Source organism: Catharus ustulatus, chromosome 20 (assembly GCF_009819885.2).
Source record: "Catharus ustulatus isolate bCatUst1 chromosome 20, bCatUst1.pri.v2, whole genome shotgun sequence".
NCBI classification, from domain to species: domain Eukaryota; kingdom Metazoa; phylum Chordata; class Aves; order Passeriformes; family Turdidae; genus Catharus; species Catharus ustulatus.
The window spans coordinates 4,496,410-4,634,291 of NC_046240.1; the positions used below are offsets into that span (position 1 = coordinate 4,496,410).

Sequence of the window (137,882 nt, forward strand, 5' to 3'; positions counted from 1 at the left end):
GGTGCTGTGCTTTGTGATCCTCATTAGGGCTGGTCCCCTTCTAGAGATCAGCTCCTCTTCCCACCCTTTTCACCTGCTGCACTCACTGCTGGTGCTTTTGGGGACAGGCAGCTCCAGCTGTGCCCTGTCCCTGCTGTCCCCATCCCAGGGCACAAAGCAGCCACGGGTTCTGCTCCTCATCTCAAATTATCTCCATTGCCAAGGATCCAGGTCCTTTGGTTAAAAATGTAAAGTTTGAATAGTCTTAAGCATCAAATATTAAAGCAATTACACTGCCCTAAATCTTTATTTGCTTTAAAGATTAACTTCTCATCTCCAACAAGGCAACTCCACTTGTTTCTGCTCTGCAGGATCACAATTTGGAGACAAAGGAATATTGATCATGCCCTTATATTGCTAAATGGAATTTTTTGTACCTCTTTCCTTCATTTTTCTTTCTTTTCTGTAGTTCTCTTGCAGACAAGCCAGTGAAGGTGAACTGCTGCAGGAGCTGAGGCTGGAGCTGCCAAGTGCTCTGTCACAGAGGCAGGGAGGAATGCAAAACTCAATTTCCAGCAAGTCCTGTTCCCTTTGAAATCAATTAGGCAGCTCCCAGGGCCCTGGGTTGAAAAGAGATGGACAGAGGCAATCAAAGGGAGTAACACTTGAATAAAGGAGCAGTAAAAGCATCCATCCATGCATCCCTGCATCCATCCATCCATCCATCCATCCATCCTGGATCTGCTCCATCATCCATCCATCCATCCATCCATCCATCCATGCTGGATCTGCTCTGGTTGACCCCTCAGGAAGAAGAGAACCCCTCCTCCTTGGAGAACCCCCTCTTCCAATGGGGTTTTCCTGACACAAGGTGGTCTGGATGGGACAACACTAATTACAGGCAGGGACACAAGGGACACCTTTATCCTGAGGGAGCAATTCCCTGAAATGCTGCTGATCCAGAGGGTCTGTGAAGGAAGGCAGGATTTGAGCAGCTGGTTTTGTACCAACCCTCCTTCCCAGGGCTGGGACAAACTGCCAAAGCCACCCCAGTGCCCTGGCACAGCTGTGACACAGCTCATGGTGGCATTTGTGTGACCCAGAGGGACCTTGGTAGGGGGGAAAGCCAGCAGAGGACAGGCAGTTCCTCAGGGAAGGATGGTTTGGGGTTTTCCCTCTCCGTTTCCTTGCTCAGGAGGGAAGAGCACACTGCTGGCAGAGCTTGTTCCCACATTTACCCACATCAACGCTCTCTCAGAGCCTCTGTCTTCTGCATTTCCAAAAGGAAAAGGAGAAAATCAGAATCAGCAAACTGAGGAGCAGTTGGAGCTGCTGTTGTCTTAAAGAGGATTGATAAGTCTCCTCCACACCAGTAAATAACCAGACTGCTCCTAGCCCAGAGGTGGGAGCATCCCCTCTCCAAACACCTGCAATAAGACACTTGCAATTACTGCTTTGTCTCCTGGAAACTAGTAAATAATTCAAACAACTCTGGGTTTTTTTCCCTTCCTTTTGTTTTTCATTTTAATTAATCCACATAGAATTTTGTCCTCCAAATACAATCACAGCTGCCCAGGAACAGCCAGCAGAGGATCTCATTACACAGCTTCCCAGCCAGATCCTGCAGCCATTATTAACAGAGACCTCACCAAGCAAGGAATTAATAAACCCTGAAGGCAAGGGGGAAGGGAAGCTCTCCTGGAGCACATCAGCCTCTCCACCTTGTGGCTGGGATGGCTGGTTAGAGGTGCCAGAGCTGCCATGCTTTGGGGACAGCCAAATCCTGCCTCCTGCAGCTGAGTGCCACCATCCCCTGTCAGTGCTGGTGGCCCAGGAGATGTCGGGTTCAAACCAAGTGAGGGAGCCAGGAAAGCTGGCACAGAACACACAGGTCACTGCACAGCCTGGCAGAGCCCAGGGGGTGTTTTCACAGAGCTTTGCTAATGCTTCCTCTCTCTGCTCACACCAGGAGCAGCCTGGGGAACTGCTCTTACCTGGGAGTGGCTTTATGGAGTGCAGACACAGAGCCCCCTCCAAGTGCCTGCCCTGGGAGGAGAGAGCAGGATTGTGCCTCCCAGCACCGCAGAATGGGGTAAAACCCAGCTGGTTTTGGGGGTTTGGGTCCTGCCTCAGTGCTCAAGCTCACATGGTCCATGTGCACATGAGTGTGCTGTGGTGAGCATCCATCCATCCATCCATCCATCCATCCATCCATCCATCCATCCATCCATCATCTGCTCTGGTTGACCCCTCAAAAAGAAGAAAACCTCTCCTCCTTGGAGAACCAATAGGGTTTTCCTGACACAAGGTGTTCTGGATGGGACAACACTAATTACAGGCGAGGACACAAGGGACACCCTTCTCCTGAGGGATGCTCCTGTGGGAAAATGCCAGCATTACCTGGAGTAACTTGCACAGGGACCAGGCCCAGCCACACCCTTGTTCTGCCCTGCTTTTCCCTATCTGGATTTTTGTCCCCTTGTCCCCAGCCCCAGGAGTGCCGTGCTGGCTGTGCTGGCTGCAGGAGGGTGTGATTCTCTGCCTTGATCAGCTGCACTTAGATAAACAGCAGTACATCAATAAGCGGCTCTAATTAGAGGTGTTAATAGCACTGGGAGCTGGGGGAAAGCACATCGAGGCAGGAGGGAGAGCGGTTGGCAATTTGAGGAGAGCGAGGGGAGGAGCTGGGAGACCTGGGATGCTCAGGACTTTCCTTTTCTGCCTTAGGGGGGCTTGCCATGCACCCTGCAGGTAAGACAATCAAGCTCCAGGAGCCCCCATGAAATTGCCAGGGAAATATCCCCCATCCTGATTATCTTGAATAATTTATGCAGATGCTGTCATGCATTCATATTTTATGGAAGTCTTGGATATTCACAACCATCACTCCCTTCTAGAAATCTCTGTCAGCGAGGGGTGCTGGGAGCTGGAGTGGAAATTACACTCCCTGTGGCACTGGGGACAGGGCACAGAGCTGATCAGGACAGCCACATTCCCAAGGCTGGGTTGTGCCCCTCCATCCCAGCATCCATCCCCCAGTGCCTCCTGGGCAGGAGCTGCTGCCAGGGGTCTGTCCCCTGATGGATGGGACACAGGCTGGGGCAGAGGGACCCTCTGGGCTGTCACTACCTGATGGTGGGCTGGGCATTCCTGCCAGCTCCAGCACTTCCAGTGCTTTCCCAGCTGCTGTCTCCCTGGAAACTGGAAGCAGGAAAGGGCATCACTTTCCTGTAGGAAAAGTGGGTGGACAAGCTGTGCAGCAATTCCTTCCAGGAAGGGGGGTGGATAAAAGGCTGTGGCTCCTCTGCTGCCCAGCTCCAGGATCTTACCTGCCCAGGGATCCTCCAGGCTGTGGAGGGGAATGAGCCATTCCCACACCTCTCCAGTGCTCCACACCTCTGCTTTGGGGTCAGGAAGGATCAGTGCCACGTGGGGGCTGACAGACACTGCAGGAAAAGCAAAGGACTTTGTGGAGAGCCAACAGAGCAGGAGGAAGAAGGAGCAGGTGGTGGATAGGGAGGAGGAGAACAGATGGGAGTAAGGGGAAAATTTGAGGAAACTAAGAAGAGGTGTTCAGAGAGTGCTGGAGGAGGATGTGGCCTCAGGGGAGCCTGCCAGGACCCAGCAGAGCAGAAAGTCAATGATATTAAAGCAAAGACACTGGATATTTTCATTCCCTGCAGCTCCTGCTCCTCAGAGGAGGATGTCTGAAACACAGGCAGAAATTCAACAGAGGCACTTCAGCCTGCTTGTTCAGCCTGTAAAACACTGGGGAGCAGAGCAGGGACATGGCTCAGAGGGGACAGAAAGGACTGGCCCCTGTCCCCAGGCAGCCCCTGTGTCACACCCCCACACTCTGGTTCTGCTGTTTGCTTTCCCTTCAGGGACACCCAGGAAATCTTTGCTCAAGCCCAGCTGCCCCTGCCTGCAGCAACTCCCATCTATCTCAATTAGTGAACCTTGCCCAAAAATGGAGCAGAGAGGGGGACACAGACAAACAGCCCCTGGCAGCTGCTCTGAGCCTCATCCATCACACACTGACCACGGGCATGTCCAGCCTCCCCAGCACCTTCATCAGCCTCTGCCAGCAGCATCTCCCAGCCCAGGGAGGAGCAGGCAGCACATCCAAAGGCAAGCAGGAGCCTGGGGGCTCACCCAGAGCCCAGATTCCTCTAGGAGCTCACATCAAGCTCAGTTTGAGCACTGGTGATTTATTAGAGCTACCCCTGGGAGCAGCTGTGAGGCTGCAGGACAGGCATCTGCTGCACCAGGGAGATTTTGGGGGCACAGGCTGCTGGTTTAGCTCTGGGTGCCCAGCACAGGGTCACCCTCAGGACTGCAAAGGAGGCTCCAAGCCCTGCTGGCAGCAAGTTGAGAAACAGGAGGTGGGGAGAACACAGCTCAGTTCCAAACCCACAAATGAGCCTCTCTTTTTATTCTTTTCCAGGGAAATGGCTTCTCCAGTTTTTGTCTGGAACAGCCAATCAAACCCAAGGAGTTGCATCCAACTGTGAGGGGAAAAAAGAAATCCAGGTCTATTAAAAATTATGAAAGACACCTTGACAGTGTCCCTTTAATGTAATTAAAAACCTATTTAAAGGCATGCCAAATGTTTACTAATTAAACAAGCACTTCATTCTGTAGCCATAATGAAAAAAGTAATTGGGATACTTTGAGCAAATTCCAGGTTTTTAAAGAAATAATTACTTTATAGAAAATTAGTCACTAAATTAAACCATTCTTTACCTGCTGTTACTTTGGCTCTTTTTCTCATTTTTGTGCGGTTGAATCCTGAAATTACCTGGGACAGATTTTTATCCTGAATAATGAATATTTCAAAGGACACAGGAAAAAAGAGGAAAAGTAGGGAATGCCAGCAGGTGCCCAAATGTCAATATGGGGCTGGTGAACAAAGCATGGCCTGGTTGGCACAGCCTGGAACGTGCCCTGGTGGCTGCACACCCATGGCAGATTTCCATCCCAGCACTGCCACCAAGGCCAGCCAGGGCCACCAGCTCGGGTACAGCCCCTGATGGAGTGAACCCATCCCCTGAGGGGGCAGAGGGGGTGTTTGCCATCCTTGGAGATGTGTAAAATCCAGCTGGAATTGCCCTGGGACTCCTGCTGGTGGTGGCCTGGCTGGAGCAGGGGTTGGAGCAGAAAACCCCAGAGCTCCTTTCCAGCCTCAGTCTGAGGAGTCCAGTCTGAGGAGAAGAAGGGATGGAGGGAATGAAAACCCACAGTGTCTGCTTTAATACCACTGAGGGATGGAGGGATGGTGTTGTAGGGCCCCAGCACAGCCCTGCCTGCACACGTGGGCCCCACACTCAGGTGCCATCAGCACTCGGGTCACATCTTGCACAGAAGGGTCCCCAGGCTGGATCACAGACTCCTCCAAGGCAAGATGTCCCCTTGGTGACCTCCTGCACAGCAGGCACACATCCTGAGGGTGTGCATTTCCCAGATTCTGCCAGGGCTGCGCTGTGGGCAGGCCTGAGGTCAGTGTCCCAGGGCAGATTGTCCCTGCACAGCCAGGTCTGGTGGAGCATGGCAGGAATGAGGTGATCCTTCAGGCCCCTTCCAACCCAAATCATTTGTGATTCAGAGGCAGGGGGAGGAAAACCAAACACTCCTACCTGTGTCCTTAAACTTCCACCACAAGAGGCTCCTTCTGTCTCCTCCTCCTCCTGCAGACTCTCTCCAACACAATCCTGGCCAAGACAAGGCCCTCACTTCCACTCTGGGGCACACAGCACATTTAATGTGGCTCCATGTGGATGATACAACTCCTCCAAAGCCATCTTCCCCTGGAACTTGCTATAACAGATAAGGGATCCTAAATACCAAGGTTGAGCCAAATTCCTTAAGAATTTGGTCACTCTCTAACACTTTTGAAGATAATTGGTTAGAAATTAGTTTGTGTAATTGGTCAGTTCACCTTTAGAACTTTTGACTTAGATTGGATGCTGTCCTTTGTATAAACTTTTATTGGTTGCAGTTTGAATCCTCCCTGAACCTATAAATATGACTGCCAGCCCTTTGTTCTGAGAGATCCCTGCTTGACCACCTCTTGTGGAACTCGTCAGGTAAGGTCTCCAGTCCTTCTCTGCTGGCTAAATGTGAGCTTTCTGAGAGATATCTAAATGTTAGCACTCTCTGGTCCTGGCAAATACCACCAGGGATCAAAAAGAAAAGCCACAGCTCCATGAACCAGCTCCTGTTTTCCAGCCAAGGTGTGCTTGGCTCAGCCTGGCAGCTCTACCTGGCTGTTCCTGAGGGCAGGCACAGGCTCTGAGCAGGAGCCCACTGATCTGAGGTGACAGCAGGCTGGATGCAGAGAGAGGCACACGGTGACCAAACATCTGTGCAGGAGGCAGCAGGGGCTGCTCCCAGCTGTGGGGCTGCAGGGGCCTGGGATGGCAGATGGAAAGTCTGATTGCACTTGCTGATAACGGATTAGGAGGCTTTTCTGGGATCTCCACTTTCTCCTGGTTAGCCAGTTCCTTGAGGGGCTCTGCAGGGAGGTGTTACAAGAGGTTTATTAACAAGATGAAGTGCAATGCCAGGAAAAGCTATTCCTGCAAAATGCACTCTCCCTCTCACATTTGCACAGGCTGAAAGGCACCCCATGTGAAAGCACTCAGCATCCTCCCTCCTCCAGCAGATCTGCTCCTTCCCTCCCAGCTGCTGTTTCACCAGAACAATGGGAAAACACTGCTGTCCTTCCTCAGCCTCCAAAATGTCCTTAGATGCCAACAACAACAAATATGAGTGCCTTAAAAGCAAGGAAAAAGAACCTGTGGGAGGTGCAGCTTGTCCCCAGTGTGCCCAGCACTGTCACAGCCTTTCCCCAGGGCCAGACTCCTGTTGGCTGCTCTGGCAGCAGGGCACGGGCTCCCAGCTCTTCCCAGGGCTCCAGTCTGTGAGGGGAAAGACTGGGTTTGACACCCCCAGGGAGGTGCTGGGGACTGGATCTGACTGGCAGACCAGCCTTTGGCACAGCTTCTGGAGAGGAAATGGATGCTCCCCACTAACCTGAAAACCTCCAAAAATAACTGAGAGCTTCCAGCAGCATGGGCTGCTCCCAGCTGGCCCTCAGGGCACAGACACACAGTCCCCTCCTGGCTGCAAGACAGATTATTTGGGCTGCCTGGAGCCAGGGGCACATCTGGAAGCTCTGCCTGGCCCCAGTGAATTCATCTGCAGCCTAAAGCTGGGCTGTTCCTGCAGGGATCACTCAAGCCCAGGGAAGGTAAAGGCACTGAAGGTACATGCTGCTGGCCAGCAAGTCTGAGTCATTTATTTTTACCTGATTTCCCTTGAACCTAATCCACCTCACACTGCTCCAAGCATGGGCTGTTTTAGCAACAATCCCACCCTGCAGCTGAGAAAGCCAAAACCTGTCCTAAGGCACCTAAGGCCAGCAAAGGAGCCAGGATTAGAAATCCAAAGCTCAGCTCACCAGACTGACTCGCCTGGATCACACATGGACACTGCTGAACCTTTGAGCAGAGCTCACCACAGCTCCCTGCCAAGCAGGAGCTACAGGGGAAGGAAGGGTGAAGAAAAAAAGAGATGAACTGACAGAGGAGGCAGACAAGAAGCAAGGGAAATAAAGGAGAGAGAGAGAGCAAAGCAGGTGAGCACAGGGGTACAGGAGCCTCCTGGTGCATGGTTGTGCTTCACTACAAGGGAGATAAATGAGCTTTTTCTGAGAGGAAGGATACAGAGCACACCATGATCATGTGTGGGAGCTTGACAGCACCTCAGAACCCATGTTCAGTGAGAGCTGAGACATTCACCAAGTGCTGGGCCAGATCAGAGCAGTTCTGCTGCCTTTGAGCAGCTCCCTGAGAATGAACCCCTTGTCTGGTAACCTCATCTCCCTGAGCAGGGGTGTTGGACTGTCTGGTCCCTGAATGCCATTGCAAAACCCCAGCACAGCTAATCCCCAGGGACAGAGCCCAACAAGCCCTGGATCTCCATCAGCTCATGGCATATCTGCAACAAATGAGGCTGCAGATGGAGGAGTTACACCAGGCTGCACAGGAGCTCTTCCTGTGTCTGCTGTCAGACTCAAGGATAAAAAATGAATTCAGCAACTAAGCCACAATTCATCTCAGCTGGCTGAGGGCTGCCTTTGCAGCCTGGATCAGGCACAGGCACCACTTAGCCTGGCCAATTTCCTGTGCTGATACTTCACCCAGACTCTGCAGGGCAGAGCCATTAATTACAGAGGCTGGAATTGTCTTTACTGTAGATAAGGGGGAACCAAATGCAGGTCAGGAGCTGTTTGTGCCCAACAGGGGAAAGAACTCTGCCAGCAAGTGCTGCTAAAGCCAGCCTTGCTGGGGTGACACCAGTGCTGTGTGCTCAGCCAGCCCCTCTGGGGTGACACCAGTGCTGTGTGCTCAGCCAGCCCCTCTGGGGTGACACCAGTGCTGTGTACTCAGCCAGCACAGCCTCTCTGGGGTGACACCAGTGCTGTGTGCTCAGCCAGCCTTGCTGGGGTGACACCAGTGCTGTGTGCTCAGCCAGCACAGCCCCTCTGGGGTGACACCAGTGCTGTGTGCTCAGCAGTCCTCTCTGGGGTGACACCAGTGCTGTGTGCTCAGCCAGCACAGCCATGGGTCTGGCTTGGCTGGAATACAATTCCTCAGGGAGCAGAGATGCTGTCACGTTCAGGATTTAATTGCCAGGAGTAGCCAGTGAGAAGAGGTTTCCCTGCTGTCCCCAGGCTCTTTGGAGCTGCTGATCCCCACCCACTCAGCTGCAGGTGCTGTGCAAAGGAGGTCAGGAGCTGCAGAGGCTCCGTGCCCACGGTCAGCCAGCAGTCACAGGGACAGGATCAACTCCCACTCTCCAGCTGTGACACTCCAAGCAGGGATGTCACAGCTCCCAGGGAGCTGGGACCTCATCTCCTGCATCCAAGGCCCAGCAGGGCCATTGTGACTCCCTTGCTCCTGGGATGCTCCTGCATCGCACTGGGAGGGTCAAAGAGGTACAGGGGTCACACACAATAACCCCAGCCAGGCTTCTGATGATTCACTTAAATACAAAAATAGCACAAAGTGCCTCCTGTTCCACCCAATATCCTCAGAGGATAATGCTTAAGAGACTCACCTTCCTGAGCCAGCAGCATGAGGCTGGCACACCACAAAGAGAGGAATTTTCCAGGATGAGCCTGATCCTCAAATGCCCAATCACACCAGTACTGTGCTCACCAATCCCCCTCCAGCTGGCCATGAACTTCTCACCAAAGCCACAACATCTCCCCATCCTTTCCTGTGTTCTTCTTACCCTTTCCCTCTCCAAACTTGTCCTCCACAGCTGGATTTACTCCAGAATCCAGTCCTTCCCAGCAGAGAGCAGGTCAGCCCCAGAGTCCTTTCAGCTCCTCCCTTGGTTCCCACCCAGCTGACCCCAAACCAGGGCCTGCAGTCCCCACAGCCAGACAGGGACAGCAGCTCCTGCTGGCTCTTAGCTGGAGCAAGAGTTTCCTTCACACCCCTGGCTGCTGCTGCTGCTGCAGCTGCATTTGCTGCTTGGCTCCTCACAGGGGCTGCTGCTCCTCTCCCAGCCCAGCAGCAATTCCTGGTCTGTGTCCTGTCCCAGCAGAACAGAGCTGGTCACACTCAGTGCCTCAGAGCAAACAACATCACCTCATTCCTTTCCTTTTGCTCTGTACAAAACACTGCAGAGGACTCAATTATAAACTCAACCCACCTTCCATGTCTGCTGTGCCAAACCAAAATTAATGAAAACAATTATAATTATTGACACAGAGGTAACTTCAGAAATGCCACCAGAGCAGCTTGTATTTGGGAGCAGCTGTATCCCACAGATCATCCCATTCTGGGCACTTCAGGAGGATGCAGGACCCCTTTGCACACACACAGGACAACCTGCCTGTTCCTGGTTTCCAGTACTGAGGAATTGGCTCACATCCCTCAGCACAAGGTCTAAGAGCCCTTCTGCTATTTCTGTGGTCATTAATTATGACAACTGGGTCTCTATCAGGGTTTTACAAGCTGGAAGGTACAACAGCTAATTAACACTGTGCTCTTGGTCCCTACAACCTCCCAGCTGAGCCAAAAGACTTGCTGGAGAGAAGGAAAGGAGAGAGAGGAAAAAATACAGAGAAAGAAAATCATCTTGGCTCCCAGCCCAAACCTTTCTCTTTTTAAGATGCATTTCAAGAATCTGCTGGCTGGTAACCTACCCGAGTTACAAGGGAGGCTGCTTGTCAAGAGCTGACCTGAGCTGGATTTAATTGGGAGCCAGTTGGAACGAGATCCAAAGGGCACCTTGGGGAGCAGCCACCACACGAGCAGAGAGCACCCTCTGCAGCCACAGCCAGAGCCTGGACCTGGAGTGGGCTCTGCGTTTGGGCTGCAGAGCCCCAGGCTGTTCACAGCTCCAGGCAGCTCCCAGGACAGCAGCTCTGACTGGGGATTTACAAACTGGATGAGCTGGGAGCAAGCAGCTGCTAATCCCAGCTCCTCCTGTGAGGCTGCCTTAGGCACAACCACTGCCTTTTTGCTTCTAAATTCTCCTGTTCTGCAATATTTATTTCCTGCATTAAGTTGTTTTTTTGGGGGGAAGGAATATATTAATAGAGGAAAAACAAATCAAATATTCTACAGCAGTACTTTCCAGTAGAAAATATTGACTAGTTTCCACATCTAAGTATTATCAATACCCTAAGCCTTTAATTCCACCAGAAACAAAACAAGTCCATTTGAGAGTTTCAGTCAACGACTTGGGAACATTATCATTCTTGCTAAATGTAACCCCTCAGGAAAATATTGACAATCAAACTGCACTTTCAGCTGTTTAAAACTCCCAGGGCATTCCCACTGCTTTATTCCACAGCCTGAGCACCTGCCACCTTACAGCTTCGTCACCAGCTGAAAAGGAGTTTAATTTTTAATGGAGCAACATGACCTTTCTTTCCCCTCCAAATGAAGTGACACACGTTCACACAGAGGAAAACCAAACGACACCAGGACACGCTGTGAGCTCACAGGGCAGTGAAGACACAGAGAGCTCCTTCTGTGCTCTGCACAGGGCTGGCTCACAGCTTCATCCCCACAGACAGGCACAACCCGAGCTTTGCTGATCCCTCAGTGTTGCTACCTATCAACACATCGTCATTTCACAACTGCTGGTTGCCTGAATAAGGAAAATAATCCTCTTGTTTTCCTCCTACATATTTTAGCACTCCCTTCTGCTTCCCACCTGGCTCGTTACCAGCCTCTCCCAAACCACATGTTGCTGCAGCCTTTGGCTCCCTCACAAACTGAAATCTTTGGCTTTGATCCTGCAGTGAATCCAGACCCACATGGGGGTGAGCTGGTGTGGGAAAGCCAAGAAAGACCATGTATATATTTTTTTCCCCTCCACAGTTCAGACTGTGTAAAATTGCCCAGTTTGTGCCCTTGGAACCCTTTCACCAACCCAGACACCAATGCCAAGCAAAACTTCTTCTGCCTGGTGAAAGAAAAAACTCCCAGTGGGTAAAAAAAGGGTCTGGCTGTCCATGGCCTGGTGTGAGCCCCAGGAATGCATCCATCAGCCTGGAGCTCCATCCACAGCAGACCCTGTGAGCTCCCCAAGCACCCCTGGTCCCCGAGGCAGGCTGAGCACCTGAGGCAGTGCCACCCCCAGCAAGGCCAGGGTACCCAAAGCACCTTCACTAAACCATTACAAACACCAGGATGTCCCTCAGCACAAAGGTGTTTTATCCAGGAAAGAAATCTTCAACAGGAACTTTTCAGCCTTGAAGCATTTCAAGACATCCGCCCCTTGCAATCCCTGCCATGGGTGGTTTATTTGTTTGCTGCACATCATAAATATTTCCACCAGCTAGCAAACTGAAAATCCACTTGCTTTCTGCATGAAGTGAAGCCCAGTGTGCAGAATGCCCTCTCCTTCCCCTGGAGTCATTTTCCTTGCCATGTCTATGGGACTGGGAGTGTGGGCAGGCACAATCCCACGGGTGCTCAGCCCTGTCCCTGCCTCTCCCTGCCAAGGGCAGCGCTTCATGTCTCACTGACGCCTCTGAGAATCAGCAGAATTAAGCTCTTGTGAAGTATAATTATTATAATTATTCGTAAATGTCATCAAGATGTGCCTGTGATCACTGCTCTCTTTCACTTTGCAGCGGGGTAGGGGTGGCAGATGAATGCAAGGACTGGAATACTCATTTTTCAGGCTCACTCTTGTCCTATTTTCTCCAGAAGTTCCAATTCCAGCACGGGTGCTGTTGAATCCCAGCCCAGCTGGGTCACCTAGACACAGAGAAAACACTGAAATGAAGCAGCAGCTGAACATGCTGGGTTTGCCCTGTGTGGAGCTGGGCACAGGAATACACCACAGTGGTCACATATCCTGTACAGATATTTTATAGCAAGAGGTATAATGGGGAGAAAAGCAGATTTTCGATGAGCATTTGGAGAAATTCCAGTGAGGGAAAAGGCTGAGCACTCCCTGCTGTCCTCCACCTGTGCTTTCCTCCATCAGTCACACGTTGGGAACAGAGCAGGGACACTCCAGCAGCTTCTGATTCTCTCCACTGCCTCTGCTTTCAGCCCCCAGAGCTCAGCTCAGAGTATTTCCAAGTGAGGAAATTCCTCCTCAGCACCATCACTCAGCTCTGGAGCTGTGAAACACATGCTCTGTCAGCCACGATTTTGTGAGTACAAAACAAATAATGATGTATGGTGGCAAAGCTCCTTTCAACAGCTGATTACACAGATAATAACCTGTTTGGTTTTAGGTGTTAGAGGGTTTTTTGTACAGAGATTATGAATCATAAACTCAGCAGGTCAGGCATTAGCACAAGATGAGTGGCTCTGACAACAAGCACTGCATTTAGAAAGGATGCTTAATTGAAGTTAATTTCACTAAGTGACCTTAAATAGCAATTTCCTTTTCATATGACAGAATGAATAATTTTATTTTTTTTTTTAAGACACAAACCTTCTATTTTTTTCTCCCTTCACGATTAACTTTGAAGTGCAAACTCCTGAATGTCCTTTTATCCAGGACTCAAAGGGCTGTGCACAGCAAAAGTTAACCTGCAAGGTCCTTTGCTATTTGTTCACATAAAGGATTGTACAGTCAGGTATTGAATACAGATTCTTCCCCTCACAAATCAGAATGTCAAGGCCATCCAAAGATCACACTGCTGAAACCACAGTGGATTTTGGCCCATCTGCAAGTTACTGAATCTCGAGGGAAAACTGCAGCAAGCAGAATTCATCTGTACTGGTGCCCTCCTTGTTACCCTGAGCATCTTCACCTGTGCAATTCACTTATTTCATGTATTATCCAGCCAAATGAGCTGATCCCTGCTGCTCCCTCCATTCCCCTCAGCTGCACTGAATCCAGACTTTTAGCCTGGACAAAGCCCTCCACAGCCACATTTAAATTCAGATAAACAGGACACAAAACACTCCACGATTCTGATTGATTTTCTGGATTCTTTCAGACAAGATAACTTGAGTTGAAAGGAAAGCAACTGAAATCGTGGGAAAGGATAGTGACAAAGGAAACAAAACCAAAAAAAGGCCCAAACCAACATTTAGACCCCCCTCAGTTTCCTTAAGATGGGCTCTCAGACAGGACAAGGGAACAGCCAAGGCTGATTTCCCTGTGACACTTCACTGGTGTGAAGCATCTCCAAAGCATTACTTACCCTAAACCAAACACTAAAAACCTAAAACCTAAACCAAACACCTCCATTTCCCTAAGCCAGCTCTTACAAAGCACTTCCATCAGTTCAGACTGTGTCTCCCTCTCCTAAAACAGCGACAAGAGCAATCCCAACAACTTAACGAGCCTATTAACAAAAACAATGGCTGTAATTCGCTTTTATTTGCATGGCTGGGAGCATGAAAGGAAGAGTCAGAACACTCACTTGAAATCAGCGTTTCCATTAGGGATAATCATTATGGGAGCCTGCTCTCAATTACCACTAATTCCAACCCAAGGACACCTTTGAAAGGTAAAAAAGTCTCCATCAGTTAGACTTCTGCACAGTGTCAAAATGTAAAAAAACAAAGAGAAGGAAGACTCTCAACAGCTGAGATAATCAATTTAACAGAGGCAGTATGAACTAAACAGAAATCTCAATTTCCAATGTACAAACTCAATTGAACAAAGCACCCCTTTCATGTGCACACTGAGACCAATTCTCACTTCCAGATTTGCTCTTTATTGCATTTTAAGGATGTTATCCTCACTCTTATTGGTGCTTCTCCGTGGTACTAACATAACCTCTGAAAATACATTTATTCTGAATTTATCCACAAAAATGACAACAGTCTCAATCTTGCTTTTGAAGCAGCATGGTCATATCATCAGGGCAAAACCCTCATAAAGCATCAAACTGCCCAGTTCAGCTCCATCTCTAAATTATCCCATCTTTTATTATTTCTGCCTGCATGTTAGACAGGGATCAAAGAAAACATGGTATTAACTGCTGCTGCCATTCAATTAACAGTTGTGGGTCTACAAAGGAAACAGAGGTGTGGATAAAACCTTCAAACACACATTTCCCCAGGAAAATGAATGGTTGTGATGGTAAGGTCGTGCCTTGACTAACACACTTGCACAGTTTGGGTTCAAGGTGGGGACTGTGGCTCCTGGCAGGATGCTGAACATTGAATTTCCTGTTTATACTGACAGCAAACAATTCATGTTTGCCCTAAAATACAGAATTTAGTGCTCTGTTCACACAGCTCTCTGTGCATTAATTACTGGCAGGGAACCACATCCACCAGCTGAAGTAAACTTGAGCAATTCCAAGAAGGAAAAATTCCAGAGGAATTTTGTCTGCTTAACTGACAGTTGGTCCTGAATTTATACACTTAAATGATTTTTTTCCATTAAGTCACAGCAAACCCCACCAGGAAGTTCTCTCTCCAGTATATTTTAAAATGGTCACAAATATTCAAAGAACTTACCAGCACAAGATTTCTTGTTTTTCATAACTGTACCACAGAAAGGTTTCTGCTAAGATAGGGACCTTGGTTAAGGTTTTTATGGGGATTTTTTTAAATATCCCTTAAGAGTTTAGCAGTACCTGCAGAAATTTGTAGATTTGAATTATTTTTTAAAAATGTTTGATAATTTTAGGTTCTCTTCCTTATCTCAACTTGCTAACATAGATTGTACCTAATTAAATTAAACACAACATTAGTAAAATCACATCATTAATTAGGAAGGAAGGCCACAGTTGTAGAAATTCTCAGTCCATGCATCCATGCATCAAAATGAAAACCAACTGGCAGGACAAAATGCAGATATGTTTATATGAGATTCATTAAAGACTAATTTGTAGCAGCTTATTTGGCATTCAGTTGACAAGAAAAGCAGTTTTCATTTCCTGTTTAGTGGGTTTTTTTTGTTTGAAGACCTTGAGGATGTGGTATGTCAAGATATTAAACCTTAGTAACACCCTCAGAGAATGAGGGAGGAAAAAATGAAAGAGGACTTTTTAATAAACCAAAGCAACTTCATGTATAACTTTGCTTATAAAGATGAAATCTCTAATATAAAACAAACCCACAGATAAAGCAAAAGTCTTTTTTAAAATCCCTCTTAATTTAACAATCCAGATTACCATTAAATTGTTCAAAGGCCACTGAGGTGAAATGAAGGGGGCACAGCCTCACTGTTGGTAAATGCTGATTAACAGATTAAGAGATGGAATCATAAATGGATGCCAGTGTTTCTGTTCTTTATATTCACCAAATATACATATATATTTTTCAATCAAATGAAAAACTGTGTACATTGGAGAGGATTTCTCCCCTCTTGGCATATTAAAGAAATATGAATAAGTGAAAAGCAATCATCTGTCACAGCAGCCTGAATAACTGAGGTCTCCCTTCAGATCAAATGTCAAAAGCAATACTTACATAGTTAATAGTAAAAAACAAAAGCTATCCATGATGCAGCCTTGAGAATGTCATGATTTCTTGTAAAACTTGTCACAGAGCAATAACACTTCCCTTTAATGACCCTATAAATAGTTCTGAGCAGCCTTCTAAGATTATCTGATACTGAGTCAGACCAGAAAAGAGGAAAAAGAAAAAAAAGTAAAGCATCAGATTCACAGAGGTACTGAAAACCCACAAGTCCTTGTTCATTAGTATCCCTCTGAGTTAGTTTCAAAATGCTTTTTGAAACTACATAAACTTAGCATTTTAATTTCTAATAAAATAGTTCATATAATTCTTATATGGCAAATGAACATCACAGAAGTTCATCATTAAAAGGGCCCAATTTAAAAAGCAATCTCATGAGAGCCATAACCTACTTACAATTAAATGACATTGTTTAAAAAGCACTTACAAGTTACTCATCACAAGAGCCAAGAACCATTTTTTCCCCTAAATACACTGTAAAAAAAACCTGCTCCTTGTGAACTTTCAAGCTGTTCTGCTCTCATTAATGTGATGGGGAAAACAGGGATCCTAAAGGGTTTGGAGGAAAAAAATTCAGTAATTCCCTATCTGGAATAAAAAGCTCTTTATCCCTTTTGGTACTCTGGAGAAAATAAAAATGTGTAGCATCAAGAGAATTTTAATCACTGGCAGCACTCTTTAATCCACACCTTTGTAGTGCTCAGTATATAAAAGTCTTATGCTTCAAATTGCAGGGTAACAGGAGTGGGTGAGAGAGAGGCTTTGCAGTGCTGCTGCTCCCATTAATCACTTATTGATTGAACACTGAATGCTTTTTCAGGCTGCCTGACAGATTGGAATGGCTCTGGTAACCCCTCACTCAAATACATGTCCAGCCTCATTCTCTTTTACATCATTCATTACATCTCCTGGGGATACACACAAGCCTCTCTCTCCAGGTTGTCCTCACAGATTTCTCAGCCTGCTGGATATTCAGGTGCCCTCTCACCCTGCCATTAACACCTTGCTGATGTCACAGCACAAACCTGCTGTGAATTTAAAAATCCCTTTCTCTATCCCTGTAAAAAGATGGCCCTGGGCTGTTTGGCTGTGCACAGCCAGGGCTGTGCTCCACAGGAGCTGTGACACTGAGTTGAGTTTTGCTCCTGGAGAGAAAAAGTGACAGCAAGTGTCACAGGAGATGCCACCCTCCCTCGCCAGGGTCAACCTTGGGAGCTCCTACACGGTTAAAACACTTGGGAGCTACTGACAGGTAACCAGTGAGTCTTTTTTAACTTGTCTTTAAAGACATTAACATTCTGACTGGGCATAAAAGAAGGTTGGTGAACGGCTCTTTTCTAAAAATAGCTCATGGAGTGTCTAAAAATACCTTCTCAATATTCCATGCCTGCTCTCTGCCCACCAAACACAACTGCAAGTACTTCAGAGTTTTATGTAGGCAGATAAAGTCACTGCCTGTTACATCATCTATAACAGTTCTGGATTAAAATTTAATTACTGTGCCAGTAACCTTGCTTTTCTATTTGTAAAGAGTATGATGACAGTTCAATTTTCCCAAAACAGACTGAATAAAACAACTTAGGACAAGTGTTTCAGGTTATGCAGTAGAAGAAACACTGCAGTATTATTCTGACAGTTCACATTCTGAAGCTATTTCTTTTAAAAGTTGTCTTAGTGCTCCCATCACAGATTTTCATCATTTTATGATGCAAATGCCATTGAACTCAAAAGAACTATTTGGGATTCTGGGAGGGAAGCCATGGATTATGGTCCTTCATAAAGCACTACCCTGAGGAAGGTTCAGCACCTTTTCCACTCAGTTCAATTCTGAGATGCTGAGCCAGAAGCTGTTTTCCACCATCAATATTTCATAGGCCTTGGGATCCCATCCTTTAGATGGCCAAAGGTGATTTCTTCAAATTGTTGTAAAATCTATCATGTCACACTATAACCTAATCAACTTCCTTACAAAAAAATAAAAAATAAAAACGCCAAAACCAAAAAAGTCCAAAACAGAAAAAAAAACCCAACCAAACAAAAAACCCCCATGGATCTGACAACTTAAGCACATGAAATAGATTCATAAACAAATGGTTGGGAAACAAGGAGCTGAGGTTTACAGAATAAGGCAACATTTCCCACAGAAATACTTCCTCACATCTAATTGTTGAAAAATTCAATGCCTAATTGATTTCTCAGCTGTGCAGACATGATCTGCAATATAATGTACCTTATAAAAATATTACTCATTCAATACAGGAATTCAAATGTCTGCAGAACCAGAATATAGGAAAAATAATTTAAGGGACAAAACCCCAAACTAATTCTGTAGTGCATGGCAGAGTGAAATTAGGCAATTACATTCTGAAAGGGCCATCTCAGAAGAGATTTTTCAATACATGGGTCCCTACATTTCCTTCCATTTCCAATAGTAGATTTTTAACAACACAATACCACGCTCAGATGATCAAAGCAAGGAAAGAAAGCCTTTCAAATGTGGCTTTTTCCCCCACTCCTGTTTCACATTCAGTTGGATTGAAGTAGCAGCTTCCTCCATCTCAACCTCTGCAGGAACTCGACCTCTTTCACCTTTTCACACCTCCCAAAAGCATTCCTGTGCTGTTCCTCCTGGCAGAGCAGGGCTGGCACAGGGATCAGATGCTGCTGTAGTCTGAGCCACGGGTAGCAAGGGCTGCTGCTGCTCCCCACTCCACGGTGAAGAAGGTGATTGTTCCAAAAAAACCCACGAGCACCATGATCAGGAGCTGCCACTGCAGCAGGAAGTAGTTGCTGTAGAAATAGGCAACTGCAGCACAGATGGACTGAGAGGAAAATCAAAGTGAAAAGATTATCAGTGGAGATTTCCAGGCTGGTGCTGCTACAGAAGGATTATCAATCTGACAGAGACACAGTTTAATATGAAGCTCTCAGAATGCTTTTGTAGTACACACAGAATCTTAAGGCTTCATTATACCTCAACATATGTCTCGGCATGTCCCACAACAGATTTCATTTTTACTTGTTATTTAAACAGAGTTCAGCTGTAGGAAATGAAAACACCAAACTCCAAAGTGTTTGTAGCATTGCAAGCTGGTATTTCAAACTGGTAGAAACACTAGCAAAATCTCTGGCATTTCAAACCACTTTGTCTAGAAACAACACAGACAAAGCTTTAAGATCATAGCCCAGGAAACTGTTCCCAGCTTCACAAAACTATTTTCCACCAAAATTCAGGATGAAATCATTTGCAGAAACATTTTTCTCAGATCATTAAAAAGCCCAACCCAGTATTTCAGTAATATCCCAACAACCCTACTTCCAAAAGGCTGTGTTAGGGCAATACCTGCACAAACTTAAAGATGGCAAAGGCAGGAGCACTGTCCTCTGAATACAGGAATCCCAAAATGCTGAGGAGCTGGGTGTTGAAGCAGCTGTCCCCCAGCCCCAGCAGGAAGCTGCAGAGCATGGCCACCTCCTTGCTGAAAGACAAAGCAATTCCAATTTAAAAGCCATTCATTCAAATTGCTCACACATCTATAAACTGTTTCTGGCAGACTTATTTGGAAACTGCAAATGGAAGAAAGTTATCACACTTTTAATTTCCCTAGAAAAGAGCTGGGAATGCCTGACTTGGCAAAAGGAGTCATTTCATCAGCTTTAATTTTTTGAATGCCAAGACTTCTGTTACTGTTACCTGCAGTCAACCCTATCCTGAATTAGAATCACTAAAATAACTCATTTTAGTGCTTGGAGTCACAAAACCCACACAGCAGTGATTAAAAGCTGAGGCACATGGTGAGTTCACAAAACCTGCAGGAATGTTAGAGAAATACCAATTCACTTGGCAGAAAAACACTCCAGCTAAAACCAGTCACCTGCACAGGCACAAATGCTTAGAATTGCAAGTTAGCAGCTGGATCTGCAAAACTGACAGTACAGGATTTTCACACAGACTGGTAAAAATTCAGCCCAAAAGAAAGTTGTGATGATGAGATAAAGCTTTCCATATTCTTCCCCCAACCACTGAGTGCTGTAAGGGACAGGCTGCAGTCAGACCAAGTGGAATTTGACAGAAGTGCAACAGGGCAAGGTTGGTGCTCCCTGATGTAAAACTGAGCCCAAGACTGTTTTAAAATAAACTGAATTCTTAACACCTACTACAATAGATGCTGGTCTTGCTATTGTGCTACATGTCAGAAACATCAGTTGTCAAGTGACACAACTGCTATTATTCATCCCCAGGCTTTTTATTCCTATGCCATTCAAGTTCCTAAATTGGGTGCACACTGGTGGAATATCTACTTTTAATAAAAACAGAATTCCTGAAAGCTTTTCCTAGGGAGTTAGTCACTACACAGGAAAAAAAAACTTCAAGAAATTTTCTGTAGAGAAACAAGCTATTTATGCACACCCTGAGCTACAGCAGGCAAAGGCAAAAAATCCCACATACCTTGGAATCATATAAGCAACTTGATCTGTTCCTTCCATGGGAGCAATGGGGGCATCATTTGGCATGTTGAAAAAGATTAAATAAAAGGCTATGAAGTGTACAAGGATGCCCAGCATCACCACTGGGTTCCTGCCAGAGCGATTCCTCTTGCTCAGTAAGCCAAAGATTCCTCCCCCTGCAGGAGCAGAAAAGAGGAGAGACTCAGAAGTGGAGATTTAAATACTGACAATTTAAATTACAAATGTTCCCACATGGGATAACAAAGATTGACTGACATGCACACAGCCCCAAGGAGTTTGTCAGGGAAATGGGGCAGGAGATTGATCAGATGGCTGCTGATGAACATATTTCACCTCTTGGCAAGTATTTAACCAGCAGCCAGTTTCCTTCAGGATTGCAACAGCACTAAGTGAAAATGGACAGCCTTGTGCTCAGCTCTTAATTGTAAAAACATGCAGCTCAATGGATCTGAGCTGCTAATGAACAGTGGTTTTTTGTTAAATACCTCAGTACTTGAGTCTACAGAAAAAAGAAATATTTACTTAATGAATATTACCTGTATCCAAATTTATTCAAATATCACATCTCATTTAACACAAGCAAACTTTTTAAAGAAAGAAATCCTTAGTGTAAGCATTTATTCAAAAATTTTAAAATTACATCACTCAAGAAGTAATAAAAATGCAAACATAATACTATCTCAAAATAGTATTTAAAATAGCAGAATGGTGTCAATTCCCTAATAACACTGCAGCCCACTGCTTCTCTCATTTGAAGTCTGTGTATTCCTCCACTTTAATCCAAAGAGAATGCAGAATATTACAATTGGTCTACATCCACTTTACAGTGCAGTAAGGAACCACAGTGCCAATTACATTGCTGCTATTTCATTTTTTCTTCACATAATTATTGCTGGAAGCTCAAAACACACAACACACTACTGAGTTAAACACAAAAAAAAATTAAAAACTGAATAATTACATCACCCTAATCTTTTTTGTTGTCAAAAGGTAGCAAATTTAGACTCACCCAAGATTTCTCCAACACCAATAAAAATACCAGAGAGACCAATCAGGCTTTTCTCTTCACTGCCAAACTTGTTCACAGCACCAATGCATGTTCCATACACTCCAGAAAAGAATGTTAGCACCAAACCTTGGAAAGAAACCAAACAGAATTGATAGATGCACTCTCATAAAAGCAATGAAAAAAAAAATCTTTATGTCTAAAGGCTGTTTTCCCCTCAAGTATCTTTGCAATCATATATTTAAATGAGATCTAGGTAATAAAAGTAAAGAGGGAATTTTAAACTATGTAATTATTATGTTCTACTATACCAGTTCCCAAAAGCCACATTAGAAAATTGTCACTAACTGGTGTCACTCAGGTTCAGTGCTGCTACTCTTGACCCAACATCTAAAAATACAGTTTATATTTCTTCTTCTCAAGAACTTTGGAATTTAATCAAATGAAAAATGCCACGAGAAATAACTGAAAGTAACTGAAGAACTAAAGCAGAATTTCATTTAAGCATTCCCCACTTCAAGTTATGGCATTCCTAAAAGTCCCTGCAGCCCCAAATACCAATAAGGAGCCAAGAATCCTAAAATGAACTTTTTTATACATACATAATGAATTTAAGTTGAGAAAGAACTACTGCTATTTGTTTTAAATCCTCTTTATTTCTTTCTATTGCCATTAGTTTGAGGAAAGGTGACACCATGACCATGAGCAACCATTAGTATAAAAATACCAACTCAATAAAAAAGTGTATTGAAAACAACACAAAATGTTATTCTTAAACAGAGAAAAACAGCTTAAAATAAAACTTTCCAATTTCTAGCCTTTGCTCTTTGGCTACAGACAAACCCTGGTACAGCACACCCTGCCCTGCCTGGATGAACTGCATTGCTTCAAAAACAGGGGTGCACTTGGAGCATCTTAACCTCAGCAGGAATTTTGGAATAAAAGCCTTTGTTGGCCTTAGGGAATTTTCTGTTTTCCTACAGAAAGTAGCAACACCAACCCAGATCCAGAAGATGGCAGCAGATATTTCTTCCTGAGTCTGGACTGATTTATTTTTATGCCACCTGTAACCCCAAATTTCAGGATATTCAGGCAAAACCTGACTGACTCCCCTCCCTTGTTACCTTACCCCACATTCCCATCCCCAGAGGAATTCAAGAGAGTTAATCTGGGGTATGGAGATGCTCTGGAGTAATTTGTAACTCAGATTAGTGGCTGGAGCAACCCAATTCCAGAGCTACTCAGGCTATTTCTCTACCAGGAGCTGCTGTAAACTGCAATGTTTATATTTTGTTCACATCTATGTTCTTCTTTTCACATAACAGTAATTTTTCCTAACAGTGACTCAGAATTTAGTGCATCTATTTTTTAAAAAACCTAATTTGATCATGAACAAAACTACATCTGAAGCCAAATGAGGAGCAAGAAACCCTCCAAAAAACACCTCAAGGATTTTATAGGGTTTTTTTGGTGGAAGAATCACTAATATGGCAAAAATATATTTTTATTTTACAACTCATACATTGGCCCCTAAAAGTTGCTAAAAAGAGTGAGAACTCTTGCCACAGCAAATCCTATTGATAAAAACAGTTGAAAATTACTAAGCTGGTTCCCAATAGAACCAAGACTAAAATGAAGAGCACTAGGAATCTCCCATGCCTTAATGAAGGCGTGATGTACAAACATTCCTTTAATTCAAATGCAATGCAACTGCATTAAACAATCTCCAAACTATTGATAGTGCAATATCAAATCCCATAAAAGCCAGCTCTGTAAATTTTGCCTCTCACTTTGAGCCCCAGAACTTTTCTGAAGCAGCACCTGCCAATTTGGATGCACCTCTCCTCCTGTACAGAAACACTCCTCAGGACACAGAAAATCAAATAACCCAAAATCAATTAAAATATCCAAACAATGTTTGCAGAGATACCAGTTAAAATTCCAGTCTGGAGTTAATACTCCAAACAATGCCCTGCCACTGCTCCATGGTGAAACTCTGCTGGCTTCATACCTGTGTAGGCTGTGGTAACACTGAGGAGCAGCATCTCTTTGGTGAAGCTCAGTGTAATAGATTTCTCTGCAAAGAAATAATAAAGAAAAGCAATCAAACTTCTGAGAGTACTATTAAGATAATCTGCACTTACTTTGGCTTTTTGCTTAAAGCAAAAATTGGTTATTATACAAACTGTGTATTAAAATTTTATTTAATGTTTATTACAGCAGAGTGCTAAATAAACCAACCCTGACCTGCCATCTAGAAGAAACATGCCATCCAAAAATTGTATTTTGTAAGAAATGCAGTGGGGGAAACATTAAAGAAGAGATACAGAGTTTTCAATTATCAGACAATTTTCTGCTGTCTGTATTTTTGTACTCTCAGTTCATGGCAATTGTCTCTTGAAAGCATAAACAGATTTTCAGTGAAGATCCCCAAATCCTCAGAACAAACAACAGTCTCAGGCAGAACACTTCAAAGGGGACTGCAGATGCTTCAGTTCTAAATTGCTAACTGGTATCAACTGGTGACAAAACAACCTATGAGTTCTTTTTATCTACGTATGTTTGTTGATTTTTATTTTTCAATCCCACTGCTTTTCCCAGGTAGTAACCTACTCCTTTTGTGCTCATCTGTACAAGGACACTGTTGTAAAACAGTTTGGATCTGAAATCACATCAAAGGAGGGAACACTCCAGTCTCTCCTGGACTACTCAGGTATGTGATTGAAGTGGTTTGTACATGATCATATCATCAGCACAAACACAGGGAGCTGGCAAGGAGATGCCAGGTTTTGCTGAAGCAATTCTGATGTGAAATTGTACTTACTGAAGGCAGCCACTGCTCTCATCATTGTGTTTCGTGCAGACCTGGGTAAACAAATTACTTGGTCAAATTGGAAGAGAATAACCACATTTTATTGCTGTGCTGGAAGGCAGCTTCATTTTTCAAACCTTCTGTACATTTTCTAGCCCTGCACTACATATTGGAATATGCCAATATATTTTTTAAAGTTTCTGAGATCTAAAGTAACCACAAAATCTATTTGCTGCCTGCACTAGTGAATGCTTGCTTAACAGAATCTTTCTTTTGAACATTTTAAGCTTTCAACATTTTTTCCACAGGCATGCTCACTGATGTTTTCCTAACATTTTCATTGTTCTTTAAATAAAGCAAAAATATTTAAGCTGATGCCTCAGGCAAAACTGCACTGAATGTGTGTAACTGTGCATTTCTAATGTATTTATCAGGGTGGCATACATATTTAGAGAAGACAGGAAAAAAAGGAGTATTTTCTGTTTATTCCAGCCTTTCAAATGGGCTGATGAGGGCAAGATAAAACATAAAAGTATTTAATAATAATCAGTGGAGAAAAGGTGAAGGGTATCTTTGCTTATCAAAGGAAAAACTTCATGTGCAGTACTGAACTTCACCCTTGAGAATATGCCATATCAAGAACATTATTTCTCCTATATTCTCATTGTTAAAATGCAGACACTTTTCTGTTAAATCTGTGTATCCTCCAGGTTGTTGATAACATTCACGTTTCCAGCACAGAGGGAAGTGAATGCACAACGCTCCTCTGCGGAGCGGGAGCACAAACCGGGAGATGTGACAACATGTTATTGCCATCAACACTTACGAGCTCTCCCCCAGGATTTCATTAGTGGAATCATCATCCCCTGGAGCTTTTGTGTCCTCTTGTTTCCTAATCAGAAAGAACAGAACTGTGCCCACAAGACTGATAACAGTCAGAGCAATGAAGACAGTTCTGCGATCGCTCTCTGTGGAAAAACAAACAAGAGGCATGACCAGATGTGCAGAAGAGATTCAAACCAATCCAGCTACCTCCAAACAACTAACACAGACATGCTACAGTGTTTAACACAAACTAATTTTCTAGCTTACCTTCCACATGGAGCTGCTGGCAAACTCCTGTCTCAGTTTTATGGTGCTAATAAAATATCGGCAAATTAAAGAGGTCCCTCGCATTCTCTGCCATGCAAAGGCTTTGACCAAGGAGCAGCCAATTAAAGGAAGTGCATAAATTATTAGCAGAAGAAAGTACATCTTTGAAGACTTATATAATTCAGAGTGGATATAAACTACCCCAAGCCCTTCAGATTTCTAAGAGAATCTCTTGACCAGCATCAGAACCAAGAGCACCATGACATCATAAACTGTAGGCTGGGAAACTACAAAGGCATTAAAACCACCAAAACCTCAGCAACTGCCACAGCAGCTGGAGGGGGCAACTCACAGACACACACAGCACAAAAGCCACTCCCATTTGTAGTACTAAACAGGGAAAAAAAGTGAGTAACAGCAAACAGCTGTGACTGAACTAATGCATGACCCTGCATTATTACCCATGCTTGTGTTTACTTCCCCCTCAACTCAACAGCAAATGCAAACTTGTCCTAAAAATAACTTGTGCATGATCACAGATCTAAAAAGAGGTGTGCTTCACAAGCTTGAAATGCTTGTGCTATTTCTATATAGGTAGTAAAATAAGATGTGATTTTTAAATGCTGTTATGGTTTGATATAAAATTTTCTAATAAAGAGAATCTCAAGACATTTAAGATGGAGGGAAATGTGACAGCAGAAGTGCCTCACAGTTAATTGATCTATTCTGTGGTTAGCAGAGCAGTGACATTTGGAATGCACAGAATTTGAGACCCCCACAGGTTCAAAGTGTCTCAAATATTTCCAGTAACACTTAAACCTTTGTGTTACAGGTGAGGGAATGCAGAAAATGACCTTTAAATTTAGCCAGTGTTTCATTACCAAACCTGATCTGTGGAGAACCTACAAAGCTGGAGCTAACAGAAACAAGAAGTGAACTGTTCCTTCTGTTATTTCTGAAGCCTGATAATTATTGTTTAAAAGTCAACATCTCATTCCTGATTGACTAGAGCAGAATGAAATCATCATTTTAAAGGTTAAAAGAATTGACAATTCTAGTAGATATTCAACAATAGGACTAAATAAGGAAAATTACCAGTAATTACAGAACAGGAAAATCAAACTTATCTGTTTACAGAGCACTGACTTCCCAGCAGCACTCATTTTTGGTTATTAAAATCTGTTTTCACCACTTTTCTTAGTGTATCCCCCCTGCTTTGTCTGGCTTTAACAGTTGACAGAAATCTTTGCTTTAAAAACAGAATCTCGACACTGTCTAGCTCAAGAACACGAATAAAGTCCACTGTTCTCCGGTTCCTGCTCTTTGCCAGTCTAGCACAACATCAAATGCAAAAAAGTACAGCATTAATTACAATCCCATCAGGAAGTTCATCTCATAAAATATGCCAAGAAAGGAAGAAAGCTCTCCACTCTCCCAGCAGTGCTGCCCCATCTCAGCCTCTGTCTCCTACACTGCTTGTGCCAGCACAATTAATGCAGAATTGAAGTAAACTGGGATGGTTTTCCTTTATTTTCCTTTATTTCACAGCTTTATCAATCTCAATATGATTTAGAAGAATACTCCACACCAGGAGCTTACTTTGGAATAGGACAGTGTGTACAATATTACACATAAAGCCAGAAAAACTTTCCCCCAGATAGGTGTATTTTGGCATAAATTTGTCTGCACAGGGAAAATCCCAGAGTAGCTATTGTGGAAAATCTCCAAGAAAAGACTATCTACAATAAATTGGAAGGGGGGAGGAAAAAAAAGTTTGCTTTTGTATAATCTTCCTGCCACTTTGGAGTTCATTTTTTCATCTGTTATTTCCTGCTACTATATTTATAGGTTGGCCATATAAACAAGCAGTACTCACCTGATATGTGAGTTTTTCCTTGCCAAGCAAAGTAGATATACATATTTCCAAAAATCAAGCTGCAAACAAAAAGAAAAAAAAGGTCAACAATACATTAAATGAAAAAAATAGGGTTGCAGCACCACAGTAAATATTCTATACAATATATTAAAAAAAAAAATCCCAATGGTGTGGAATCATGAAAGAAATAAAGATATGAGTCTCTCTCCATGTCAGCTGCTCCTATATAAAACTCAAACAAATTTGAGGATTCTGCCCTAAAATGTTGGCTATTCATTTTCATAAATCAAGACATAAGGTGGTGGCAAACATGAGGAAATCTGCATCTAAGTTGCTTCTGATTTTGGAAGGGTATAGGTTAGAAAGCTGACATATTTCTGGAGGTGATTGTGTAATACTTCCTTTGCAGGGTCATGTGTCTTGTCTGAAGTATTGCTTCAGCTCAAGGAAATTCTGTGTCCCTAACTACCATTTCCCAAAATACAGTCATTCTGAATGAATGATTTCAAACAGTTTTAGAGCCAATTTTCCTCTTATTAACACATGCATTTTACTCACTGTAGAACACACAATCAGCTAGGTTTGTGGAAATTGCTGCTCTGATACCACACTGAGGGGTTAATTCTGGAACTGAAAACTTAGAAACAAAAGCAGGCTCCTGGCTCAGGCTGATGTTCTCCCAGCCCAGGATCCCATCCCACAGCAGCATTATCAAAGCAGACTCAGCACCCTGAGCATTTCTGTAATTCATTCCCCTGGTTATCTCGTAGATTTGTATTCTGGCAGAATATTCAGAACTGCTGCATTAGAGCTGGTAAAAGGATATTTCTTCAGGAGCCATTTTTGCACCTGTCTCCCATGAATTTGTTTGATTCCCTTTCAATCCTGCTCACACTAACTCTACACACTCCCATGGCTGCAAACTCCAAAAGTTTAATCACTCATGTACAGAGCACTTTATCTGTTTCCCACCAGTGCTCCTTACTCTCACCCAGTGACCCCAGCTCCAGCACAGCAGCATTTGATGAGCAACAGCTCTACAATCAGCTCCCTGCTGCCCTCATTTTGGGTAACACATTGGTGTAATCCTCCTCAGCTGCTGCTCCTCCACAGGAAACAGTCCCAACCTTTTCAGCCTCTCTTCAAGCCATCAGCTCTATCTTCTTCCATAATTTCATTATTTTTCTCTCTATCCTAATTGCATTACACTCTCATGAGAGGCATTAACTATCTCTGCACAAAACACTTAATGGCCACAACACAGCATTCACTGCCTTGTTCTCACTGATGCTCAGCATTTTGTTGATTTTTTTTCAGTTGTGCAGCACTCAAAGTTTAATATCAGAGAGCAATCAAAAACAAGATTTCTTTTCTGGCTTTTGCCTGCCAGTATCTTCACCTTGGCAGTCAGAACCAGGTTCTCCCTCAATAAAGAACACAAAATGGCACAGCTCTCCACAACCAACAGGATTGCAGTTACATCCCTCAAATGCTCCCCTGACAGCAATGTATCTTTAGCAGCTAGAGAGCTGAGATTGCAATATTCAACTTTCTTTCATTCCCTGTTCTGTAATGCACAGCACCAATAAAAATATCACTTCCCTCTCTCCTTCCCACTGACTGGGGAGTATTTTTTGATGCAGTCTCCCACATAAAAAGATGTAAAAAGCAGAATGTGTACACAACCAAGAAAAAAAATAATTAACAAATAAAGCTTACCTGAACTGCAAGAGTGCCCAAAATATTCCACTGTTCCTTCCAATGGTGTTTTCATCAGAATTTTCAGTCAAGCAATTTCCCTGAGCTGTCCAGAGGACTGAAAAAGACAGAATATATTGCTCAGGAAATAAAAATATTTTGAAGGCATATTCAAATCTCATAAAAAACAGTCAGCAGAATAAGAACAATGCTTACCAGCAGCTGCAATGCCAATGAGCACAGAGGCAGTGTAGAAAGCCCAGGTAGCTGGCTGGATAAAGACTGCAATGTACAGGCTAGAACAGAACAGAGCAGTTCATTGAACACTGACCAAAGTGAACAGTGCTCTTTAACAATCAAATTCCTCACTCAGGTGCATCTAAATCAGCCACTCTCTCCTAAGGGATGTTGAAAAATGGGATGTATGTGAAAAATCTTTTTACCTATCTAAGCACATAGAATTTTTTATATATATAGTTATTAATCATAACTTCAATTCCACAGTCAGCAAAGTCTGGAAATGCTTGGGAAAAAAATGTGCTGTTTCCAGCAGGCTGAAGTACTCTGCAGTTACACACCTGCAGTATCTCTGCTTTTCTTAGGCAATACAACTTTATGTATGGCACAGGAGACTTAGATGTGAAAAAATTGAAGAAATATTTCCAAGGAAGCAGGCAAAACCTCAAAATTAATACTTACCTATAAAACACACCACTAATAACCATGGAGAATTGAGGACCCACTATTGCAACCAGTGAAGGTGATATAAGATTTGATGCAGACAATACTCCATAAATAATGGACATGCTGCAAAAATTAAGAACAAAGACAAGTAAATACTTAAAATAAGATATAGGCTATTACTGCAACTGATTTAAAAGCGATCACTGGATTTCAAAATATCCATTAAAGTATATACATAACTTAAAAGCAAAACTTTGCTGGTCAAACATTTTCCTACTTTCTTCTGTTCCCTTCACCAATGGCACTGCATATGGGAATACAGGAGTGAAGAGCATTCCCTGGATTGCTGAGTCCCAAACTACTGCAGGCAATGACATCTTGTAATTTACAGCATGCATTTGTCAAACTGCTTGAACAGCAGTTATTGTATTTTGTACCCTGTACATCTAGAGGAGAGTGTTCTAGAACCTCAGTTATCTGTCAGTGAGGTTTTCATCTTCTGCCCAAGACACCACAGAAATTTTACAGACATGTTTTGTGCCAGTGGTGTTTTTAGTTTAAATTAAGACAGTAAACCCTTCAAAGGAGCAATCAGGTTTTTCTACATGGCAGATTGATTTGGCATGCAAAAGATCCCTGAACATGCATGACAAGTTTGACTCTGCCAGTGCAACCAAGAGAATGGCTTTGTGTGGCTTTGCTTGTCTTTCTGACTGCTCCTTTCACATTTATGTTTTATTTCCTGAACGCTGATCCACACCACCTGTCCTACACAGACAGTGTACAAAGGCAAACAACCAAGGCCTGAGTCAGCAGTTTTATTTAAACTTCACCTCTTTGCCTCCTCAGGTAAAATGCTGAGAATGTGATGATAGTGGTTTTTCTCTCTACAAAGAAAACATGCAAACCAGATATGTAGTTCAACTGGAAATAATTCAGAGCAGAACTGTGAGAAGCCTGTTTCAAACTGCTTTAAGTGTGTCAATAAATCTTGAAGTCAGCAGAACACTGCAATCTCTTGAGAGTGTCTCTCTACTGGATGAAACTGTAACTAAGTTCACCCTGCAGGGAGCAAAGTAAGAAGAAAATCTGTGTAATTACCTCGTGTAGCCACTGCCATGAAAGTCTGTGCTGTTTAAATTCGTGATAACAGTTTGCTGTGAGAAGATCATACATTGTAATATGTTAGAATCTATCTTGTACCTTAACAACACCTGCATCGGTTTGAAGTCAGTATTAAACATTAGAATTATTCATTAATAGACACTACAGTACTTAAAAGAATTTTAAAAGTTAATTACAACTCACACCATCTCCACAACAAAGATGCAGGAGATATTTGGAAGGAAAACATCTATGTTTGAAGAGGAAATTTGCACTTTATTATTAAATCATGGTTTCATAAGAGACCTAAAATACTTCATAAAACTTTAGTTTCACTTAAGACCTCTCTTACATAGATAGATATGACTATCTTAATTTTAAAAGTGGGGGAAAAAAGGAGAAGTTTCAGAATAATCTTAACTTGACCTAACTATGAATGTCTGGTAAGAGTTTCCATTCTTTTCAGTGTCCCATTATATCCCTGTTCCTTTTTTCCCCTTGAATCAGCTTTAGTGATCATGAGACCATGCAGTTAGTTGGACTGGCAGACAGATCTGATTGAAAGTCACTTATAAAGACTTTTATGACAATTAATTATTGATTCATGATTGCATGATCACAAAATCCAATTCAGTGAGGTGCTGAATTCATTGCAGAATTTCTGAGACTGTTAGGCTGCACTTCAGAGCTCACAGAAAGTATCACACTGCACTAGGACTCACAAAAACTACCCCAAGTAGTGATTTCTATAGTGCAGTGAAGGACATTTATCTGTCTGAACCCAGCAAGGATCCTTCTTGCACACAAGAAAAGAGCTGTAAGACCTGTGGGCTCAGCAGGGATGTTGAAATCTAACTGCCCTGCAGGAACAGAACTAATAACACTGCAAGCAGCTCAGGAAGTTAAAGGGCTAAACCTGGCAGTAGCAGGAGTCTAAAAATTTAAATAGTAACAGTAAATTTGGATTATGCTGCGCTCAATTTTTGCTCTGCAAAGAGATACTAAATAGCAGCAAATAACTTCAGCTAGAGGGTGACCTGGCACTTTAGCAATTGTAGAAATCTGTTTGTCAGGTGTTATCCTCATACTCCCCCTCAATGTCTACTTTGTTAGATTATGAAAATCTAGTTAATAATACCATGGTTAATAATAACTTAGGCAAATATTTTGAAAGGGACTAAGCAGAATATAGAATATGCAAGGTTCAGTGTAATTCAATTGTCCAACATGGTAAGTATCAAAGTAGACACTACTTTAAAGTTCAGACATTTTATAAGATTAATTTTCTACTTTCTAAGCAATCAGGCTCACTTTTATACGTAGCTATGCTATCTAAAAGAAATAACCTGCTGAATTATTTGGTTAAACACTACTTAAAACTAAACCAAAAGAAGTTAAATGTCAAAGTATCTTGCCCATTAGAAAATCCCAAATAGAGCAACATTAGAGCACACAAAAGACAAACCAGGATAAATAACTGAGATAGAAACGTGGCACGTTTAGAAAGTCACACCTACCGCAATATTTCCACAGGATTGGAAAGCAGTGAATATAAACATAAACGAAACTCCCAAAATAATGATGTTGAAAAGCTTTTTTCCTTCCGAAGCCATTTTGTGTATTCTTCCCAAGTCCTCCGCTTCAGTCTGGAAAAACTCTTTTTTCTTTTAAAAGTTTCCTCTTAACCTCTGTTAAAAAAAAAAATAAATAAAGCTTCAAAAATAATGCTTACTCAGGGCTACTTATTAGCTGCTAGAAAATATCAATTAATCCAGAGTCCTGGTAACCCTTTTAAATAATGTGCAACTTGGGGAAAAAAAACAAGGTTTGTACAAAAGGTAAAGGCCAAGATTCCCTGTACCTGCTCCCATGAAGTTTCCAGGGCTGACTGCAGGGTGTTATTTCATGACATCTCTTTGTCCCAAAGGCGCAGCTTTCCCAGTTTGGAGCAGGTTAATGGGCTGAGCTCCTTGTCATTGCAGAAATCACAAGTGCGGTGCCCGGCCTCTCAAGCACCGGACGAAGGGAGGATGAGGCACCGCACATCTGCACAGGAAATAAAGAACATTTCTGTGTCTGCATCAGCTGACCCAGCCCCGACAGCCCTTGTGCACTATGGGAAATGCAGTTTTATCAACCTTTTCCTGTTTAAAGCGGTGAAAATCTCCCAGTACTTAAAATTAAATTATTTCTACTGGGTTTTGAGAATTGTTATTTCTAGCTGCTAAATAACATCTGGCAAGATTAAAAAATAAAGAAAAAATTTTAAAACACACAGAAACCCCCACCCACACAAAAATCCTCAAAAAATAAAAATCCCACACAACTACAGAGCATGGAATCACAGAATAGTTTTGATTTAAAGGGACCTTAAACACATCTTGTCCCACCCCTGCCATGGGCAGGGACACCTTCCACTAAACCAGGTTGATGCAAGCCCCCTCCAGCCTGGCCTTATGGAAGTCATACCATTAATCTTTCACTTCACAGTATTTTAAATAATAAATCTAAGACCAATTGATCTCCAAGTCATTAATATCTCTGTTTAAACACCAACAAAACTGAGGGAGGATCAGACATTGACCAAATGGTCACTTTTTCCTGTTGCCATCCTTTGTTCTGTTGGACCTCTGGGATTGGAGAATTCATTTCCATCAGTTCTACTTTAACGCTGGCCAAAAGGAAAGAAATGGAAATGCAGAATTGATTGAAGTAAATGACAAATCACCACATGTTACCCCTGCTGTCTACAGTAAAGGGTTTAAAGAAACAGAGCTTTCAAAGGGAGAAAGGATATTAGTGCAGGAGTTAGAAGGGCTCATTGAGAGAGTTTAAACTAGATATGAAGTGGGATAAGGTTTCCTTGATGAACCTGATCACCTACTATGATGAAACAACTGCATGGATGGATGAGGGGAGGGCAGTGGATATTGTCCATCTTGACCCCAGCAAGGTTTCTGACACTATTTCACAACACCCTCCTGGGGCAACTCAAGATGTGTGGGTGGGACGAGTGGGCAGTGAGGTGATTGAGAACTGTCTGAATAGAAAATCCCAGTTATAATCAGTGGGTCTGTTTGGAGGCCTCTCACTGGTGTCCCCCAGGATTGTTTAACTTCCTCATCGATGACTTGGATGAGGGGTCAGTGCCTGCTCAGCAAATTCACTGATGGCACAAAGCTGGGAGGGGTGGCTGATAACCCAGAGTGCTGTGAGCCCTTCAGAGGGACCTGGACAGGCTGGGGAGAAGGGCAGAGAGGAACTGTCCGAAATTCAGCAAAGGCAAGTGCGGGGTCCTTCACCTGCAGAGGAACAAGTCCAGGACTGAGCGGCTGGAAAAGCAGCTCTGTGGGGAAGGAGCTGAGAGTCCTGGTGCACAATGAGCTGTCCATGACCAGCGCTGTGCCCGAGGGGACAGAAGGGCTCTGGTGTCCCAGGAGCGTTAGGAAGAGCATTCCCAGCAGGTCAGAGAGTGATGCTGCCCCTCTGCTCAGCCCTGGTGAGGCCTCCCCTGGAGCAGTGTCCAGCTCTGCGCTGCTCGGGATGAGAGACACGGAGCTCCTGGAGGGGTCCTGTGGAGGGCCAAGAGATGATCTGGGGACTGCAGCATCTCTGTCCTGGGGAAGGCTGAGGGTGCTGGGGCTGAGAGGGCCCCTCATCCCTGTCTGTCCCTGTCTGCAGGGAGGGCAGAGCAGGCCCAGCCTCTGCTCCAGGGGGCCCAGCAATGGCACCACAGGCCAGGGACACAAAGTGATGCCCAGGAAATTCCACCTGAACGGATTGTCCAGAGAGGGCATGGAGTCTCCCTCCCTGGAGATATTCCAGAGCCATCTGGACACAATCATGTTCCATGCACTCCAGGATGATCCTGCTGGAGCAGGAGGTAGGACCAGATAACCCCACTGTGGTCCCTTCCAACCTGATCCACCCTGTAGTTCTGTGAAATAAAATCCACACCCCAGCTGTAGTTACATATATTTAATACATGCATTACATGCTTTTTTGATTCCCAAACTGAATTTTTTTTAAATGTTAGTGTTTATCAAAACAGCATGTATTTTTCACTTGTGGAGGAAAGTCAGTGTGATTACTCAGAGGCTGCTTTACAAAGATGCAATTAAAATACCAAGGTGTGGGGTCTTAACATAAGCAAAGTTCTCTTTTTCCTTTTTAATATTATTAATTTATAGTAGCAGAATTTTAATATCCTCTAGGAATAGTGTCCTACTCACATCTTTTCTGCCTTGTGCCAGTACAAGCTTCCGTGCTGCTGCACAGCAAACTGGGCTGGTGGGCTGAACAATTCCTTTGGCAACAGCAACGCGTTGAAGTGACCAAAACTGGGAGGAAGGGGCATAGGAAACTTCCTCTGTCATTTTAGGGAAATCACTGTAAAGGTAAACTTCAAATTTCACCGATTTTTTAAATCAAAATTCTCTAGTGAAAAAAAAAGAACAAACACAAAGCAATACAAAATGTCAAAGTAGTTTATTTGATTTCTGAAGTCATTTGTAGCAGGAAACAAACTGTTGCTTCTGGTTTTGTATCCATGTCACTGCTTACTTTTTTATACTTCTTCAGTGAAAAAACATTAAACACAATTATAGTAAAAAAATTTAAATTCTAATACTGAAACAATTTTTCGATACTGTCATTGGATTGAACAGATCAGTAGAAAATAGTCTCATTTCTATTCTTTTTTTAACACAGCGTTATGGAACAGCTGAGTAGAAACTTTTAACATTGCTTTGAGATGAGAACCAGGTATTGCAGTTCAGGAGTTCGGCATTTTATTAGCGCCTGAGGTGACAGAATAACAACTCGTGGGGTGGGAGAGCAGCTTTCACGGAATTCCCTGGCTCTGAGAAGTTGCTTGTCACCGTACACAAGGGCTGTGCGAATCTTCTCCCATGTTCCTGCCACAGCACGAACTTGCAGAGCGGGCCGGTGTGAGGATGAATTTAATATTTCCCTGCTCGGCTCTGACAGGCGCCACCCGGGCTGTGGCGGATCCATCGTGGCTCATCCAGAGCTGGCGGCGCCCAGGCGGCTTCCCCGGGCAGGATGGAGGAAAACCCGCGGAGAGCCCGCTCCGGGCTGCCCGGCCCCTCCGAGCCGCCACAGGCACACAGCGGGGCTCGGGCAGGAACGGCACCGAGCTCCCACAGCAGCTGCTCCGGGAGAACCGCTCTGCAGAGCCCGGGCCGAGCGCCGCTCCCCTCACGGAACCCCAGCGCCGCTCCCCTCATGGCTCTCCCCCACGTCCGCCATTTTAAACCGTCCCCGCCCGCCCGCGCCACAAGACATTCACTTCACCATCGCTTTTTTTTTCCCGCGGCGGGGGTTTGTCGCCCCTCTCCTTCCTTCACACACACTGCTCTGCCCTAATTTCTTTTTTTTAAATGATTATTATTATTGTTGTTATTGCTATTGTTTGGAAATTTTTTTACGTTTTTCAACACACATTGTTCAAAAATTTCCCCGCCTCCACCGAGCCCTTCCGGGTCACGGCAGCGGAGTTTTAACAGCCACTTTCCAAACACAGAGCGAATTATTAATTTAGAGGGAGATTCCCCCTGTCCCTCCGGGACCACCTCGGGGAAAAGTAGGAAAGGGGGATCGGGGGTCGCTGCCGCGGCGGCGCGGGCGGGGCGGTGCCGCGTTCCCTTCCGGGGCACCGCCGGCCATTTTGTGGCGTTAAGCCGCGCGCGCGGGCGGTTCCCCCTCATTTCCTCGTCGCGGCGGGACGGGGCGGCTGCTCCTGGCGCTTCGCTCCGGCCTCGGGCCGCCCCTCGGACCCTGAGGTGGGTGCTGCTCCCTGTGGATCCCGCGGCTTTTCTCTATGCGCTGTAGCTCTCCTCCTTTTTGGACTCGCCCTGCGGTGTGAGGCGCGTCGCCCTCAGGGCCGCGCCGGCTGCTGACTCTCTTCAATCCCTCAGGTTTATTCTCTTCGGCCGCCGCCGCCCCTCAGGGGCTCCTGCCCACCATGAGCTACGGCCGCCCGCCTCCCGATGTGGAGGGCATGACGTCCCTCAAGGTGGACAACCTGACCTACCGCACCTCCCCGGACACCCTCCGGAGGGTCTTTGAGAAGTACGGCCGCGTGGGCGACGTCTACATCCCCCGGGACCGCTACACCAAGGAGAGCCGCGGCTTCGCCTTCGTGCGCTTCCACGACAAGCGGGACGCGGAGGACGCGATGGACGCGATGGACGGGGCGGTGCTGGACGGCCGGGAGCTCCGCGTGCAGATGGCCCGCTACGGCCGCCCGCCCGACTCGCACCACAGCCGCCGCGGGCCGCCGCCCCGCCGGTACAGCAGCAGCGGCTACGGCCGCCGCAGCCGCAGGTGAGCGCCGCGGAACGGGCAGCGGAGTTCGGGCGGTAAATGAGATGAGCCTTAGCTGTGCGCCTGTGCAGTGGGAGCCGTTTGTTTTCATGTTGGTTGCCTAGAGAGGTAGTGAGGGCTCCGTCACTGAGCCCTGTGCATACAGAGTTGAGCCATGTGCTCTTGGCCGACCCTGCTTAAGCAGGGAGGTTGGCCCGGATGACCCACCGTTGCCCCTTCCAACCGGACCGATTCTGGGATTCTGTGTCCTTTCCCTGTGAGTTTCGCGGTGAAGCTGGGAAGAGGAAGTGGAGATTTACTACAAGTTTACTAGCAAAGGCACGTGAGGTTCCCTCGGAGTGGAAGGGTTTCGCCCTGTAGTAGATTTAGCCCCCGGCCACTCGCTCTGAACAATGGCGCCCTCGTAACGCTCATTTTCTTGCCCACGTGCGTCCTGTTCCGCCTTCCCTGTCCCGCAGCACTCGCTCCAGTCCGTGCGTCACGCGTGAGCAACTTTTAACGCTCCCATTTTTTTTTTCTTTTTTTCTCCTTATGTGTTTTAGCCCTAGAAGACGCCGTCGCAGCCGATCTAGAAGCAGGAGCCGCTCTAGGTCTCGCAGTCGGTCCCGCTACAGTCGATCCAAATCCCGGTCTCGCACACGCTCTCGGTCTCGCTCCACCTCCAAGTCCAGATCTGCCAGGAGATCCAAGTCAAAGTCCTCATCTGTCTCCAGATCCCGGTCCAGGTCAAGATCCCGGTCCAGATCTAGAAGCCCTCCCCCTGCCTCAAAGAGGGAATCCAACTCTAGATCCAGGTCTAAGAGCCCTCCCAAGTCTCCGGAAGAAGAAGGAGCTGTATCCTCCTAGGAACATGGTAATGTACCTTGGGATCAGCACAGGATGCATGTTACTTTATTATAGCACTTAGGTGGGGTGTTGGGTAGTTCTTGGAACATTAATAGCCTGAACCAAGTGAATCCTAGTGGGGCACATTGTTAGTTGTTGGTTTTGCTATTTTTTTTTCTTGAGCAGTGGTTTTTTGGTTATTGATTTAGGGAAATAATTACTGAAGGGTTTTCTACGGAGAAATATTTTTTTTAAGCAGAGAAAATGTTTTATTGCAAGATTAATGCCTTGGTTTTAATAAAATATTGTATGAGACGCAACCTATGATGAAAATGACTATTTCTTACTGTATTTATCCAACATCTGCATTTTCCCCTTTAAAGCTGCGGTCTCCTGTTTGCTAAAAGAATATTGGCCAGTATTGCAGATTTTAACTGATTTGGCTGATCCTCCAGGGACCAGTTTCTGTGGGCGTGTGTTGGAGCAGGTTTGTCTTACACTGTTAAAGATACACTATCCTTTTAGAATGGAAGATCGGTTCAGTGGCCGTTATACTGACTGGAGGTAATAACTGTCCTAGAAAAGTGGCAAATTCCTTGCAACGAGAAAACCACGGAAACTAGTTTTTCCTCAAGTCGACATCTTGAAGAGGCATCTAAGGATACACCGGGTGGGGAAAGGATAGTGTGTCTTTAACCCTTCAAACTGTTTGGTCCTGTTTTTTAAAAGGAAAGGGCCTGAGGTAGCTCTGGAGTTAGATAATTGTAGCAAAATTAGTCACGTTTTCGGTTTTGAATGCTAATTAGAGCTTAGTTAAGTCTTTATGAAGAAATATTAGTATTGTCACTTTTATAGAACTCTGAATAACTTGAGTGGTGAACAGGCTGAATTGAAGTTAATGCTGGCTTGATCTACAGCCTGGTGCTTATTCTCCTTTTTAACTAAATATTTTGACTGAACTTTACATTTGGCCTCTGAAGTAAAGCAGCACACGGGGGGGAGGTGGAACACTGTGGAAATTCCTAAAGCTTAATTAAATTAGGCAAAGCCAGTTGAAACACAACTAGAAGTATCCCTGAAGTCATCCACACCCAAAATAGACAAGATAGAAACCTGGCTGAACTTTTCTCTCTTCAAACCTAGATGCTTCAGCTAAATGAGAACCCACATAAAGGACGCCTTTGGGGGGAAAAGATCGCTTGAGTCTTCAGCCCATTGGAGAGACCCTGGCCGAGCAACCAGCTGTTGAAAAGGTTATTTTGTAACATTTTGTCTAACTTTTTACTTGTTTAAGTTGCGCCTGAAGTGGCAGATTTTACATTTTATGTGCCATTTTGTTGCTGTTATTCAAATTTCTTGTAATTTAGTGAAGTGAACGACTACCGATTTCATTATTGGCTTGGATATTTGAGGTAAAACTTCATTTTTGTTTATATAGTGCTGACTTCTATTGGAAATTAAAATCGATGGTAACTTGCTGCCTCCAGTTTCATACTGAGGAATCATGCAGCCATTATGTGCTGATAGCTAACTGTCAAAAAATACTCTCAATTTTATCTTGATTTCTTAAAAGTCCGCAAAACTTCAACTTGAAACACTGTAAATGCTTTTTTTTTTAAAAAGAAAGAAAAACTTTGACTTAAAATAGCATCTTCAAATTCAAATTGGTAGAAATCTTTTCAGGTGACAGTTGATATTTGCAAGGATTGTTTTATCAGACTCAATTCTAATCTCTTCTCTTATGTATTTTTGTGCACTAGGCGCAGTTGTGTAGCAGTTGAGTAATGCTGGTTAGCTGTTAAGGTGGCGTGTTGCAGTGCAGAGTGCTTGGCTGTTTCCTGTTGTCTCCTGATTGCTCCTGTGTAACGATGCCTTGTCGTGCAGAAACAAATGGCTGTCCAGTTAATTAAAATGCCTGACAACTGCACTTCCAGTCACCCGGGCCTTGCGTAAAAAAAATGGAGCATACAGTGAGCACATCTAGCTGATGATATACACACCTTATTTTTTCCAGAATGGTAAAGCTTACCAACCTACATATATGAACTTACATATGAGAATTGTAATGTTAAGCAAAGAAATGGTTCATTCCTTTGTAAGTACTGATTGGTGTATCTTTTGCTTAAGACATTCTGTACTATACCCACTGTCTCTGTAGTTAATATTAAACATTTTTTTCTGTGTTAACTTTTCTCAACTTAATGTCTTGGGTCAGCTTATTTTTAGCTTGAAAAGATTTCTGCAATTATACTGTCAATGTTTAACTTCTATATAGTAACTAAATGCATTCTACCGCTTAAAAATTGTATCCACTGGGGTTGCTTTTAAATTACTTTGGGCAAACTTTAATTAGACTTGTTACTAACCCAATGTTGTGTGGCAAGTGGTAACACACCAGGCCACGAACACAGAACCAGCCAGGTCCTGGGATGGTGTTGTGGGAGGTCCACACTGAGCAGTACTAATAATTGCATTGCTGTGTGCTTGCCCTGGCTCACCAGGCTGCTGCTTGACGGGGGCTGATCTTTACAGTGATGATTTCTCTTGATTTGGTATCAAATGAATTGTAACTTCAGACATCGTGTGTCAAGGGTTATTGTAATGCCTTGTTTTATCTCATGCATGTATGTTAAATGGGAATGGAAACATCTGAACACTGGCAGTATGGCTCTGTTGAGGATTAAAAGTACTTTTCTATAAACTGAGGAGTTTGTATGTTCCAGGTTAGCACAGTCTCCACACACTCATTTACTTCCCAACAGAGGGGCTGGCTTTTGTATGTGGATCTCTGGGAAGGATTCTCAGTCCTGGGAAAGGGATCTTATGGGGAGGGTTTTTTAAGAGTGCAGTTACCTTTTCATAGCTGAAGTTGTGGATTGAGGTTGGATCATGTGGAGTTCCAGGTTAAACTCTGTTGTGTAGTGGCTCATATGATGGGATTGAGGCTCTGAATTATTTCACAGATTTGGGAGAGGAACACCAATTTCTCAAAAGCCATAGCTGAAAAACCAAAAAGCTTTATTTTTACAATGCATGTTTTAAGAATTGCTGCTTCCCAAAAATATCCATGAGGTTTGCTGTAAACCAGGACTGTTGTCTGCAGCTCTGTGCTGCAGTGAACAGCTGAGTATCACCTTGTACTGGAATCTAAAGTGGAATAAACTGAAGTGCCCTCTGACTGTGCTAGTGAGATGATCATCATTTCGATTGTGTGTCTTCCTGGCATGGAGGAGCTGGCCAAGTGCTCTTTGTCTGCACCAAAGGAATGCAAGGGAACGTGGATGCTCTTCAGCTTCCATTTGCAGAGCAGAGCCTCGATAGACCAGTCAGCACTGTGGGGAGAAAATGAGTGAAAACCTAACCCAGGGTTATCACTGCTACAGGAACCCGAGCAGGCTCTCACCAGACTAGACCAACACAGCTGGGTTTGTAACAGTTTTCTGTTTGCTGTTTTTACAGCAAACTGGTGCTTCTTGGATTATTTTCAGATTTTATTACCTCCAGGGTTTACTGGGCAAATAGCAGACTGACTCAGAATAAGGAGCTTTTTTGAGGCAGAGTGGTGGTGCTACAGAGGAGCTAATGCTCACCCACAGCTGAGACAGGAGTTAACATTTGAGTTTTAAATATGTAAAAATTTACCTTCGGACTTGGTAAGTTGTCCAGAATTGAGCCTGTGGGTTCTTCTCCAACAAGAAGTAAATTGTAGTTAAAATATCTTCGAAGTCTGTGTAGTTTGGGGAGATAAAGCAGGCTGGGTTAGTTTCTGGATTCCAGGTATGGATAAATGCCTGGTTTTATGAAGTGATGATTACAAACCAATGCAAGCAGTGTCTGTATGAGAGACCCAAGCATGGCATGAAGGGACTTAGTTATTTACTTCATCTTCTATTCCCACACCCTCAGCTGCATTTATGGCAGCTCTAAACTAGAATTACCCCGCAGTAACAAGGTCAGTAGCACAGAGCCACCTGATCTGTTGACACTGTTCCCAGCAGTACTTGGACACGAACGTGCAGTCACAAACCAAAGATACCTAAGAGCATTAACGTACCTTTGGGGTCAAAAAAGACATCTGAGCCTAAAATAATGTCTATGGGTGCAAGAGCGAGCAGCTCTGGTGACACGCGGCCCCAGGTGAGGCCGAGGACGGGCACGTGGGGCAGGCGGTTCATGAGGCAGCTGCTGCGGCAGCTCTGCAGGCACTGGGGCAGCTCCTCGCTGTCCGACAGGATCACCTGGGCACCGCACCTGGCGGCCACCACGCCGGGGAGACTCACACCGGCACCGATCTGAAACCACAGCGTGTTCGTGGAGCCCGCGGGCGGAGCCTGACCCGCGGGTCACGAGAGCGGGTACCGGGCGGGGAGCGGGCAGTACCTCCAGCACTCGCTTGCCAGGCAGGCTCCGCCTGTGCGCCCACAGGTATTGGGCCAGGACCACAGCGCAGGGCCATACGTACATGCCGTACTGCGAGTCCAGCACCTGCAAAACACGGGGCGAGGCGCTGTGCCGGGATTGGGAGCTCCCGCCGCTCCCCGCGTCCCCGCTGCCATCGTACCTCGGGCACGCGCACGGCCAGCGCCGCCGGACCCTCCTGGAAACGGTACCGGCGCGCGCGCTGCCGCGGCCCCGCCATGGGCCAATCGCAGGCGGACACGTATGGGGCCAGGCCGCGCCGGCCAATCGGCGCCTCCTCCCGGCGTGACGTCACTCGCAGCGCCGCCGCGGGCGCTGATGGCGAAGAGCCGCTCGCCCCGCCGCGGCCTCCCCCGGGGGGCGCGGTTTAACCGGGCCGCTCCCGCCCGCACCGCTGCCCCGGCGGGGTGGGGAGGGCGCCTCCGCGGGCCGCTTCCCGGAGAAGGGTGGAAACCGAGTGACACGCGGTCGGCCCACCACTGTCAGGGGAGCAGCAGGAGCGGAGCGCGGGCCCGCCGCGGGGAGGGCGACGGCGCCGGTGGGTTCCCGGAGCGGCCGCGGGACTGCGCGGCTGAAGACGCCCCGTGCCCGCGCTGCCTCAGTGCCGCCCGCGCTGCCCTTCCTCAACATGGCGGCGCGGGGGCGCCGCTTCCCCAGCCTTGGCCAATCAGTGCCGAGGCGTGGCGGAAGCCGGGGTGCAGCCGGCCAATGGGAGCGCGGCGGGGGCGGGGCCGCGGCGACAGCGGCGGCACGGGGTGAAATTTCTGGAAGGTGCGGCCGGAGCGGGGCCGGGATCAGGATCAGGATCAGGATCAGGGTCGGGCCGGGGGCGGCGGGCGGTGACGGCCCCCAGCGCCGCCGCCATGAATCACAAGAGCAAGAAGCGGATCCGTGAGGCGAAGCGCAGCGCCCGGCCCGAGCTGAAGGATTCGCTGGACTGGACCCGTCACAACTACTGCGAGACCTTCCCCCTCAGCCCCACCGCGTGCAAGGTGCGTCGGGCGGAGGGGAAAGAGGGGGATGAGGAATGAAAGGGTGGGAACGGGGAATGGAGGGGAGCGCGACTGAGTGAGTCCTGCGGGGACCGGGGGAGACCTGAGTGGAGCGGGGTGGGGGGGCCTGAGGGAAGGGAGGTGAGGACACGGGTGGACGCTGGAGAGCCTGAGGGGACAGGGATGGAGGAGGCGGCTGAGGGGATTGGGAATGCCTGAGGTGAAGGGGCAGCCGCGGGACGTCTGATAGGAAGCGGGAAGGGGCCCTTTCCTGAGGCTGGGTTTGCCTCAGAGCTGTGGGAGGGAGAGGTTTGGTGAGGGACAGGACTTTTTTCCCTCCACGTGGCGAGGCGTGTGGGAAGGTCAGGCCCGCCGGGGTGGAGCGGGCCCCCGCGGAATTCCCAGGAGCGCTTCCCGGTGTCCTGAGGCACTGAAATGCAGCACGGGATGTGCCAGCCGAAAGGGCACGGTGGCCTCTCCGCCCGGGGAGCCGCCTCAGGGCAGAGCAGTGCCAAAGGCTTCGAGCGGCCGGTGTCACTGGTGTGTGCAGGGAGCGGGCCAGGAGAAATGGGGCTGCAGCCTCGGGGAGCTTAAAATAGCACAGAGACAGCACCGTACCCTCGTGGTGTGTGGAGCAAAGGATAGATATGTGTGAAGCTCCCCCACAGGCAAGCACAGTCCTAGGACGTCAGTCTGTCCTAATATCTGTCCTGCTTTCCTCCCTTGGTTTCACAGGATAACGTGGAGAGGGCAGATGCACTCCAGTTAACAGTGGAGGAGTTTGTTGAGCGTTATGAGAAGCCTTACAAGCCCGTGGTGTTGCTGAACGCTCAGGTGGGCTGGTCTGCCCAGGAGAAGTGGACGCTGGAGCGGCTGAAACGCAAGTACAGGAACCAGAAGTTCAAATGCGGGGAGGACAATGACGGTTACTCGGTGAAGATGAAGATGAAATATTACATAGAGTACATGGAAACCACGCGGGATGACAGCCCCCTCTACATCTTTGACAGCAGCTATGGAGAGCATCCCAAGCGAAGGAAGCTCCTGGAGGACTACAAGGTCCCCAAATTCTTCACTGATGATCTCTTTCAGTATGCAGGGGAGAAACGGCGGCCACCCTACAGGTAGAGTGCCAGCAAGACAAAACTGGGTATTTTCCAGCTCATTGGTTGTTCCTGAATACCTGGGATTGTCTCACATATAAAAGGGATACTTTTACATCATCTCTGAAACGAGTGTACATCTGTAATGCTGTGGGAAAGAAAGGCAGCTTTATATCATAATTGCTCCTTCTGCCATCAGTGTTGCTACAGGCTTATGGCATAGGAGTTTTTTTAATTCATTCTAGTAAGTCAGTTTACATCACTTCTTAGATTTTTCAAATGTTACATAGTTACTGAGAGATATAAAGATCAGTTTCTTGCTGTGTGTGCATTCTGGTGTTCAAATTTTAAATACCTCAGGAACTGCTCCTGGGTTTTTCACCAGTGGCTTATGTACAGTGTGGAATTGTGTTTAATTATGAGTCATTCCTTTTAAGGTAAAGATCTTAAGTTAGATTAAGATCTAATGTAGGCACTAGTTCTTAGTTCCTCTTCAGATGGTTTTTAGAGATAACAATATTTCACATCTACATAGTCTTTTCAATTCTTCATTTTTGCTTCAGCTTGGAAGAGGATGAAATTATACTTTATTCATAAATTCAAATGCAGCAACCTTGTATTTGGGCTTCCAGATAAAAAGCCATTTTAATCTATGTTACTATGACACTTCATAGCACTATGAGCTTAAGATGAACCCTCCCAAGTAATTAAAGTCTTTACAGTGACATTATAATTGTCAGACAATGCCTTTTGCCCTTTGACTGACATGAGGCTGTGATGTGGTTTATTTAAATAAAATTGAGCAAGAGCTCAGAGTAATGGCACTTTCCTTTGCACTCTTATGTGTCTATATTCCACTTGTGCTTCTACAGGAGTGAAACAAAACCGTGATTCCATTTGAGATCACTGAAGGAAGTGTTTTTGCAGTGCTTTTCATAATGCTCTTCTAAGAACATACAACACTGTGGTCAAAAACAAAACCACACTGGGTGTAGTAGAATACACTTAATGAACTAGAGATCATTTACCCAAGTTAGAGGTAAATGAGAGTATCTGGTTGTGACTCATTTATTTTGCTCTCTGTGTCCCCCACACCCTCCCCACCTACAGGCACATGCTGAACTTTTTGCTTGTCATCTTGGTATCCAACTTCTTGCATTTTTTTTCTGGAAAATGTGGGTATTTTTCAGGCTGTTGAGGTTTTTTTGAGAGCTGAGTGATGCACGAGAGCATAGTAATGTCTGCTGGAGTTAGAGGGTTCATCTGGGTACAGAAATGAGTGTGCAGTACTTCTAGAGCATAATTGAAAATCTGTTAGGAATAGGAGGATATGACCTGTACAGGTTGATCTCTAGATTAGAGGTGTCTGATGTGTGTAGACTTTAAAAGAACTGGTGCTGTTTAGGACATTTTTATTGGCATTGTTTCTCTTAAAATAAAGACAGTAATTTTTGGAAGCCATTTACTTAAGCAGCTATTTTAGTTTGGGAAAGGGGGCTGGGGTTTGCTTTCAGATTGAATTTAGGAGTTGGGAAGTTTCAATGGTAATTTTGATGTCTTGGGGCAAACTGTGTTTTGTTCATTGTAAGTTAAATATTTGGAGGAAGTTGCTGGCAAATGACTGTGTTGCTTAATAAGGACTTTAAAACCTTCTCTGTGTGTGTAGATTCAGGTTATTGTCAGGAAAAATGTGCCAGACAGACCTTCATGTGTATAATTTCTTCTGATTTCTTAATGAAAGCCTTGGCTGTTCTGCCTGTAGTTGAATGAGCTTTGTAAGCATAATGTGAATCTAAACTGAATTGGCACTCAAAATGACAAACACCTGCTTATTTACAGCTCCTTTGTGAAGCAGGAAGAAAGGAGCTTGATAATCAAACTTTACTGTCCTACATTTGATGCTGGCAAACAATCCTTCAAACCAGCTTGATTTACACCTGCACTGGAAAGGGGAGACGGAGAACTTGCTGTATTTTCTGAACCTTTGCATTCCTCTAGCTGGGCATTGCCTGCCTGTCACTGCACCATGGAGGGAATGTATTGGTTCTTTAATTTCTGCACTCTCTGCTGCCAGTGAAACAATTATTGTCATTTTTTCCTCTTCTTGCCTGGTATGAAGTCACCTCACGCTGCTTTTTCTGGTGTGGTTGTTCTTATTCTGTTGCAGGGGAAATGAGCAGTTGAAGGTGCTGCTGCAGTTAAACACGTACAGTAGATAAAGTTCTCCACTGGGAGAAATAAACCTTGTAAATGGGCAGTGGGAATATAAACCTCAAATCCTGAATGGTCACTGGAGAATAAGCTCCGTGTAGTTAAGTGTTGGAATGAAAAGCCTCTTGTGAATGAACAGAAGGGCAGAGAGAGGCCAGGGTTGCATAACTCTCTCAGTTCCTTGTTGGTGCCTTTTGTTCCTCATTGTTCTGCAGTTCTGATTTGTTTGAGCAGCAACTTTTAGAAAACTGTAGGAGAATCCTCCTGCCTAGGAAGAATCCCAGCATGGGCTATTGGGACTTAATCACACTCATAAACTTTAAAATCACCATTTTATTGAAGTGTTTTTTAAAACAAAATACAGTTATGACATATAAAAAGTCAACTTACTTATCCCACAGTCATTCCTGTCACAATTCATATTGTTTTTTGGGTTAAACTTCTGTTCTTTTTGCTGCAGTGTGAGCTTAAAATCAAGAATGTAAATGAGGGAATTGCAGTTACTATAATTTCTAACTGAATGTGCAATGAACTGCTGTAATTCTCTGTCTGACAGATGAAAGGGAGCTACCTGCCTGCTCTATGACTAAAACACTTTTCTTCCCCCCCATGCAGATGGTTTGTGATGGGCCCACCTCGTTCTGGAACAGGAATTCACATTGATCCCTTGGGAACTAGTGCATGGAATGCCTTGGTCCAGGGACACAAGCGTTGGTGCCTGTTCCCAACCAGCACTCCCAGAGAGCTGATCAAAGTGACACGGGAGGAGGGAGGGAACCAGCAGGACGAGGCCATCACCTGGTTCAATGTCATCTACCCTCGGACACAGCTTCCCACCTGGCCCCCCGAGTTCAAACCCCTGGAAGTCTTACAGAAACCTGGAGAGACAGTCTTTGTGCCAGGTATGTGCAAATCTTGGAGGAAAAAAAGCATATTTTTACCATTCCTGTATAATAGAGATGAAGGGAACATTTCAGCTTTCTTATATGCCCATTTCTTACAAACCAAACTGAGCTCATTTTGAGACTATTCAGTTACTTCCTGAGTATCACAAAATGTGTATGACCTGTGGCGTAGGATTGCATGGGATACAGATGGCAAAACAAGTGGGATTTACATTGCAGCATCACAGGAATGAAATCTGAATTAAATTGCAGTACTAGAAAGCTGTCAGGGCATAAAATAATGGCATGAAATAATAGAGGTGTTTGAGCCCCAAACTCTTAGGCAAAAATGTTTGAGTTTATACATGCTGAAGCAAATTCATGGCTGAATTTTGCATATGAATTTTCCTTAGCTGTGGGAAACCAACTACTTAAAGGCACTGACACCTTCCACCCACCTCTCTGTGGTTATGCTTCATCTTGCATTTGAAATCAAAAGCTAAATAAAGCTTTGCTCAAGATGCCCTCTGAGTGGCTGCACACTGTGTGCCCATTGTAAGTGGGGGTGAGGTGAGTTCAGTACCAGATTGTAACCTCAGAATCTTGCATCACTTATGTGCAGCACAGCCCATAGTTCCTGTCCACATTGCTTGTCTGTAACATCCAGCTGACTTGGTGTGTGAAGGGTGCCTTGTGATTGTCTTGGCACTTATTAGTGACTCCTGAGTGTACCTTCTGTTAAGAGTTTGTAGCTGTCGGGTTCCATTAAACTGTTCCCTCAGTCTTTTCTGAGCCTCTGAGTGGGTTGTAAGAGCTCCACTATTTTTATCCTGTGTGGAGAAACAATTTTGCATCTATTTTTAAATGAAAGGTTAGTCTGTAGTCATAAGAACCTTGCAAAATCAGCGTGTAAAGTGTTCTGCAGCTGAACAGAAAGGGCTCTGTGCAGTCTGGGTCACAATGGCTGCTGCTGTTAAATAAACTGTCAGCAGCCAGGGTGGTGCTGTCAGGTCACATCTTCAGTGCTGTGTGTGAGCTGGGTAATTTGGTCAGAGCGTGGAGCTGCCTTCTGTAACAAGAGCCTGTCAGGCACTGAGGTGAAAGCTGAAGTAAGACAGAAAAGATGATGTGTTGGAAAACTCACCTGGGTTTGGGAGATAAAGTCCTGCTCCATCTGCACTGTGTTCTTGGCTGTTCTTGTTCTCTGCCATGCAGCCACCAATGGTCACTGGTGTTGTGTTTTAGGTGGCTGGTGGCACGTAGTCCTCAATCTTGACACGACTATTGCCATCACACAAAACTTTGCCAGCTGTACCAACTTCCCCGTGGTGTGGCACAAGACAGTAAGAGGGAGACCTAAACTGTCACGGAAATGGTACAGGTAAGGATTCAGTAGCTTTCTTTGTATATTCTGCATTGGAAACAAAACCTGCAAATATTCATCAGTGTGCAGTGTTACAGTTCAAAGGCTAACCCTGAAATTTCAACTGTATTTAGGATCCTAAAGCAGGAGCATCCTGAACTGGCAGCCTTGGCTGATTCAGTTGACCTGCAGGAATCTACTGGTATTGCTTCTGACAGTTCTAGTGATTCTTCCAGTTCGTCAAGTTCCAGCTCCTCAGACTCTGATTCAGAGGTAATGTATTTTACTGCAAAAAGTGATCCATATTCTACAATTACATTCTTTTTCCATACCTTCATCCTTATATTCATGCCATATGGAATAAATTAATGGAAAGCAGTTAATCTGCATGGTGGAGGAGCCTGTGATCTTAGCAGGTTCTGTTTCCTGAAGCCTCTCTTTGCATTGCTAAATGGATTCATTCTGTTTGATCCATGTCTGTCTGTATGTAAATCTGTCACTCATTTAGCTTGTTGAAAATGGCTGCAAATGAATGTGCTAAAACTTGGGAGAGGGAAAAAAATCCAAAACAGGTCAGTTATGACACAGGACTCTTGTCAACACCTAAATCCTTCAGAAGCCAGGGTCTTCTCTTAGAAGATGAGGTCCCTCTAGGAGCACATTCATTGTCTTGCCTCAAGGCGGCTTTAGCCAGTGATGAAATCCAATAACATTTCTGCTTTTTAAATACTTAATTTAAAATTTCCTTGATGTGTCAAGCCTAAAACAGCACATTCTTTGAGCTCAGGGTTACTGAGTAGCTCTTGTGGTGAATTACACAGCACAGGCAGTTCATGAGGTTCCTCTGAATTGTGGTTTCATGTTTCCATCCTTCAGTGTGACTCTGGCTCCGAGACAGAGGGGATGATGCACCGCAGGAAAAAGCGGAGGACGTGCGGGATGATGGGCAACGGGGACACAACTTCCCAGGACGACTGCGTGAGCAAAGAGCGCAGCTCCTCCAGGTGACCCCAGGGCAGCTGTTGGTTTAAAACAAGCACAGGACAATACAAGGGAAAGCTGGCACACTTCAGATAGGGGATTCATCAGGAGAGAGGGATGGAGAGCAAGGGATTCCTTCCAGCACATAAAGCAGTTGACCAGTGGTATCTTCCCTCTGTGAATTGTTTTAATTGTTCCAAACAGAAAACTAAGATTATTGATGCTTTTTTTTTAATCAGGGGTTTTATTTAATAAACAGTCTTATTACTTTCCCTAGTTGTCTCTTTTAATAGATGAAAGGATTTGGTTTTATCTTTGTTTAATGGGAGAGATGGGATATTTTAATTGCTCTTCACAGAGCACAAATGAATAGTGAACAGATAAGGATGAAGAATGATCAGGCAACACTTGGGTTTCAATGTCTTGTTCAAATAGAAAACCTTCAAGTAGTTGTATGGTTTCTCTTACTGCTGCCTCGACTATTTCAGTCTGTTCCACTGCTTTATCTGTTAAAGGCAAAGTTCATCCCAAATTCCAAATGTCTGTGTTTACATTTAAAATAAATAAATACATAAATATTTAGCAAGTTTCAGTGTGGAAGGAGGCAACATTAATATTGCAAAATCAAGGATAGGTGTACTTAGGGCCAAGTTGCTGAGGAAAGCAGTTCTCTAGACAGGCCAGGTTAAAAACAGTGGAACACTGGGAATCTGGGAGTGTACTGCAGGGAAGAACTTAAACATTCTTTGCTAAATGAAGCATTTTTCTCATATAGCAGAGGCTTGCCAAAATTCTTAAGCAAATTCCTTGCAGCTTGGTTAACCAGTGCTGCTGCATTGGCTTTCTGCCTGGATTAGAGCTTTTGAGCTCTTGGATGCTCCAGGTTTGGCATGGATGCAAGTGCTCTGGTGCCTTAGTGTGTGGCTGCTAAAGAAGGTGTGCAGCAGTAATTTACCTGAGGAAGTCCATATTCCAGCATGATTCCAGCCTGACTTCCCAGTGTGGGGACTGCCTGAAGACCTGTGTGCTCCTGTAGATTGCTCTGTTGTTTCCAGCAGTTGCTCATAACTGAATACAATTTGAATTACAAGTACAGAGCATCGTTAGAGGTTGGGGAGAACTGTACTAACTGCTTATTTTGCCCTGGAGGTTTCCACAATTTGCTTGTTATGACGTTGTCAAATGACATTTTGACAGCCAGTGTGACTTCAGGCTGGGAATGAGCAGCAGGAAAGAACAAACCTTAATGCAGACCCTGGTTTAAAAAGAAAGCTGTAAAAATGCAGATCACGATGCAGATCTGTTCTTCTGAAAAACCCATGCATTTTAAAATTATTTGCCATTCAAATTTTGAAATGAATACCTTAAATATTAAAAATTAGCACTTTGCCTAGAACATTTGCTTTCTGGGTTTCACTGTTCTTCCTCCTGTATGTTGATTGTTTCACCCTATGAGGGTGGATGGGTTTTCTGTTCCAGCTGTGTCATGGCTTAGTTGCTAGAAACGCTTCAACATGAAATCTTAACCATGCTTGTACAATGCTGGAGGAAGAATGAGCCTGAGATTAATCTGCATGCTGGGATCTTGTGCCCTGATACAAGGGGAATGCTGAAAGGCAGTTGTACCTTTTTTTGACAGGATTAGGGAATCTTGTGGAGGCCGCAGCTACCCCTGAGGGATAGCACCACCTGCCCAGAGGCAGCTGCCGATCGAAGCTCCGTTAGCAGCCAGCCAGCTCTGTTCTACCCCTTCTGCTTCCATTTCTCACACTCCTTCAGTTTGTGTCACTCTCCCTCGATGCAGACATCTTCGTTCCGTGCTGTCCAAGGTTGGCTCCTGATCACCTGTAGGGGAATGCCCCGGCTGTGCCCTGTGTGCAATGCTTTGTCCCCTCTGCGCCCTGTGTGAGTGCACTAGACCCCAGCTGTGGGTAAGGACATGCCAAGTATTTAATGGGTCATGCAACTGGCAAGGAAGACAATGGTCAGTTTTTAAAGAACTCTTTTTAAAACCAGCAGGTAAATGTGAAAACCTGCCTTGCTTTGATGCTGTCATATGTTTACATGTTGTCCTGTACACTTGAGGAAAGGAACACCAGCCCTTTTGGCCTGTCGGAACGTCCAGTGGACCTCACACCAGGATTTTGGGAAGAACAGTGAAGAAATGAGCTTCTGCAAGAACTGAGCTGTGGAAAATGAGTCCTTGGATCTTAGCCTGCTGCAGGAGAACATTGCTGTCAGAGCTGGTGCTTCCAAGTGTGTGTCTCATAAAATCCTGGAGTAGGGGCATTTGGGAAGAATCCATCAGGATCATCGAGTTCAACTCCTGGCCCTGCACAGAAACCAAGAGCCCCACCCTGTGCCCAAGAGCATTGTCCGAACACTTCATGAACTCAGGCTCAGTGCTGTGACCATTGCCCCGGCGAGGCTGTTCCAGTGCCCAGCCACCCTCTGGGTGAAAAATGTGTTTGTGATAGCCAGCCTAAACCTGCTCTCACTCAGCTCCAGCCATTTCCTCATCACTGGTCACAAGAGTGAAGAGATTGGTACCTGCTCCTCTGCTGTCCCTCATGAGGATGCTGAAGACCCCAGTGAGGCCTGGCTTCAGCCTCCTCCAGGCTGAACAGATCAAGTGACCTCAGCCATCCTCATTCATCTTCTCCTGGAGACCCTTCACCATCCTCATGGCCTCCTTTGGGCACTGTCCCATGGCTTAATGTCTGTTAGATGTTGTGGTTCCCAAAACTGCCCCCAGCATTGAAGGTGAGGCTGCCCCAGTGCAGAGCAGAGCAGGACAATCCCCTCCCTTTCCTGGCTGGTAATGCTGGGCCTGATGCCCCAGGACATGGTTTGCTCTCTGGGCTCCAGGGCACTGCTGACTCAGATCCAGCTTGCCACCAACCAGGCCCCCCAGGTCCCTTTCCACAGCTCTGCTCTCCAACTTCATTCCCCAGTCTGTCCACACAACCAGGAGTGCCTGGATCTCAGTGCAGAATCCAGCCCTTGCCCTTGTTAAATTCCATACAGTTGGTGATTGCCCATCTCTCTACCCTCGAATGAGTTGACAGCTTCTCCTAGTTTAGTGTTTTGGCAAACTTAATATTCCTTCCAATCCTGCATCCAAGTCAGTAATGAGGATGTTGAAGAGCACAGGGATGAGGATGGACCCCTGCAGAAGCCCAATAGTGTCCAGTGCCAGCCTGGTGTCACCCCAGTCACTGTCACTGTGTTCAGCCTGTTAGCCAGTTGCTCACCCATCATGTGAAACAAATACCCAGCTGTGGGCTGGACAGTTTGTCCAGAAGGTCACTGGGAGAGACAATATAAATAAAGGTGACAGCTACTGGCTTTTCTAGATCAAGCATCAACCTTGTCACAGAAGGAGTTCAGATTCAACAAGCAGGACTTTCCCTTCATGAAGCTGTGCTGGCTGTGATTGATGCCTGCATTGTTCTCCAGGTGTTTTTCAGTACTTCCCAGAATCATCTCTTCCATGATGTGGCCAGGCACTGAAGTGAGACTGACAGGCCTGTGGTTGCCAGGGTCCTCCTTGTTGTTGAAGACTGGGACATTTGCCAACTTCCAGTCAGCTGGAGCCCCTCTGAATTCCCAAGACTGCTCAAAAATCATTGAGAGGTTTTTTGATGACATCAGCAGCATCTTGAGGGTTCTCAGATGAATCCCATGAGGCCCCATGGATTTGTAGGCATCCATCTGGAGCAGCAGATGCTGCTGCTTTGGGCTTGACTGGGAGTTGAACATTGTCACAGTCACAGTCCTCCAGCACTGAGACCCCCTTGGTCCATCATGTGTGCTGAAGACAGAGGCAAAGAAGCATTAAACACCTCTGCCATGTCCCTGGTTTTGAGGTGACTGTCCTCATCCTGAAATGGGCCAGTGTTATTTCTAATTTGCCTTTTGTCATTAATATATTTGAAAAAACTCTTTTTTATTTTCCCCCACAGTTCTGGCCAGTTACATCTCCAGTCGAGCTTTGGCCACATGAATTTTCTTCATACAGTGTCAGCAGCATTTCTGTATTCTTCCCATGTCACCTGATCCTGCTTCCACCTTCCTTTTTCATCTTATTTCCAAGAAATGATCCCTGTTCAGCCAAGGAAGGGAAGGTGGTGTGAATGCCCCAAGTACTGTGGTGGCAAAAAAACCACCAAACAGTTCTGGGGCTGAGGGCTTGCTGAGCCCAGTGCAATTCACATCCCTAAATGACTTTCCTTTGAGGTTATGTGTTCAGACCTTTCTGAAAGTGCAGTGCCAATTTTAAAGGATTTTTAAGAGGGGGACGTGTTGTTTTATGCTTTTCAAAAATGCAGTGTGTTGCTTAAGTCTGTGTAGATGCATTTGTATTACTCCAGGCAAAGCTCTTGTCCCCAAGGGATCTTTTGGAGCTGCTGGTTTGTTATATTAGCAGGGGCTTGTACTGGTGGTGTCTGTGTGACTGAAAGTGCTGCAAGGAAATCTGAATTTCCCATGGGCTGCTTCAGTGGGTGCTCTTCTGAGTGCAGAACTCACTTCAGCCATTCTTTGGGAAGTACAGAAGTGCTGTATGTGTAGTAAACACACAGCAATGCCCAGGCACTGATGAAAGAGCAAATTAAAGAGAGATTAAAGCCTCAACTGTGACTTTCTTAAACGTGTTAGGTTTGGTGGAACCTGGAGTGTTGTGTTTCTGGGTTCTCTGGTCTGTTTTTAACCTTGTCTCTTCCTTATTTAAACACTCCTGGGCCATATCCTTTTGTACAAAGCAATCCTAAATATGTTTGTTGGGATCTCTGTTTTTGACTCTTTTGTGCCAGTCAGTTTGTGTAAGAGCAGTGTGGTGGTGGGGAAATGGAGATAGGGAAGGTTTATTGATACATTTTTCAGCTGTCCAGACTCCCAAATTTCCTGTGATATCCAGGCATAAGCAAGAACACTTGCTCTGTAGCCACTGCAGATTCTTCCACGAGATTATTTTAAAAACCTCCAACTTCTCCAACTCCTGGCATTTCTGGCCAAGGCTGAACAGCCTGGAAGCCTGCACAGTCTGTGTGTGTCCTCAGAGAAGGCTGCAGCTGCTGCCTTTTGGAAGATTGTGGGGCCTGGAGAGACAAAGGCTGACAAGGCTCAGCTCTCACAGTGAGGGGAGTCCTTGGAGAGCTGTCCCTGCCCTCTCTGGTGCCCTCAGTGAGATGCAGCTGCATTTGGCACATGTGGTTCAGTTTGCACAGTCTTAAAATCTAATGTGGAAGCCTGATTGCTGTGGTGGGAAAGCCACACCTCTGCCTCTAGAAGCACAGTGGGAAGATCCAGTTCTTCCATGCCTGTGAAATCTTCCATGGTGGGAAATAAAGCAATTCCAGGTGAAGTCTGTGTTGGTGTGACATCTCTCACAGAAAAGCAGTGTTTACAAGGGACTGCAGACATCATGATACCAGCAACCCTCTCCTGGCTGCTCCACAGGGCATTCCTGCTGTGTAACAGTGTCTGTGCAGGCAACCTGGGAATCAGGACTCTGGGATCTTCAGTTCTTCCACTTCTGGCTTTTGCCTCAGCCACTTTGGTGAGTCTTTGTTTGAGCAGTGAGGAAAATCCCTACCTCGAAGGGCTGTTGTGAGGCTGAACTGGAATTGCTGTGCAAGATGATTTGAAGCCATCCACTCAAAAAAGGTATTCATTCAACCTGAGACTTCCCAGCCTGCTGGGAGCTTTTTGTAGCAGAAAACATTGGGGATGTTGTTCAACACTATTGGCCACGTGGTGTTGTGTGGTGGCCCTTCCAGAACTGCAGTGTGGTACATGAATTGTAGCAGAACAAGACTTTGTTTTCACCAGGGTTGAACTGTTGCTGTTCCATGGCCTGCTCTAAACAGGAGGTGCTGTTAGAGCAGGATCTGTTTTTAAACAGGACTAGATTCTCTCATCAGGGAGTCATCTTCACTGGCCTTACAGGAATGAGGGGAGCTGGTGCTTCCCAGGCCCTTATTTCAGGCTGGGTGAGTGAGGAACAGTTGAAAACTGCTCCCTTTGTGCCTCACTCCGTGCTTGTGGGAAGCTGGCTGGGGACAGTGGGCTCTGCTCTCCTTTCTCCAGGCTTGTGCTTCTTGGGGCATCCTTGTTTCTTGTTCCAGCCCTGCTGCTTTTGTACTCTAGAGGCCCTGGATGCAGCTGGTCCAGCACCCTGTGGGCCCCTCATTTCCTTGAGCCCCAGAGCAGCAGCACAGCTTTGCCTCACCTCTCTGGGGCTGTGGGGGCTGCCCTGTCCCCAGGGATGGGCAGAGAACCTCAGGCTGGGTGTCATTGTCACAGTCCTGCCTGCTCTGGGATAGGTGGTGGGATTTGGGAGCTCTGGCTGTGCTTTAGAGCCTGATGATAGACACAGGCTGGGAGAGTTCAGGAGGAAACAACCCAGCACTCCATCAGAACCACAAATGTGGACAAGAGGCACCAGTCCAGCACCTGTTCTTTGCACAAGTGCTGTGGGAGCAGGTGGCACTGAGGAGCCTCTGGCAGACTTCCTCCCCTTCCAGCTCATGTGTGCTAGCTCCAGTTTGTCTTACAATTATATCAAACCTCTCCAAATGCTTCAAGGAAAGACAGCACCCTCTTTCACAGTTAACCTCTACTCTCCTCCCTGAGGCCTCAGCCATGTGGGCTGGGAAATGAGTCTGTTGGCTGAATCCAGTCTGAAATGCCTGTGTGGGCACATTTTAGCAGGAGGTTTTTGGCATCCCCCTTGCAAATGGGGGAAGGAAAATGTTACCCATTCATGTGACAGTCCCACTGTCAGCTCCAAGCCCTGCCACTGCCCTTAGCTGCTTTTATCACCCATCCAGCAGAGCTGGGATACTTGTCTTGTTCGGATGATTGTGGTTTTGCTTTTTATTTTAAATAAAATCAATTATTTTGCATTATTTTGTTACTTTCTTTCATACTGTGATCTGAAAAAAACCTTACAGGTGTGCACCTCTGTTTCCCAAATGTGCTAAATGTGTCAGGAACAACTCTGGGGATGCTTGAGTGTTTGCCCATCTATGCTGAGGTGTGGTTTGAAAGCTGTTGGAGTTTCACTGACTGGGAGGTGAGTTTTGTTACCCCACTTGCCTCCCCAGTCTGTCACAAGAGGTTTCTGTGTTGTGTTTCTGGTGCCACCTTGCACTGGTGAGGGGGTTTCACCTTCCAGTTGTTGTGTGCTGCTTTGGGAGGGCCACTGTGGTAATCAGAGGGATGGAGCCCTTCTCCCATGAGGAAGGACTGAGAGAAATGGGATTGTTCAGCCTGGAGAAGAGAAGTCTCCAGGGGGATCTAATTGTGGCCTTCTGCTCCCTGGAGGGAACCTACAAGAAAGATGGGGAGAGACATTTTACAGGGGCCTGGAATGACAGGACAAAGGGGAATGGCTTCAAACAGACAGGGAGTTGGTTTAGTTTGAATATTAGGATTAAATTCTTCCCTGTGAGGAGGGTGGGGCCTGGCACAGGTTGCCCAGAGAAGCTGTGGCTGTTCCTGGAAATGTCCCAGGCCAGGGTGGATGGGGCTTGGAGCAGCCTGAGATCATGGAACAGAATGAGCTTTAAGGTCCCTTCCAACCCAACTCACTCTGTGATTCCATGATTCTAAATAAGCCCCAGAATGCAGAGAGGTTCTGTGGAAAGGCTGCACTCCAAGCAGAGGGGTTTGGGACAGAGCTGCCTCAAGGAGCCTGGCTGTGAGGTGGAACAAACACTGGGAAAGAGGAAAAACTTGGATGTTTTGTCAGTGAGCATTACTAAAACCAGTAACTGTAGGTAAATAACTGGAACAGAGTGTAGGACAGCAGCCCTAAGGCTTTTGAAATATTTATAGCTATGTATTGTAAAATGAAACACCTTGAAGAGTTAATGGCTTTGTGGCAGCAGACAGGCAGTTCAGTTCACTCATTTCCACATAAACCTCTGTCCTCCCCTTCCCAGACTCTGCTGGAAACATTCTTCTTTAGTGTCACCTGTAAAGCCTTTTTTTTTTTCTCCTTTCCAGTTGCCCTTTCTCAGCTCTCCCCTTGCCCAGCTCACCTCCCCTGCTCAATGCACAATTGGCAAATGAGCCTCTCTTCTCCTTGTGGATGGTCAGGGTGTGTCCATGCCTGGCATTTAACAAGCCCCAATTCCAGAAAATGCTGTGAGTTAATGGTGGCTGAAAACTGTGTACAGCCACTGTAGAAATGCTTTTATAACTGATCTCTTGCTTTTCAGTCTGGAGAGGCAATTTAGATGCTTCAAGACAACCTCACCATTCTTCCTCATTTGTAGGTAGTGCTGGTACCTCCTGCAGTCCCTCTGTGGCCTTGCAATCAGGACTTGATTTATTTTTATTCCTCTTGATTTATCTACACATCTTCCTTTTTGTGATGGTTGCAATTTCATTTCAACAAGGAGGATGACACACTGATTCTTTAATTGCTGCTGGGGAGCCTGTGCTGCACCTTTGCCAATGTTCCTGCTCCTTTCTTCCAGCCTGATGCAGAAACAAATAGCTCCTGCTTTTTCTTTTGTGGCAGTTGGAAAGCAGGAGCAGGGCTCCATATCTCCTGTCTCCAGTCCCTCCTGCAGTGCCAGGCATGGCACTGAGCAGCTTAAGGCTGGTTTGGAGTTGAATGAACAGGCTTGCAGCACATTTTTTCCTTCAAGGCACATAAAAACTCCTCTGCAGGGCTTCACCTCCTCTGGAGTGTGTTCAGAGGGGAATAATGATTCCATGTGCCTTCTGGTCTGAGACCTGGTGCTCCCACCTGTGTGTGATGCCTGTGCCCCTGTACATCCTGTCCTCCAGCAGAGAGCCTGGGACTGGGGATGCCATGGGAACAAATCCTGCCTGGAGCTGGAGGGGCAGGGCAGCTGAAGCAGCTCTGTCCCAGCTGTGCTGACAGGGAGAGGTGGGCCAGGCTTTGCTGCTGCAGCACTGCCTCGTTCAGACCCAAGGCTGTGTCATTGCTCAGCTGCTCCTCTGCAGCTGGGGCTGGAACGGCTGCCAGTATCCAGGAGCTTTTGGAATATCAGTTTGTGACAGTGTGCTGTCAAGGGCAAGGCGAGTTGTACTGGTTTCAGACTTTGAAGCCCCCAACAGCAACTCAGAGCCTGTCCTGGGTCAGGGATTAGATTGCAAAATGAATTAAGTTGTTGAAGAGCTGTATGGGTGAGAGCAGAGGCCTCACAAGCAGAGGGGGTACTGACAGGAGCTTAGGGAAAAGATCTAGAAATAAATACTTCCAGGAGAGCTCTTGGGTTGGATCATTTCTTTCAGTGGAAGCAAGGTACAGCAATCCCCACCCCTGAGCTGAGCTCTGCCATTTGTGGATTGAACCCAAATATCCCTGAGCAAGCACACAGCCAGATGTAAGAAGACAAATGAGAAGCCAGCCAGGTAGGGGAGTGACTCCAAGCCTGAAGAAACAGGGCAGTTTCTTGGGACAGCTTCTCATTTTTGGCATCAAGACAGAGAGGGCTGTGTTCTTGGCAAGGAAAAATGTATCCATGACTCTGAGAGAGAGTGGGGATTGCAGAAATAATCCGAGTTTGGAGCAGTTATAAGACTGGTCTGTGCTCAAATTTTATGTGAGGGCAAATGAATTCTGGGAGGATCTGGGAACAAAATATCCTGTCTTTTCCCTTTGGAAACCAGCAATTATCTGCACACCTCACTGCACAGGGGCTTGTGGAGCCTCACTTGGGTTATGGCTGGGATGCAGAGGCGGGTGTTGGAACTCAGTGACCTCCTTGCTTTGTGTGGGAGGGAAGCAGAGGACCTCGGAACGGCACCTGCCTGTACAGCTCACAGGCTGCCGGACACCGACAGCGTGTGCTGTGTTAGATCAGATCCTTTTGTGCCTGTAGAAGGCTCTCCCGACGGTCCCACCCCATTCCTGCATCCCGGGAGCGCTGCCACCCGCAGTGTCCCGGGCACAGGGGCCAGCCTGGCTCAGTCCCTCCCGCAGGCAGATCTGCAGCGCAGCGCTTTCCGTGCCGGGGCTGTTCCGGGAGCAGTTGTCACCGCGGCTCTCCTGAATCCCCCTTTGTTGGCAAAGCTCTTCAGCTGCTGCCGCCCTTGGCTGCGGCCCGGAGCTGGCAGCCGTGTGAAAGCGGCTTCTGTGCGGGGCCGGGGCTCTGGGGACCGTACCCAGCCAGCCCTTGCTCTGCCGGGGCTCTCGGAGGCTGTCCCCATCCATCCTCTGCTCTGCCGGGATTCTCGGGGATTGTCCCCATCCATCCCCTGCTCTCCCTGCTCTGCCGGGGCTCTCGGGGGCTGTCCCCATCCATCCCCTGCTCTGCCGGGGCTCTCGGGGGCTGTCCCCATCCATCCCCTGCTCTCCCTGCTCTGCCGGGGCTCTCGGGGGCTGTCCCCATCCATCCCCTGCTCTGCCGGGATTCTCGGGGACTGTCCCCATCCATCCCCTGCTCTCGCTGCTCTGCAGGGCTGTCCTTCTCCCGAGAGAGGGCAGCGCGCTCCAGCTGCTGCTGCTGCTTCTGCTGCCCCGCTCCGGGCTCAGCCCGAGCCCGAGCCTGGACCGGGGCTGGGGCGGGGGTGCCGTGCCCAGGTGAGCCCTTCCCCCAGCCCCCCGTGGCAGCAGACTCCGAGCTCGTCGCTGCTGGGGCTGGCGAGCAGGCCCAGGGCGGAGATCCCTGGCTGGGAGCCTGCCTGGCTGAGCCGGTGTGTGAATCCATCCCCTCCCGCCCTGCAGTGTGCATGATGAAGCATCACTCGTGCCTTGTAAATTGATAAGGGAACCCCAGAGATACCTCTGTGCCTCCCAGCCAGAGCTCTGGCCAGGGACCAGGCTGAGTTTACTCCATCAGTTCCCTCTGGAGAGCCATGCAGGGGACAAACTGGCATCACATGGGACCTGCTGTGCCCAAATTCTGCTTGGGGTATCATCCCCACCAGATTACATCCTGCAGCAGCTCTCACCCCAAGTGTGGACATGGGGAGCTGAGCTCTGTTGCTGATCCTGTCACCTCGTTACTGCATGAGTTTGGCTCAGGTGGAGTGGCTTTTCTGGCAGATGTGTCCTTGCTGCTCCGGGTTGTTGCTCTCAAGACCAGGAGTGTTGTTTTTCACAGACATCCAAACCCTGCAGCTCTCACAATTCCTGTGAGTGCCACAGGTTCCAGCAACCGGAGAGGGAATCACTGCAGGTCCAGAGCCAGGAGCTGCTGCTTCTGAAGCTCCTGTTGATTCCCTTGCCAGGAATTCCAGCCTCAGGAGAAGCTGTCAGGACTAGCTTTTCTTATTTTAAGGCAGTGATAAATCCTGCTCGGGAGGGTGCTGGCTGAAGTGCTCTGTCTCCTTGCTGGGTTAATGCAAGCCACATGCTGCTGCATTCCTGAGCGGGCAAACACCCTCCAACACACTTCCAACCAAGAGCCATGGAAAATTTATCCTGCCAGGGAGAAAGAGCAGGAGGTGCCCTGGGTGCTGGCGGTAATCAAAGGCGCTGTGGCAGCTGGAGGTGTGTGTAACACCAGAACACCCCGTGTCACCCTATTAGCAGCTCCCATGGCCAGTTTGTCTCAGTCTCGCCCAGAATTCCTCTTTGTGCCCAAAACTGGCAGTCCGTGTGAGCACAGGAGCAAGCACCCAGACCCTGCAACTTCCCCACCCTGGTTCTGTCTCTGGCCATGAGCAATTCCCAGGGCTCAGAGGAAGCTTCCAAAGGCAAGTGATGCTCTGGACTCGGGATGATGCCTTCATGGCTACTGGGATTAGGGCAACTAGGGGCAGAAGGGGCCAAATAACATCGAAAAAGCTGCTGTGACGCTGCCAATCTCCGGGTGATTTGGCTGAGCTCTAGAGCAGCTCTGAAATGGGACCCAGGAAATGCAAAGCTCTGCGGGAGAAGGGGAGATAAGTACCGTGGTTGGTTGTTGCTAAGAATACAATTATCCATACGCTAACGATTGCCTGCCTGATAGGATTACCAATAAAGACAAACGCAGTGAGGATCATGGCTCCACTTCCTTCCTCCCACCCGGGGATTTAATCCCATCTTTGTTTGAGTTTTGTCTTTGGTCAGTCAATAAAAAACTGCGCTCCTGGTGGCATCTCCAGAGCCTTCTCCCTGGAAGAAAATTTGTGGGATGAATTCCCGTGTTTGCTCCCCTCTGTGCTGATTTCACCCTGGCAGGAATAATTTAGGCTTTCTAATTTCAGTGTGCTTTGTAAAAGGTTGGCCAGTCTTCCCAGCAGTCTCGAGAGGCAGGAAATCCTCAGTGGCAGAGTCTGGAGGGACCTGACAACTCCTTGGCCACTCTGCTTGCCAGTTTGCGATGGATTTTGGGCACATTCTGGTTTTTGAGTCTCTTGTTTTTCAGACCTCCCAGGAGCAAAATGCTCGGGGGGAGGCTGTGGCAGCCCAGCTGCTCTCGTCATCAGCTTTCTCTGATGGGTCTAACAGCAGTTTATGGCAGTGATATCCCCTGCAGCTCCTGGGGAAGGTGGAGTGATGCTCTGGAGCTTGGCATGGATGTGCTGCCAGATGCTGCTCACCCAGGGGAGTCAGGACAGCCTTCCTGGCCCTGCCAGCCCCTCCGCTACCCAGCCAAGGGCTAACAAGGTGCAAATGCTCACTAAACACTGCCCAGAGTCCAGCCGACACCCCAGTGTGTCGGAGCTCATCAAGCCCTGGGTACCTGCGCAGGGATCATCCCGGGAGACACCTTCCCATTGTCAGGATGGGATCCGTTAACGAGTGACAGGACAAGAGGAAATGTGCTCAAGTTGTGCCAGGGGAGATTTAGATCGGGTGTTAGGAGCAATTTCTTCATTGAAAGGGGTTATGATCTTAGAAGTCTTTTCCAATGTAAATGATTCTAGGATTTGACGATGCAAGGCACTGCCGAGCAGTTTGGGAATGACTTTGTGGTTATAAGGCAGTGTCTAAGAAAGATCCCTTGTCCCAAGCTGGACTCTCACATCAGGCAGAGCCGGGTCCCTCGCAGCCCAAGCTCTCCTCTGCCGGGCGCCCCTTCCCAAACGCCACCCTTGGGTGCGGGTGGGTGCGGGCGGGGAGCGGGGCTGGCCCTGGCTGCCGGCTGGGAGCGGGAGGTGGGTGCCGGGGGGGCCGTGGCGGTGGGCAGGGCCGGCGGATGACGCCGGGTAAAGCCAGCCGAGAGCCGGCCCAGCCGAGAGCCGGCCCAGCCCCGCCGCCGGCCGAGCGCTGCCCGCGCACCCCCGCGGCCGCGCACTCGGCTCGGGCGGGCTCCGGCGGCAGGGCAGGATGGACCTGGCCGTGGACTTGTACCTGGCCGTCCCGCTGCTCTTCACCGTCCTGGCCCTCGTCCTCGCCTCCGTCTTCCTGAGGCTGCGAGGAGGCGGCGGCGAGCGGCCCCGGGAGCCCGCGGCGGAGCCGGCTCGGGAGGGCGGCCCCGAGGGCGAAGCGGCGGCCGCGGGGCCGGAGGGCGAGGGGAGCCGGGTGCCCGTGGAGGAGGTCGGGGTGGGTGACGAGGGGAAGGAGGCGGTCACCGAGCAGCGGGACGCGGCGGCGGAGCCGGGCCCCGCGGCCGAGCCCAGCCCCCCGGCGGCCGAGAGCATCCCCCGGCAGCCCGAGGAGCTCCGGCAGCCGCCCGAGGGGCCCCGGCAGCCGCCCGAGGGGCCCCGGCAGCCGCCCGAGGGGCCCCGGCAGCCGCCCGAAGAGCTCCGGCAGTCCGGGCACCGCGAGGATGCGGAGAGCAAGGTAAGGCCGGCTCCCCGAGGAGCCTCACCCGGACCGCCGGGTCCCCCTAGCCTTCCCGTGGTGTCCCTTCTTTATCCCTTAGTCCCCACGGGTGGCGGGGAGAGAGCAGCGCTCGGGATTTTACCCTAAAATAAGAGAGGTGCCGGCAAAATCTGTGTTTTGTCTTCCGGCGGGAGCAAGCCCGTTGTCCCCGGGGGAGGCAGCGATTTGGGAGGGTGTTTCTGGCTCCGTCCCCCAAGGAATGATCCTAAAAATAATCAAGAAAGTGAAGATTTAAGGGAAGAGAAGCGTGTGAGCCTCTCCTTTGTGCACATCTAACCCCTGGGAGTCTTTTCCTTTCCCCAAGAGCTTATCCAGGTGCCGGGGTATGTGCATGTGTTTATTCTTCCCGTCCGCATCCCTTTTCTGTGGCTTACAGGAACTGTCCCCGTGCCAGAGCGGGTTCCTTGTGCTGTCCCTGCCTGCCCCAGGGAAGGGACCGCCCCACTCATTCCCAGCCCCAGCTGGATGCTGGCCCCAAGTTCTGACCCCTGGCTGAACTGGGGGGGCTGGGGGCGGCAGCGTTGCCTATAAATGCTCGGTAAATCCTCCTCCTCCACCGGATCTTGTATAAAAATAAAAGGGCGACCCCGTGTCCATGGGAAGAGCTTGTTCTGCTCTTGCCCAGCCTGAATGGGACTCGGTGACAACCTGAGGTGCCTGAACTCCCTGCCTTGGTGGCTTTCTCCCATGCGAGAGCATCGCTGTGTGCCGGCAGCGTGTTTGGGCTGGGGCGGCAGGGCTGGGGCCCAGTCACCTCCTGGCTATTATTAGCAGGATTTGTAATCCTCAGCAACTGTCTCCAGGCTGCTGGGCAGTGCACAGACAGCCCCTGCCTTGGAAGGCATCTCCACTGACTCACCGGCCAGCCTTGGGCAGGTCCCGGGGGCCTGCACACCCTGCTCTGTGCTGTGATGCTCTGCAGCACCCAGGGGTGAGCAGCTCTCATGGCTGGGATGTGGCTCTGCCTCCCTGTGCTCCTCAGCACCTCCCTTGGTGGTTTCTGAGCCTCGGGGCTCTCCCTCTCCCCTTCCTGTGCCTCTCGCCCGTGGAGACAGCTCCCGAGGAGTCCCATCCCTTGTCCCAGCGTCCTGGACACCACATCTGTGTCTCTGTTGTGTGATTTATCAGTGCCTGTGAGTACCAGGAGCTCGGGAGAGCTCCAGGGCCTCCGTTGGCCAGCTGGGTCCTGGCTGGGCCAGCTCAGCACCAAAGTTGGCCACTTGGCTGGAGCTGTTCTCTGGTCAGGTGCAGCACCCATCAGCCAGATCCAGGGCTGCCAGTCCACAGGTTCCTCTGCTGCTAGCTCACATCTTGGGAATGTTTTCCTCTCCTCTGGCTGCTCTTCAGCCCTGATTCCTTTGAGCAGGCACTGCTGCAATGCTTGTTGCCTTCAGAGAAGGGCTCAGCTCCTCTATTCCCACTTGGCCCAGGTGCAGTAACAGGGTTTTGTATACCTGGAATGAGTTCTGTGTCCTCCAGAGGCCTGGCTGGGCTCTGTGGGATTTGGGTTCCTCACAGCCCTCAGCCATTCTTACAGCAAAGGGAGCACTGGAGCTGCATAGGGTCCTCCTGGGCAATTGTTCCCTCACCGTGTGAGCAAGGCAGAACAAGTCACCCTGGGCCTGAGCAGCATCCCTTTGGGAAGGACAGGCACCAGGCATGTGTGATCTGGGTCTGGTGGGGAGCAGTGGGAGGGGAGCGATGCTGAGTGTGTGTTTGGGAGCCGTGGCCCGCGCATGATCCCGCAGCTGCCAGTGCCCAGCTGGCCCCGGGGCTGGGTGGCACGGCCGAGGGACTGCGAGGGACTACGTGCACTTCCAGCAGGCACCACACACGTGTGGCAGTGCCCAGCCTGCTGATCCAAGGGTTGGTTCTGTGGGCAGAGTGGGAGAGACCATCCACAGCTCTGCAGAATCTCCCCGCTTTTGCTCCCCACGAGCATCCTCAAAGTTGCTTCATCCTTCCCCTCCTCCAGCACCACTCAGACCCAAGCCCAGCAGATACTGCAGGCAGGGATGGGACGGGCCCTGGGCCGAGCAGTGAGTGCTGCTGATGGAATCATTCCCTTTCCAGCCTGTCTTGGCTCGGCCGAGGGCTGCAGTCCCCTGATGTGACTCAGCAGATGAGGCTCCAGAGGCTCCCAGACCCTGTCCGGCTGCTGGCTCCTGCAGGCTCAAGGCTTCTCAGCACATCAGCAGGCAGAGGGCTGTGCTCGACACTCAGAGAGCTTTCTTTCCCTATTTATTTTCTTTCCTTATTTTCTTCCCCTCCTGTTTGCTTAGCACGCACTGTGCCAGGCTGGCTCGCATTGCCCGCAGCCATTAACCACTCGACCAAAATGCTGATGGATGAACCCGCCCAGGGACAGCCTGGCTGTGTTAATGACGGGCTGGAGCCGTGCATCCCTCTGCCTCCTCTATCCCTGCTCCCTGCTGTGCAAACTGGGATCCGCAGGGGCAGCTGTGTGTCTCGGCCTCCCTCCTGCTTCCATCTCCCGCAAGGCTGGTAAAATCGCTAAAATTGAAGCCTCCCTGCCCTTCTCTGCCGTGACCAGTTCATTGCAGCATCGTGCTCAGGGCCACAAAACGAACCAGTGGCAGAGCAGGGAAAGGAGTCCAGGAGTCCTTGTTTCCCTAACTGCTGGTAGTGGTTCCCCTTGTCTCTGCTGGCTCCCATCACTGAAAAAAAAAAACTTAATTAGTCTGTCGTTGTCTGTTCTCATCCCCATCCCCAGCTCGTTAATGGATGAGGCAGTGCTGTCAAAGCAATCCCCTAATGAAAAGCTGCTGGGTGGGAACGGCAGCGACGCTGGGGCTGTGGAGCGTGGTTCTTGTGAGAAACGGTCAGAAACTTCAACTCTCTAATGAGCCATTCTGTCCTGGAAGTGGCAGGTGGCAGGGACCGGGCAGGGTTTTCTGTGTTGGACCAGAGCCACTGCCGGGATGTCATCCTGGCCAAAATGTTCTGAAGATGGGGAGGGTGAGTGGGCATGCCTGGCTGGTTTGCCAAGGGTTAATTGCAGCTGAGGGCTTCAAACAGAGCAGGGGCAAGTGGGTGACAGTGGGGAGAGGGGACGTGAAACCCCTGCCTGAGCAGGGCAGCCTGTGAGGCTGTCACTTGGATAGCACAAAGGCTTCATGTGTCTCTTCTGCCAAGCTCCTGGTGCATTTTCTCTGTGCCCCACACCCCAATCTGTGCCTCCCTGGGGACTCCCAGTGCCTCTGGACACACTGGGCAGCACAAACCACCCAGCTTCCACCAGGAGCCCTCTTTACATTTTAAAAGTCATCATTTCCCCCTCTCATACCTCCTGCCTGCCCTCCCTGTGCTGGAGGGGAGAGGGAGTCTAATTAAGCCTGGCTGTAATTGGCAGCTGTTCAGGCTGTGTCTGCAGTGCCAGGGGCTGGGGCAGGAGCTCCAGTGTCCCACGATGCACTGGGGAGGGATGTGCTGATGTGCTACCCCCTCACAGCATTGCCAGGGAACACAGGGCTCCCCACCCAGATCCCTGCCTGCTCAGATGTGCCCAGCTCTCACCCAGAGCCTGTGCCAGGGACAAATGCATCATCTCTTGCAGTGGCTGGAAACTGGGAAGTGAGACAAGACGTGTGTCACCCCCCAGGGAGCCTGGGCACGTGTCATGCCCACCCTGAATCCCAGTGCTGGCATGTGGTGTGGGGCACAGTGGTGTTGGGGTCTGCCTTGTGTCCCCTACTCGGCTCCAGGAAGTTGGGCTGCTCCCCAGCTCTCTGTGGGCTGGGTAAAGCCCTGGCAGCTGTGCCAGAGCCAGGACACTGCTGGAGCAGAGGCCACGAGGACTCTTTGCCTCCTGAAGTGCTCACTTGTGTGAAGGGCTGCCAGGTGAGGGGCAGCTTTGCCTGCCACTGCTCCCAAGGATGCCATCCAGCTCACCTGGACATCCTGGACTGTGGTGTTTGCTTTCCAGAGGCTGCAGCAAAAAGGGAATGAGCCAGCTGGATGTGATCCTGGGGGAGCCAGGCTGGGATGTGATGGTGCCTGCAGGGATGGGTGCTGCTGAGCTGGGCTCCTCACCCTGCTGTGGGACACACCAGTGTTTTCCTCACCAGCCCTGGCACTGCCTGATCCTCGTTAAGGGCTGGATGGTCCCAGAGCTTCAGAAATGCTCTGCCCACTCTGTCACTTGTCCTTGCCCATAGCAGTGATCGGGGAAGTGGCAGGAGCAGTCTGACACTTTGTGGGGCTCAGACCTGCAAAATGCCACCTCCACCTGAGGGACATCCTCTCCAAGCACCCCAGAGCTGGCAGGACCATCACCAGGGCTGGAAAAGTGCTCTTGTTCTGCAGCTGCTTCTCTGGCCAGCGGGGGGATGGAGAGCCCCAGTGGTGGGTGAGGGGGATCTGCTGCCAGAGCAGCCGCTTTGCACTGCTATACTCTGCCCAACATTATTATTTCAACTCTTTTTTTAAAGTTTCCTTCCTTCCCCTTTTCTCCTGGCTCTTCTCTTTCTGGCTGGCTCTCTCCTGTCTGCTTTCTTTCCCTCTTGCAATGTCTTGCATCAGGCTTGGAGCAGAAAGTGCAGCCATAAATGGCAACACACAGGACCCAGGAGTTTAATCCAAGATAATTTTCTCCTCTTGCTTTGCAGCCTGGGATCTTCCCTTTTCCTGAACCTGGAACAGAGCACTTGTTTGTCCCCAACCTGCCCATAAGTGCCAGAGCTGTCCCTGAAGAAAGGGTGAGGGACACACCACCCCCAAAGTCTCCCCTTGTCCTTTCTGAGTAAGAAGCCCATTGCTCAGAGGGGTTTGCACTGGGGCTGGAGGAAGTGGGGAGGAAATGGCCAGAAATGAGCTGGAAACCAGATGATGCTGTCATGGGAAGCCTGGCTCCCATCTCCTGTAGGCTGGGAGAGGGTTCAGCGGTGGCAGAGCCTTGAGGGAACATTTTGGGGTCACGATGCCAAGCTGCTCTGTGTGAGACTGGGAGACTCAGGGCTGTCCATGGGCAGTGCTGGCTGTGTCCAAAATGTCCCTGAAGCCTTGTCCTTGCTCTGCTTTGGTCCAAACCTCGCTTCACGCTCGTGGCCGTGGAGCTAAAGGGCAGCAGCACGTTTGTGATGATCCAACAAATGCTCCGGCTCTGCAGCAGGAGCTGCCAGCGCCGAGGCAGATGGATCGCTGCCTTGTTATTTAAGGTGCATGACTTGCTGGATTTTAACCCTGGGCTTTCCGGAGCCCCGGGCAAGCTGTGCCCAGGTATGGTTCAGATCTGCTGCGGCTGGGCTGGCTCCGTGCCCCCGCAGCAGGAGCGGGCAGGGAGCGCTCGCAGCCCTGGTGGCCCCGGGGCCAGGCAGCTGCTGCCCAGCGCGTCCCTCGGCTCGGCAATGACATCTTTGTTTGCCGCAGCAGCTGCTCGGGGCGGCCCGTGTCGAGTCTCCTCCAGATGCTCCCGGATAATGACGTGCAGGGCTCCCTGCAGCGCTGCTTCTCGCCTTTTTTATTTATTTATTTTTTTTTCCTACGTGGCCGGCGTCTACCGGAGAGATGCTGATTTGTGATTTGTGCGCTGTTGCACAGACCACTCAGGTCCTTGCTTCTCCAGTTGTTCCTTCCTCACTCCCAGCTGCTCAGAACTCTCCCTGCATTCTCCCTGGGCTGTGCTTCCTACAGAAGAGCAGCTCCTGGGGTGCCGTGGTGTCCTCTTTGGTGTCCCAGCGTTGTCCCAATGCCTTCCCCCTCCCCGTTTCGGCTGCAGGATGCCGGGACAGCAGCACTCGCTGGCCATGGCAGGGCTGAGAGCTCTGAAATTCGGGGCTGCTCCAGGCAGGGAGGGCTCTCCCCTCCTCTCTGGCTCGCAGGGGCTGTAGGCACAGCCAGGCTCGAGGTGGGGCTCTGCCCTGCTGGCATTTCCAGCCAGCCCAGAGGCTGCTCCCAGCCCGACGCTGGTATTTCACTGCAAGGCCAAGGGACACGGTGTCCCTGCTCCCTGCCCACGCAGATCCTCCTCCACAGCCCTCAGGCACAGCAGGGAAACCTTCAGCTGTGAAGGTTTTGGGCAGGGAGAGCTGGCTGTGCACGGGGGCCGAGGCCATCCACAGCTGCTGTGGGGCAGGAGTGCAGGATGGGATGGGGAGGTTTCCAGGGGTACCTGCCTGGGATGGAGAAGGCAGCTGGCAGAGCATTAACAAACTGAGCATGTCCTCTCCCTCCTGAGCCCTGCCAGGACACACGGACTGCTGGCAGAGCCAGTCCCTCTCCCTGATGCTTCTTGCACTGCTCCCATCCCACAGGCTGGGGCTGCCATAGAGAGCAGCTGGTGAGCTCCAAACCCTGGCTGCAGGGCTGGGCACTGCAGGTCTCTGCTGTTCCTCACTCCAGCAGCTTTGTCATGGCTTGGCACAGGGATCAGAGGCAGCACAGGCTCAGGCATGGGGCAAGGTGGGCTGTTGGCCACGTTCAGGGTTTGCCCATGTGTGCTGAAGCTGCCAGGGCTGGTTGGTTGAGCACAGGGAGGGCTCAGGGGTGTTTGTGCTCAAAGCTTTTGCCCTTTTGCAGATACCACCATTGGGTGCCTCGTCTGGATCCAGCCTCGGGCACACAGGACAAGCAGAGGACACGAGTGGTCACGCAGCACTTTCCAGCCATGCAGAGGTGTGTGGGAGGGAGGGTGGCACGGCACACGGTGTGCCAGTGCCCCTGCATGGGTGGGACACTGGGGAGGGGGACAAAGCTTGCCTGCTGTTCTCCCCTAGTGGGGTTGGGTGGCCTCTTAATGACTCAGGCCAATTAAAACAGAAAGAAATGATGTTCCAGGTGCAGGTTTGCTCCTTGGAGGTGGAGGAGTGATGCCCCAGGGATGAGGGTCAGTGGGGCAGGTCCCTCTGAGGCAGCTGGACCACAATGGCTGAGGGAGGGAGCAGCCCCAGGGAGGCAGAGGGATGGGGATGTGGAGTCTGGGGGGAAGGGAGGTGCTGGCATCTGCTTCCAAGCCATGCAAGCAGAAAAGTCGTGCTGTAGGGAGCTCCTGGCTGCCACGAGCAGGGGTTCCCAGACAGCCCTGGCACGCTGCTGTCTCCTGCCAGCCTGGCATCCCTGCCCATTCCCTCTCTGCTCCTCTCAAGTGTCTCCTCTGTGCTGGAGCAGATCTATTTTCCTTCCTTGGAGGTTTGCCACCTAAATTTCCTGCTTGGTCTCATTGTTAAATGCTCAGTTGCTGATGCCCAGGCAAGGAAGAGGCTAAAATCTCCCTCCTTGTGTCTGCTCCTGGAGGGTTGGGTCTCCCAGGGGATGTCCCAGCTCACAGGGAGAGATGAATGTGATGGGGAACTGGTGCCCTCCCTGAGGCCACTCCTTTGGGAGCCTCCCCAGGCACCCTCAGGGGAAGCCTGGGTGTCCAGTGGGAAGTGCCCATGTTTGGAAGCATGGCCCAAAATAGCCGTGGCTGCAGTGGGTGGGGGTCCCAGGGCATCTCCTTCTGGGGAACAGAGTGGCCAGAGGGAGCCAAGTGGCTGTGAATAATGCACATTCCTCCTCGATGACAAACTAACCCAGTTTTGGGCTGGGGCTGTGCTCCAGCATCTCCTCCAAAGCTCTGCACTGCACAGCCAGCCCTCGACTGTGGTCAGCATCCTTCCCTTTGGGTCTCCTTCACCCCAGCTTTTGCCACGTGTCCCTTGACAATGAGGGGTTTGGCAGCCTCCCTCCATGCTCCTCCCCTTTCTGCAGGTGCTTTGCCCTTTTGCCAGCCCATGGGATGCACAGGGCCGGGGTTTGCAGCTGGAGCACAGGGCTGTGCAGGAGGGAATCACTCATGCAGGGGCTCTGCCATGTATCCTTGTCTTACCTCCAGAGCTGGAGTGCTCCCCTCTCTCCCTGCTTGGAGTTTCTGCACAGGACAAGAAATCTGGGCTTGATGAAGTTTGTTGTATGTGTAGAAGGGAACCCCAAAACTTCCAAAATTGCTTTGCCTTAAAAAAACCCCAAAATGTGTTTTTGCTGCTCCTGCCTGTGCTCCAGACACCAACTGTGGGTGGCCCCTGGAGGGGTCCCAGCACAACCCCCCAGTGCTGCCTTTGACCCCTGGGCCCCACTGGTGAATGCTGCTGTGCTTCAGAGCAGCTGCAAGGTGCTTTGGCTGGGGATCCACCTGCTCCTACAGCCAGGACAGTCTGTCCAAGCCTGGCCTGGGGGCACACAGAAGTCCCTGTGGCTCGGCTCAGTTCCCTGCCCCTCCCTGGGCAGGAGGGGTGGCAGGAATGCAGCTGGCAGCAAGGTGCTCAGGCACAAGGTTCTTCTTAAAAACCTTAATATCTCTGATTATGGGGAGGCATTTGCATTTCACAGCCTTTAGGTGGGCCAGATCAGTGTGACTGACTAGTGAGAGGAAAGCAGACTAATAAACATCACTCATTAGTGAGCATCCTTTTGTCCTGTTCCTTGGAAGGGAAGGGGTGTCCAGCCCTCTCACTGGAGCTCCAGGCTCTGCATCCCAGCCCTGGGATCCCAACCAAATGTGAGTTATTCAGCACAGCACCATCTCCTCATGGCTGTTCTGTTTTTAATTCCTCCAGGAGGAAGAGGTGGACTCAGAAAACGAGAAGCTGGTGGTGAGAGAACCGGAGGATGAGGATGGTGAGTGCCAAGCAAGCCAGAACTCTGCAGAGAGATTATGAGTGCTTGGGGACAGTTTCCTTCCTCCAGGAAATTGCTGCCCCTTCCCCAGATGCCCTTGGGCTGTTTGCCATGGGGTAGCTTTGTGATGCAGCTGCTCCAAAAGCTCCTTGCTCCATCCAGGACAATCTCCAGGGGCTTTAGTCAGAGCCACGTTTAACTGATTAGCCAATTAGTTGATTGGAAAATGATTAATTGACTAATTGGGGTGACAACTGCTGCACTCCTAAGAAAATGAAACAGATGGTGCTGAAATGTGTGTCTGAAGGGGTCTCTGCTCTCCTGAGCAGTCCTGGAGATGCTGGGATGTCCCCAGGAGTCCTGGCTTGGGGTGGCTGGGGACAGCTGGGGCAGCAGGAGGCCTTGGGGTGTTCTCCCTTCCCTGCCCCACTTTCTGCCTGGCTGTTTGAAGGTGCTGTGTGGCAATCCCCTGCCTCAGGAGGATTATACCTAATGCCACAGAGAATCAAATTTTAATCCTGGGGCCATTCCTGCAAGGTGGGGGAAGTATCTTTGGAGATGGGGTTGCCAAAATACACTCATTCCACCCCCTTAGGCTTCCTCACAGCACTGGTGGCTGGGGATGTCACCCTGGGGGCTGTGGGAGGTCTGCTTTGAGGACTGATGGGTGTATCCTGCCAAATGGGTGCTCAGTAATGCTGCTCTGCCAGTGTCTGTTTCTGTGGTTCAGCTGTTTCAGGGCTGTCCTGGCACCACAGGGCACCATTCCAAAGTGGCTGTGCCTTGGGATCAGGAGAAGGTGATGGCCCCAGCTGTGAGTCCTGGCTAGCACTGTGTCCTCCCTAAGCCCCTCCTGCCGGCAGCCCCTGGCTCCTCTCCTGAATTATTCACAGTTTCTGAAGTATTTGATAACGGGGTTGAGCACAGCCATGGCCCAGGCTGATGAGGAGACAGTGGGAGGCAGCAGGGAATGCCAGCAGTGCCCTGGGATCAGCCCTGCTCCTTCCTTCACTGGCTCCTGTGTCCTGGCCCCAAACCACGAGCAGGGATTCCCCTGGGGCAGGTGGGGATCCTGCAGGCATCTGTCACCAGCCTGGGATGCTGCCCTGTGACCAAAACCACCTCCCTCCACTTTGGGCAGGGATAACATGTGGATCACACCAGAGCAAGCATGTTCAGGGAGAGCTGCTCTCGTGGGGCTGCTCTCACCCTGCCAGCTCAGGGTCACAGCACTGGCAATGCAAGGGCAGAGAGATGAAAGACAAATGTTTTCTTTAATATGAACTCATGGAGGCTCTCAGTAAGTAGGTCACCTCCTATTCCTGTAGTGTTTTCCCTGTCTACATGAAAACCCAGCCTCCCCTTTTCTGTGTGTTTCCTGAAGTTTGTTTTCAATCTGCAAAGAAAGTTCCTGAGCTCAAAAACAGCCAGAGGTTTCCAAAGCCACAGTGTCTCTTTTTTAATCACACCATGTGGGTAAGCAGATTGGCACCTTCCTTGCCTCCCTCCTCCCTTATTTTCTGGTGAGATGGCAACTAAACTGCTCTTTTTGGGCCCGTCTAAATCCCAAATCTCTCTTGATTTGGCAGAAAACCACGTGAGGGAAACAATCTTAATTGTCCTTGAAATCAGTCGAGCTTTACAAAGGTAATGAACAGCTCCTGCTCTGCACCAGCATAAAGAACAGGATGTTACACCCTCTTTTTAATTTCTTTTTCTTTCTCCTAATATTTCCCAAAGCAGCAGCCAGAATTTTCTTTCCATGCACTTTTATGGTCACCCAAAGTGCTGATAAGCTGCAGCATTACTGCTTGTTTCCAGCTGGCCAGGTTTGTTTGTTTGTTTGTCCCTGGGGAGGGCTTCCCACTGAGGGAAGTGGAATATGGCCAAGCTGAATGTTTGGAGCTGCAGGGCAGAGCTTTGGGCTGCTTGTGTTCAGACATTTGTGACGAAGCTGGATAAAGGGTTTGCATCCCCTGGGAGCCCTAATAGGGATTAGAGAAACACTCCAGGTCAGTAACTGAGCAGTAACTCAGCAGGAAGCTCCCCAAGATCAGGAACCTGGAGATGTAGAGGAGTAAATGTGGGCACTAGCAGGGGGCAGGTCTCTGTGAAATTCCCATCCCACTCCCACTGCTCCAGGCACGTTCCTTCCATTGGAGCCTTGCACTGCTTGTTTCTGAGCTCTCTGGTTTCTCCACCTAAAAAATCAGGCTCTGACTTATCTTTTACAAGGGGGTCCCCGAGGTCTGGCAACAGCTGAATATGGGCACAAGGTTGGGGTTGGAGAAATCCCAAAATCAAGGTATTGGACACGAGGAGAAAAATCCTTAATGGCAGTATTGATTGGAAAATAGAGGGAGGGTGATGCTGAGCCCTGTGTGTGAGGAAGGGAGGGGCTGTGAGGAGTTTTTCATTTGGGCAGATGGAGGAGGAGACACAATCATGAATATGGCCACAATAGCAGTGAAGAGTATGGGAAGGGGACATAACATCCATGTTTTATGTACAAGTTGGGGCTTTCTCTCCTGTTAGGGGAGTTTCACCCCTTTAGGGTCCTGCTGGGGCTGGTTGGTGTCATCCTGGACACTGGTGGATAATGTGCACTTTTTCAGGGCCAGGCAGATAATGAAATGACATCTTCCTTTTGTGCACCCCTTGGAAGCATCCCCAGGGCTCTGTGGGTCGGGAGAAGCAGCAAATGTTTCTGGGAATGTGGAAACTGCAGTGCTGGATGCTTGGATGTGAAGCAGCCAAGTCCTGCAGTCCTTGGGAGATAAAGGCTCTCAGATAAGCAGCCCACAGATAACCACAAAGGCAACTACCCAGAGCAGCAGCTCCTCCTGGGCCACCTTTAGGATTGACCTCTCCTCCTGTTGTTTTCTGCCATCTGTAGGAAGATAAAGCACGGGAGAGGTTTTTAAAGCAAATAGTGCTCGAACAAAATCCGATTGGAAAAGGATCGGCTTTGGCTCAGAGTCTGAGCTTTGGTGCTCTAATTAGCACGGGGCTGAGGCTGGTGAGCTGGGTGGGAGAGCTCCCAGGAGAAGGAGACCTTGGGCTGGTCACAGAGGGACTTGGACCTGGCTGTGTTGGTGCTCCTGGGGCTGCCTTGGCTCAGGGCTGTTTGCAGCTCTGGGATTTGCCATGTGGCATCTTCTTTTCACAAGCTTTGTCAAGGGCTGCAGGAGAGCTTTGTCAAGGACTGCATGGCCTGGGACAACTCTGCTTGAGCCACCATCCATGAGCCCCCAGCTTGGGAAAGGGCCCTTGGATGAGGAGAGGTCGGGGAGCAGAGGGGGGAGAAGGAATGCAAGTCTGGAGAGGAGAAGCAGAAAATGCTGCGAGTTAATCGGGGCAGGATTAGCATGTCTTGATAAGCCAAGATGGGCCTGCAAGGCTTTGAATCCAGGGAGAACAAAGGCATATGGTTCCTGTGCTGTAGGATTTACTCAGATCTGCTTCCAGCAGGCTGCTTGCTCACTGCAGTCCTTGCTGCTCCCAGTGCTGGCTGTGCTGGGCTCCTGCCATCCCCTGGCCAGCAAACCTTGGCTGTCCTGGGATCCACACTGCCTCCCTGACAGTGCCCAGGCTTTCTGCAGGTTGGAGCTGACTCAGGAAATGTGCTGGGATGGCCAGAGCATTTGGGGTGCAGAGGTCAGAGAGCACCCAAGGGAACAACCCCACTGCTGTTGGTTGTGGCTCTCAGGAGGTCTCTGGTTCACAGATCTCTTGTTCTTTTTTTGTCTCCCCTCTCCAGCTGCAGATGAGACATTTTCTTTTAAATACAGTCCTGGAAAGCTAAGGGGAAACCAGTACAAGTCCATGATGTCCAAAGAAGAACTAGAGGAAGAACAAAGGTAAGTTGAGCTTCCTTTTATTCTTGCCCAAGCCCACCTGGCTGCCATGCCCTTGGAGCAGGCTGGGTGTGCTCAGAGCTCTCTGTCCCCACACTGCCCTCAGCGTGTCACTGCTGCGGAGTTCCAGACCTCTCCCATCCAGGAAGATTGTGAGAACAAATAAAGTCACACTGATTCAGGAGATGGAGCCACTGTGGCCCTAAATACCTTTGGAGCTCCTCTGGATGCTTAGACCAAATTTTCCAGAAGCTGCAGCTGGTGTATTTGCCCTGATCCCATTAGTTCTGTGCTGACACCTCTCTGTTGAGGAGCTGATCTTTGGTTACCTCCCCTCCCTTGGCTCTGTGGATGGTGTCCCAACCAAGGACATGGGCATAGCTCAGAAACTCTGGGGCAAAGTGAGGAGGTGTGAAGGTCTAGAGCTGACTGAGATGGGGCTGACACTGCAGTGTCCATCCCCAGGGCTGGCTCTGGACATGGTGGACATTTACCGAGTATTGGGCCTGGTAGAGATGGAGAGTTGTCCTTCTTGCACTTTCTGCTGAAGTATCCCCCTGAGCCCTGCATGAAGAAAGGTGGAACTGTCCTGTCACTTAAAACAAGCTTTCTGGCTCGAGATTCCCCAGCCTATAGAAGGAATAACCCCACAGCTGAGGGCTCTGCTCCCTTACAGGTGTCTGCACTGACACCCCTTCCCTGAGGGTGAGCTCCAAGGAACTGATTTCCCAGTGGTCTCAACAAGCCTGGGAGATGATGTTCTCTCCACTGCTGTCCCAAGGGCTGTGGAACTCAATTCTCCACCCAGAGATCTGCAGAGAGTGATTTAGGGGCATTTGTCACCCTTTGCCTGTCAAATCCTGGTCTAACTACCCCCACAGCTGGCCTGGTGTAAAGAACCAAGCAGAAACTTGAGAGCAGCAAGGAAGGCAGGGATGGGGGGATCACACCTCACCCCTGGCTCAGGCATCTCCTGCTGGCAAACCTTGCCTTGAGGCTCCTGGGCAGCACCTTTGTGATGCCACCAGCTGGGCTGGCTGAGGTTTATCTGTGTGAGGTGAGCAGGGCACTGTGGTAGGCAGAGGAAATCCAGAGACCTGCCCTGCTCTGGGCTCAGCAACAGAAATGAGCTCTGGTTTCCTCTGGCATGGGGTGGATTCTGCACTGGTGGCCTTAGGAAAAAATGTTTGCTTTCCTCTTTTCCATGTATCTTTGTTGTGCCTGAAGCCCCCACCCTGTAAACTGCTGAGCAGGGCTGTGAGTGTCACTGCATTTTTCACCTGGGGAGCGTGGTGGGGGGATGAACTGAGCGAATGTCAGGGACACCCATGGGGCTAGATAGGATTTGCTTTTCAGGATCCTGCTAAACACCAATGCAAAAATCTACCTGCAGCTGGCAAATTCAAACCCTTTGCACCAGCAGCTCCATGCAAACCAGCTGAGCAATCACTGCTCAGGTTTTCAGGGCCAGGAGTCCTGTGTGGCAAAAAATGCCCTTGTCATCTGGGGACACTGAGGGGACATTGCCTGAGGACAGCAGTGGGGTGGGGTTTTGTACTTAGGACTGTAGAACAGGCTCCAGGGAGTGATGGACCTGTCCTGGACACACAGCACTGCTCAGGCACCGCTGCTCTTGTCTGTCCAGAGCAGTGCAGGGCAGGACAGTGCACCCAGAGCTGATGGACTTCGTGTCCCTTGGAGGCTCCAGCAGCCTTCCCCACTGAGGGCCACTGGCACAAGTGTTTTTCCTACTGCTCCTTTATTTTCTTCTCTTCCATATTTGTGTTGTTCATTTCTTTAAGGCAGCTTTGTGAATTTTTTTTTTTTTTGTCTTGCTTTGTTGCTGGCTTACTTTTCCCCCCTCAAATCTTCACTGCGGCATCAGCAGCTTTTCATTGCAGGCCTCGCAGGTGGTGCAAGGGGGCAGGGCTGCTGCCAGGTAAGCTGGGCGAGCTGAGCACAGCGCCTCAGCCTTGTCCTGCATCCTTCTCCTTGCCCTTCCACCCTTCTCCCCCTTTCCACACGCCCTGAGCGTGCTGCTGACCCGCTGTGACCCGGGTTTGCCACCTTTATGTTGCAGGATTGAGCTGACCTCTGATCTCACATCTCTGTAGCAAGTCCCTTAGGTCCTCGGCCACAAACTTTCTTGCAAATCTTTTTGGTAAGGACACGCTGCTGCTTAGAGGTAGTGGTACCACTGATAACACCTCTTGTGTCTGGGGTTATTTTGCTTTTGGGTTATTTTTGGGGAGGGGTTGTTTTGAACTGCCTGTCCCACCTCCCTCCCCTTCCCTCCTCATAACAGATTAATGAGTCCACTCCCCTCTGCCTCCATCTCATTTTCCATGAGCACTCCAGGGTGAATGAGGGCCTCTCATGTTTGGATGCTCACTTCTTCCATCTCGGATGCCTGAAGCTGGACATCCCACAGCCACTTCTTTGTGCTGATTTGGGAAACTGGGGCTGCTGCAGAGTGGGTGCTTAGTCCTAAGGTGTGTTATCAAAACTGAGACAGGCTTAGTGTGCACTTTTAGCCCTGTCACTCCTCCAGCTTTCCCATGGACCAACAGGTTCCCATGTGAAGCAGCTGGTAAGAAACATCCCAAAAATGCAAGTGAGTCCTCAGAGGCTGCTTGTTGAGTAGTTCACAAGTTTGAATATTGGAACTCCTTGATTTTGGAGATGCCATTGAAAATATTCTTTGTCTGTTCCAGGAGGAGCTGTAGGACTTCAGACAGGAGAGTACAGGCATGCAATAGATTTGGTTATTTAAGGAAAAAACCACTTCTGTTCTAACCTGCATCCCTGCAGAAGCTGTGGTTGTCCTGCCTACAATTCACTCGAGTCTTGTGGCTTCCAGCTGGTGCTAAATCTGGACTAAAAGGGGAAGGAATGTGACCTTCACTGAGTGATACAACTTCCTGCTTCTGGTGACTCCAGCCTTAAAAATTAGAGTGCTCACTGAGGGAGGAGGACAGTAAATCCTGTTGGCAAATCCATCTGCTGGGCTGGTGGCTGTGCCTGATCACACCTGGAGGGTCACCAGTCCTTCTGGAACAGAAGCACGTAGCCTTTGCCCCCCTGGGGGAGAAAAACAGCCTGGGCAGGAAGGGGAAGAGTGCAGGGGAAGGATGCAGCCCTTGGTCCAGCCAGCACAGCTTATTCCCAAATCCTTGTCTTCTGCACCTGAGGCTTTTGGCCATCTGTTGCCAGCTGTAGCTGCCACGGTGCAAAGCTGGAGCTCAGGAAATGTGAGTTGTGGTGGTGCAGCTGCCCCTGCTCAGACAGGGCTGAGGTGTGTGGGTGTGAGACACTGCCAGCTGCCTGAGAGGTGCTGCTGTCCTGGCTGGGCAGCTCCTGGGGAGGAGGGAGGAAGAGCTCCCCAGTGTGCCTGTGCTCATGGATGGCTTGGAGTGGTCTCTGCCAGATGTTCTTCAAACCTCCCTTAAGGCTGAAAGAGGTTAGTGGGGATTCTTTCTGTTAGAAATGAGTATGGTTGGGACTCTGCTGGGTGTTGATAGATGCAGCAAGGCTCCACTCCCAATAAAAGAGAAAACAGTAGGAGAAATGGCCCCCTGGGGTCTCTGCTTTCAGTTCTCTCTTTCCATGAGGCAAAGCAGGTCCCAGCCAAGCCTTGGTTGGCCTCAGTGCCGTCAAGGGGTTGAGCTCTGTGTTCTCTCCTTATAATTCATGGCTAGGTGTGTTGGTGGGAGAAAGGAGAGCAGATCCCATCTGATAGGCTCTAGAAAGGTCTCTCCTCTCTGTCCTCTGTGTGGGATTGAGGAAGAGGTGGGGGTGAAGAGCCAGAAGCTACCCCATGAACAGGGTCTGATGAATGGCACCAACCTGCTGTTGGCAGGGGCTCTCCTGGATGGAGCAGGAGATCCCCCAGACCACTGTCAGCCTCTGGAAGAGTGCAGGGAACATAGGGATATGTTTCCCCAGTTTCCCTGGGTAATGGGCTCAGTTCCCACTGCCAGGTGGGAGCAGTGCTCCTTTCCAGGAGCAAACTCTCCTCTGCCTCTCAATCCTCTCCTCTCACCTCCTGGCCAGCCACGGGTGGGTTGAGGTGACACTGTTTGAATACAGACTGCATTTAAGTCTAAGGCTCAACTGCAAATTGGAATTCATGCAAGGGGAATTGGATGGCTGTAGATATCAAGTTTAGCCCTTTTCTTCATGGTAATTTAGCAATGGAGACCTGCCTCCTCCCCAGCTGGGTTCAGAGTGCCTCTTGGTTACAGGGCACTGAAAAAATCTGGGCTTGGATCCTGGAATTTCAGCAAGGCAGGGTAGACCCTAGTTCTAGGGAATGTCAGAGAGGAGAGACCTTTTCCTGCTCCACAAGGCATCCTGAATGAAAGTGGCATGCAGCTGTGGCTTGAGGGACAACTGTGCTGAAGTTTGAATTTTGAATGAGACAGTGCTGGTGATGACAGCTCTGGAGCACACAAGGGCAGGAAGCAGCTGCAGAGGTTTAATGACTGTGTTGACAGACCTTGACCAATTTCAAATATCTCCACTAGTAGCCCTCTAAAAATAGGTGGGTGGACAGAGCTGGGGGAGGTTGCACTCTGGGAGAGCTGTCCATTGGCATCTGTCCCTGTCCACCCCTGCATTGCCATCACAGATCCTGCTTGCCTGCTCGCTCCCCTCTCCGTACAGCATGGGGCCTCTTTCTCCTCCCTGTCTTTTGCTAACCTTCCCCCCACCCAGTGGCTTTGCTGTCCTGTCCTGTCCTGTCCTGTTCAGCATGGTGCTTCTTTTGGATGAGGGAAGCTGGTAAGTTTGGGCTTTTTTTGGGGTGAGGGGAGGGGTGTTATTATTTGTTTGCTTCTCATCTTCTGCAGCACGGTAGTCGTCCTGGGCTGAGGGAGGAGGAGTGGCAGGAGGGGAGCAGAGCCCAGGGCCATGGCACTCTGCAGGGCAGGGTGGCTTCTGCTTTACTGCAGCCACCAGCCAGGGGATGGCACCAGCCATGGGCAAGGTGGTTTTCAGCTGCCAAACACCCAGGGCATGAGGTGTGTTGGCTTCCCACCTGTCTTTGGTAGTAAAGGGCACTGTATGTTTGGGGATCCCTGCTGAGCTCCCCCTCGTGCTCACCCTGGTGCCCAACTCCACTTGGGTGAGGAGGAGCTGCTGGTGGCCTGCTGCAGTTCCCTGCCTCCATTTCCCCAGGGAAAATGTCCTCTGACCTATGAGATGTCAATGGACTGGAGCTCTGGCCCTATTTATAGTCATGATTGAGTCATGAATCCCCAAAAGCTTTAAAACCAGAGTAACTCAGGATGCCTCCCACAGAAAGCCAGGGAAAGGGAGGCCAGGAAGCCCCTTCCCATCTCCTCCTCTCCCATCCCAGAGAGGAAACCCTTGCAAACTCCCCCGTAGCCTTTGCAGGGTGTGAGTCCCTGCCCCTGCCTTGGCATGAGATTTTAGTTCAGACAGCAACTCTGCTTGAGCTCCTGGGTTTTGGTCTTTTTTTGCTCAGGTCCTGAATTGTCCTGGCTTGTGGCTGCTTCTCTGTGTCTCCCTCACCCAGCACTCATGACTTGTCTTCATCTGCTTCTGCTTAACCTTGTGCAGCGTGGGCAGCTGGCTGTTCTCTGCCTGCTAACTCCCTGGGAGCCCTGCTCTGCCTCCCTGGGCTCCCCTGCAGGGATGCAGGGAACTGGGGCATCTCACTGGGCTGGGAGCAAACTGGTGTTCAGTGAGCTGGAGGACAAACATTGAGGGATGGAGGAAAGCACAGCCCAGCCTGTCTGTGGCTTTTCCCACGGCTGGGGTGCTCAGGAGCATTGCCAGGGAATGGGCACACGGCTGAGGGATGAGCTGGTCAGGAGCCCAAGCCACCTTCCTGGCTGTGCTCTGGCTTTTTCAGCTGTTGCTGCTCTGGCTGGGAAATGTGGGAACATTTCCCACACTTCTGCCTCAGAACAGCTGTGGGCAAGGTCTGCTGGGGGCAGTACAGCCCCTGATCCCACTGACTCCTCACCAGCCCTGTCCTAAAGCCAATGAGCCTTGTGCTCCCCACTCACACTGCTTCTGGCAGCCTCGAGGCACAGCAGCTATTTCCCAAAGCCCAGTGCACCTTGCCACTTCTCTGTGCCAGTGGAGGAATTTCAGATTTCTGTGATGAAGTTCCTTTTGGCACCTCTCTCTCAATCCCTTTTCTCTTTTCTAAGCACTGTCTCCCTGTTGTGCATTTAAGTCCTCTCTGTGTGTTGCTGATTGTCTGAAGCAACTGGCTCACACTTTTGGGACCACCAGGAAAGCTTAGAATTATTGTGTCATTCCTCATATTCTTCCTGCTTACCTCAAGACTGGGTTCTAGTCACCACCAGAAATGAGATGGTTGCTGGCCCATGGTAAAGAAACAGGGACAGGGTGATGGGAGGGATGAGATGGGAGGGAACTTCTTGGGGAGATCTCAACCACCATTGCCAGGTCTGCCCAGCACTAAGGGCTTTTATTCCCTGCTCTTCATCCTCGAGGGTTAATCCTAGTTTGAAGTGAGAAGAGTCTGGAGCAAGGTTACTGTCCACCTTCCTTGGCAGGATTTCAGTGCAGAGGACTGATGGTCCTGACAAGGTCCTGAGCCAGGGAAAGGAGCTGGGAATGCTCTGTGCTTCTGAAAATCTTTTTTTTTTGAGAGAAACTATTCCTGAGAAGGGCACAAGCAGTTACCAGACATGGTTACAGTAGGATGCTCTGGGCTCTCCTTAGAGTGAGTCAGGACTCCTTTGGAAAGCTGAAGCTTATGAATGGGCTACAAATTTCCTGACCTGCTGTGGATTTTTGCACACATGAGAGAGAGATGCACATTGGAATGCCACCAGTAACCCCTGATTTTCAGAGCTGAGGTGCTGTCTTCTCTCAAAAGCAAGAAGCCTTGTGTCAGTGCTATGGGTGAGCTGGAGTGAAGGGACTGCTCCTGAGGCCACCAGAAGGACATGCAGTTCCATGCTTCTTTGAGACCTTCAGTCCCTGAGCTGCCCTCATATTCCAGGACCTGCTTTTGTCTGGGCTCGTTTTCCAGCTTTTCCTTGCACAGAACCACGTCCAGCTGACAAATCGTGTGATTCAGTGACTTGGCCATGGGCTTGGGCAGGAACAGAGATACCTGGATAATCTTTATCTGAAGAAAGGATACAGCTTCTGGCAAAAGATGAGCCTAACCTGGTTTGATTGATGAACTGCTGGGGGCAAGCATGCTTCCAAGGAGACTGGAAAGGAGGGAAGAGCCAAGGATAAGCAGTGGCTCAAATCTCTGGGCCTCCATCCCAAGTTAATTAAGGCTTTCAAGTCTGAAATGCCAGAGCTTCTCAGCCTGGGGATTGGCCCCAATGTCCCAGAGAGAGACTGCCTCATGCTCTTTAGTCCAATTCCCCTCACAGCTTGCTCCAGGATCAGAAAGGGCTATCCCTCTTGTGCAGATGGGAATTTCTGGCTCTGATGTACATCCTCCATTAGGGTCATGCTGGTTTTCAGATCTCACGCCAGCTGTCGGCCCGGCCCTGTGGAGATGAGCATCCCTGTGAGGGGCTCATCCACCCTCTCTGTGTCCCCATCCCTCCCTGCTCCAACTGGGGCTCGCTGGAGGGGCCCTCCCCTCCTGGGCCCCCGTGGCAACGAGCTTATGTCCTCACACGTGAAATCTGATTACGCTTGCGTGACTTGAGCGGGATGATCCGCTCCTCAGCGCCGCGGATCCCGCAGAGTGATTATCCACTCCGGAAAATTTCCTTTCTTTGTCCGAACGGGATGGCCACGAGCCTCACAACGCCGCTCCAGTAACCCCAGTCCCTCGTGATGCTTCCCTTGGCATCTCTCACCCAGGATCCAGGTCACTGCCTGTGCTCAGGAGGCTGCTGGACAAGATTTTGCAGAAGAGCAAGGAAGAAATGAGGCTGTTCCTCACCCGCATGCCGTGGCTGACAGGAGCAGGGGAACTCCAAACGTGGCTCAGGTGTTATGGACCAAGAGCCCTGTTGAATCCAGGAGGAATGAGGCTGGGGGGTGTCTCTGTGTGTTTGTAGGGAGGTGATGTGTGTTCCAGTGCAGGTCTCAGTGTCCGTGGGCAGCTGTCCAGCCTCTGTCGGGTGTTTCCTGATGTGGATGGTTCACCCATGAGAGATGCTGGGGCAGTGAGGGCAGAGTGGCTGGAAGAACAAGGCACCACATTTTTTCTGGCTCTGCTAACAAGATGTGGAGGGAGTGCCTGGATGTCCCCACACATTAAACACATCTCAGCCACCTTCCCTGGGACACTGAGAGAGCTTTCCACCAAAAGGAAGTGACCTGCAGAGATTTTACCTCCTTCCCTTGAACAGACTCACCTGTAGAAAGATTGAGAAGGGTCAAGCAGTTCAGGCACACCACCCTGTGAAATCCTGGCTCATCTGGCTACAGGTGGGAAAAGGAATCTGGGCTGCCACATTCAAGGGAGCCAGCAGCCCCTGGGGGCTCTGCACAGGACAGTGAGGCAGTAACCCCTGGAGTTAATCAGTTTGGCTTCTTCAGTTCTTATTAATAGCTCAGAAGGGTTGCAACTTAGCTTGGTGCCAGACAAGAGGATTTGCACTTCCAATTGGGTTTCGACTATCCTGCTGCAATAGATGAAGCAAAGTCCTTCTTAGTGGCATGAGGTTTGCAGACAGCAGCTTGTCCTGCCCTGAGGGGGAAGCTGCCTCACCTTCCCCCAGCACACACACTGAGGGCTCTCCCTGCTCGTTTATGTCAATGATAATGAACCAAGCTGAGGGGTGAAATGACTGAAATGATTTCTCTCCCTGTTTCTCTTTGCAGACCTGAAGACTATATGAAGTTGTCCCTAGCCTCCTCCTAAAGGCATCCCTTGGCATCATTAAAGGCTTGAGAGAAATACCAAAACCAACCAAACACACCCATAAGAGAAATCCATAAACCCTCAAAACTTGGGATCCTCTCTTGGTCTGAAGTTGAGTTCTTCAAAAACTCCTGTCAAGTTTGAGGATATCCTGTTGTGTGGCTCCATGGACTGGGGCTGGGCCCAAGCAGTGACCTGAGTTGTGTTTGGGGGACTGGGAGGAACCTTCCTTCCTCTCCCCCAAACAAAACCCAAAGTGAACACTAAATATGCAACAATTCTATTAGTTGTGTTTGCTACATATATTAGGCCATGAAATCCACTTTATTCCTTTCCTGGGGTGGGCAAACCATAGCTCTGCTCTCAGACCAGCTGGGACCTTGTACCAGAATCTCAAGTTGTTCTGTCCTGGGGCCAAACACCTCTTTATTGCTGGGGGTGGTAACTGCCTGTGATTTCCAGTGCTGTACAAAGCTGCTTTACTCTGAGGGGTGGAGGGACAAAGTGGGGTCCATGTGAGGGATGGCAGACAACAGCTGGGCTGACTCAAATTTTGCTTCTGTAGTCATTTTAGCAGAGAGCTGGTTCTGTAGGTAGGCAGGAGACTCAAGAAGTGATGAAGTTTGATAGTTTAGCTGTTCTGCTTGCAGTGGAGAGAGCACACTTTGGCTGCTGTTATCATCTGCATCCTCACTTTTCCCTACTGCAGCTCCCAAGAGGAGAGACCCAAGGAGGCAGCTGTGGCTTCAGGGGTTCCCTCTGGTTCAGGATGAGGTTGTGGAGGTCCTGGGAGGGACACACTCCCCATTCCTCTGCCTGCCTGCTGTTCCAGTGCCCTCTTCTCTTGCTGGTCCATGGGACTCAGAGCTCAGTGTTGCCCCTCAGCTCTGTCACACAGAGCAGATTAATTTGGCTGGGCCCATACTCGGTTTTAAACCAAACCCAGCTGGTTTTTGAGAGAGAGAAGAGGGTCCAAGTCCTTTAGTGATGTAGAAACACCAGGCTGGGTGGGGATGTGTCCTCCAAAGCTTCTCTGTCACTGCCTCTTGGCTAATGCTGCAAACATATCAGGAACCCAACAGGCTGCTTTTTTTCCCCTTTTAATTCCTATGCAGACAATACTTGAAACCTTGTACACAGTTGTCCTTTCCAGCGCCTGGGGTTGGCAAACTCTTCATAAACAGGCTCATTTAAAGAACAGCAGGAGGCTTCAGCTTTAGAAGAGGCTGGGCTGCCCCTTCCCAGCCGACAACTGCAAGCGTGTTCAGTGGTTTGCATATGAATTTAGGCACATCTGGACCCTGTGCTTCGACATCCCGCTGGTACAGCCGCTGTCTCCCCTCGGTGCTGGCTGGCTGACTGTGTCCCAAGCACCCAACTATGCAAAGAATGCCTTATATCCGTTGTGTTTAAGTTACATGGCAATATGTACATCCAGCAAAGTCGGTAGTTAAGTCCAGATTTTTGCTAGTGGCAGCAAGTCAAACTCTTTCTTCAACTTAAATGGCTGTCTGGGTATTTTTTACTTTTGTTTGTTTTTGTTTGTTTTGTATCTAATGGTGGCTCTTATACAAAGGACTGTAATTCTAGTGGCTTGAATCTGTAAAAATTGCCTTTGTTTGGTCCAATAAACCTTTGAATAGTTTATTTGGTTTGTGCTTGTTCTCCCTACCTCCAGCAGCTTGTAACTTCCTCCTCAAGAGATTTGTGTTGAAAATCTGGATTTTAGGTTAGAGGTACATTCTGCCCTCTTTTGACTTTTATCCCATAAATGATCAGAGGGAAAATCAGGGATATTCCCCTTTCTCTGCTGAAGCAATGCAGAGTTGCAGCAGGATCCTGATTTGGCTGCAGAACAATTAACAACATTGCCAATGCAGAGCTCTGCCCAGGATTTCAGCTGCTGTGGACACGGGTGCTTAGCAGTTCCTAAACCCCAGATCTCTAACATACCTATGGCTCACTGCCCCAAGCCTCTAGCTCACTGTAAAAGTCTTTGACTGAGATGTCTAAAAAGAGCCTGAGGGAGCTAATGTAATTGCCTATGAAGAATTAGGCTGCTTTGAGAATCCTTAATTAATCTATTTTGTTAGCAATAAGTAAAATCCTGTTGGACTTCCTGAATCTGAGTAGTTTTGAGGACAGTATTTATGAGAAGAGAGAATGATTTTATTTGTGAATAGGGAATGTTTGATCTGAATTCATCAAAAAAAAAAAAAAAACCCAGAACCAAACCAAGCTGGAGCACTACAAGGTTGTTTTGCAAGGTCACCTCTGATAGAAGAAGCTCCTTTTCAAAGACAGTTTCATGTTTGTGGTGTTTTCCTTCCCAGGCTCTTTTCTCCATTTATCTTTGTTTTGCTGTCCCTTTGTAGTAGATTATGTAGTGCAGAGAAGTAACAGCAGTAACAGCTCTTTTTTCTGTTTTCCAAATGCACAGTCATAATATTTAAAGTTGAGGGGAGAGCCAAAATGCATTGATGTTGTGCTGCAAGAAAAAGAGAGTGAATATTGTCTGTGATCCTGATTTTGGAGACAAGGAAATGTGCCTTTGGAGAGGTTTCAGCAGCACTGATGTCTGTGAAATAAGGAGTGAGGGATGCTGACCTGTGTGAGGGATGCACTGCAGACACAGGAGGCCAAGCTGTGTATTGAATTTCTTCACATGAGACTGGCAACGTGCCCTCTGGTGCCCAGAGGTGATCTGAAATAAATTATTGATCACTCATGATGCTGCTTGCCATCCTCTCATCTGGAAAGGGCAGCTGGCTGCTCTTCCTGTGAGCACAAAACATTGCAGAAGAGACAGACAAATCCAGGCTTCCATAAGCAAAATTCACCACATCATTATCAGGATATGTTTGGCTGTAGGACCATTGCATTTTAATTGCAATAGAAAAGAACTGGCAAATGAGCTTGCTTTAGCCAAGATCTGCTTTTTGTCCTGCCCTGTTTGCTTCAGCAGGGCTGAGAGGACAGGCTGCTGTTCCTGCCTCTGATGGGGCTTAGCTCAGGAGAGGGGAAAATGCAGAGCAGGAGCTCAGGAGCATGGGAAGAAGGTTCCTCTGCTCACTCCTGGCTGTCTTCCTTTGATCTTGTTCGTGCTGTGGTGGCTGCTGGTGGGTTGATGCTGTCCTTTCTTTCAAAGGCTGTGCCCTGTTTTTGCCTGTCAATAGTTATTACTGCCCCTCCTGTTACTGGAACAGCTGATAGCTCATCCTCACAGGCCTTGCAGGAAGACTACCCCAGGTTATCCAGTGGCATTTAAATGGATTAATTAAATGGTTTAAAGTCCTGTGTGGGAAGCTGCTTGTGGCAGGAAAGAGGACTCTTGACAGGGTGGGAGTAAAAGGCAGATTCTGTGGTTTTAGCCCACAGGAGGTCTAAGGGTGCTGAACAAGCAGGAGGAGCTGAGATTGTGGCAGGTCTGTGCTCTGGGCTGTCACTGAGATCTGGCCTCACACTCATGCAGGGACAAAATGAGCCTTGAAGTACCAGAAACTGCTTCTGCCTTGTTACAGCCATAAAGCACCACATCCCCATTAGTTCTTTCCATGTCCCTCCTGTCAGGAATGAGGTGTGCTAGGCAATAGAGCAGCCTGATCCCTATCAGGTAGGAGTCTGGCAGTGAGAACATTCCATCCCTCAGCCAGCCCTGCCTGGAGCCACATGCACATTCATCTTGCCCCAAAAGGGAATTTTATAGAGTTACATCAGTTCATGAGCTATCTGCAAACAAATGGCACTCCTGTGTTGCCCTCCTGTATCCCTCAGTGATGAGCAGTGTAAGTCCTATAATAAATAAAATAAAGCCCTGTCACAGATACCAATTTTCATGGGATGTACAATGGTTAACTGGTTCAGGGTAGGGAAAAATCAGGAGATCTTCTGTTAGAGGGAGAAGGGTGTTAATCATCTACTATGGGACTGCCTGGGGATTAAAAATCTGAGCTAGGTGGTCCTCTGGTCAGCCTCTGCCTACACAGGGACCACCTCACTGCTGGACTGGCTACCTGAGTCCATCTCACCATTGGACATTGACAGACAAACTCAAATCAAAGCAAATTCCTGTCCATTATCTTATTCTCCAGTGGTTGATTAAAGTCATGTCCACACTGGGAGGTAGTCTGCTCTCTAGTTTTAAGTTAGGATATGCATTTAAAGTTTAATAGCTATTCCTGAATTACTCTGTACCTACATCCTCTCCTTACAGAAAGAAAGCACACTGGGCTGTTGAATCTTAATCCAAGTTTGTTATGGAGTCTGCTAAACTGGGGGATGTTGGTCTTATAAAATTCCACATGTTGAGTTATCTTGAAAGTTTGAGCACAGATAAGCCCTAAGGAGCTCCAAAGGCAGTGTTAAAGCAGGCTGGTTTATCTCCAGGTTTAGGGAGCTGCAGAGAGAGTGCAGGATGATGGGATAGATGGGAAAGGGAGGAAGGAGAACCAGAGGCTGTCTCTGCCTTATCTCACAGGCACAGATTTCCTGCAGCCACTAAGTTTGTACAGTGACCTGCCTTTGGCTCTGTGTTTCATTTGACAGTGGTGTTGGTGCTCCTGGACTGGCTATTCCTACTTCTCCTTTTCTCCTCAACAGGGTTCAGAGAGAGCAGCTGGCTGCCATCTTCAGACTGATGAAGGAAAAAAGTGACACGTTTGGAGAGATGTCTGAAGGAGACATGAAGGAGCAGCTCAGACTGTACGATATCTAACCCTGCAGCCAGGCCAGCCTGTGCCCTAAAGCCATCTTGGCCCTTGTTCTGCAGGACATGGGAGGCTGTAGTGCTTGAAAAGTGTCTCAGTAGTTATTTTGCAGTTCCAGTTTGTTTTGCAAACACATATAGGCCTGTGATATGTATTTCAAAAGACTTGTAATTCCTCAGCCTTTAAATAATTTTTCTTTGCAGAGCTATCATCTCGTACAGCAATTTTTTACCTCTTTCTGGCTGGGTCTTATGTCTCAGTCCTACAAAGCAGTTAAACTCACTTTTTTTCTCTTCTGTTTTTTCTGGCCATGCTTTATGCAAATGAACTTTCAAGCCTACTCTTTCTCAGTTTGATATCTGAAGAAAGCCAAAGATGATAGGTGTGAAATGGATGAAAATAATAGAATAACTCAGGTTGAAGGGTCCTGTAGTCCAACCTCCTGCTAAAAGCAGCACCAGCTGTGGGACCAGGGTGGGTTACTCAGGGCTTTATCCTGTTGGGTCTTGAAAAGCTCCAAAGATGGAGACTGCACAACTTCTCTTGGCAGGGAGGCTTCCAACCCTAGAGCTACAAAACAAACAGCCAAAACAAGGCATCAGTGCTCTGATCAGGGGCGTGCTGCCCCTCATCTCCCTGCAAAGAACACTTCATCCTCCTTCATGCTGGCTTTTGAAACCAAGCCAGCCTGGTTCCGGCTGACCTCATTGAGATCATCCTCACGCCTGAGGGAGCAGCAGCAAACTCCAGCCTGGAAACACAAACATCTCCTGACACTGGTGAAAGGACCACAGAAAGGTTTATCACAAGGATGGCTGTGCCCACCTCACATCTGCTCTTCTCATACAAAATTATGTGGGAAACTGCATACTTAGGAAATCTTTGTGATTTTATCAAGTATTTTGAACAGTCTCAACCAGCCCTTGGTGGTTTGAATAGAGTAAATCAATGAGCATTCCTAATTATAACTAAATGTCTTCTGGTGTGCTTATCTCTCCTATGAAATCCTGTTAAATACTTCCTTATCAGGAAGGATTTTCTTGGTTTTAGTAACTGCTCACAGAGGGAGGCAACGTTTTCTGACCCAGTTTTAGGGAATGATCACTTAAAAAATTAGTTTTGCTTTATTTTGTGCAATCCTCTTCAGTTTGAGAAACCTAATATCTCATTATCTGGTCGCTGTCTCCCAGTACAGTGTATTCTGTAACATCAGACACTTAGATTTTTAAGAATAATTTTATCTTCTAATTGTTTTCACTTAGGTCAAGGCATATTTATAATGAGATCAAACTGGTTTTATTACCAGTCATGACAATTTAAATTTAATGTCTGAAAATTACCTCTTCTTATTCAAATTAAGTGGGAAAAGTAGTCCCATGATATGAAATATTGTGCTAGCTTGCTGTATCCCTAGGACTCAGTTCCTTTGTCAAGCTGTGCAAAGGGAAAAATGCAGAAAATTTGTATATGGGGCTTGTGCCTCGCTCAAAACTGAAATCAGGATCTTTTCCAAAACTTTTCATGAAAGCAAGCAAAGGAGAGATAAAGTGTAGTTGATTTTCAGTCTTTGTCTTGCAGACTTCACAGTTTATTTCCAAAATATTTTTATATTTCTTATGTTATGATTGGGTCTTCTCTGAACAGGAACATTTCTGGGCAGAAAAAAAACCAAACCCTCAAACCCTTCAGCTTCAGAGTATGCCAGCAAAGATAATGTCTCTGTACAAGGGACAGCAGCTGGAATTAAACCTGTCCTGTCCACACCAACTCTGAGCATCCTCACCAAAATGTTCAGATGCTGATGGCAGGACAGTGGTGAAAAACCTGCTATTCACTAGGCTGAAATTTAAGAAAGAAATGAAGATAAATAAAAAAAGGGTCTGCCCAAGACATGAAATGAAGTGGTGTCAAGATGGAAAACCCACGAGTTTTGAGCGGTGCATTCCTCCATGTGCATTGGCAAGGCTGTAATGAAGAGCATCCCTCTGGACACATCCATGGGGTCCCTGGAGGTGCTGGGGAGGGACCTGCAGCCATGGGGTATGTCCTGGCTTGGCTGGGCAGCTTCTGAGGCACTTCTCCCACTGGACTCATCAATATTTATACAGGAAATTTCACCAGATGCTTGGCGGGATGTCCCTTTCTACAGGAAATTTCACCAGCTGCTGCAGCAGCATCTCCCCTTCTGGGCATTGTCCTGTAAATAATTGCACTGTATCCATCACAGACTCATTTGTGCTGAAGTGATCTTAGAGGTGATCTAGTTCCACCCCAAACAGGGATGGTGGCACTGGGGGAAAGGCACTGTGGGTCCCCAGGAGAGGATGACAGCACTGGGGGTCCCCAGGAGAGTATAATGGCAATGAGGGGTCTCTCATGAGGGGACAGTGACACTGGGGGTCCCCATGATGGAGTGGCTGCACTTGGGGTCCATGGGAAAAACAAAAACTGTCCAACAACATTTAAATGTTAGAGGTTCAAGACATTATTTTATTACCTACCCAGGATGTTGTTTTGGCCAGGATGTACCACAGAAATCATCTCATCCACACAGCCCAGGTGTGCAGAGAGAATCATTCCATCACACACGGCTTTTGGTAGATTTTTCAGATCTTTTACACAGTCAAAACTCATAGAAACGAATTGGGTTCACTGGTCCGAAGTAGTTTTCAGTATTTGGTCTCATATTGGATCTGGATTTTTTCACTTCTGATGTTAATTAGATCTTCATTCCTTGATTTTCTTATCAGTCTTTTCTGGAGATGTCTCCCCCTCTGCCAGAGGCAGAGTCTGGGGTAGATGTTTGAGGTGCCCGCTGATGTTCCCTTCATGGCCACTGATGGTTCTTTATCTTTTGTGCTCCTGTTGAGTTCATCAGGCCTTACCTGGAGAAACGATGCCCTGGAAAGAAACTTAAAATTCCTTTTCCCAGGGCAAAGGCAAACAAACCCCCTTGACTAAAGTTACACAAAAATTTTAAATTGGTATATTTTCCAACAGTACTCGGGGTCCCCTTGACAGGATGAGGCACAGCAGTACTGGGGGCTCCCCACGGCCGCCGAGCCCCGCTGCCATGGCGACAATGACCATCGCCATTGCACTGACGTGTCCCCATTGGGCTCCCGTACGGAACGCGGAACGGGCCTGGATTGGCCCTGTGGGGGCTCCGTACCCCGCGGGGCTGACGGGGGCGTGGAGGGGCGGCCGTTAGCGGCAGCGCGCGTGCGCAATACCGTGACGTCATTTCTATTGTGGCGTCATTTAGGCGCTGCCTGAGGCGAGGCCGGTCCCGCCCTCACAGCGATGGCGGCGCTGCGGGCGCTGTGAGGGCTCTGGGGGCTCCGATCTTCGGAGCTCTCTAATCACGGACACAGTGTGGCTGTGAAGGGTCACATTGCTTATTCTGCGCAGAGCGCACGGGGCAGGTTTCCACAAATCAAACCGCCCAACGAGTGAAAAGTCCCCTCATCTATGTAGTAAAATTCACACGAATTCGCCTGCCTAATACATATTTAGTTGGGTGGTTGATCGTGGAACACAAAAGTTCTTTTGTTCATGAAGCAGCTTCTGCTGTAGAAGTTGTCTGCTGACATCAGATTTACAAAAAGAGAGAAAATTCAGCCCGAGGATAGATAATTCAATTTGAAGCTATCAAGAGAACACTGTTTATTGTGCACAGGGTGTGAACGGGGATCTCCACAAACGAGGCACGCCAAGGGGCAAAAAGACTCTTCTGTGCAGTAAAATTCACGTGAACCCACGTGTTTAATTCATATTCACTGCCTACCTAATGCATGTTTGTTTGGGTGATGTAATTTTACTCAATATTTGCATTCTTTGGGGTGAATCTTAGAGGACGAGAAACAAAAGTCTTTTCTTCATTGAGCATCTTCTGTTGTAGAAGTTACCAGAAGTTACCTGATGCCATCAGTTGTGTCTACAAAAGGTGAGAAAATTCAGCCTGGGGACAGGTAATTCAGCTTGAAGACATCATCCATATCCATCAGAGATCCAGGTTTTAAAAAAAAATCTGGATTTATTTGATATTTGAGATAGGTGAAGGCAGGAGAAGATGAAAAGGAACAGAATTCCCTTTTGGCTGTGCAGGAGGGTTTGATAGGGATCTCAGATTTCTTTACAGATTCTTTAAATGAGCTTTTTGCAGGAATTCCTTCTGGACTTGGTAAACCCTGTGCTCTGTGATGTGACTGCAGGTGTCTCCCCCTCTTGAGCTGCTGTCAGTTCTGGGAGTTTGGCTTGTCCCAGCACATCCTTGCTGTTAAAGTCACTGCAAGAGAGGAGCTGGGTTTGTACTGTCCTTTTCTTGGAAAAAAAAATTAAAGAATAATTACAGATGGGAAAGAGTGTGGCCCCCCACACACCATGAGCCCTCTGCTTTTTGCACCTACGGGGTTATTTTCCACCTTGCCTCATGTGCTGTTCAGGGCCATTCTGAGATTTTTTGCAAACTATGTCAAATATTTTGAATAAATTCCTCAGGGGTGTTGCTCAGAATGAACCAAAGGCAAAATTCTTCACTAATACCCACCAGAGGAGAGCAAGCAGGAGTTTACAGACCAATTTTGGAATTAGACCACTAAAAAACACCCCACTTCTTCCTTCCTGCCTCACCCTTCCAGTCCCTCATGTCTCCTAATCACTGTTGCTAGGCAGGGAATTTATTTAAAACAGTTGGGATTTATCCCCATAAGAACAAAGGAACAAAGTTAAAAAATCCTATGGGTAACAATCTATTTTAGATGATATAATTTCCCTTGGAAGGTGAAATAACTCATTCTGAAAGTTTTTGTAGCTGGTGCCTATGGGGAATTTGAGCAGTAATCAAGTAGTGAGTGTGGGGCACAAGCAGCTCCTGTTTTAAGAAAGCAGCTTCACCTTTATTACCTTTATTTTTGTTGGTGAATCACATTTTGATATATTTTTACTGTATAAAAATTAACCCCCTCAGCACTGCAGCCTTTTCTGCCTGCCTTTCTCTGGAAGTTTTCTCACCAACATAACCTCAGAGGTGGTGAAAAATGTACACTGGTGTCTTCTGCCTTCTGGTTGTGGCAACTGAGTGGTATTTTGTTTTTTTAAATTCTTTATTCATTATAGGACTAAAGTTTTTCTCACAAAGGTGAGTGTTCATAGGGATTTTGACCTAGGAATCATTTCCAGAACTTGCAACCTCTGCTGCTTCATTTGATATTTAGCAGCAGTAGATGATAATTCCTAAAGATAGGCTCAGGAGATGGGGATGGAGTGCCAGTGCCATGGATTTGAATCTGAATTTGTGCTATGACAGAGATGGAGCAAAACATGGAAGACCCTGTGGTTTGTTTTGTTGTTTCTTTTTTTAAAACTTTGAGTAGATATTCAGCTCATCCAGTCACTGGATCCCAGCCAACACTTCTGGAATAGCTGTAAGACAGTTTTTTTGTTTTTGGTGGGTTTTTTTTTAACCTAAAGGGGAAATTCTCCTGTCTGAAATACTTACTTAATTCCCAAAGTAGGTCAGGAATGCAGCCATTGAGGTTTGTGCTGCCGTGAGTCACGGTGTGCTCAGCTGTTGGGAATGCTCCCGTTTGTCACCTGCTAAATTGCACTGGGAACAATAAACACAAAGTGGAAGTATTTCATAGTTTGTTTCATCTTAATTTGTCTCCAAGGAAGGGGATAATTGATTTTGTTTTCCACGAGAAGCTGCTGCCAAACCTGCTGTGGGGATTGTGACTTTCCAGGCACTGAGGCAAGTCGTTAGGGATGTGCTGCAGGGAGAGAGGAGCCAGCCAGCTGCCATCACCCTGGGGAAGCACAAACAGCCTCAGCACATCTCCAAAATCGGCAGTGGCACTGGGCAAGCGTGGCAGGAAGGCTGCCAGCCTCCTCCCGTGCGCCCTGGGGGCTCAGCACACCACCACTGCCTGTGATAAATCATGGTGAGTCCTTACAGTGCAGTCAGACTTTCCTCCTCTACACTAGAGAAGAGATTGCAGCCCTGCAGGAAGGAACGCTTGGCCAGAGATGGTGCCGCCTGGCAGTGGAAGTGGGATTCTTTCTGGAGATCTTTATTACTGCCCTCCTGCAATGGCTCACGTTTGCTTAGCCAAGGTAACTTGAACCCTGCAGTGCTCCCAGCTGGAATAACGCTCCCACCTGCAGATGCGGGGAAAGGAAGCGTGGTGGGACAGGCAGAGCCAGCAGGGTTTATCCTCTGGATGGTGCTGTTGTGTTGTACAAACAGCAGAGAGGGCCCGCACAGCTCCGACTGAACATTTCAGGTGCTGTTTGCTCCGCGGAGAGCTGAGGATGTGCTCAGTCCTTCTCTATTCACCAATCTCTCACAAATCCCATATGTTGTGATTCACCTGTTCTCCAGCATTCCTGAGACTGGCTAAACTTAGCTAATGACTACTGATGAGAAAACTCGTATTTTCTGAGCAATTCCTCCTGGTCAGGACCAGGAGGTTTTTTTTAGTGTCTTATTTAAAACTTCCCTCAGTCCCCCTGCCACCAAGGGTTAAGCTCTGTTTCACCTGTGGAATGAGTGTTGGCTCGAGGGAGTGGAGCTGACTGGAGTCACAGGGGGAAAAAAAAATCTTGTTTTTCGTTTTGATTAAACCTCACTGTAGAGGAAGAGAAGGCACATGCCTGAGGACGCTGATGTTCTAGAGACCAGGACTCTGGTATTGGAATGTTGTTTGTCTTAGAGCTCCAGATAAGATCTAAAATAGGTATTTCCTATTGTAATGTGTGTGACCTTTCTCTAATGGTCTTGAAACTTTATTGTTTTGTTTTATAACTCTGTCATAAAGATAAAACTGCAATCCTTATGGTGGAGAGGACGTTGTGGATCATTACCTCTGTCATTTGTTTTTCTTGTCAGCACTGTTATAATCCTTTTATCAGGGAGAAAACCAGCAGCCTGTGTGGTGTAAGATATTGTTTTGTGACTGCCTGTGTCTCACTTCTACTCTTGACAATTGATGGAAGTAGAAATCAACTCAATACTTTTTTTATGGAAATGGGAGGGTGGTAAAGGAGCGGTGGAAGTGTTCACCTTGTATTAAGTAAGGAAGATCTCAGTGGCTCAGTAACTCCTGAAAGGTGGTGCTTTGACTTCGTAGTGCCTTCCAGCATCAGAGGACTGGCTGTCAGCTTCCTTCTTTGCAGCTACCCCAAAGCACAGGATCTTTTTAATCCCTCCTGTCACCCTGAATTCCCTTTAGCTGCCATTCTGTGTGTGTGGAGCATGTCCTTTCATGTCAGCAAGGACCACTGAAAAATTCAGCTGTTTAACTTTGCAGGAGAAACAGCCCAGCAGCTAATGGAGATGAGTGTGACCTTGGGTGAGAAGAAGCACTTAGTGAAGATGGGACTGGAGGGATAAACCAGACCTGGGAAAACATTTGAAAGGAGATGGAATGACTGACTGCTCAGGCTTGTCCCAGCATCTGACTCTTTATTAGAAGTTTGAGCTAAAATGGAGTTACAGTTTCTGGATACTTACAGGATGTGGTCAGAATGGCTGGGAGGGAGTCTCACACCTGCTCATTTCTGAACTTTCTGTTTGGTTTGGCTTTTTGTCAGAAGCTCTCCTCTGTGTGCTTACATACTTCTGTTTTAAAGGGTCTGACTAGATATTGTCAGTTCCTCTTCCACGGTCTTTGTTCTGTTTGTTTTTCCCCTGGGATGTGAAGCCTGTGGATGAGTTACACAGAGTGTTATCTGCATGGCAGCAGTGGAAACACCAGCAGAAACCAAATGGAGAAAATAGAAACCTCAGCTTTCCTCCGTACGGACTACGTTGAAATTTTCACACCCACACACTTAAATCAGATTTGCAGTGGTGAAGTTTGACTTTTGGCATGAGCAAGAAAACTTCTATTTCAGGCAGCACTACATGAAAATTTTAGGTTGGGTTTGCCAATTTGTTCTCCTCTGTGGGCTGTGTTTTTGTCCTGCAGTAAAGAATTCCTGTGGCTCATCTGCTGTCCTTGTGGCAGGGAAGAGCTGGATGACCTTAGTGAAGGAGAGGAGTGTCACCATGTCTGAACCCAGTGACCTTGAGATAGGAGCAGAGGCATTCTGAAACTTGTTTTTAGGGGGAGGTGATCTCCTACCTATTTTCAAGCTGCCCATGAACAGCCAAGAGTGTTGGGCCTCATTTTGTGTGCAAACCATGACAGTTTCAATAGTCCTGCAGTGGCACTGTTAAATTGGCAGTGCTGTGAGTGGGTTGATGGGATGGTTCCCTAAATTTCCTGAGGAAATGGCACTCTGTCCCACACACCTCCTTTACTTTTTAAAAATTCCTGACAGCACATCTGAGGTGGGAAATGGCTCCTCAGGAGCCTCCCAAAGCTACCAGAGTTCAAGGAGTGTTTGGACAATGATTTCAGGCACAGGGTGGGATTTCTGGAGCTGTCCTGTGCACGGCCAGGAGTTGCACTTGATGATCCTTGTGGGTTGTATTGGGTTTGCATGGGCAGGTTTTGGCAGCAGGGTGGCTACGGAGGTGGCTTCTGTGAGAAGTTGCCAGAAGTCTCTCCCATGTCCAGCAGAGCCAGCACCAGCTTGGCTCCAGGGTGCCAACTGTGCCAACCAGTCAGTGATGGCAGTAACACCTCTCTGATGACATATTTAAGAAGGAATAAAAATTTATTGCACAGAGGTAATTGCACTCAGACACGAGAGGGATCAAAATGCGTCAGAGAAAGAAGGCAGTGAGGTCTTTGGAGGAGGGAAGGACATGCTCCAGGCACTGGGGTGAGGTTCCCCTGCAGCCTGTGGTGCCCCTGCAGCCCATGGAGGTTCATGTGGGTGCAGAGATCCACCTGCAGCTCCTGCAGGAGCCCACACTGGGGCAGGAGGATGCCTGAAAGAAGGCTGTGAACTCCTGGGAAGCCTGAGCTGGAGCAGGGTCCTGGCAGGGACTTGTGGACCTGTAGTGAGAGGAGCCCATGCTGGAGCATGTGACCTTGTGAGGGATCCACACTAGAGCAGCCTGTTCATAAAATGTTTGAATGCCCAGGCAGAGAAGATGTTGGACCTGCATCCATCTGTATTCTTTCTATAGGTGTCCATCAGCAGTGGTGTCTTGGATGGCCCCTCCATTCCCAGGCTGCTTCATAACAAAAGTCTGTCTTTGCCTGCCAGCCAGCTCCTCCTGTGGCCTTTTGCAGCAAATGGTTTCTTCCTAAAGGGTGGATTACCCTTGTTTGTACATGGATATACTGCACCCAGGAGTGATCTCCATTGTGCATGACAGTTTGGTGATATTTGTACTGAAAAGCCCATGATGGTGGGGCTGATGTCCCTGCTCACCTTTCTGCAACAAGAAATGAGAGCCTCAGAATGGTGTGAGCTTGATCCTGCTCTCTGCACTCATAGCAGCTGACTCAGCTGAGGAAAAGTGATTGCTGCAATGTCTTTGGGGGCACAGACATGCCAGCCTTGGGGATGGGGTCTGAGAGGACTCAGCCACCATGCTGTGAGGTAGGGGAGCACATGGTGATGGTAATGGCAGGGTTCTGTCCCAGCAGCCTTGGGGTCATCAGCAGGTGGCATTATCCAGGACAAACCTTTCTCTAAACAATCCTACCAGAGGACAGGAGATCTTTTTCTTTCTTTGTGAGTGTGAAATAGGACAAAATTATCCATATGTACCTGACTTTGGAGAAAAAGCTGGCTGGGGTACTGAGTGTCCACAGGTTACAGTAATTTCACCATTATAAGCTGCACGATTTTGACTAAAATTTTGGTCTGAACCCAAAGTGCAGCTTATAATCAGGTGTGGTTTATATATGGACAAAGAATGAAAAGTTGTTGTTTTGGTTTGGAGGACAGGTGTCTGCTGAGAAAGGCAGGAACTTCTCTTTTAAATGGAGAATGTAAAACCCCTCCCTCCAAATTATTATAATTTTGAAATCAAGGGGCTTTCAGGCAAAGATATGGGAATTAGGAATAACAGTTCTTTACTAGGGAAATTAAAATAGAAATACAGCACTACAAAGAAACAAACCCCAAACCCTGACAAAGTCAGAGTACAACCTGACACCCCGTCAGGCAGGGTGTTGGCAGCAGTCCCATTCCATGGTGGCTGCATCCTCCTGCAGTGACAGATGTGGCTCAGTTGGAGCAGTGCTCCTGTACAAGGTGCAGTTTCCCTCCGGAGCTCCAGTGGGGATGTGGAGAAATCCGGTTTTCCTCTGGAGTCCAGTGGAGAAAGGGGCTCCCTTAGTGTCCCAAAACCTCTGTTTTTATCTTGGTAAGAAATGTTGGGCTCTTCCCCCTGGCTGGAGCAACTCCCAATGGGATGCAGTAATTTTATCAGTCCCACAGTGGGACTCAATGGCCATGAGCAGAAAATGACTGGCTGGAGGAAGGATGGGTTGTGAAAAGATAAAGAACAATGCCCTGCCTGGTTTCAATGGATGGCCCATTAGCAGAATATCTGCTGTTGAGATAAGGATCACTGCCCCCACCCTCAACAGATGGTGATAGAATAGATGTCTTTTATCACATCCTGTATTGTAACGAGCAGTTTATAATCAGGTGTGGTTTATAATCGTGAAATTACCGTACTTACCAGGGTAATCTACAGGCACGTTTAGGTGCATGTAGGAAGGATGATGTAAGGGTCATCTGCTCATCTCCTCTCCAGGTGTGAATTCCACTTGCCAGCTGCAGTGTTGAAACAAAATTTAACCACCTTGGCTCTGCTCTGAGTCAAAGCAGATTAATAAAACTGGTGACCAAGTGGCTGCAGGCATGGAGTGTGTGTCAGTTTGGCCTGCAGGAAGCCCTGGCACTGCTGGTGATCACCAAGTCCATTTTAATGAAGCATGCACTGATAAATGGAACTGCAGGCTTCCGCTTTACGTGAAGTTGTACGGACAGACCTTGTCAAATGTTGGTATTAATGGAAGCACAAGGCTGCCTTGAATACAGTATTGTACAGGGACCAATAAACAACTCAAGGAAGTGGCCTTCTAGGAAAAACTGACCTTCAATTCAGCTGCAATCCCTAGACAAGAAGCTGTTTTACAGGATAACACAAAACCCAGACTAACCACATGACAAGACAGAAAGTTTTTGTTCCCAGTTAGATTAGATAGCAAAATATGTGAATTTCCAGAAGTAAGATGCCACCTATTTATCTTCCAAAAGGAAGAGACAAATGTGCATTTTGTAGTTGTGAGGTAAAGCTGATTCTCAAATCAAATTGTATATGAACTTACATCCATCAAACAGTGCAGTTATTTCAATGTGTTTCTAGGGTACTTGACATATCAACATGTTTTTAATAGATTGGTCTCCTGAACAATGGTGAAATATTTTGACAGTGGCAGAATAAATAACCCACCTTTGACTTTGGGCTTTGACTTGTGAGCTGCTGGAGCCTGGTGGCTCCGAGGATGTTGTGGTGGAGCCGTGAGAGATAAAACTAACAGACAAAGCTGAAAGTAAAAAGATACCCATGTGGTTTTGGGTAAAAGCAGAACTGTTGGCACAATCCTGGTTAAATTGTGATATGATTAACTGTCTTTACTGCTGTGTCTCCTTTCTGTTTATTTCAGAGGTCTGTCTGGAAAAGTGTGTGGTTGGTGCTGTAGGATGGCTCCTCATCCTCCTGGCAGCCAGGACTGCCTTTCAGCATCTACTGAAGGACCCACAGTAAGGTAATTTGCAAGTGCTTTAGGGCAAATTACACAAAGTTTTTCAACCCAAGGACTGGTCATTTCTTGGAGATTCTCAGAGCACTTTTAGCATGTGGTTTCACCAATACCACACACAGTTAAACAACCAGCAGAATAACTTTTCATAGTTTTCATTTTAATACAGAGCAACATGTCTTCTCGTTCTTAATTTTTTAATGCATTTAAAGTGTTCTTTCAATTAACTGAGCTTGTATTTACTTATGCTCACTATATCAGGAGGTAAATATGAACTTAGATAGTGAGCAGGCTGCCACATGGGGTGGAGCACAGGACATCAAAAGAGTGTGATGCAGTGGTGGAGATTGCTTAGGGAGAGGCAGCTGAAAGATAGGAGCCTGCTGACATCTGCTTGGAATCATGAGGTTGGTTACAACAGGTTAACAGAGTTTAACAACATTTGCCATGGTGTGTAAACAGCACTGTTCCTGTTGTAGGCCTGATCATTCTCAGGTGATAACTACATATGGGGACCTGAGGCTCGAGGTGCAAGCTGCAGAGCTAGGAAGAGCCACACTCAGTGTATGTCCTGCCTGACTTCTCCATGGTACATGTTTTGGAAGGACAGCTCATGGAGGAGATGATGAAGGTCATTGCACATCATTAGTAGAAACAGGCTGGCTCATCCTCTTGGCCCTGGGTGAGATGCAGCAGAGGTGTCCTTCCTGGAATCTTTGAGACAAATCTGGATTGAACAGATACTGAAGAGCTCCCAAGGAATCAGGAGAAATGTGTGGCCCCTCCTGAGCACCAGGATCTCACATTTCCACTACAATAGCACAGTGCTGCTCTCCTACCCAGCAATTCCTTTGCTGGGGATTTCCAAGTATGAGGTTGATAGGTGGTGTGTATCTGCTGTGGCAAAGGTTTCCCTTTTCTCCATGGCTGACAAAGTTAAGTCAATTTAACAGTAGCACCGGGTATGCATCTAAAACAAAGCAGGAGAATAACTGTTACAGAGAAGACACTACACAAAAGGGAGAAAAGGGAAGAGAAGCGTCTGATTTTCATCAGCTCCTCACAGAACCCTGTGGCTGTCCCACTCTTGCAGCTAAAAATGTGACTGCATTTCTCTGATGCTCCTGTCAGTCAGGAACAGAGAGGAAATCCAAGCAGATTTTCCCAAGTGTAAGACAGGAGCAGGATGATTTATGCCACTCAAGAAGCAGGCTTAAGTCTTGCATTCCCTGCAGCACTTTTCACCCCAAAAGATGCCAAATGGCACATTTGTCCTGCCAGAGATGTCAAGAGATGTCAAGAGATGTCAAGATGGTTTCTGATGTTAAGGCAGTGGGGAAGAGTATGGGAAAGACCTTTACCAAGAAATATTTCACTTCTGGCTCTAAAATTAGTGGATCCCCACAGAGATGTGATTCTGTAACTCAAATCTGTGCAGAGCCCGAGTTTTGCTGCCAGATGTGATGTGCTGAGATAATATGCCTGCATTTTTTTTTTTTGCCAGGGGTATGGAGAGGAATTTGGCCTTTGTGAATCTTGTGTTTCTTTCTCTGGAGCAGTGGAGAGTCCTTGAATGCTCCTATTCCTGGCAGCTGTCAGGGACAGGAGCTGGAGAAGCTACTTTTCTGATGGGAGGCCAGCTAGCCATGAGTTTAATAAATTACCTCTTCACCCATTTGCGGTGCTGCCCTGCTCCCTGGGGGATGTTAAAGATGAGTAATGTGATGGTTGGCTCTCACAATTAAAGGATGTGTGTATGTTAAGTTTTGTGGATATATCATTCTATTATGGTAATATATCCTTCCATAGTCCTCTGTCCCCTCCCCTTGTATTGTTGTCATGAGGTGTCTTAGGGCACTGGGGAGCTGGCAGGTTACTACACCTGACCTCCAATCAGGGTGTAAGAAGTACTCTCCACCAATGAATGGCAAAGAAGGGGTTAACCAACAAGACTTTGGGAGGCTCTAGGGGTATAAAAGGCAGAGCATCCATTCTGTAGGTGAGCACATGGCAGTTTAGCCCTGATTTTTCCCCCCTCCTTATTCAGTCCTTTGTTGTATTTTTTTTGCTAAGGTTTAATAAACCTTTGAAATTTAAAAAAGAAAGTAAGTGTTGTTTCTCACAGAGGACCAGCTCTCTGAGAGATTCCCAGTCAAGGAACAGAATTTTTTCTTCCTTTCCATCAAACAGATTTTAAAAGAGGGGAAAAAAACTCCACAACCCATCTTGGCCCTGAAGTGGTGTCAGTTTGTCTCTCTGTCTGTCAGCTCTGGGGTGATGTGCTAGGCTTCCTGCTGGGATGGCACAAACAAAAGGCTGCTGAGGGAGGCATTTGGATAAAGGATCCCTGGTTCTTTCCAGCCTGTATTACTCCAGATGATGTTTCCAGCCATTGTTGCTGGGAGTGCATTTTTCTGTGGTTTTTAAAAATTCTCACAAATGAAGAGGCTCATCAGTCTTCTCAGCATTGTGTGTCTGAGAAAGGAGTGCTGGGAGCAGAGCGTTTCAGTGGGATGGGGTGGATGTGAGGAGCTGGAGGAGCAGAAAGGCTGTGTGATGGCAGACCTGGTCTGCTCCACTCTGTTCAGGGAGTGTTAATCATTACCCAGAGCTGAGGCCGTAGGAAACAGCTCAAAAACTGAGTCCTCCCAATGCTTACAGGAAGAACTAAAACAAGTTCCAGCAACCAGAGCCTGTAGTAGGGTCAGATTCAGAACACACACCCCTCTCATTTCCCAGTGATTGCTCCAGGCAAGGACATTCCATGGTGTGTGTGAACTGGCTGAGGAACCTGCCCATGGTCCCATTACCAAGTGGCAGAGGGGGGAAATACTCTGGGTTGGACCCATGTTATCTGTTGTTCCTACACAGATCTAAGGCAGTTTCTTTATGGAGACATGAGCTGGCTGGGGCTGGGCACCAAGCACACAAATCAATACTAATGAAAACCTGACAGAGTTTGCAATCTCTGCAGCTCTGCTCTGTGGACACTGAGCAGCCATTTGCTCATTCCATCATCAAAACCACTGTGTCTTTCCCTCCTGGAGCATTTCAGCCCATGGAGAGCACAGACCAGTTGGCTCACTGAGCTGTTCCCTCACTCCTGCCACAGTTTACTGGGGCTTTGCTCTGTGACAGAACTCTGGGTATTCTTGAAGATGCCACTGTATAAAATGCAGGGCTTTGTTTCAAGAAATGCTTTTGTCTCTGGGTGCTTGTTTAGTTTTTGAGAGAAGGTTTGGTGCAGAAGGGAAGGAACTAGCTGCAAAGTGGCAGTGAGTGTGGAATTATGGCAAGCTTGAGAGTTTCTGGGCTATAAGTTTCATTTGGTGAAAGCAAGACAAACAGCTGTGCAGAGTTTGCTCTTGTAATTTCTTCCCCTCCAAATTCCCAGCCTGAAAGCATTTGCTTCTGAAGATGACTGCTGAACAGGAAGGGAAAAACAAGAACCTAAGGTTGCCAAGCCAATCCTCTGCTAGCCCCAAGGCATGACCACTGAGCAGTTGCATGCTGCAGACAATGTCACTCTTTTTCTTCCCCACTTATAACTCTGTTCTTTTATCATCAAATATTACTGTGAGCACATCCAAACACCCCCAGCTTCTTTAGCAGCTTTATTCCACTGGCTTCCAGTCAAACACTGGCTTTGGGGGGTTGTAGATGTCACTGAAAGACAAGTTTATCCTGCAGCAAAGACAGATCAATCTGTAGAACAGTTCTGTTCTTAGAGCACATCTTGTGATGTTCTGTTCTATAGACCAGAGACATGAGAGAGTGGAAAGCACACAGAGCACAAGAAAGTAAACAAGGTTTGATACACAGCCCTGTGAAAAACGTGCACACAGATAAGTTTATGGCACAGTTAAAATGCCAGCTGACACCCTCAGTGTACACAGTGTAAGATCTAATGACAATCATGTTTCTTTATGAATTGAAAAAAAAACAAAAATTAAAACCAAATCAGCTTTTTGTATGTCCAGGATGTAATTAAGGATGTAATGAAGTAGAATTAAACAGACTATTGGAGATCAAAAAGAGCTGACAGAAAACCATCTTTGCTTGATGATCCCAGGTACAGTTTGCTTAAATAAAAAAGTCACCTTGTTTTTACAGTACTGAAGAATAGAAGAACTTCTGTTGTGAGCACTGATGCTGAGACTGGACACACCAGCAGTTCTGGGCTTGGAGTCTCTACACCATAAATGAAGCAGCATCTCCTGGGATTGCAGGTGGGATTGCAGGTAGGAGTGCACAGAAACATGCATTTAGAGAAGGATGCTGTGGCCCTTGAGAGGCCAGGCCCTGTGCATTGTGCAGTCTGTGCTTTGTATCTTCCTGCCTGTGGGCTGGGAGCTCTGTGTATCCCAAAATTCTTACTTCTTACAGAGCTGTTTAAGAGACCAGCTCTGCTCTTGGCCTCAGTTTTCACCAGGTCATCCCTGGACAGTTCCAGTACATCCCCATTTCCCAATGTGACCTCATGTTTGAGCAAACCAGCCTGGTGCCTCATTTCTGACAGGCTGATCTCAGCAGTGGGGGTGGATGGAGAGGAAATGATGCTCCAAGGAAGTGAAAGTCCATACTCTGACAGGGAGGTTAGGTTTTCTTTTCTTACACCAAGAAGGTGAAAAGCCCTGATTTGCATATGGCAAGCCTGCTTTTGGCTAATGTGCTTGCCAGAGATGTGGATATTCCCCCAAGCACAATCCCTCCTGAACAGAGAGCGCTACAGGCAAGTTCTCCACAATCACCAGCACAGATCCTTAAAAGCAAAGGAATCCATATTTTTCTGCTTGTAGGAATTTTTCAGTCTCTTGTGGCTTTTGGTTTTGCAGTAATACTAGATGGAGGAGAGTGAAGGAAAATGTTTCCTGCCTCCAGAATTTCCCTTTGGGACCCCTATTAACAAAAAAAGTCTTGAAGTTGTGAAACCTGTTGACTGGCTTTGCTGTGACATGAAACAGGCACCTTCAGTTCTCTGGGTATTCAGTAACAGTGTGAGTGCTTCTGAGATCTGAGATACTGTTAACAAAAGCTTTTTTTTATATCTGAGCTTCATTTTTTTATAAGAGCTGTGCAAAAGTAGTCTATACATGAGAAGCAATATAGTCATCTCCCTTTGAACTTTCAGGGTCCCTGTTTAACAACTTAAAAAGTTAAAATAGCCCTTTGTTGTGAAACTACATCCCTGGTAGAAGTAAACATTTCTCTGGCTGTAGTGTCCATCTTTGCAAATCTTTCCCTCTGCTGGTGGGGTGATGTACTCTCAGCTGTCAAAGATTGATTTCACACTGACTGGAGATTTTCATAACACCAACTCCTCTTTTTTGTGGTGGATTTGCACCAATCTTACTTTTTGATTTGTGTCAAACCAACCACAAGGTAAAATGGATGTGTATCTAGCCACCAGCATTTGAGGGGCAGGAATTGCTTCTGGATTGTACCTATGGCCATTTATGTAATCCACATGCACTCCCAGTGGTGTTTCTTCCAGGTTAGAGATAAAGTGTTTCTGTTTTAGGGCAGACCAACGTCATTAAGCACAATATGGGAAACCTCCGCTGTTTGCAGTAAGAAGCATTCCTTTCCCCACTCTTTGTTAAATAAGCTTCTGGTGATAGATGGGAACAGTACAAAACTGATATCCTGCCTGAGAAATTGGAGCTGTGTGCAGCATGTCTGGGAATGCTGGGAGACAGGGTGTGCACGCTGTTCTGAGGAAATCCAGAGGGTTTCCTTCCTTCCACACAACTTGGTGAGGCAGCGCCTGGCGAGCGCCTCTGGACAGTGGTGGCAGCTCCTCTGACACTCAGGGGTATCTCACCATGTGCTGCTCCAGGATAAGGCTCCTGAAAATTGCCAAAGTCTTGATTTGCCTCATTGTTGTAACACAGCTCTGCCTCTTCGTTGTCAATTCCGGCTCCTTGTTTGACTTGGCGAACACAAAGATTTTCAGGTGAGGGACCGGTTCCTTCGCGGCGTGCGCTGTCTGGTGTGGGTGCTTGTGCTTGATTTCTCTCTCTGTCTCTCTCTTTTTTACCCTGAAACTTTTGATCTGAGTTAGGTGACCACTTTACTTCAGCAGAGCATGGTGTTTGGAAGATCCACAGTCAAAAACCTGCTTCTTTTGGCTCGTTATTTTCCAGGGCTTCCTTTTGTAGCTGTCTAAAGCTTTTGCTTCACTAATGCTACTTGTTGTCATACTTTGGCACTATATAGTATTTGCTTTTCCTGTTGGCTCCCAGAAGGACCTTATTACGCCCTAATCCGGACTGCAATGCTGGACAGTGAATTTGGTGGGATGGCTTTGATTTTATGGCAAGTTCAGCAGCTGATTCCTAACACAAAATATGCTGCATACTGGGACACCAATGTCATCTTGATATCTGTTTTATATAAATGGTCGAGTAAATCCTACAGGAATGGGTGTGGAGAGAATTGCTGTTGAATGTCTCCAGCATCAGTGGCAGGGAGCACTTACAGACACCTGAGCCTTTCCCAGCACAGGTATGGCTCGTGGATGTGTTGGTAGGAAGCACCACTCCCCAGCCTCCCCACCACCCTCACCTGCTCCCAGCTCTCCCAGTGAGCTCATCTGGCTTGGCTTGGCTGGGTTGGTTCTCAGCTGAATGTCTGAGCTGGTGCTGTGGGGGCAGGTGGGAGGTGTGAGGCTGGGAACATCTGCAGCTCTTCTGGAGGGGACGAGTTCAACTCAGCTCTAGAAGCTTGAGACCATGCTTTGAGGACAGCTGTCAGTTTGGAGAGGTTGGAATCTGCACGAGGGAGGTGGGAGGGAAAGGAGAGAAGAAGGAGGTGTAGAGAAGTGAAGTGAGTTTTCCTTGATCCCAGAGCCCATCAGTGGCAGAGCTGGAACAAGAAATTGCTCTCCATGTTCAGCTGCTTGAAGCCATTTCCTACAGTATAGTTTCAGAGAATGGAAATTTCTATGTTTATACAACTTAAGTAAAATACAACAAGGTATGAACTGTGTGTAGTTGTCTGTGTGGCAGTTCTATTTCTGTACCTTGTATGTCATGTAGAATACACAAAGCAGCATTTTCATGGCTTTATCCTCTATTTGTCCTTGGGCTTTGTAAAAGGGGAGTAAAATGACAGTAAATGTCATTGAGCTTCTGCAGTTGTTTGCCAGCTGGACTCTAGAGCCTGAAATCACTGAGCTGCTTTGACAATTTGTCTGGATTTAAATGCTGGTCAGGAAAGCAGAGTCCTGTGTAAGCAGGAGTGCCTGGCCAGGTGAGCCTGACTGCACAGTACAAGGTTTGGGGTGTGAAGAGCCCTCAGTTTTACACTTTGGTCTCTGGCACAGCATGTGAAGTTAAAGTGTAACAGACTGAGGTGGAATCTGCTGCAAGACAGCACATAGGGGAAACCTGGAGTGGGGGAATGGTTTCTCAGCTCCTGTTTCATTTGTTCTCTGCACTTTAATTTTAAAGTTTTAAACATCACCTTAAAAGTGCGACAGAAATTCACCGAGGGATTCAAGATCTGCCTGAGTTACTTTACCAAATTTCTCTTTATTTAGAGTGTCCATATAAAATCTTTCCTCCTATTGGGCAGTAAATAGTAACAGTAAGTTTATACATGAAGCACTATGATAGGAAGCCCATGGTTGAAACTGGGTTGAAACTGGCTAATGATTATGAGAGGCAGAGCTGACAGGCCATTTGCTGCATTCTCTCTTTCTTAGCCTTGCAAAGGTTAATGTGTTTATCTGATATGAAATTATTTTTAAAAGCTTTCTTAGTTGATAATTTCCTGAACACTTTCAATTTCAGCAGCAACTGAGCTGTTATCTGTGGCCTGTTATTTGCTGAAGTGCTTTCCCTCCCATTTACCACTTCAGAAGCAGTCCACAGCATTCTGAAACAAGTGTGTCATGTAAAGGCTGAACATGAGTGTGGAATCAGACTGCCACAACCCCTGAAAAGCCTTGCTGTACATAAAAGCTCAGCTGCAGATGTTATTCACCTTCCTTTTTCCTGTCCTACCCTCCAGCCATGTGCAGAGAAGAGGGTATGTTTAGGACCAAACCCTACCACTTCTGCCTTGATTTTTTTGTTCTGTTTCAGCACAGCCTTGTTGCAGGTGGCTCTTGCAGGCTCTGTCAGCAGATGTGTCCTCCTGTCATAACCTTGTACCTGTGCCTGTGCCTCTGAATCAGGCAGCAGGGCAGCTGCAATATTAGAGTCAAGTGCTAAAAACGTAGAGATTTTGCATTTTAATAGCTTCACAGTGTCTGCCTTCAGACACACGTGCCTGGTGAGTGCTGTGTGATGCCCTTGCATTACCTGACCAAGGCAGAGGAGGAGAGAAAGAAGTGCCCTGTGGCCCCAAAAGCTCAAGAGGTGATGTAGGGTAAAGAAGTGAGTTTCACTTCTTCTTAGACTTCCCTTCCTGAATTCTGGAAGATCTTCATGCTCTGTTGCTGAAGCACAGGGCTGTGCTGGCAGAGGAGAGAGGCAGATGGCTGCCTCCATGGTGTGTGCCATGTCCTGAGCCCAGGATCTCCAAACCAGCCCTGCAGTGCTCTGGGGACATTGCCAGGGGCCCTGCCCAGTGCGTGGCAAAGCTGGGCTGTACTGGTTGGCTGTTAGTGCCAGTGTGAATGTTTCATGTGCCAAGTCTGAGGAGAGAATGTGTGTCTCTGGGATTTGCCTGGTGGAGAGAAAAGCAATATTCAGGCTAGAATGGTGTAGGAAGTTGAATAACATTTTGGCAAAGTTTAAAATGTAATTGCTCTAAAGCACAGAGAGAAGCTCAGAGTCAAGAGCACTAGAAATTGGCTGAAGGGTGTTCAGTGTTAAGTGTGTGCTTTTCCTTTGATGACATTCAGGAAATTGAAGGTTTTCCAACATGCCCCAAAGACACAAGAAGTGGACACCCAGGAGAAACAGGGTTTAAACTATTCTGATAATGGGAACTCCAGGAGCACTTGGAAAGTGGCTTTGGGAGGACACTTCTCAAGACTCAAAGATGTGGTGGAGAAGACACTCAGATTGAAAGGAAAGGAGGAGCAGAAGGAAACAATGAAACCAGTTATGGGGGTTAAGGAAGCCAAGGAGAACATGGCTGTGAAACCACCACCCCAGCTGGAGGGAGTCAAGAAGACAACAGTGGAAACAGCCCCTATGGTGCAGGGAAACAAGGGAAAAACAACAGTGAGGCCAGATCCATTGGTGAAAGAAGCCAAGGAAAAGACAACAGTGAAACCACTTCCCAGGGAGAATGGAGACAAGGAAAAGACAACAGTGAAACCACTTCCCAGGGAGAATGGAGACAAGGAAAAGACAACAGTGAAACCACTTCCCAGGGAGAATGGAGACAAGGAAAAGACTACAGTGAAACCACTTCCCAGGGAGGAGGGAGACAAGGAAAAAACAGTGAAACCACTTCCCAGGGAGGAGGGAGACAAGGAAAAGACTACAGTGAAACCACTTCCCAGAGAGAATGGAGACAAGGAAAAAACAGTGAAACCACTTCCCAGGGAGAAGGGAGACAAGGAAAAGACAACAGTGAAACCGTCCTCTGGGGTGAAGGGAGCACATGAGAACAACACATCCAAAGACCAAGCAAAAGCCAAAGCACCTCCTGCATCAATAAAAACTGGAACACCTGCTCCTCAGGCTGCTGCAGTGACACAGAAGAAGAAACTGAGTGCTGCTGACTTCCCATCTCAGCCACATTGGGATTTTGAGGATGAGTACCTGCTGGATAAATCATCCCCACCCTCGGTAGGTGGGATGGTGCAGAGTGGGCCTCCCTATTGCCCTCCTTGTCTGCTGGCCCCTGGGCATGTGTGCTCTTTGAATTTGGGGTTGATTTCAGAGCTGGTAGGTCACTCATTGGTAGCTGCAGATGCTGGTGATACCCAGACATGAAGACTCAGGTTAATTAAATTTAAGCATCTTATAATTACTAATGTCCAGGAACAGGGCCCTTAGGAAAGTAGTAAACTACAGCAAAGTTCTCAGCAAGCAGATGGGACAGCTTGTGGTGTTTCATACTGTCTCTGTCCCCCATCCTATGCTGGTAACTCTTTGTAAAACTTACCCAGAGCAGTTTTCCCTGGCACCCCTGTTTCTGGAAGGCTTGGAACACCTTCCCACATGTTGTGTCTCACTCCCAAACCTGATCTGTAATTCTGCAAAGAGAGGGAGTCACTAGAAACACTCCCCTCTCCCTAATTTCCTACATGATCAGAGTTTTCCCTTGTTCCTCTGGTACTGATCCAGTCTAGCTCAGGAGGCACAAGAAGTACCAAGCCTTGCACAGTACCTGCTTGAGCAGGAAGGGAATGTCCCTGTTCCTGGACATGAAATACACTGCAAGTGAAATTATGCCACCGTGAAACCCTTGACAATGTTGTCCTCAGTGCACTCCTGTGGTGACAGGCAGAATGAGGGCTGTCTCATCAGCCTGTGACAGGGTTGTCATCCTCATCCTCTGCAGAGACCCAGCTCAGCCATGGAGCACTCAGCAAGGCTTTGGCAATGCAGCCATTTCTGGGGATTTGAGCTGGGCACGAGGGACCGTTTGTTCTCTGTTTTGTCTTTCAGTAGGTGTTTGGGGAAGGTATCTAAGAAAGTAGAGCCCAAATTGACTCAGCAGAAAATTCAGTGCAGTGGAGCTGTTTGCTTTCCATCTGCACACACAGCCTCACTCTTGCCAGCTGCAGTGGCTTATCCCCTTGTAGGATAAGCTGGTTTGGATTCCCTTCTCAGCTGCACATTTCATTGATTTATTTATGACATTGAACAAGTTGTTGCACATTTTTTCTTACCCTTAAAGGGAGTGGCAGTGGTTGTCAGTTATTTGTCAGTGTTTCCTCAGGTGCACTCTTTAGACCTTGTGAGGCATGTTGCCAGCAGGGATTGCTCATTTTAGCCTGTAAATATTATTGTAGCCTATTCCTAGTGCTTACAGCCTTATTTGATGCATTTAGGTTAGACTTATTACAAATCTTAATTTGCATCAGCTAATGAGGCCCAAAGCCAGTAAAATATTTAAGTATGACAGGCCTGTTCTGAAGAGGGAAGTCTCAGAGACTTGGAGTCATCCTGGCTCCCTTGTAGGTGACTTTTCACCAGCTGGTTATGGATGTAGTGCTAAAATTGTGCTTCGTGTTCCTGATGATGGGTATTGTGAGGGGAATGGATGAGGTACCACTGGAGTTTCTGTGTCTCTCTTTGGTCCTGCACACAAGCACTGGCACTCAGTCATGTTCATCACCTCTGCTCATCAGGCAGTATTGTTCCCTTTTTGTTTTCAAGACCTGCTCTGAATCAGTGAGGGCCAGGGCTGCCAAGTCTGACTGGCTGAGGGATCTTTTCCTGCCCAACATCACACTCTTCATGGACAAGAGATACTTCAATGACAGTGAATGGAACCGCCTGGAGCATTTTATACCCCCCTATGGCTTCATGGACCTGAATTACACACGTGAGTCCCTCAGGGCTTCTCAGGATGGGACTTTCAGACTCCTAACAGGAAGATCATGCTGAGTAGCTGGAGGTTTGCAGCATCTTCCCACCAAAGGCATCTAGGAGGATCTCATGGTGGAAACTGATGGTTTCACTGTGTCCACCCCAAAGGCTCTTGATAACTCACCACTGTGTTTGCTTCACAGAGGTAAAGAAGGTCATATCCCTGCTGCCCCCAAAGCCCCACCAGCAGCTGCTCCTGGCCAGCCGTGACAGCAGCGTGCCCACGTGCATCAGCTGTGCTGTCGTGGGGAATGGAGGAATTCTGAATAACTCTGGGATGGGCCAGGAGATTGACTCCCATGACTATGTCTTTAGGTAAGGCAGCCTCCCTCCTCAGAAGGTGCACTTCATTTCTTCTAGTATTCCACTCACTCCCAAATGCCAAAATGATGGATGGCAGGAGATAAAAAGTCCAAAAGTAATTGGACTGCTACTAAATATCCAAAGCCTGTGGTCACAAATGAGCCATAAAGAGCCATCTCCACAGCAGGGGCTCTCCTGCAGATCAGGGTGCCAATCAGAATGGGCCTAATCTTCCCTTCCTCCAGGCTAACACTATCTTTTCCTATTAGGAATGTGCTCATGAGGGGTTTCAGTGGTCACCTAACTCTGCTCTTCTGTTTGATTTCCTTGGCCAGGGTGAGCGGGGCTGTAATCAAGGGCTATGAAAAAGATGTGGGAACAAAAACCTCCTTTTATGGATTCACAGCCTTCTCCCTGGTTTCCTCTCTTCAGATCTTGGGACACAGAGGGTTCAGCAAAATCCCGTGGGATAAAGTAAGTGAGGTTCCTGCTCTGTGCATGCACAGCTTTTACAGGATGCTGTTTGTCTGTGTGCTTCAGTTCTGCTCTTGCCTTGAGGAGCAAAGAGGATGAGGCAGGCCTTTAGCATAACCCTCAGTGAGGAACCTGCACTGCCTTGGCTCAGAGTGAGTGTTTGCAGTGGCAAGTTGTGTCAGTGCCACTCCAGCTTTGTGCCATGTAGAAGGAGCTGCACATCAGATGTTATCTCCATTCTGCTGCTGTGAGCTGCAGACCAAAGATGTGTCAAAGAAACTCTGAGGCAAGATGTCTGCTTGTGTTTTTTTGTTTTTTTCCAAGTGCTGTTCACTAATGCTCACTTGTTTTCTTAGCATGTCAGATACATTCACTTCTTGGAGGGAAAAAGAGATTATGAGTGGCTGGAGGCTCTTCTGCTCGACAAGAACATCAGGAAAGGATTCTTGAACCTTTGGTAAAACAAACTATAATGTCCTCTACCCCTCCAGTGATGAGCTGTCTGTTGGGCTCTTTTCCTCTCCCAGTGCTCAACCCTATGGAGGACCAGGCCAGGGTAAAGCCATGGAAAAGCCTCCCTCCCTGACAGACTTACAGGCAGAAATCTCTCATTTCCTCCACAGCTCTGAGCACTGCTGTAGGCAATACACCTCCTTCCCAGAGGTAGCTGATTTCAGTGGTGTGTGGCCAGAGCTTAGAGAAAGCTTTGTGGCTTTTGGGGATGAACACATTCTGTTGGCTGGTCTGGTGTGGCATGCTCGTGGATGAATGACTGGTTTCACTAATTTTTGCCCATACAAACACATGTTTTTGATATTCCTGTCTCCTTTTGTTGCCTTTCCTCTCTGATCTCTTCCTCTGCAATGCACACAGGCTATGGAGGCTTTGTCATAATGTGGGAAATGTTACAGAATATCTTCACAGTGTTTGTGGTTCTTCTCTTACCATCAAGTGCATCAGGGCTGATCCTTTCTAGCTGTGATGAGCTGTAGGAGCTTGTCTTGAGTCTCCCAATTCCTGTCCGTAGGCAGAAGCCCCGGGAGAAATTCAGTGATGATTTCACAATGGACAGATACCTGGTGGTTCATCCTGATTTCCTCAGATACATGAAAAACAGGTGAGCTGTGGGTTGTGTGCTCTAACAGCCTTGCTTTTCCTGGCCAGCACCATCTCTCTTTGTCTCTGGCCTCTACTCCCAGCTCCCTCCCCGTCCACAGTTCAGCCACACCAGCAGCCTAGGGATAAGCATCAACGTGAGCTCAGCTGAAACTCTCTGTGGTGCTGCAGTGGGATGTTAGTGGTGGGTAAACATCCAGAATTTGTGAGTTGGAGAAGCAACAACCATCAGACAGTTTGGTTTTCTGCATTTAAAAGAGATCCAGGAACAATTGCAACTTTGGGCATAGGAAAAATGTTGCTGAAGTCCCAGAATAGTTGATCTCTAGTTCAGAACCAGCCTTTCATGTTCCCCCTTGCTTAGCACCTTGGAGGAAAGCTCTGTAACAGTCTTTCTCTCCAGAGATTCCTTCTAGAAGTTGGTTGTGCCCTCAATCACAAGAGGCTCTTCTTCAGCATCCCCTTTGCCTGGCCTGGCTGCTGCTCTTCTGTGCCTCTCCAACCCTTTCCACAAGCCACTGTCACTATGAGATCTGCCCATCATGGGCCACACATGACTGAGAGATGGAGGAATAGGAGCTCCTGTTTTGCCCTGCTCTGGCTGCCTTTACCCTTCAGTCTCCTTGAGAGCTGCTGCCTTCCCTGGAGCCAGATGGCCAGCACTGCCTGCCTGCTCTGCTGTCCCCCCTCTGACTTGGGTCCTTTCCAAGGCTAAGAGGACTCCATGCTATTTTTTCCCAGTGTTTACTCCTGTTTTCCTAACAGCTCCTGGCATAACACAGTGCAGCTCCTGGCAGGTTTTGTGACACTCCTCTGCACCTTCCCTATGTCTCATTTCACTCCTAGATGTGGATGGGGAGCAGGATATAGCAGGGAGCTTCAAAGCCACCTCTGCACTGCAAAGCACAGGGCAGATTTAAGAGTAGTGGGCTTTAACCTACAACATCCTGTAATCCATCCCCTCTTTACCCCCACTGCCTCAAGACCTACCATTTCCACAGAGCTGGGGCAGAGCTGGGTTTAGGTTGCAGTGCAGGTGGTGGAGAGTTCTTGGCTTCTCTGAAGTGCCCTAAGCTGCTGCAAGGACAGAAGATGCCACATGGGCCACAGGGGGCAAAGTGTGCCCTGCTTGAAACACCACAACCAACGACTCCTCAGTGCTTTCCTCTCTCCTGCTGCAGGTTTTTAAAGTCTAAAAGTTTGGAAAAGCACTACTGGAGGCTGTACAGACCCACAACAGGGGCTTTCCTGCTGCTGACTGCCCTCCACCTCTGTGACCGGGTAAGGGCACAGTGATTCCTGCACCCAGAGCTGTCTGGAAGTGGGAACAGGCAGAGGAGAGCAGGGGTGGCTGCTATCTGCCTTGAGAATATATGGGCTCATGGCAGCTGTGGAGGAGCAGACTGAAGGTGAGAAACAGCCCCAAAATTGCTCCCATAGAGGTGCTGAAGCCTGCTGTGACCTAGAGCACCTGATCTCCCAGGGAGACAGTGAGGGGACAGGATCTCTGGAGCCAGTGCTCACAGTCTGGTCCTTCTGGAACCCCAGATAGGGTCAGCAGAGAAGCCCCAGCTGTCATCTCTGTCCTGTGCTCACTCCCTGTTTGGGAGCTGTGTGCTGTGTTTCACCTGCTCCCTCCATCCCTGGTACCCCTGCCCAGTGAACCCTGCATCTCTCCCAGGTCAGTGCCTATGGCTACATCACAGAGGGCCACCAGAAGTACTCAGATCACTACTATGACAAGGAGTGGAAACGTCTGATTTTCTACATTAACCATGACTTCAACCTGGAGAAGCAGGTGTGGAAAAGGCTTCATGATGAGAATATCATGAAACTTTACCAGAGAACCTGACTGTGGCAAGGGCCATTGCCTGTGAAATCTCAACAATACCTCACTGTGAAGAGAAGAAGACCCCCAAAGCCAAGGTTAGCTCTGGACTGCCAGGCACATTTCACCCCCGCAAAGACATTTCCCTCCTTCAGCACCTCTGTTATTTCACAGCACTTCAACAAATGTGTGAATGCTGCAGACCCAAAGTGAGAAAATGCAGCATGCCAACAAAGTCCCATCTGGCTGTGTTGCAGGACTCCTGCTGGTTGATGTAGGCAGGGGTATTAAGGGAGCAGAGTCCAGGATGGATATGGTCCTGTGTTCTATGTGTAATCCAGGTTTTTTCTCTTTGCAATGAGGTGCTCCTTAGGCTGGGGCCACTTCTCTTCTGGGTGCATCCTCTCCATTAGCAATGTCCATTTTGGAGCTGGGTATCCTCTAAACAATCTCCCTGAGGAGCTGGAATGGATGGAGGTGGAAACACAGATCCTCTTTCAGGTTGATTTAATGTCTGTGGGGTGGGGGGGCTGCACTCACTGTGCTCCCTGCAGATAAAAAGGATGGACTGGACACTTCCAGGTGACTAATTTGAGAGAATGAGTTTCACCTCTCTCCTCAGTGTGGCTTTGCTATGACACTCCTAGAGGAGCACTGCCATTGACTCAAGGGCAGGCAGCTGCTCTCCAGGGTGCAACAGACCTTCTGTACCTGGTGCCTCTTGCCCCAGGGGTCCCCTGGCTGCACAAAATGGGAATTTTGTGACATGGACCTGATGTGCCAAGTCATTGCGTAGCTGGACTTCGTCATGCTTGGCTCCCAGCTGTGCCCAGAGTGCTGTGCTTGTCCTTGCCAGAAGAGGTGGGAGCTCTCCAAGTCCAGGGATGGATGCTGTCTGTCCTTGCTGCTGGCTGAAGTGCCTGTTCCCCATGGTGCTGAGAGGAGCCCAGCTGCAGCCAGCAAACCTGGAGTGTGTTGGCCTCCTGGAAGGGGTTTTGTAAGTGAAATAAATGGCATTACTTTGGCCAGGCTGATCTTTTGTGCAGCTCTGTGGTTTGTGGTTATTTAGTGCACCCAGAACTGATGCTTTAAAGGCTGAGATACAGCAGATGGCAAAGCCAGCAAAGGGCAGGACTGAGGGGTAATGGGATTAGCTCCACCTGGAGAAGCTCTGCAGCTTGTGTGGACACACCTGAGCATTCCTCACCTGTTCACCTAGCAGGACAGGGATCAGCACCAGCCAAACACCTCCCTGAAGAAGTGGATGAACACTGGTGAGTTGTCCTTGTCCCATCAACTGCTCTCCAAGTATATCAGATGCTCAAGGCAAATGCAGGAAGGGCTGGATGTTTCCCCTGTGACACTATGCAGACAAAAAGTCACCTCCAGTGTACCTGCAGGTCCAGTGCCTCTCCCTGGGGTTAACCAGCTGCACACTCACTGGACCTGCTTTGGCTGTGTTTTTCCATTTCTGCAGCATCTCTGCTGGGGGCAGCAGCGTCTCCAGGGACTCCCTGGGGTCCAAAGAAGGCATTTCAGCTGGGACTGTCAGCAGGGTTTGTCAGGCTTGATTTCTTCTTTCCCTTTTTCCTTGTGCTGCAGAGAGGCCAGGCAGTTTCTCATGTCTCACTGAGCTTGTTTGTGAAGGACAACCAACCTCCCACACTGAGAATCTAAATGCAGAATTCAGCTTCTCTGGAGAGGGTGTAGCCTGTGCCTGGCTGCTCTGCCCATAGGAGCCTGCAGTGTCTGTGGGAGCAGGGAGTTGTCTGAAATGCACAGTGCCTCTCTTGGCAAATGATGCTGCCCTGTGGGAACACCAGGACCACAGGGAGCCACAGGCTTTGGAGCAGACCAGAAATCCTCCCTGAACAGCAAACAGGGAAGCCTGAGTGAGGCTGACCACCATCCTGCACCACGAGCTCTGGACCTGCTGGATGCCTCAGCCCCTCGTGGTGGCTGTGCACCCCATCCCTAGGTGGCCCTGGATGTGTCCCCTGTCCCCAGGCCCTGCAGGCTCTCCCTGGTGGGCTGTGGGTGGGCAGTGAGGCAGTTTTGTTCCTTGCCTGTCCCTCAGGCACATTGCTGAGGGTTGCTTAGTGACCGGCTCCACCGGGTATTCTTCCTGCCTGAATAGGGCTTTTCTCTTCCCGAGAAGTTGGAAAAAGTTTCTCTTAGACCTTTCCCTTCCCCCCTCTCCTCTTTTGTTGCTCTGTCCTTTGGGAAGCAGGAAGGGGCTGAGTCCCACTGAGCAAGGATTCTCCAGTGGGTGAGGGGGCTCTGGGGATGGGCTGGCAGCCCCCAGCCCATGCTTTTCCCAGAGTCAAGGGAAGGAATCTTCCCAGGAGGCTTCCCCCAGAGCCTGTTCCCTCCAGGCTTTTCTCTCAACACAGCTGACTAGGTTTGATGTTATCAGGGATAATCTTGGCTAGAAAAGCCTTTGCTGTAGTCTGGAGTTTCCCAGTGAGCTCAAAGCCACATCCTTCCTGATCCCAGGAAAACGACTCTGACCTAATGGTCCCCCTCACCTCCTCACTTTGCTCCTGTCCCCCTGCACCAAGGCACCCCGTCCCACTGTGGCACACATTGGGACACATCCCCTGGAGCACAAATCCAGCTGTGTCTCACCAGAACCACCTGATCTTGTGGCATTGGGTCCACAGTGGCCACAGGAACTTGAGCAGGGTTGGAGGTGGCATTTCCCAGCCAGCTTCCAGCCTGGCACAAACTCACGGAGCAAAGCCTGCAGAGAGCAGCTACAGCTGGAGCACCCTGGGCAAGAGCCAGGATGCAGGACTGGGCACCTCCCAGCAGGGTGGGTGTCCCAGGGTGTGCTGTAGTAGCCCCAGCCTGCTCAGTGCCATGCTGCAGGGCCATCCCAAAATCCAGGGCTCTGTGGTTGGCACAACATCAGCACGGTCCCTGTGCCTCCAGGTGGCAGCTCCTGTTCAGGGATCTGTCTTTGTGCCGGGTCTGGCACATCCTGGTGTGCCACCGTGTCCTGGTGCTGGGCACAGCCCTGCAGCTGCCCTGCCACTGATGGCCCAGGGAGCTGATGGCTGCACAAGCAGAGGGACTGATGGTGGGATCAGGTCTGACATCCTGAGGGATGCTCAGATACAGCAACTCCTCCTCTTGCACAGACACAATATCCAATGCCAGTGACCAGTGGATTTCCCACTGCTAGCCAGGAGCTCTGAGGGCTGCAGGATTTAAACAAAGGGATAAACACACCACTGTGCCTCAGCATGTCCAGAAGTTGTTGTTTTGTCAGCCCTGCTTTTTCAAAAGCTCTTGGAGAGTACCATGAACTGTTATTACAGCTATGCCAGACTCCTCCTGGGGTTCCTCAAGAGTTAACAACCTTTAAATATTCCCCACCAGATTGCAGAAACCAAAACCACCCAGAAACTCTCATGGTGTCACCTTCTTGGCAGGGCTTAAAATTTTTTGCTTCATTTCCACCTCTTCCCTCTTTCAGTGTGACTGCCCACCTGTATAGCAGAAGCAGAGCCCACCCTGTCCTGCTCTGTGTTCACACAGCTCCTTGACTGCAGATGTAGCAGGGGGAAGCAGACGTGGGCTTGCTGGGGGACAGGGATGCATCTTGGGGACAAGTGAGTGGTGCAGAGCCCATCTCATCCCTGCTCCTGGTCAGTGCAGCCCTGCTCTCTGGATCCTGCCTGGGTTTGGCCTCACCAGGAGCAGGGACAAGGTGAGCTCTGCAGCATGTGCCTTCTAAAGGTGGCAGCCAGCCCCAAACCCCAGCAGGTGCTGGAGGCAGCCTCTGTGTGCCACACAGCTCCAAGGCAGCCTTGTGGCACATCCATATTGTCACTCCTGTCTCTTTCCTTCCCAGGCAAGAACTGAGGTACAGAGCAGCCAGAGCTGAATAACAGCACCCAGCTTTTCAGCATGGAGTTGCTCCCTCTGGATGTGTTACTCTCCAGCTTCTGTGGCTGACTGGATGCAGTGGGAGTGTGCCAGAGCTATGTGCCTGCTCCAGGTCAGCACAAAAAGGTGTGTTGGGAATTTAGCAGGTGCTATTAATGTTCCTGAGTTGCTGAGAGGTTTGGGGCAGCCTTGGGGCAGAGTGTGGGAGGTTTCCCCTCCTTGCCTCTTCTGTGTGGACCTTCTCCCTTTCTTGGGGATGTGGTAGCAGGTAAATCCAGTTGGACCAGAAAAACTATTGATAATAGGGGAGGGATAACAAGATAAAGGAGCAGCCCGTGGCTTTGTTGTGCAAAAAGCACCAGCTGACCTGCCAGGAGCCCTCACCTCCAGGTGCTGGAGCAGGGCCCTGCAGATAAACAGCTCCAGGGGGTGCAGCTGGGCTCTTCCGCTAGGCTGAACAACAGGACTTGGGTGCTGCAGGATTTTTCCAGCTTGGCCTGGCCAGCCCTTGGAGTGGTAAATTCTGGAAAGACACTTTCTGATTCCTGGGACATCCCAAGGCTCCCTCCATCCCTCCCATGGCAGCCATGCAGTGTCCAGTGTTTCCACACAGGTGGGTGGACAAGGGGCTGGATCACCCACCCACACTCAAACATGGTGTCCCCTCTCCCCAGCTTTGGGGACAGAGCCTGGCCTGACCCCAGGGACATGTGGCTTTTGAGCATACCTCAGGGATTGCCAAGAGCAGGGCAGGATCAGCCCACATGTCTCTCTGGTCCAGAGCTGGCAAGAAGGGGGAAGGCAATGGTTTGCATCATCACTGGAATTTCTCAGAGGTGTTTTCCAGCTCTGACCCCTCCAGGCATAGCTCAGAGCCTCCCAGGTTGCCTCATTCCACCGGAGAGGGGATGGCCTTTGAACTGTGTGTTTGGTTTATCTGGGCCAGGGTCAGCAGCCCAAGGGCTCTGCCATGTGCAGGCACCTGTGATAAGAGCCAGGCTGGGCCAGCAGGGCCATGGGGAGCAAGCCAACATGAGCCAGCCTAAACCACATCCTGCCACTGCTTGTGAGGTCCTGACCTGCCACCTCAGCCTATGGCTTGTCACATCAACCTTCCTGCTTTGGGGAAGAGCAGGAGGGGACTGTAGAGTGTGTTTCCCTGATGGGCCACATCCTGCCACACTGGCACAGAGATCACAGTCACAAAATTCATTTGGTGGGAAAAAGCCTGAGATCATCAATTCCAGCCTTTGAACACCTTGTCAACTAGACACTGTGTCACTGAGTGCTATATCCAGCGTTTCCTTAAACACCTTCAGGGACAGTGACTCCCTGGGCAGCCCATTCCATTGCCTGACAACCCTTTCTGTGAAGAAATTCCTCCTAATATCCAATCTAGACCTCCTCTGGCACAGGACTGTGTTCTCCCATCCTGTCACTGGCTGCTGGGGAAAGGAGCCTGACCTCCAACTGTTGGAGTTGTACAGAGTAGTGACCTCTTCTTCTCCAGGCAAAACAAGTCCATCTCCCTTAGCCTCTCCTCATAGGAATGGTGTTCCATACCCTTCACCAGCTTCATTGCCCTTCTCTGAGCAGTTTTGCTGCACCCCTGAGCCCCTTTCCCCACCCACAGCATGGAGGTGTGGGCAGGGCAGAGAAGGGCAGAGCACAACCCTGAGCATCTCTGGTCCCTGCTGTCACCCCCATTGTCTCCATGTGGTCACTGCTCCTGACTTGGGCTGTGGTAACACCTTCAAATCCAGCCCAAAGCCGAGCACAGAGTGTCAGGAGCTCCCTGGTGCCTTGCCTGACCCCGTTTCCCCCGGGCTGGGAGCCTGGTGAGAGGAGCTGTGGCTGAGCTGCTCCTGCTGCCCTCCCCGTCCCGGCAGGCAGGGGCTGTGGCTCAGCCTCCCGGGACATCTGCTGATGAATTTTTCATGCTGCCACGGCCGTGCCTCCGCAGGCAGCCATATGGCCCCGCAGCCACCCGCTCCGGCCGCCAGGCTCTGCCTCGCAGGGACCTGCTCCATCAGCAGATTCTTGGCACTTTCTTAAATATACCTCTGACCCGTGCTGGGTGAATTTGGATAGATAAATCCTCCAGGGGAATTGTGGAGATCTCATTCTTCCACCTGCACAGTTCTTCATGGCAAAGACCATGATATTTTCTTCCACCAACCTATGGCTGGCAGCCAGCTGGTGCAAAATATGTTTATTCTCCTCTTGTGCTCTCTAGCCATGGGGAGGGATTGGGTTCTGTTTCCAAGAAGTAATCACTGGAATAAAAAGCCCAGGCTAAAAATGATACTTGCTGGTTTCCATTGTAATTTCATTTATGTTCTTTTCCTAATCTTTATTTGGCAACTACCATCATAAAAGGTTTTTCACACTTATTTAACTTCTAAATTAAGCACCACTTAATTTTGGGGCATAGTCCAAAATGCATTGTAGCACAAAACAAGTAGAGCAGATGAAGAACTGTGCATCTCATTTTCACCCTGCTGACAATAAAACCAACAGTAGAAAACCATATATCATGGAAACAGAGACATGTGAAGAAACCAGCTCCTCCAGCCCTTGAAGCTGCTACTCCACCAGCATTTGCATGATTGGGCCATAAATGTTTCCAAATGGCAAATCCCTGAGTCTCCCCAGGTCACTTCCTCTGGACCAGTGGTCATCCATCTGGATCCAAGCCTTGCTATGTCCCTTGTGACTTACTCGAGCAGTTGGTAATAATTAGCTGTGGTTAACCAAGGGCCGCAATCAAGAGCATGTGAGCCAAGGCACTGCATGGCAGGGAGTGAATCCAGCAGGTCAGAATCAACAACTGACCCTGAGTCACACCAGGTGGGGATAGCTCCAGGCTGGGGCACCTCTGAGCAGGACCCCAGACTCTTAACCACGCTCTGCTGGCTCTGAGTCTTCCAGAAAATGCCTGTACCCCTAAGGGCTGGAAGCAGCATTTAATGATAGAGGCAAAAAGCATCAAATCCCTCCATGCATGCACCCCTATTTCTCTGAGCTGCCTTTGCTGCTGGGGTACATGTGATCCCCTCTTCCTGCCTGTCCTTCTGCAGCTTTAGCTCCAGCTGGGCTTTAAGCTCGATTTCATCCCTGTATGTCCATGTGGTCGTGGTCTGTCCTGTCCTTCCAGCTTCTTGCCTGTTCTCTCCTTCCCTGAGACAACCTGTGCCCAGCCAACCTTCTGCCACAGCTCCCCTCTGCAACAGCAGGGAGGGTTCCCTGCAAGTTTGCTTTAAAATCGGCCTGGCCACCACCCCTTTGTGGTGTCCCAGGTCCAGTGTCCAATCTCCCAGTGGGACAAGGCCAGCAGTGACACCACTGCCAGTCCCAGGCACAGAGCTGCTCCTGTGTTCTCATAGCCTAGGCACTTGGGGGATGCCAACACGGTGCCATCCCCACACAGCCAAAATTCCCAAAGGACCAGGACTGGCAATGGAGGGATCTGTAGTAATGGAAGCAAGTGGAGATTGAAGCAAACTCCTGTTAAAATGTGTTTTGCTTTTATCTTCCTTTGAACCTGTCTGGGCAGGCTGGAAAGGAAGCAGGGAGTGGTTGGATCTGAGGGGATAAACGAGTGTTGGGGAAAATGCAGCCACAGAGGGACTCAGGAACAGGGATGGGGTTTGGCCCCAGGTTTTGGGGCTGAATAATGAAAGAGGGTGTTTGTGGAGGGGCTAGAGGTGCATGACAGCTTGGAACAACACATGAGTGCTCAAGGGACCACAGGCACAGGGTTTGGATGGAGCAGGGCTCACCATCGTGCTGCTCCCCGAGTCTGGTGACTTCCTAAAAATCCAACCCCCCAAATTCCCAACAGTTAACTGAAAATGCTTGTTTGCCTGCTGAGTCCCTTCCCCCGCTGCAACAAACATTTTGGTATGCATATCCTTCAGTTCACAGGCTGGTTCTTTCGGAGATGAACTAAAATAACGCTGAGATATTCTTTCAAAAACGAAACTGGAGCACATCCTCTCCGAAAATACCAAAATAATTCATGCAGATTTTCCCCCAAACCCGTTCCTCCTTTCCTCCAACCCAAACTCTGAGGTTGCCACAAAGCCTCGAAAGGTTTTGTTTGCTGCAAATGCACACGATCCATTCCTCCAGAGCGTGGCCAGGGACCCGGGGGCAGCACCCCAAGCGTGTTCCCCTCCTCCTCAGTGGCATCACCCCACCAGTGTCCCCCCTTGTTCCCTTTTCCCCCCACATTTGCACCCTCCTGGGTTCACAGGGTGGCTGTGGGAGCGTCACAGGGTGCAGCTATAGGGGACCCCAAGGTCCCGACTTGAGAGCCTGCAGTTTCTGATATAATATATCAGATATTATGAAATAATCGGCCGCGGGGCCGCCGGGTGTCCGTGTGGATGCAGCCCAAACACGCACGTGTTTGAGTGGGACAAGAGTCACAAAAAGGGGAACCCTGTTTATGAGCCGTGGGTGGGTGTCATGAAAAGGAGGGAAAAAAAATAAAACTCCCAGTTCCCTTCTGGTCTGGGTAAATGTTTAATCCCCAGCTCAGAGAAAAAGCAGCTCAAAAGTGCTTTTTTTCTTGGCAAGTCTGAACCAGTCAGCCTGGTGCCTCCTCCCTCCGGCTTACACCCTCCCTCCCACTGCTCCGGAGGAATATCCCAGCCTGCTCCCAAGTGCAGCTGAGCACCCGGGGCAGGACGGAGCCACCCCCAGCACTGTCCGCGCCCACCGGGCTGGGAGGGCAGGGGACAGCCGAGTTTGTGTGCCCGGGCCACGCTCCCGCTCGCCTGCTCGGCTCCGGTGGCTGAATTGCCCGGGATGGGGTCCCCGCACTGGAAAAGGCTCTGCCTTTTGCTGCTGGCAGGTTTAACATCCTCCCTGCTCCTCTACAGTCACTACCACGCTACGGTGGAGGCGCCCACCAGCCAGAGGATCATAGCCAGGTAAGGGGGGACGGGGATGGGAGAGGGGTGGGAGGCAGGGATCCGTAAATTCAACACGAGCTGGGATGGGGAGGGGGAATCGGGGTGCCAGTGTGGGGTCCTTCGGGCGGGTTTGGAAAATACGCTGGCAGCGAGCTCTGCCCACGCTCCGAGGAGTCCCGCGGCCACCAGCCGAGCCCGGAGCGGGACCCCGAGGCCGGGGGGGATCTCCACGAGTCCCCGCGTGGGTTCAGCGCATCACAGCGCGGAGAAAGCATTGCTGAGTGCGGGGAGGGCTGAGGGTGAGGATCCAACCCGCTTCATGTGCCGGTCAGAGCCGCCGCGTGTTCCGCCGGGCTGCTGCGGGATCGGAGCCGGCTGATTGTCCTCTGGCCCCCGTGGAGCTGCAGCGGACCCCCCCGTGCAGAGACAGGGCACGGCTGCCCCGCTCTCGGATCCCCGGACTGCCCACACCGCTCACGAACTCAGGGCTGCAGCGTTTCCCGAACTCCAGCAATTTGCAGCTCCCCCTTGGTCTGCATTCCCTGCATCCTGCAAAGCTCCCGAAGCCCCTTGCTGAGCCTCCCCCGTGCCCAGCGGGACGGGGTGCTGGGGTGCCCCGGGGGAAAGAACCCGCACAGCACTCGGGCTGCGGGACCGCTGTCCTGTCCCCTGCGAGCATCAGGTGTCCCCCACCTCCTCCTGGGCGCTTTTGGGTGTGACAGAGCCCATCAGCGTGGGCGCTGCCCGGGCATGGGGATGCTCTGGGGACCGGAGCCGCTCCAGCACAGGGTGAGGTTTGCAGCGGGATTTGCTGAGGATGCACCGGCTGAGCTGCGCTGGGGTTCAGCTCTCTCTTCCCCAGCTGGGAGCTCTCCTTGCCCATCGTGCCAAAGGCAGAGGTTCCCTCTCCTGCCGGGCTGGTGGATCAGGAGTGTTTGCAGCAGCCCGGGCTGGCTTTTGGCTCTTCCCACCCTCGCCGTGCCGGGTGCGCAGCGGTGCCAGCGGGAGCGACACCCGGAACTGCTCGGGGCGGTCACGGCTGGGCTGTGGAGCAGCTCCCCAGCAAGAGCTTGGTGTCCACCGGAGGGGAAACGGTCCCATGGGGGCAGAGGAACGTGCACATGGACCACACTGGAGCTGGGAACGGAAACCAGCCACACCCTGACAGAGTCTGTGGTCCAGCGAGAGCAGGGTGTGGAGGAAACCCATGGGGTGGAAGCAGGGAGCAGGTTCCCCCACTGCATGTCAGGCAAACCCTGCCTGGAACTGCTGCAGTCCCAAAGCCAGCCCAGGCTCCAGCCCCTTGACTGATGGCACCCGGAGAGGGGCCCAGGGTGAGGTAACACAGAGCTGACCTCTGCTCCAAAGCTCTCCTGGACTCTGGTCTTGGCTTTAATTCGACCCCTAAAGCTAAACACAAACCAGAGTGCAGTCTGCTGGCTTCGATTCCCTGTGTTTACAGACATGGCACCCCGTGAGTGCTGCCTGTCCCAACAGAGCTGTGTCCTGGGAGGAACTGGCACTGCCCTGCCGCTGGATGTGCAGCTGAGTCTGGAGCTGGAACGGGGCTGGCCATTTCACATGGCTGAGGTGCCATCACAGAGCATTTCCTGCTCTGCCAGTGGGGACAGGAGGCTCAGGGTCCTCACCTGTGGGTGCAGGTGACTCAGTTTCAGCAGGAGGTTTGTGTGAGCAGTGTCTCCGTGCAGAGGTACAGGGGGAGCTGATCCACTGATGGATGGTGGCTGCTGCCAGCACCAGCTTACCCCAGGACCAGATCCCCACAGCAATGCCAAGTCCTCCTCCAGTTCTGCCCTATGGAAGTGGAGCAGGGATGGAGGGAGCCAAATCCCCTGGGGCTCAGCTGGGCACAGCCCTGTCCCACTCCCTGCCCTTCCATCTCTCCCAAACCCCACTGTGAGCTGCTGGCTGCACTTGTGGCTTTATTATTAGGGGAGATGGGATGAACATGGAGCTCTGCCCAGCCTTGCTGTGCCACTCCTGCTCTGCACCAGGGAAAGATGCTTCTGGAGCTCAGCCCTTCATGGTGAGATGGAGCAAGAGCGGGTTCTTGTTGCTGTTTTGACTCCCTCAAACATCTCTGTGGGGCCCTGGGAGTATTTGCAGAAGATAAGGCTGGAGTATGTGCTCACAACACTCAGAACACAGCGTTATCTTCCGGAAATGAGGGATGGCCTTGGACCAGAAATATTTGTGATGTCAGGATGGCGAGGGAGCGCACCCAGGCTTGGCTGGCTCTGCTGCCACCGCCGGTGCTGGGCAGCCACAGCCACTCCTTCCCACAGCCCCATTGTGCATCGCTCGGAGCCGGGCAGGATTGTCATCCTGAGTCAGCCAAGCAGCACGGGGTGCTTTACCACATCCTGCAGGTGACGTCAAAGCGCTTGGCTCCCGTCACGCCGCAAGCTGCTGGCTGGTGGGGGGCCAGGTGCCCCACGCCCTTCCCAGCAGGGCTTGGGCAGCAGCAATGCTGGAGACCTGGCTCCAGCACCCACAGCTGACAAGAAAGTGCAGGGAGGTGCTGGCACAGATTTATCAGTTCAGCACAAAGCCTGGAAGAAACGATGAGTAGGTGCCGCCCATTGTGTCCGGCCATGGGTCCCACCCAGTCCCCATGGAAGGTCAGCAGGAGCCAACCTGCTTTCCATGCTGTGCCCAGACAGACTGAGCCCCCTGGGGCTCCCACAGATCCCTGGCAGCTCAGGAAGTAGTGCAGCACCTTCCCACTGCAACTGCCCAGGGCTTTGCCTTGTGCCGCAGCACTGGGATGAGCCGGGGAAGGGAAAGGGAAGAAACAAGAGCAGGAGAGCTTGGAGAGCTGGGGTTGGGGCTGGGTGGGGACAGAGATATGCAGCTGGGGCTTGTGAACATGATGGGAAGGGCTGGGGAGGTGATGGGGCTGGGAGAGGCTGCTTGGATGCAGCCCAAGCCATGGCATGGTGGGCAAGGATAACAGCCTCAGTTTTGGTGGGGGACTGCATCTCTGTGGCCAGAAAATGGGTGGGTGGCCAACCCAGGGGCTTTGCATGCAGGGACTTCAGGGCTTTGCAGGAGCCAGCTCTGGAGATTTCCCCAGTCCCTGGTCCATCAGTTGGGTGGAGGAGGTGTTGATAAGCTCTGTGAGGCACACGGGCTGGGGTCACCTGCACTGTGAGATGGAGGCAGCAAGTGGAGCTGGGCAGCTCCTTGGACAAGCTCCCTGCACCCCAGGGCAGCTGACCAGGGCTGAGCCCACTCGGGTTCCAGAGCTCCTGGCTGTGGGACACTTGTGTGGGAGAGCTTTGCTCTGGAGGATGAAAGAGCAGCTCTCAGTGCAACCACCAGGTCTGCTACAGCTCTGATGAACCTGCCCTTGCTGTGGCAAGCCCTGAGCTCTGGCAAGGGAATTAACAAGGCTGGGATTAGTTGGATGATGGCAGGTTAACACCAGAAAGACCCTGCAGAAAGCTGCAGCTCTGCCTCTCTCTGGGATGGCTCAGTCCCATCTTGGTGGCCTTCTTGGGGATTTGCCCTCCCTCCCTTCTCTGCCTGCTCAGGTGATCTCAGGATGAGCCTCAGGGGTGAGCTGGTGAGGGCCATGCTGTGCTGTAGCATTGTGTTTGGAGTGGTGTTTGGGGGCTTTGCAGGGCTCTGCTCCTGCTGGGAACCTGACTTCTCGTGGGACACCAAGCTTGATTTAGAAGCTGCCCTGCTCTGCAGCTGGGGCTCAGCCTGCTGCACCCTCAGCATCCCTGCCCAGAGCTGGCAGTGCTGGGATGGTGCAGGGAAGGTGCTGGGACTAAAACCTGCTTGGCACTGCCTTTCCATCCACACCTGGGGAAATGCTCCAGCCCTCAGTTCCAGACCCAGGCAGGGCTCTGGGCTGTCCCCCCATGTCATGCCATGCCCCCAGAGTGGCACAGAGCAGGGTTTGGGTGTCAGATGGGTTTGGATCTGCTCCTGGGCAGGGCTGTGGGTGCTGCTGGAGTTGGCAGGGGCTGTGCCAGTGACAGAAACCTAATGCCTGCTGTGCCCCTGTGCCAGGCAGGGGCTGGGGGGGTGAAGCTCCGCTCCCCACCTGCCTCTACCTGTCCCCAGGCTCCCAGGCAGAGATCCTGTAACAAGGAGCCCTTGTCTCCTCCACAATGCCCCCCTTCTGGCCACAGCACCTGCCGCCCGGGCTGGCGGCGGGGCCGGGGGCTCTGAAGGGCCTTTCTGTGCGGGGATGAATGGGAGCCTGTTCCCTCCGGTGGGCTCCCACCTCCTGCTTGCTGCCCACCCCCAGCCCAGTGCCCCCCAGGGGCTAGGTCAGCTCAGCCTGGCCCCATGGGGCTCAGGGCACCCCAAGTTGCTCAGGGTGGGCAGCTCCTGCTGCTAAGAAGGATCAGGGCATGCCACAGCTGCCCCTATGGCAGAGGGGAGTCCCATGCACCCTGAGAGCCTCCAGACCTCATTTGCTGATTGCTTCTTCAGTATAACAATTAAATGTGTCCTGCTGGCCTGTCCAGTTTATTCCAGCCCAGTCCTCTTTGTACTCAGGAATGGTGAGATAGTGGGAAGAGCCAGGGAGGCCTCAGCAGGATTCCCCCAAGGCTGCAGGCTGGGCTGGCTGGGGTTTTTGGTAAATGGGAGCCCTGGAGGTGGGAGCCACTAGCAGATGGTAATTGCACAAACCCTGGATTTTGCAAATCCTCATTTCTCCACTCGCAGATGGGGGTGGGTGGGTGTAGGCAGCAGTGGAGAGGAGATAGATGGAGGGGTCATGGTCCTGCCCTGAGGCTCTCACAGGTGGGGGATGTCAGGGTGCTCAGTGTCACCTCCTCAGCTGAGCCATCACTTGTTTTCTCCCAGCTTGCTGCAGCCAGAGCCGCTGGTCCTGGCTCCCTCAGGGACCCCGCACGGAGCCGGCAGCCGCAGGTGGGCTCTTGGAGGCAGCTCAGAGGGGTAAGGAGGGAACATGCTCAGCCATCCTGGGGGGGCTCTGCCCGCTGAGGGCTTCCCCAGGTGGTGGATTTTTAACTCTGCCATATGTTTCTCCTATCCCAGTGGGAATTCCTTCAAGCCTTCTGCTGAGCTGGAGGAGCCGGAGCCCAGCAGGAAGCAGGTAATCATTAGCACAGCACAGTGATGTCCATGGTGCTGGGTTTTTTTTGGTTGAAGGGCTGTGTGGGGAGGCTGAGGAAGAGCAGCATCCTCTGGAAGGGGTTTACAGAGGAGCAACCTTGTCCATCCACACAAGAGGTTCTGCCCAGGCCTCCCTGCTGCCATTGCCCGGTGTAGAGGCTGGAGCCAGCATCACCACCCCCTGCAGCCCTCTGACTGCTGGACCAGCAGTGCAGGCTGGAGACTTGTGGGGATGGACCCAGGCCCTGGGGAGGCTGCTACTGTTCTGTTCTCATAGAGCAGAGCCCTAATGGGGCTGACACCTTTAACGGGGTGCCCACACCTGGAATTGCTGAATCTTTCCTGCCCTCGGGTCACTCTGTTAGCTCTGATTCTCCCAGCCCCACTGAGCTGGATGAAGCATGAAACCAAGGCCTGGGTGACCCAGCAGAACATGTGATGGACAGGAGCATTTCTGTCCCTGGGTTTGTTCTCCCCTTGGTGCATGCTAAGGCGTGGAGGTGTTGCAGGGAAGGCAGACCCAGGCTGCAGATTGAACAGGGATCCTCCTTCCTCCCTCCCAGCCCAGCCCCTGCCCCCTCTCAGTGATGGCCAGAGCAAAGGCAGACCCTAAGTTTCGGGAGATCTTCCGCTTCAACACCCCCGTGCTGATGTGGGACCAACACTTCACCCTGGAGACCTGGAACAGGCTGAAGGCACGACACGTCCCCTACGGCTGGCAGGGCTTGTCCCCCGCAGGTACAGACCCAGCTGGGATCTAGGGCAGCTTGAGGGGACTGGGGAGCCCAGCAGAAGGGACTGGAGATGTGGGACAGGCAGAGGAGCCCTGCAGAGGAGCCAGGAACGTTGATCTCTTCCCACCCCACCTCCCAGGCACAGGGCGGAGGGTGCGGTTTGCAAACGCTGCTTGCTGCATCTTGTGACATTTCCCCTGAATAAAAGCTCCAGTGTGTCCGTGATTATTAACTGGGGGCAGAGGAGCTTGGACAACCAGCTCCATTGTTGTGCAAGGAGATTGTTTCCCTTCCCACCCCAAACCCACTCTCTGTTCTCCCTGGCAGCTGCCGGCTTCAATCCCTGGGCTGGGAAGTGCTGGGAACAGTGAGCAGGAGAGAACCAGTGGCAGAGACATTATCAGGAAGGGCCAGCACAGGCAGCAGCATCTGCAGGGCTGGGGCTGCTGGTATCTGGATGCATCCCTGTGCCTTGCACAGCATTGGGTGGCCTCTGCAGCAGGGTTAGAGCATGGGGAGATAAGAGATAGGAGGAGGTGACACCAAGCTGGGAGAGCAGGGTCTGTGTGGTGCCCCATATCTCTCCTGCACGGTGCTGGTGTAAGTTTTGTGTGCTGCTCCTGGCTGTGCTGTTGCACGTGCTCCCGTGGGTTGGCACTCACCTTTTCCCTGCTGACTGGTCACGTCCTGCTCCATTCCAGTGGTGGGCAGCACCCTCCAGCTCCTCAACGCCTCGGCCAACCGGCACCTCTTCGACAGGGCCGCCTTCCCCGGGGGCTGCGTCCGCTGTGCCGTGGTGGGCAACGGCGGCATCCTCAACGGCTCACGGCAGGGCAAGGCCATCGACAGCCACGACCTGGTCTTCAGGTGAGGAGGAACCCCAAGCAGGATGGGGCCGTGGGTGCTGGGAGATTCCAGCCCTGGACACGTGCTCTCTGATTTTCCTGCAGGCTCAATGGGGCCGTGATCAAGGGCTTTGAGGAGGATGTCGGCACCAAGGTCTCCTTCTACGGCTTCACGGTGAACACCATGAAGAACTCCCTCATCTCCTACGAGGAGTACGGCTTCACCCAGATCCCCCAGGGCAAGGTGAGACCCTGAGGGCTTGTTGGGGAGTTGAATCAAATTATCCCTTCAGGCTGGGCTTGCTTCTGAGACCTCCCCATCTCAGGAGCCCTCAGTCCTCACCTGCAGGTGTGGGCAGTGTCCTTAAACCCCCTCCAAGTGCCCTGTCTGTGTCCCTGCTGCAGGACCTGAAGTACATCTTCATCCCCTCGGATGTCCGTGACTACGTCATGCTGAAATCAGCCATCCAGGGCAGCCCAGTGCCCGAGGGCTCGGACAAGGGGGACCAGTGAGTAGCACCCCAGGATCTCCCCAGTGATGCAGGCATGACTTGTCTGTCCTTACCCCATGTCTGTCCCTACTGGGATAAACCCAGAAAGCTCCAGGACTCCCATGACAAAGTTCTGCCCTTCTCCTTGCCTTGCTGCAGGCCACAGAAGTATTTTGGACCTGAGGCATCTGCAGAGAAGTTCAAGCTGCTGCATCCCGATTTCTTGCAGTACCTGACAGCAAGGTGAGGGTGATGAGCACTGTGGCTGCTGTCTGGCTCTGCTCTGGGCTGGGCTCAGACCACCTGCCTCCCTCCTCTGCTCGTTCCAGTACAGACCAGTAGCTGCCCAGCTCCCCCAGACACTGGAACCACCCCTGCCCTGCTGTTTGCACACATGGCCGAGGTGTCTCTTCCCTGCCACTCCTGCTCACTCCTGAGCACAGCTCACTCCTACACCTCCCTGTGCTCACCTTGCTCCCATTCCCCAAATTATATTTTGTCCCAGTCTAACAGGAGCTAAGGTAGGGCCCAACAGGATGGTCTTTCCTGCCTTTCACAAACGCAGGTGCCCACCTTGGGGTGGCTCCAAACAGCAGAGAGGTGCCTTGTACCAACCTCTGAGCAAATGAGAGCAGCTGGCAGAGAACCCACCTGAGCCCTGTGTTTCACTCAGTGCTCCTGCCTTACTGGGCACTGAAGAGGGCTGGGTGGGTGTGGGTCTGGGGGCTGCAGAGCTGTGCCAGCCCTGAGCCCCCACAGCCACCGTGTCCCCGTCAGGTTCCTGCGATCAGAGATCCTGAACACCCAGTATGGCTCCCTCTACATGCCCAGCACTGGTGCCCTCATGCTCCTCACTGCACTCCACACCTGCGACCAGGTAAGGCCCCACAGGGCCACTGTTCCCTCAGGGAGGAAATCCCTCCTTTGATGTGGAGTTCAGTGTATCCTGGTGGTGTCCTGCACGTCCCCTGTCCCTGAAGGGAGTGGTGGTGGTGATGGACCACTCGAGGTGAAGCCTTGACCCTGCCCCACAGGTCAGTGCCTACGGGTTCATCACAGCCAACTACGAGCAGTTCTCAGACCACTACTTCGAGGTGGAGAAGAAGCCTCTGGTGTTTTATGCCAACCATGACATGATGCTGGAGGCAGCGCTGTGGAGGAGCCTGCACCGCGCAGGGATCATCACCCTCTACCAGCGCTGAGGCCATGTCCCCACAGGGGCAGGACTCTTGTGCCTCTTCTCCTTTTTCTGAGGGTCACCTTCTCCCTCCTGAGGGCTCTTCCCAGCTGGCCAGCCAGCCCATGGAGCAGGCTTGCTGCACACAGCCAGCAGTGATGTGAGGATAACGGGGAAGCTGAAGCTGGTGGAGAATTGTTGCATTTCCTCAGGTATCAGTGTGATTGAACATGGCCTTTGGGGCAGCCAGCAGCACCACAGCGCGTGGCTGTGTGCTGCCAGCCCCATGAACGTGGCTGTGGGGCAGCAGTGGCCCCTGTAGAGCACAGGAAGGACAGGGTGATGCTGGAAGAGGATGCTGGAAAACGCCCTTGACCTTAAATGCTCATGACCATGGTAAATCCTTGCACTGGAGACCAGGTGACAGGAGGTGATGAGTCTGGAGAACACGTCCCTCCAGAAAGACTGCAGAAAGTCCCAGCTCCAGCCAGCTGTTTGTGGATGTGTGTGACATTCCAGAAGGCTCTGTTTGCCCCCCTGGTCAGTGGCACAGACAGCAGGACAGACACAGTGGGCCCTGTCACTGTCCCCTTCTTGAGGTCTGCTGTTTTCTGACAAGGAAGGGGCTCAAAAGCCATCACTACAAGGAGGGTCACAGCAGCTCAGCCAGGACACCAGGAACACATCCAGGCTCTGAGCAGCCAGGGGTGGCACTGGGTTTGTTGGCCTTTTCTTGCACAGGGACTCTGGTGCCCTCTGAGAGGCACATCAGGTGGGTCAAAGTGATGATCACTCTTTTGATTTCCTTCCCCAAACCCCAAGGTGGGGGAGGGTCCTGAACCCTTCAGCTGTCCCTCACACACCAGGCTGCTCAGGGAGACCCACCTGGGGAGGCTTCTCCAGCTGCTGGGGGCTGGAGACAGAGCAGTGTAATCCAAGACACTTTCCCACTTTGTGTAATTACATAAATGTTGAATGATTGTTTTCCTTAACACCTGTTTCTGTTGTTTTGATGAACTGGGTGGGATGAGACCCCCCCCCCTTATCTCCCACAGCAGAGGAGCATTAACAGGGAGTAGAGACTTCAGCTCCAGAGGCAGATGGGGATGGAAACTGTTTAAATAATGGAGATGCAGACTGGGAGACCTGTTAGCTCTGAGCACAGCCCTGTAACACTTGGAATGCTATTTGCTGTACAAGGTTGGTGCACAGAGATGGCAAAAGATACCCTGGCCCTGAGCCAGGGAACCTCCAAACCCCCTGAAGCTCTGGGCAGGCTGCTCCCAGCTGGTTCACAGGCAGGTTAGGCTCCAAACCTGTTCCAGATGTAATCTCTAGCTTGAGGCCCATCTTGTGTTCCCACGTCTCAAATGAACCTTTGTTCCCATCAGAGCCACCTTACACTGGTACCACAGCAGCCTGTCAGGCCTGTTCTGTGTTCCCAAACACTCAGCAAAACCTTTTGTGACACGAATGAACCTGATCCTCACATCCTCTGGCCAAGACAATCAGAAATCTCCTCAAACCAGCTCTGGCCAAGCCTCAGGTGACATCAGCAGCACCATGACACTCAGGGTAAGATGAGCAGCATGGTGCTGTCATGGTGCTGTAATCCTGGCTGGCATCACCCAGCTCACAGGCACATCAGGAACCAAACACTGGGAACCACAATGTGGCTCCTTTCCCTCTCCAAAAGGGATGTTCCCAGCCAAGGGTGGAGCCTGGTGCTGGAGTTAATTCCATTTTAAGGACTTACTCATGGCTGTACTCCCAAGAACACCACAAGAACCATTTGGCACCAGACCTTAGCCATAAGTTAAGTTTTGTCACACTGTTCCCATGAATTACTTCTGGGACAGAATCTATAGACACTGAAGTCTTTAAGCTCACACCCACTGCTTCAGGAAGGATTTGAATCCAAAATCCTTCCTATCTGCAGAAAACCATTTTTGTCCAAGAAGAATCAGAATCATTACAGTTGGAAAACACCTTTTAATAGTATGGACTCCAACCTTAACATAAATAACCAAATAAAACCCAACTTCGACTTAGAAGATTTTCTGTAACTCATTTTATTCTGCAACAGAAGAAAGCAGGGAACCACTTTTTCCTCCAGTCAACTGTAGATCAGGTCCTGGTGAAAAAAAAACAACAAAAAATGAATGTATCAGAGCAGCTGAAAAGCTCCTGATTTGCACTATTTAATCTGAAGTACAGGTCTCAGGAGACAAAATGTTGCTCCCACCCAGGCCAATGGCACTAGTACCCAAATCCTTTTAGGTTTTAGTGGTCCCTTACCCGTGATGTGGCTGCAGCAACCACTGAGCAGTGAGGAGTAGCCTGTGGCATTTCACATGACATTTCAGCAGTCATTTGTGACACTCAGTCCAGAACAATCTTCCTTCCAGATCTGTGAGAAACCACAAACCAAGGCTGTAACTGTTTTTTATGAAAAAGCTTATTCTGAAACAAATCCTGCCCCTTTGGTCTCAAAGCACTGAGTAGCTTTTACTTTTCCCATTTATCATCAGACTGTCTCTGCACTTTTTCCCTGTCACACCTTGGAAGCCAAAAGCTCCAGGTGCTTGTCCCAGTGGCTGATCGTGCCTGGGAGACAGCTGTGTCTGATTTATGGTGCCATTCCCTCCCCTTTCACAAACCAACCTTGATTCCTGACGACATTCCCTGTCACTAGCTCTGCTGGGCAGCCTGTCAGAAGCCGCTATTGACCTTCTGCAAACAAAACCAAATTCTGTTCAATAAAGCATAAAATCATTTAGCAGAAGGCAGCTGTCAGCTGCCCAAGACAAAGTGCTGTTCCAGCCTGTGTGTTCAGTGACTGTACATCAGGCAAGATAAAAAATGCATTTCTTATCTGCCCTTTAGCTGTCACTGTTTGCACAAGGAACTTGAAAGCTCTTTGCAGCTCTAAACTGTGCTATGACAACAGCAGCTCTGCACTTGGCTGCTGTCACACAGCACAGGGTGCCAGGGCACCCACTAAGGGAAGTACCTGAGCCTCAGTGGACATTCTCCTCCTCAGGATGAGTGTCAGACAGGGATAACAGCACATCACAGGCTCAGTGTGGCTACACTCATGCTCCCCAAAGCCACACACAGTACAGATACCCAGCTGCACCCCTTGGGATTTTTCCTGGTAAAACTTCAGAGATTAAGCTCATCAGGTTACTCAATGTGCCTACAGGCCTGGCATATAATTAATGAATTAAAAACAAATAACACACAATACTGAAAGTTTAATGCTCTTACCAGCCTGAAGCCCAGCTGCCCTCTGGCCAAGGCTGTCTTTGGGCAACAGCAGCCCCAGGATCCTGCAGGACCATTTCCTCCTAAATACAAGTTGCAATGAACACTGTTAGCAAAAGTACTTTGAATAAAGTCTGTCCTCTTTTCCTCACCTCCTGAAAAAACCCCAGCACTGGATCACAGAGCAAAAATTGGACAGAAATTCTCCATTCAAACACAGGCAACTTTTGTCTCAAACTGAGCAGAGCAGAAACCTGTCCCTCAAGACACAGAGGAGCACGTTTGCCAGGGGGGCTGGCTCATTCACAGACAAGAAAATTTGAGAAATGGATGCTATTTAAATCTTGGCTTAGGGAAAATCCCCACCAGCTCTGAGACATTGGTGATTTGAACCCCATAAGCTGTTTCAGCCTGGCATTCTACTCCTGATCTTCCAGGAACCTTGCAATCCAACTCACTCTCTGCACACAAGAATAACCCATCCACCCATGGTGTAATTTGTTTATGGGTTTATTTTAAGAAAAGCATTCATCAGACCTGAGACAGCCACATCCCCTGAGGTGAAGGATTCCTCAGGGTGTGTCCCTCACTGGATGACCCTTTGGGGCAGGTGAGCTGCACCTCCCACCCCCAGCAACCTGATGCAAGTTTGAAACTGTCCCAGGTAGGCAAACAGAGCAATTATTCTGTCACTAGGCCTATTTCTGTGACAGATACAGTTATGAGATGAGCTGTGTCAAGTGTCTCCACAATGGGCTGTCATCCAATCCCTCCTACCTCTAATCCTTCTACTCTGCCTCATCTCTGACAAGCAGCTGCTCTGTTGGGCACCAACACCAGTAAAATTCTCATTCATTCCATGCTGCTTTTCAGCTTGTGCTCCGTGGCAGCAAAGGGCCACACATTCGGGTGGCAGCTGTGACAAAGCTACAGCCTTGATTGGCCTAATTACATTCATCAAGCCGTTGATGA

General features: G+C 49.2%; 7 protein-coding genes and 1 long non-coding RNA gene across 20 annotated transcripts in view; 5 read left to right on the forward strand and 3 right to left on the reverse strand.

Moving 5' to 3' along the window:
• Positions 1-13,841: 13,841 nt before the first annotated feature.
• Positions 13,842-32,747, reverse strand: MFSD11 (major facilitator superfamily domain containing 11). Its single transcript, XM_033076746.1, has 14 exons — positions 32,521-32,747; positions 32,177-32,347; positions 30,657-30,712; positions 29,571-29,678; positions 29,088-29,167; positions 28,893-28,989; positions 27,174-27,232; positions 25,032-25,173; positions 24,218-24,258; positions 23,405-23,470; positions 21,397-21,522; positions 20,368-20,542; positions 19,261-19,396; positions 13,842-18,739 (listed from the first exon to the last, which is right to left on the reverse strand). The coding sequence occupies exons 2-14, from the start codon at positions 32,270-32,272 to the stop codon at positions 18,572-18,574; spliced, it is 1,350 nt and encodes a 449-aa protein (XP_032932637.1). The 5' UTR covers positions 32,273-32,347; positions 32,521-32,747; the 3' UTR covers positions 13,842-18,571.
• A 3,579-nt stretch (positions 32,748-36,326) lies between these two features.
• Positions 36,327-40,533, forward strand: SRSF2 (serine and arginine rich splicing factor 2). Of its 4 annotated transcripts, XR_004419802.2 has the most exons (6): positions 36,327-36,463; positions 36,599-37,007; positions 37,550-37,860; positions 38,216-38,319; positions 38,976-39,085; positions 39,593-40,533. XR_004419802.2 is itself a non-coding variant. In XM_033076800.2 (4 exons), exons 2-3 carry the CDS (start codon positions 36,646-36,648, stop codon positions 37,851-37,853), a joined length of 666 nt encoding a protein of 221 aa, XP_032932691.1. In that variant the 5' UTR covers positions 36,327-36,463; positions 36,599-36,645; the 3' UTR covers positions 37,854-37,860; positions 38,216-40,533. The 4 variants fall into 4 exon arrangements, 2 of the variants coding, with proteins under 2 accessions (XP_032932691.1, XP_032932693.1); XR_004419801.2 differs by lacking the exon at positions 38,216-38,319 and having other exon boundaries at positions 36,328-36,463; XM_033076800.2 differs by having other exon boundaries at positions 38,216-40,533.
• Positions 40,534-40,833: 300 nt separating this feature from the next.
• On the reverse strand, positions 40,834-42,485 carry METTL23 (methyltransferase like 23). Its single transcript, XM_033076798.2, has 5 exons — positions 42,394-42,485; positions 42,213-42,317; positions 41,887-42,124; positions 41,475-41,559; positions 40,834-41,164 (listed from the first exon to the last, which is right to left on the reverse strand). The coding sequence occupies exons 1-5, from the start codon at positions 42,469-42,471 to the stop codon at positions 40,963-40,965; spliced, it is 708 nt and encodes a 235-aa protein (XP_032932689.1). The 5' UTR covers positions 42,472-42,485; the 3' UTR covers positions 40,834-40,962.
• Positions 42,486-42,976: 491 nt separating this feature from the next.
• JMJD6 (jumonji domain containing 6, arginine demethylase and lysine hydroxylase) lies at positions 42,977-56,693 on the forward strand. The gene is made up of 7 exons (XM_033076773.2): positions 42,977-43,243; positions 43,979-44,367; positions 47,173-47,459; positions 48,687-48,822; positions 48,939-49,077; positions 49,681-49,808; positions 51,425-56,693. Exons 1-7 carry the CDS (start codon positions 43,115-43,117, stop codon positions 51,459-51,461), a joined length of 1,245 nt encoding a protein of 414 aa, XP_032932664.1. The 5' UTR covers positions 42,977-43,114; the 3' UTR covers positions 51,462-56,693.
• Positions 56,694-62,969: 6,276 nt separating this feature from the next.
• MXRA7 (matrix remodeling associated 7) lies at positions 62,970-89,832 on the forward strand. Of its 7 annotated transcripts, none has more exons than XR_004419793.2 (8): positions 62,970-63,346; positions 63,407-63,487; positions 70,067-70,162; positions 72,082-72,142; positions 75,903-76,002; positions 77,901-77,938; positions 78,080-78,160; positions 84,805-84,916. XR_004419793.2 is itself a non-coding variant. In XM_033076633.1 (8 exons), the coding sequence occupies exons 1-7, from the start codon at positions 63,032-63,034 to the stop codon at positions 78,111-78,113; spliced, it is 741 nt and encodes a 246-aa protein (XP_032932524.1). In that variant the 5' UTR covers positions 62,970-63,031; the 3' UTR covers positions 78,114-78,160; positions 84,805-86,491. The 7 variants fall into 7 exon arrangements, 6 of the variants coding, with proteins under 6 accessions (XP_032932524.1, XP_032932525.1, XP_032932527.1 ...); XM_033076633.1 differs by having other exon boundaries at positions 77,885-77,938; positions 84,805-86,491; XM_033076634.1 differs by having other exon boundaries at positions 77,888-77,938; positions 84,805-86,491.
• A 17,159-nt stretch (positions 89,833-106,991) lies between these two features.
• On the forward strand, positions 106,992-117,479 carry ST6GALNAC1 (ST6 N-acetylgalactosaminide alpha-2,6-sialyltransferase 1). The gene is made up of 9 exons (XM_033077068.1): positions 106,992-107,187; positions 110,086-110,983; positions 112,523-112,691; positions 112,879-113,050; positions 113,374-113,512; positions 113,869-113,969; positions 114,540-114,629; positions 115,810-115,909; positions 116,310-117,479. Exons 1-9 carry the CDS (start codon positions 107,057-107,059, stop codon positions 116,478-116,480), a joined length of 1,971 nt encoding a protein of 656 aa, XP_032932959.1. The 5' UTR covers positions 106,992-107,056; the 3' UTR covers positions 116,481-117,479.
• A 7,477-nt stretch (positions 117,480-124,956) lies between these two features.
• ST6GALNAC2 (ST6 N-acetylgalactosaminide alpha-2,6-sialyltransferase 2) lies at positions 124,957-134,635 on the forward strand. 2 transcript variants are annotated; one of them, XM_033076893.2, is made up of 10 exons: positions 124,957-125,290; positions 130,124-130,189; positions 130,319-130,376; positions 130,960-131,134; positions 131,832-131,997; positions 132,081-132,219; positions 132,381-132,484; positions 132,626-132,709; positions 133,244-133,343; positions 133,501-134,635. In XM_033076893.2, the coding sequence occupies exons 1-10, from the start codon at positions 125,166-125,168 to the stop codon at positions 133,666-133,668; spliced, it is 1,185 nt and encodes a 394-aa protein (XP_032932784.1). In that variant the 5' UTR covers positions 124,957-125,165; the 3' UTR covers positions 133,669-134,635. The 2 variants fall into 2 exon arrangements, with proteins under 2 accessions (XP_032932784.1, XP_032932783.1); XM_033076892.2 differs by having other exon boundaries at positions 124,958-125,290; positions 130,124-130,216.
• Positions 134,636-135,615: 980 nt separating this feature from the next.
• Positions 135,616-137,882, reverse strand: part of LOC117005335 — a 3,174-nt gene continuing 907 nt past the window's right edge. The window contains exons 3-6 of one of the 3 annotated variants that reach the window (XR_004419809.1): positions 136,914-136,993; positions 136,308-136,376; positions 135,942-136,053; positions 135,616-135,777 (exon numbers count right to left, since the gene is read on the reverse strand). This is a non-coding gene — a long non-coding RNA (uncharacterized LOC117005335). Of the gene's footprint in view, positions 135,778-135,941; positions 136,994-137,882 lie in introns of all 3 variants that reach the window. The other 2 variants (XR_006163095.1, XR_004419808.1) reach the window with 2 other exon arrangements.

Coding starts and splice junctions, on each gene's coding strand:
- METTL23 (XM_033076798.2), bottom strand. CDS start 42,471: ATGGCGGGGCCGCGGCAGCGCGCGCGCCGGTACCGTTTCCAGGAGGGT. Junction 42,125..42,212: donor CTGGCAAGCGAGTGCTGGAG/GTACTGCCCGCT, acceptor CTGTGGTTTCAG/ATCGGTGCCGGTGTGAGTCT. Junction 41,165..41,474: donor ACAACTTACCAAGTCCGAAG/GTAAATTTTTAC, acceptor TTCTCCCCACAG/TGCTGACTGGTCTATCGAGG.
- MFSD11 (XM_033076746.1), bottom strand. CDS start 32,272: ATGGCTTCGGAAGGAAAAAAGCTTTTCAACATCATTATTTTGGGAGTT. Junction 21,523..23,404: donor TGTTACCACAGCCTACACAG/GTATGAAGCCAG, acceptor TTTCTTTCCAAG/GTTTGGTGCTAACATTCTTT. Junction 18,740..19,260: donor CCATCTTTAAGTTTGTGCAG/GTATTGCCCTAA, acceptor TTTTCCTCTCAG/TCCATCTGTGCTGCAGTTGC.
- ST6GALNAC2 (XM_033076892.2), top strand. CDS start 125,166: ATGGGGTCCCCGCACTGGAAAAGGCTCTGCCTTTTGCTGCTGGCAGGT. Junction 131,135..131,831: donor GCAGGGCTTGTCCCCCGCAG/GTACAGACCCAG, acceptor GCTCCATTCCAG/TGGTGGGCAGCACCCTCCAG. Junction 131,998..132,080: donor AGCCACGACCTGGTCTTCAG/GTGAGGAGGAAC, acceptor ATTTTCCTGCAG/GCTCAATGGGGCCGTGATCA.
- ST6GALNAC1 (XM_033077068.1), top strand. CDS start 107,057: ATGTGCTGCTCCAGGATAAGGCTCCTGAAAATTGCCAAAGTCTTGATT. Junction 113,051..113,373: donor TCCCATGACTATGTCTTTAG/GTAAGGCAGCCT, acceptor TTCCTTGGCCAG/GGTGAGCGGGGCTGTAATCA. Junction 114,630..115,809: donor CTCAGATACATGAAAAACAG/GTGAGCTGTGGG, acceptor CTCCTGCTGCAG/GTTTTTAAAGTCTAAAAGTT.
- MXRA7 (XM_033076631.2), top strand. CDS start 63,032: ATGGACCTGGCCGTGGACTTGTACCTGGCCGTCCCGCTGCTCTTCACC. Junction 70,163..72,081: donor CACTTTCCAGCCATGCAGAG/GTGTGTGGGAGG, acceptor TAATTCCTCCAG/GAGGAAGAGGTGGACTCAGA. Junction 72,143..75,902: donor AGAACCGGAGGATGAGGATG/GTGAGTGCCAAG, acceptor TCCCCTCTCCAG/CTGCAGATGAGACATTTTCT.
- JMJD6 (XM_033076773.2), top strand. CDS start 43,115: ATGAATCACAAGAGCAAGAAGCGGATCCGTGAGGCGAAGCGCAGCGCC. Junction 49,078..49,680: donor CCTCAGACTCTGATTCAGAG/GTAATGTATTTT, acceptor TCCATCCTTCAG/TGTGACTCTGGCTCCGAGAC. Junction 49,809..51,424: donor AAAGAGCGCAGCTCCTCCAG/GTGACCCCAGGG, acceptor TTTTTTTGACAG/GATTAGGGAATCTTGTGGAG.
- SRSF2 (XM_033076800.2), top strand. CDS start 36,646: ATGAGCTACGGCCGCCCGCCTCCCGATGTGGAGGGCATGACGTCCCTC. Junction 37,008..37,549: donor TACGGCCGCCGCAGCCGCAG/GTGAGCGCCGCG, acceptor TATGTGTTTTAG/CCCTAGAAGACGCCGTCGCA.